This window comes from Schistocerca gregaria, chromosome 8 (assembly GCF_023897955.1).
Source record: "Schistocerca gregaria isolate iqSchGreg1 chromosome 8, iqSchGreg1.2, whole genome shotgun sequence".
NCBI classification, from domain to species: Eukaryota; Metazoa; Arthropoda; class Insecta; order Orthoptera; family Acrididae; genus Schistocerca; species Schistocerca gregaria.
The window spans coordinates 283,495,845-283,640,023 of NC_064927.1; the positions used below are offsets into that span (position 1 = coordinate 283,495,845).

Sequence of the window (144,179 nt, forward strand, 5' to 3'; positions counted from 1 at the left end):
AATCGCCTCAGTTGCACAGTCGACTTTGCTAGCGATGGTTCACTGACTAAATACTATCTCATTTGCCGAGACGATAGTTAGCATAGCCTTCAGCTACGTTATCTGCTACGACCTAGCAAGGCACCATTATCAGTTATTATTGATATTGTAAATCATGTACCGTCAAGACCGACATTAATCATTAGTGGATTAAAGTTAAGTATTCCACCAGCTACGTCCGTTTTTCTAAATTCTAATTTGCGTGTCCGGTTCCAGACCTCACGCCAGCCTGCGTGAGCTAAAACGCGTGCCTTTCGGCCTCCTCTAGTAACACGGTGTTGGCTCTCCTGCCAACCACAACACAGTGGAAAAAATCCATATCACAAAAAATTATTTTCGTCTTGCTGTCTACATGTACTACCTGACACGAATTGTGAGTCCATTCGAAGCTAACAGTGGCTAGGTAGTTGAAAAAAGCGGCAAATGTCATGTGTAATCAGAAATAAAACCTTGAGTCACACATTGGAAACCAACATATTTTTGAGCCAATTGCATTAAGTAAATACAAATGACTGATACTGAAAAATGTCATCAAAGTCTTGGGAAATAAAATTATGTGTTTTAAACCTCCTGAGTATGTGTACCCATTGCGAAATATGTGTTATTTCCTGTATAAAAGTCACACATTACCAAGATCGAAGTTATTCTCAACGTTCATGTATCATAAGTACGTGAAGTTACTGAAGATATGACAAAAATACGAGATAAGTCTGCAGTACATGTCTTGCCAAAGACAGGGAACTGTGTTCTTTTGTTGCCAGAGTGAAGCAATTCTCCCTGCGTTCTTCTTCTTTTAAAGTCATCCTGCGTTGGTAGGAAGCATCCTGCTCCATTTTATTCACATTTTGGCTAATTAGTCTGCGATTTCAGGGGTCAGGCAGATATCCGCTGAGATCTCTAAAATTCCCACAGTCTGTTTTCCTTCCATTATCCGCTTTATGTGAGATAGCACAGCCTCCGTTCTTCCTGTCCACTTCGACTCCATAACACACTAAAGAAGATATGGGGACTATATAAATGATTGAGAATGTATGCAAAATTTCGTTGACTACATTTATTTTACTAAACCAGACATAAATTATGCTAAACAAGTTATTGATTGAATACTTTAAACAACTAACTATTGGTTTAAGAGTACAATGGACAAGGATCCTGGCTGACACAAGTGAGTCAAGTACGCTAGCTCTAAAAATGTGGATAGCGCAATCTGAATTAATTTGAGCTGAGCAGACTTTGATTGATCATATCTACTGTAGTTTCACTACATAGATGCAGCCGAGAGCACGTGGCGGTTGAGATCTGTAAGTCCTGACAGTGCCAGAGCGGCAGTACGTCACCCCACTTGCTTTGTGTGGCGATGTAACTTGCAGCTGGCGATATGGTGAGGCAGAGGTGAGACATTAGGTGGCACCTGTGAATCGAACGCATCCATGAAAGAAATGCAAAAATCGAACCGACTAGCGATCAGGCAAATGGATCGCAATTTACTCTTTACCAGAGCCTTGAAATCATAGTAGATTTCAGTGTGTGACACACCAGTTCACTGTTTGTACCAAGGACCAATTTGACTCACTTATACAACAGAGCAAACAAAGTCAAGATTGGTAAACCAAAAAGGAATAAATGTGCCCTCAGCGAATGAGTATTCCAAGACATTTGCAGTCATACTGTCGGTACAGTAAGAACTTCACCATAGGCTCCCCAGTCCAAATGTTTCTCAGACGCCAGATTTTTCTTATACAACTGAGGCAGCTGGGGAAGTAGTTCAATGGCCTACTTGCACTATTGGCGAACTTTCTACTACGTGTGGCTCTGAACACAATGCCCGGTTTACAACTCCACTGTGTAGACGCGTTCCTTCAGTCCGTCTCCCCCAGCCCAGCCTTCTGCTGCCGCCAGCGCCATGGCAGGTAGGTCGGCATTGTTCTGCTCGAGGCCTGTCTTGACAAGAGACTGCCCTGTCTGCTCTGTAGGCTGTGAGCCTGCCCAGAAAGACTTATGGAGCGATGGGCACGCAACCAATTGCTTTCAACTCCCAACATACCGCTTCTACGAGCTAAGAAACATAAAAATACCTCCTGTTTTTAGCGGTCAACCAGGCTCCATCAACATCTACTCAGGCTGTTAACTTTCTCGAGTCTCGCTCAAGGTGCAGCAGGTTGTAATAAAATGTTTAATAATTTTCTATGTGCAGAAAATAGGTGAGAGAGTAACATGTCCTCTCTCAATGTTAAACAGTACTCCCAGTCATTATTCACATGTGGCTTTCTTGTTACCTCGATTTAAAATGTTTAATGGACACCAAAATATATATTCTGGGCAGTTTCTTTAAAAATGTAGGTATAGAATTCTTTTGTTAAGTAGTTGAAGGGAATGTTTTTCAATTTTTCATTGTACCCAAACAGGGAACAAAATCGTTTTCACCTTTTAGTTCATGAAGAAAAAGCCGATTCGTCAATAACAATTTGAAGGGAAGTTATTATGCAAATGAAAAATACCGAAAAAGTTAGAATTCTAAGCGCAAATTGTTTTTATGTGGAATCACGCGAAAGCATGAGCATATGAACTGCCAAAGGGCAACACCGCACTCTTGTCGAATTTTAAAGATAACACTCATGTTACATTTTACACAAGTTTGCAGAAACTTATCTATGAGAGAAGATCTAGCAACTAGTAATTTGTTATGATATTATTACTTGTAAAATTTTCCTGACGATAGCAGTCAAAAGAGCATGAGAGTCTTTGAAGGAACAGGCTAGTAAAGTAGTTATTTACTTTCCAAAAAGGTTAAACGACAGTACATATACAGCAAATATTTTCAATAATTAGTTCGTTGCCAAGGCTGTCAATAGATAAGAAACGATCTGTACTGTATTACACTACAAATATCTTTGCAGCTTCTAAAGGGATTAGGAAGAAAATTGGTTGCTCCTTTTTGGAAAGATAAAATAGTCAAGATCCGATAAACTTTTGTAAAAAAAACATTGTTCTGGAAGACTATTCAGTAGAGATGTCAGTCTTCAAGCCCATTTTGATACAGGTATGTGACCAAATTTCACAAATGTGCTTTGAGCTGCACTCGTATTTTACCACTACAAATCAAAACATTACTTTATAGGAATTTGAAGATTACAATACCGAGCGGTCTAAGGTGCTGCTGTCATGGACTGTGCGGCTGGTCCCGGCGGAGGTTCGAGTCCTCCCTCGGGCATGGGTGTGTGTGTGTTTGTCCTTAGGATAATTTAGGTTAAGTGGTGTGTAAGCTTAGGGACTGATGACCTTAGCAGTTAAGTCTCATAAGATTTCACACACATTTGAACATTTTGAACTACAACACCGAAGCTGAATGAATTACTTAAGATGACAGGAAGCAAAGAGAAATATTAAGCATCTACATCAGTCTGTATAAAGAGGCAGATCAAATCACTTGTTTATCATAGCCTTATTTCCCTACACACGTACCTGCCACTTAATACTAACACAGTGGAATCATTCCCTATTCTTAAGGGCAACCATGAGCATATATAATAGAGACCCAGCTACAATATCATGAAAGTTACATAGAATTTTCACAAATGTCTTATTCTTCTATCATTGATAAACCACTTACAAAGCCGTACTGACGTATTTAAAACAAGATGAAATCTTAGTAGATATGTAGCTTGAGGATAGAATCTGTGTAACAGAGAATTTACAGATGCACAATGACAGGAACGTGAATTCCAATTCAGAAAAGTAGATAAATTTAAACACTTAATTTGGAAACTTTTTCTCTGTATTAGAAGAAGATACTTACAAAAACGATAAGGTTAGGTGTAACGTCCCGTCGGCGAAGAGATAACTGCTGACTAGGCTCAAGCTCAGATTGGAACAGAGTCGGTGTCCTTTACAAAAGGGAACATTCTTGAATTTTTCTTAAGTGATTTAGGGAAAACACAGAAAAAACTGTATCCGAAAGAACAGACTAGGAATCGAATCGTCGTCCTCCCCATTATATGACCAGTACCTTAAGGACAGCGCAACCTTGCTCCGTGAAAATGTCAAGAGATTAGTTCACTTTGAGCCCTGTGGATGCTTCTGCACTTAGACAAGTGAAAATTGCGCAGAAAAAGTGAACTGAAGCTAATTACGTTCTAAGCTTAGGCAGGCCTCGTCCGTACTAAGGAATTAGCACTGGAAATGAGAGTTGCAACCAGTATATCCATACTGTTTAATGGCGTTCGCTTTAAACCAGGGAAAATCTGAAAACGACACTTGCTTTCGTAAATGCTAGGGTAATAATGAACATGACCTCATCAGCTTAAGAATTCACAACGGAAGTATCCACAACAACAAGAATCTTTTAAGCCCAATAACTCCTTCTAATATGTTGTCATATAATACATACATGGAAATCACATTTTTTACTACACTGAAGAGCCACAGAAACTGGTATACGTGCCTAATGTCGTGTAGGGCCCACACGAGCACGCAGAAGTGTCGCAGCACGACGTGGCATGGACTCGAATGATGTCTGAAGTAGTGCTGGAGGGAATTGACACCATGAATTCTGGAATGCAAAAATACATCAGACCTCCTGTGGGAAACTCTAAAGTAGCGAACAGAAGCATAATGGACAGGGACTATGGATAGGTGGCGTTCGTTGGGAGTGTGGATCGGCCGTGAGGCGAGCCGAGATACTCCGTGCAGTTGCGATAACACGCTTCGCCGGATGGCGCAATGGTTACCGCACCGGCCTAAAAATAAGGAGATCCCGGATTCAAATTCCTGTCCGGTACACATTTTCGCTCATCGCCTCTGATTCCGCTTAATGTCTCGTTGTAACTGATAGCAGTGATTCCCCTTCAATTTACATACTATTTCTCTTTCATTCCCCTGTCCAAGTCTGTTCCCAATCTCTAACGACTTCGTAATCGATGAGACTTAATATCTATTCCATACTATTTACCATAGTGATAGTTCTGGTGCCAGATTTATGATGTTTTAGTGATGTTTCATACATTTCCTTGTGCCGATAAAAAATAAGTTGGTAAATGTGCGAACTACACTCATCAAAAAAAGTTTTGCATCACCCCGGTTCCCAGAACTCCTGAAGATAGACGTTGACTGTGGATATTGTACAGAGACAGGAGCTGTCGATGACATACCTCCCTCAGGGTGCCCAAGGGCTACTACTGCATTGGACGACCGCTGTCCACGGGTTATGGCTCGAAGGAACCCTGACAGCAACGCCGCCATGTTGAATAAAGCTTTTCGTGAACCCACAGGACGTCGTGTTACGACTCGAACTGTGTGGCAGTGTGGTACAGATTGGCCCAACAGGATAGCGACCGGGCTGCTCAGGAATGGCATCACGTTCTTTCACCAATGAGTGTTGCATGTGCCTTGAACCAGACAATCGTCGGAGACGTGTTTGAAGGCAACCCGGTCAGGCTGAACGCCTTAACCAGACTGTCCAGTGAGTGCAGCGAGGTGGAGCTTCCATGCTGTTTTGTGGTGGCATTATGTGGGGCCGACGTACGCCGATGGTGGTCATGGAAGGCGCCGTAATGGCGGTACAATTCGTTAATGCCATCCTTCGACGAGAGTGCAACCATATCGGCAGCATATTGGCGAGGCATTCGTCTTCATGGACGACAATTTGAGCCCCCATAGTGCACATCCTGTGAATGACTTCCTTCACGATAAAGACATCGCTCGAACAGAGTGGCCAGCATGTTCTTCAGACGTGAATCCTATCGAACACGCCTGGGATAGATTGAAAAGCGCTGTTTATGGACGACGTCACCCACCAACCACTCTGAGGGATCTAAGCGGGATAGCTATTGAGGAGTAGAATAATCTGGACCAACAGTGCCTTGATGAACTTCTGGATTGTATCGCACGACGAATGCAGGCATGCATCAAAGCAAGAGGACGTGCTGCTAAGTACTAGAGGTACCGGTGTGTACAGCAGTCTGGACCATCACCTCTGAAGGTCTCGCTGTATGGTAGTACAACATGCAATGTGTAGTTTTCATGAGCAATAAAAAAGGGCGGGAATGATGTTGATGTTGATTTCTATTCCAATTTTCTGTGCAGGTTTCGGAACTCTCGGAACCGAGGTGATGCAAAACTTTTTTCGATGTGTGTATTAAGAACAGTATTAGAGAGATTTCCCTACATGATATGTTACGTGCCCTGCAAATATATATATGCTGTGCTAGGCATTTGAGACGTCCGACGACGCCTTTCATAATAAAACTGGGAACATACGCTTGTCATTTGAAATAGTGATCAAAGTTCTGTAGAGTTAATGTAATTAGTGCCATTATTATTAATCATCATTTCTTACTCACTTTAGACTACATCAACATTTAATTCGTAGCTTTACAGTTATGACTGTGCAACTGCTTTCATGATTTTTGTCTTGAAATATTCCGTCACGTAAACACATATATTTAAGGTAGACGTCTTTATTGAAGTCTGAGAATAATGATTGGTATTAATTATACACTGTGTCGTTCAGTTGCCAATCTAACTGATTAATTCAAACAAAGAAATCTCTTTTGGCGCTACACAATTTGCTTAATAATTAAAGTGTATTAGTGTGTCACAACAACAGTGTCTTAGTTAATTGATTGATAAATTAACTAATTTCGACATATTGTCGTCTGTAATTACACATCCTTATGAAGGATTTTTGGGCAAGAGAAAGCCGGGAATAAGCCTGCTTCTGAGTGAGTCTGTTGTGTATATACGTGCGTGCAATTGTGTGTGTTCGTGTGTCACAGAGGAGACGGGAAAAAAGAAAACAGAAATATTTTTTGTCAATTACATTTTTGACTGTTTAATCTTTCTGAAGGCTACGTTTTGAACACTATTCCCGCATTGTGATATCGATGAGAGGTAAGTGTCCGTTCGTCGAGCAGTGTATTTGTTGAGGTACTGTGCATCATAATTGTCATCTTTGGTAAGGAGCCCATAGATCACTTTCATTAACTGAATGGAATATCAGGTCAGAATCAATAATTTTGTAGCAGTGTAAGAAGGTGGCTGGAGAGCAACACGAGTTAACAAAACAGTTATTTGTTATTCTCCTTGATTAGGACAATTATATCGGTATGACCTCACGTCAGGGGCAATATTGCGTATCGGCGCAGCAGGCGAGGTAGACGTAGAAAAGAACCTGCATATGGCGCGTAAGTGCGTAAGGAGAGAAAGCAACTAAGGTCGTCGGTCTCTTTTTTATCCGCAGGACAGAAGCACTATGCCCAATCTGTCTCAGCAAAGAGGAAATTCAGTGTGAAAGTTTGAGAAAGTGTTCTAAACGTTTGTGTGGCGTGTATGTGAGGCGGAACATGGAAACCAGCCCGGTATTCACATAGTGGTACGTGGGAAACCGCCTGAAAATCACATCCAGACTAGCCGACACACCGACCCTTCGTCGTTAACCCTGCGGGTGGATTCATTCGGGGTTAATATACCTCGCCCCCCGGAAGCAGTCGCATAAACACGTGCGGATATCCAGGCGGGTGGCAAAGACTCTGTACATATGACAACGCGCCGAGCTGTGTGTTGCCAACAAGTAGGGCGCCGAGTCGGTGGGCACGGTTACGGTCCCCATCTCGGAACTGGCGACCGACGGAAAGGTAGCGAAGGCACCTTACATTGTAGACCGTGGTGCTTCAGTGACACGAAAGCAGGAAGTGCTGCCCAAGGAGACGAACTCTGGACTGTACGCTTCAGCGCTTCGTCAGGTGACTGTAGTTCCGCAGTGGGACAGAGTCGGTCAGTCTACCATTTGTGTCTCGCCCATGAGCTGGCAGCTTGTAGGATGGCGACCAGACCTGGGGAGATGGGGTCCTGGCTGTCATGGGGCCTGGGAGATAAGGCAGCGTTTGACGATTAGTGGGCTGAAGGCATGATGACGAGCGCAGCACCTGCATCATAGTCACTGTGTAGACTCCAGGGCCGCGTCCTACACAGACTGGGAGCGACAACGTTGCCCAGCTGTCCAGAACGATGACAGGTTGGTCCTGCTGGATGTCACGTTTCTGCGTCACACGGGAGTGGCCCAAACAGCGTCCAGGTGTAGGTGTAGTGGTGGGTCGAACCGCAGAAGCTTCTTCAGGGTTGGTCAGCGTCTCGCCCATCGACTCGCAAAAGTTTGGAGTGGAAACGTTTCGCTGTTGCTGATGAGGCAGGACGTAGTCCGCTGCTGACAGAGTCACGCCTTCCAAAATAGAAGGAGTCAACAAAAGAAAGTACTAACTCGAACGAACGTGTTTTGAGACACTGTGTACTCAAAGACAACAAATAAATTCAATAAGACAAAGTTAATCGCTTTCTAGCGGTACGCGATGGAGTACTTATTGCGAGCGCTTGGTGCACTTAAATACACAACAGATTAAATGGTTAGACCATTACTTACTCAACTACGGGTTAGCAGTTTCGTCCTCCGACCCCTTAACATAGTCCCAGGCATTTTCAGTGGTATTAAGATCAGGTGATTTAGCGGGCCAGTCGAGGCCAGTAGAGGGGGTGTCTTACTGTTCGCCAAACCAGAAGCTTAGGCGCGCAGCCTTGTGAACATGGCTGTTGTCGTCTTGGGAGACGAGAGTGTGCACAACAGACACCAGCAAGATGCAGAAGAAATAAACAACCTGGCGTTGTCTGCTTTGATCTGCATGTGCAGGCGTACGACATGGCAGAGAAAACGCTCCCGAAACATAATAAAGCCAACTGCCTCCAATATACCGTCCGAGTATTGTAACGTAAACACTTCGTTAGGTTGTTGGTACAATGGCTCCTTGCGTCATTGATATCCTTTTCCACCCTGGCCCACACGATCGTGTGGGATTGGTTTTCAATTGGCCGCCCCTCAAATTCATCATTTTTCTGCATCACTCCAGGCTAAAACGACTGTTTTGGCTCCAGGATTGGGTTTTGCATCTGTTTTGTTTCATAATGCGACCACCAGAGGTGAGCAGATGACTTCAAACTTAGACGAGAGGAGCCATGCGTCCGCGAGGTAAGTACAACGTATTTTCCTCCAATTCATTCAATTAAGGTAATTCTGAATTATTTTCGACAGAGAATGTTTGGCTTATCGTACGTAAGGTATCCAAACAAGTGCTTGAAGTGCCAGTTGGATTTTATAAATGTTTATATTTGGAGTAGCACTAACGTTCGTCTCAGGTGTTAATGATGCCAAGCTCTGACGCTAACCTCACCTTCACATGCAGACAATACAGTAAATATTCGCAGTAACATCTGTGAACAAATTGTACTGCTTTGGTTTTTATATGCAAATAAAATATCCTTTCGTCTATAACCGATGAAGAAATAATACAATTTATTTTGCATGGTTCCGATTTTATTGACCTCTCCAGTGACGAAGACTTTGAGCCAAGTCACGTTGCATCAAGTGTGACCAATATTTGTGCATGTCCAAGGGAAAAAACTGCTTTTGTTTATTCCGTATTAAAAATTAATGTCTGTGCATGTGTGTGTATTTATGTGAGAGTATATGTTTACATCACTTTCATCATACTATAGTACTTAAAGTCCTTGAAAGAAATATAAATAAAAGCACTTTTTTAACAGCAGAATATATTTTATTTGGACTGAGATAAAACCTTGTGCTAGTGAGGTTTTGATAAAAAACTACCACACTGAGAATTTTTTAAATATTTTTACCTGATCTCACAGGTATAATGCATGGAAATGGACATATTTTGGATGAAAGTTTCAAAAATTTTCTCTCAGGGCGAAAAGGGATATGAGATAAAATCGCGATTCATCGGCCACTTAATCCTGTGGAACCGAAGACCTCGCTGTTTGGTCCCCCTCCCCGAATCAACCAACCAACGGCTGTTCACATTTACATTAATCCGTTAATTTTTATATTCGTTCGTAAAGTTAGAAAAGAAACAGCCAACAGCTAATATAAACAACAAAATGTGTAATATAAACGTGAACAGCCATCTAAAGATGACCTTACTGGTTCGAAATCGATGTCAGCTCTGTTTTTGTAAGTAAAGAGAGTTATTAATAGTGGCTGGTTGACGTTTTCCTCTTTGAAAAAATTATCTTGTAAAAATTTTGTGACTGGCACTTGGAACCAATTCTTCTCCTGATACGTCACATGGAATATTCTTAATAAATTATTTTCCAATTTGCCAAATTTTTACAGTTATGCGGTTACATGTGTAATTCTGTCGCATCACAATACCTTCTCAATTTTTTGGATACAAATAGTTGTCAGAGATTACCGTTTTTTCTTTCCCCTGACAGATACCACATTTGGCACTTACATCGATGTCTATGAGGGCTTGCTGAAAGGTAGTGCCTCCGATTTTTTTAATATTAAAAGTTCGATTTTTTTCTAAGAAATGAAACACACTTTATCAATATTCTAAATAGTTATTCTTCATAAAAATAAATGTCGTGTGACGAGGGCCTCCCGTCGGGTAGACGGCTCGCCTGGTGCAAGTCTTTCGATTTGACGCCACTTCGGCGACTTGCGCGTCGATGGGAATAAAACGATGATGATTAGGACAACACAACACACAGTCCCTGAGCGGAGAAAATCTCTGACCCAGCAGGGAATCGAACTCGGGCCCTTAGGACTGACAGTCTGTCGCGCTGATCACTTTTTTTTGTGGCATATAGTTCGTTGCGTTTGGCCTGGGCGGACGTCACAAGGTATACGTTCAAGTTAATCGTTGATTCCTTGACTCAGTTTGTTTACTACAGAGAGCACGCAGCCCTCTAACCGAACACGCTCAGCTACCGTGCTGGCACCACTCAGCTACCAGGGACGGACGTTATTCTTTATGTGAACATATTTATTTCTCAACATAGACACCCTGTAGAGAAACACACTGCTACCAACAAGAGACCATTTTGTTGATACCGTAAATTGTTTGTTTTGGTTGATGACGGAAGCCACATCCTCATCTCTAATTGTATCGCTTCATCAATATCAAAGTGAAGTCCTCTGAGGTGATCTTTGAGTTTTTGAAATAGTTGTAAATTGAGTGGTGCCAAGTGGGGAGTGTATGGTGGATGATCGGTGACAATGAACCCATGGCCTCGCACTGTAGCAGACGTTGCCGCGCTCTTGTGTGGTCTGGCATTGTCATTCTGAAGTAGAGGGTGCTCCGTGTCTAGATGAACGTATCCTGTCGTTAGGAAATTGATTACTGCACGCTGTTTCTCATGCGCCGAAATAGTTACTTTACATTCCGCAATTTTACAGGCTCCAATTCGGAGCCCTATAGCGACAGAGGTTTGCAACTAGCGTCAGCGATACGGGAAAGCTGACCGAGTAATATGTGTGACATGCAATACCTCTATTGAAACAGAGAACAGAAAAAAAGTCGGAGGCGTAACTTTTCAGCACGCCCTCCTATTTCCTGTCTTCAAATGTGTCGTTGAGTTATCAACGGGACGAGCTGTTTGTGGAGGGGCTCCATCAGGCGAGAGGTTCGGATGAAGGAAACTAGGGCAGTAGTGGCAGCGTCGAGACAGAGATACGCAGACTCGGGGACGGCAGCATTTGTCTCCGAAGAGCCGGTGTCATCAGCCTTCTGCCGGGGAATATCGTCTCCATCGGCGGCCGCAGACGAGCGGCTAATGTCAGTATAAGAACGGCCGGGGCGTCGCGACGATTCGTGAAACATGGTGGTCTGCCCCAGGGGCCTTCTTTTGCTACTGCTGCTCCTGGTAAGCTACACTGTGTAAATAACTCGGGCGCAGCCGTCGCACTCGTCTTATATCCGCTCTCTGATGGTGGGGGAAACCAGCCTCTTCGATCAAATGATGGGAAAATTGAGGGGTGTTTTGATTCGAAGTGCAGTAGACTTAACGACGTTTTCAGTGTTTGTAACGATGCTTGGAAGCCGAGTGGAGAAAGCTATTATGGAAAATGTAGCGGTCTACTTCTGAGAGCGATTCTCTGACGCTTATTGCGTTACAGAATCACGAGACTGGCTTTCTAATAGTACTGCTATATAACGGCTCTCTTCTATACAGGAATAATCGTGTGAGATGTAGCACTTATTTCGGAGGAACGGATCAAGATCGAAACATGGTTTCCGGCATATTATGTCGCTGGTCTCTATTGTATGTTTAAATCCTGTGTATTCTTGTATCAGTCGATGTACTGAAACATGAATCTTTCGCCTAATGGTACGCGGTACTTGACACGACGACGGAGCTCCTCTTGGGGCCGTTTACATCACGGTAGCTGATTCTGCCTCCCCCGGATATTTCGGATATTTTTGCCAAAAGTTTAAGCTTCATCATGTTTTCAAGAGCTTTCGAATGCCATTAACCTTGTGAGCATTTGATCTTCAGTCACTTTGACTCATGGTAATTTTTTAAAACCCCATGGCATGAAACACAGTGCGTATGTAGAAAGTTGATGTACAAACATACAAAAATGCTGGAACTTTACTTCCGGCATACGTAGACCATGTAAGATGTGTGCGTCATGCATATCGGAATCAGGTTTTCAGCAAGCAACAATTTAAAAAAAAAAAAATTGTTATGTTGTTATTACTCGTAAGTTTCTTGCTTACGGAGACGTGGAAGTGTTCATCATGCTTCTACATAGAAAAAAAATTAACTGGTTTAATTTGTTTTTAGGAAGTACAGTTATGGACTCTTCGGAAATACATGGAGCAATGCTACTAATAAAAGTAACCAGTTAAGGCCAAACATGATGGTGCATTGTAATTCCGTTTGCAATGTCACGTAAATGTGGAAAACGGAGGTGAAATTTTTTTGTGATTTTCCTCACAAGCAATTGCTCTCAAAGTCGGAAAAAGGATATCGCTGCATTTTAGGAAACTGTTACATACATATCTCAGCAAACGAAAATGTTACGAGGAAGAAGATTTTTCTAGGCAATATCGCATTAGTTACTCCATATTATTGACGACCAGTTTCGACGTTGAAACTGTAACCTTCTGATCTTCAAACAATTTTTTGTTATTAATTGTGCCCTCATCTCAAAAAATTTTTATTTATTAATTGTGTTTCAAATGTCGAAACCAGTTGTCAATAATAAATAGTAATTAATGAGATCTTGACACAAAAATTTTTTTCAAGCTATATATAGATCGCTCTTTTCATTTTCTCAGTATGAGGAACTTCAATCAATCTTACGAGGATTAACAAAATGGCAAAATTTACCTTTGTTTGTTATCACTTGCCAAAAGCCTTCTTCCGCTGTTCTGAACTGTCATCTAAATATTAAGAGAGTCCATATTAGGTATAAATCGCATAAATTACTTATGTGAATGCTGACATGTCAGATAGAACAGATCTGATTGACCTAGGTGGCCAGTGGATCCACCTTCTTCAGTGCATATGCAGAAAAGTGTCCGGCGTCATGTGGGAATCTCAGAGAGCGGACATGCAGGAAATGGACAGGCAATGCGGATATGTGGCTCTCTGTGTAAATGTGACACGGCCGTGAGAATTGTCGACACAGTCTACGCAGGCGTTTAGCGCTCATGATCGTAAGCTGAATATCCTGGGTTCGCAACACGATGCGTTGTGCATTTTGACTCGTCAATGCTGATTCCGCGTTATGTTCCGATGCACCTCACATGAGTGATCCTCTCCCTACCTTTCATGTCCCCCCATCTCCACCTTCAGTTCGCATAAATTGCTGTTGGTATATTGTTTTCGATGTGGGTCATCCTAAGAATGACCTCTTCTACAACTATGGAACGCTACTTCGCACTAATGAAAATAAAACACATGTATTTATTTAGCACTTCAGTAGATAACAAGGTTTGTCGTTCACTTTCCATTATTCCTCCTATTTTTGCCCTAAATGCGTTTCTTCTCAGAAACCTACCAATTTATGTAGAAGAGCTTATACTGCAAGTCCTTTGCCTGAGGTTGCAGTTCGTAAAGAGACAGTGATACTGTAAGAAATTGTTTAAACCTTCTGATGTTCTAATTTGAAGGCTCTTATAAGTAGTCTTCTTCCGCATCAGCTAGCGATTATATATCTAATTTAATCGACCCAAAACGCATGTATGAAATGTATTTCAAGTAAAAGTAGGTCGAACAATGAGATCTTTATTTGCAGTATCGTTTGGCTGAAAGATCAACACTGGTCAAAACCATTATTTCAGAATTATTTTCAATATTAGAAGAGATAATACAGCTGTCTGTCCCTCATAACTGACGTCTATGTAGTTCCTAAGAATTATGAGTTTATTGTCTTCGTACAGATTGTTATACGACTTTGGTTATTTTACATTTTCAGTATGCAGCTATTCACACAATTTTATTACACGTTTAATCTATTATTTCAGGTCTTAAGTTCGTAGTGCCCTACACCAGGGACGTTGTTTGCATGTAATGTGTACATTGCTTCTTTTGTGAATGGTGTTCTTTCTCACGTTTCTTTTTTACAGTTTTCGCGTGTCGTAGATTGTAATAGTGTCTTGGTATCGAAAATATTGTTAACAATGACTGCAACTCCTTCCAAAATATTCTTTTTCGTAATGTGTTTCCTAATTTTCTGAAGAAGTCTGGAAACTGACAAAAGAAATATTTCTGCAAAAGCCAGAAATATGCACAGTGATAAGAGTCTAAAAAAGTACGCTGTCCTGCAACATCTGCGAATCCTTATCCTGTGAACTTGCAGTCGATTTGTTAACATTTTTCATTCGTGCTTCCACTATCAAATAAAAATCTGTTTAATTACCGAGGAAAAAGGTCTCATAGTTTAGTGTTTATTTTACTAGCTTCTATGATGCATTGCTTGATATGATTTTATCCTTTTTGTTGTACGTCTTCATTTATTCCTCTTCTTCTGTTACTCTATTTCCGGAAATGTTTTGCTGGTGACAGTGAAAATTACAGCTTCTTCAGTTCGTCGTTCCTCAATTGAGTAGACATGTACCCTTATTGTACAATCCGGAATCCAGCTTGATTGAGGTTGTGGTGGATGAAATATAATAAAGAACGGCGTCAGGTACAAGATTAATGAAAATTTGTAATCAACAAAATTTTGCTTCTGGGATTCTTACAAGAAACTTTCCCATAATACTGTAATTTGACTCCGAAACAGCATTGAAGTTAAATAAGAGAATGACTAAAATGTCAAACTGGCTCAAATGGTTCGACGCTGTATGTTAGTCTGTACCAACTATACACTATCTCTTTGGGACAGGAATTCTGAATTTATTGAAACTGGAAAGAGTATGTAATTCAGTTATCATGTAGTTATGCAGTGTAATTTAATATTTTAATGAATAAAAATGTAAGGTTTTCGTCATTGAAGGGATTTTTTTTCTATTTGTAATGTTTTAAGAACTGATCTCTCTCTTCCTCATTGCAGAGCATTATTCACTGTTATCAAACTTTACGATTGACCTAACACGTCTGCCAGATCGTATGTGAACCAACTACCGCCCCTGTTAGGGCCAACTGAGCTAAGCAGTCATCACACTTTAAACTGTCACGCAATCTGCTGTGAATTTCAGTTTCATTTTGTAAACATCATCCTTGGCAGTAACTACGCCTTCTCCGTCGTATTGTCGCCGTACATTAACGTAAAAATGTCGAACCTGGAATGTAGTTGTATTCCGTCACTAAGATTCCATTATTAACCGTGCATTCTTCTTACTACTTGTATGTGAGAACGTTTGATAATGTCCGAGGTTCACGTAGGTCAAGAACATCCATAATCTTAACTGTATTTCAAAATTAGCAAATTAAGTCATTTATGGAGATGTCCGCCCCCGGTAGCAGAGTGGTCAGCGCGGCAGAATGTCAGTCCTGCTCGGGTTAGATTCTCGGCTGTGTCGGAGATTTTCTCCGCGCATGACTGGGTGTTGTGTTGTCCTAATCATCACCATTTCATCCCCATCGACGCGCGAGTCGCCTGAGTGGCGTCAAATAGAAAGACCTGCACCCTGCGAACGGTCTACCCGATGGGAGGCCCTGGTCTTACGAGATTTATTTTTATTTGTCGACATCAGATTTGCAGAACTGAGTTAACATAAAAATATTGCAGAGATGGCGTACATAAACAGCATGCAGACATACAAGACAAAATAAATTACCGGCATTGTACAGGATTTTCTGAAACGATCTGAAAATCTTGTAAGGTTGTTGCAATGTATGTTGTGCTGAGAAATAACTGTTAAGAAGAAAATTCGATATGTTGCACCATTTCCCGTTTAATTAGTCAATCAGGTCTTTGTGCACGCAAATTCAAGTGCCCCACCAGAGACGGTGTCACCAAACGTGTGCTTCTCTTGGTTTCCTAAAACCGAACAAGAGAGTGATACAAAAATAGACATGGGACAGTAGTAAGGATCGGACCCATGCCAAGGGCTGAGAGGTTTCGTGCTCTGTCATTTACACTATGAGCACAACTGACACTAATTGTGTCTGGCGGGCCGCTTGAGTTTGCCCACGCAACGGCCTTAGTGGGTACCTTCAATCAAAACGGCTCAATATATCGCATTTTTAAAAGCTGTTTCCCAGCACACCTTACCGTGCAACATCCTTATATGCTTCTCATATTGTTTTTGGCTACCCTGTATAAATAAATAAATAAATATATATATAATATTATTCATTTCTGTCATTACAATGGTCTACAGCAGTACCAGTTACCCAAATAATAAAACAAGTCTGATGAACTTTTAAAAACGATCAGTGTAGCTGTGTCTAGCTTGTCCCTAAGTATATTCCTTTTGTGGCCGAAGATTTTCGTATCTTCAGTGTGTTGTGTGTGATCACTGCAGACTTATTGGAAGTGTTGTATGGAAATACAATGAGATATGGCACGTTATAATCCGTATGAATCTGATGGAGACATTTTATTTTCATAATACTAGAAAATTTATCATTAGCCTTTATTTTATGTTGCAGTCGATCCCTTTGTCTGGTGGAGAAAGTAGAGCTTACGTTAAATGTGAAAACATAAGTTGTTTGCGAAATAACATTGAAATTGAGTACTCTCTGCTTTAACTTGTATTTAATTTTATTTTGTTGAGAAGGAATCCACTTTTACTTGTTAGTGATACTGTTGATAGAGTGTGTTTGAACGATTGATGATCTGTAATCACTTCCAGCAGCCTGTTTAAGTTTTTAAATTTCAGTTTACTGGATTGTGTTTTTCGATTGCATTTTATTTGCTTCGTGTTTGGTAGACCAATATTGTTATTTTGTACGTACGGGTGTGAGCATGACAATTTAAATCTCACCCCTGAAAGGTCCGAGGAACAAAAGGGTTTACTGAGTAGTTACGCTTATATTCTTGAGTAAACTGTGGGTTATTGCCCACATTGCGCAAGTTTGGGAGGGTTCTTAGGCTAACTGTTTGCTGTTTCCTCGAACACTGTGTAACCTAAATATATTTTTTTTACCAATGAAATTGTATAGTTTTTGTATTCCGTGGATCAGGATGATCAGTTATGATTGCATGTAAGTGAACGCTGTCTTAGGGGTTTAAGCTGGATTTAGCTTTGTGCGATGTAATATACACTTCTGGAAATGGAAAAAAGAACACATTGACATCGGTGTGTCAGACCCACCATACTTGCTCCGGACACTGCGAGAGGGCTGTACAAGCAATGATCACACGCACGGCACAGCGAACACACCAGGAACCGCGGTGTTGGCCGTCGAATGGCGCTAGCTGCGCATCATTTGTGCACCGCCGCCGTCAGTGTCAGCCAGTTTGCCGTGGCATACGGAGCTCCATCGCAGTCTTTAACACTGGTAGCATGCCGCGACAGCGTGAACGTGAACCGTATGTGCAGTTGACGGACTTTGAGCGAGGGTGTATAGTGGGCATGCGGGAGGCCGGGTGGACGTACCGCCGAATTGCTCAACACGTGGGGCGTGAGGTCTCCACAGTACATCGATGTTGTCGCCAGTGGTCGGCGGAAGGTGCACGTGCCCGTCGACCTGGGACTGGACCGCAGCGACGCACGGATGCACGCCAAGACCGTAGGATCCTACGCAGTGCCGTAGGGGACCGCACCGCCACTTGCCAGCAAATTAGGGACACTGTTGCTCCTGGGGTATCGGCGAGGACCATTCGCAACCGTCTCCATGAAGCTGGGCTACGGTCCCGCACACCGTTCGGCCGTCTTCCGCTCACGCCCCAACATCGTGCAGCCCGCCTCCAGTGGTGTCGCGACATGCGTGAATGGAGGGACGAATGGAGACGTGTCGTCTTCAGCGATGAGAGTCGCTTCTGCCTTGGTGCCAATGATGGTCGTATGCGTGTTTGGCGCCGTGCAGGTGAGCGCCACAAACAGGACTGCATACGACCGAGGCACACAGGGCCAACACCCGGCATCATGGTGTGGGGAGCGATCTCCTACACTGGCCATACACCTCTGGTGATCGTCGAGGGGGCACTGAATAGTGCACGGTACATCCTAGACCGGCAAGGGAACTTGCTGTTCCAACAGGACAGTGCACTTCCGCATGTATCCCGTGCCACCGAACGTGCTCTAGAAGGTGTAAGTCAACTACCCTGGCCAGCAAGATCTCCGGATCTGTCCCCCATTGAGCATGTTTGGGACTGGATGAAGCGTCGTCTCACGCGGTCTGCACGTCCAGCACGAACGCTGGTCCAACTGAGGTGCCAGGTGGAAATGGCATGGCAAGCCGTTCCACAGGACTACATCCAGCATCTCTACGATCGTCTCCATGGGAGAATAGCAGCCTGCATTGCTCCGAAAGGTGGATATACACTGTACTAGTGCCGACATTGTGCATGCTCTGTTGCCTGTGTCTATGTGCCTGTGGTTCTGTCAGTGTGATCATGTGATGTATTTGACCCCAGGAATGTGTCAATAAAGTTTCCCCTTCCTGGGACAATGAATTCACGGTGTTCTTATTTCAATTTCCAGGAGTGTATTTCAGTGGATTTCAGTGGGACATCGACAACGGGATTGTTGGTGATAACTAAAATCGCCTACTGTTGAAATTTCAAAGTTAGAAACTTTGAAATTAAAACTGCAGCCACCTTCATTCATCAGGAAAAATTCAAGTTATGTGTTTACTTTTAACACCGTAACTACTCTTCTAGTATGGTATGGGACGTGTAGTACGCGGTAGGGTGCAGTTTTTAATGTTGTTGTTGTTGTTGTCTTCAGTCCTGAGACTGGTTTGATGCAGCTCTCCATGCTACTCTGTCCTGTGCAAGCTTCTTCATCTCCCAGTACCTACTGTAACCTACATCCTTCTGAATCTGCTTAGTGTTTTCATCTCTTGGTCTCCCTCTACGATTTTCACCCTCCACGCTGCCCTCCAATGCTAAATTTGTGATCCCTTGATGCCTCAGGACATGTCCTACCAACCTATCCCTTCTTCTGGTCACGTTGTGCCACAAATTTCTCTTCTCCCCAATCCTATTCAATACCTCCTCATTAGTTACGTGATCTATCCACCTTATCTTCAGCACTCTTCTGTAGCATCACATTTCGAAAGCTTCTATTCTCTTCTTGTCCAAAATAGTTATCGTCCATGTTTCACTTCCATACATGGCTACACTCCGTACAAATACTTTCAGAAACGACTTCCCGATACATAAATCTATATTTGATGTTAACAAATTTCTCTTCTTCAGAAACGCTTTCCTTGCCATTGCCAGTCTACATTTTATATCCTCTCTACTTCGTCCATCGTCAGTTATCTTACTTCCTAAATAGCAAAACTCCTTTACTACTTTAAGTGTCTCATTTCCTAATATAATTCCCTCAGCATCACCCGATTTAATCTGACTACATTCCATTATCCTCGTTTTGCTTTTGTTGATGTTCATCTTATATCCTCCTTTCAAGACACTGTCCATTTCGTTCAACTGCTCTTCCAGGTCCTTTGCTGTATCTGACCGAATTACAATGTCATCGACGAACCTCAAAGTTTTTACTACTTCTCTATGAATTTTAATACCTACTCCGAATTTTTCTTTTGTTTCCTTTACTGCTTGCTCAATATACAGATTGAATAACATCGGGGAGAGGCTACAACCCTGTCTCACTCCTTTCCCAACCACTGCTTCCCTTTCATGCCCCTCGACTCTTATGACTGCCATCTGGTTTCTGTACAAATTGTAAATAGCCTTTTGCTCCCTGTATTTTACCCCCGCCACCTTCAGAATTTGAAAGAGAGTATTCCAGTCAATATTGTCAAAAGCTTTCTCCAAGTCTACAAATGCTAGAAACGTAGGTTTGCCTTTCCTTAATCTTTCTTCTAAGATAAGTCGTAAGGTCAGTATTGCTTCACGTGTTCCAACATTTCTACGGAATCCAAACTGATCCTCCCCGAGGTCCGCATCTACCAGATTTTCCATTCGTCTGTAAAGAATTCGCGTTAGTATTTTGCAGCTGTGACTTATTAAACTGATAGATCGGTAATTGTCACACCTGTCAGCACCTGCTTTCTTTGGGATTGGAATTATTATATATTCTTCTTGAAGTATGAGGGTATTTCGCCTGTCTAATACATCTTCCTCACCAGATGGTAGATTTTTGTCATGATTGGCTCTCCCAAGGCGGTCAGTAGTTCTAATGGAACGTTGTCTACTTCCGGGGCCTTGTTTCGACTCAAGTCTTTCAGTGCTCTGTCAAACTCTTCACGCAGTATCTTATCTCCCATTTCGTCTTCATGTACATCCTCTTCCATTTCCATAATATTGTCCTTAAGTACATCACCCTTGTATAGACCCTCTATATACTCCTTCCACCTTTCTGCTTTCCCTTCTTTGCTTAGAACTGGGTTGCCATCTGAGCTCTTGATATTCATGCAAGTGGTTCTCTTCTCTCCAAAGGTCTCTTTGATTTTCCTGTAGGCAGTATCTATCTTACCCCTAGTCCTCTAGCCATCCCTGCTTAGCCATTTTGCACTTCCTGTCGATCTCATTTTTGAGACGTTTGTATTCCTTTTTGCCTGCTTCATTTACTGCATTTTCGTATTTTCTCCTTTCATCAATTAAATTCAATATTTCTTCTTGTTTAGTTTTTGTATTCCGTGGATCAGGATGATCAGTTATGGTTGCATGTAAGTGAACGCTGTCTTAGGGGTTTAAGCTGGATTTAGCTTTGTGCGATGCAAATACATTTCAGTGGGACAGCCACAACTGGATAGTTGGTGATGACTAAAATCGCCTGCAGTTGAAATTTCAAAGTTAGAAACTGTGAAATTAAAACTGCAGCCAACTTCATTCATCAGGAAAAATTCAAGTTATGTGTTTACTTTTTACACCGTAACCACTCTTCTAGTATGGTATGGGACGTGTAGTACGCGGTAGGGTGTACTTTTTAATGTATCACATGTTAAATGTTCTTCCCGTTTCATTCACGAATGGGGCACGGTCACAGTTCTTGTTTTTGCGCCAGTTTGTGAGCTGTTATTTGGGTAGGTGCACCTGCTCAATCTCTTCGGATCAGATAGTAAGGGGATTGAAGAACATTTGTGATTTCTGCTTTGAAAGCTGGTTCTGGGGATAGTTTTCTAAGCAGATTTGTCTAGAGACGTTGGCGTTTGTCAGATGGGCCCCTTCATCAATATTTCTGTTACACTCTGTCGTCAATCAAACAAAGAAACAGCGTAGAGTTTTCTTGTTTGGGAGAGCAAATAAAAGTGTCATTAATGAATATCTTCATAGTCAACTCCAAGCATTCACCGTGGGACACAAAGATATTGAGCATATTTGGCCGGAATTTAAAGGTATTCTCCACCATGTGCTAGAGAAGTATGTGCCTAGCAAAACATAGGGGGGGGGGGGAGGGGGGAAAGGATCCTCCTTGGGACAACAAGCGTACTAGGAAGTTGCTGAGAAAGCAGAAAATTTTGCACAGTCGTTTTAAACGTAGTCACTGCCCGCTGACAAACAGAAATTATGCGAAATGAAAGCAGCTGTCAGAAGAACAATGAGAGATTCGTATAACGAATTTGAAAGCAATATTTTACCTGCAGGTTCTAAAAATAACCCCAAAAATGTTGGTCGTTCGTGAAATCTATGAACGCTACAAATAATTCAATACTTTCTCTGGCTGACATTACGGGTAATGTAATTGATAATGATAAACAGAAGGCTGAAATTCTAAACCTACCTTTCAAAAACTCGTTTACCGTAGAAGACTGCATCATCATTCCCCCTTTCAACTGTCCAACAAACGCAAGGATGGCTGGCATAATGTTTAGTGTATCTGGGATTGTAAAACAATTAAGATCCTTAGTTGCCAGGAAGGCATCTGGCCCAGAAGGTATCCCTGTAAGATTATGTGTTGACTATACTACAAATATAGCACCATTATTATCCATCATCTATCAGAGATCATTGGAAAAGCGGAAAGTTCTACGGGACTGGAAGAAGGCCCATGTCATAAAAATCTATAAAAAAGGTAGAAAATCGGATCAGCCTAATTACTGGTTAATTTCACTGACATAGATTAGTTGTAGAATCATGGAACATATTTTGTGTTCAAACATAATGAACTTTCTAAACTCTGAGAAGCTCATCTGCAGAAACCAGCGGTCATGCGAGACACAGATGGCCCTCTTTGTGCATGATATACAACAGGCTCTAGATACCGGCTCTTGGGTTGATGCCATATTCCTCGATTTTCGAAAGGCATTCGTACTGTCGCTTTCTGCAAAAAGTTTCACGCAGGAGTCTATCCGATGACATGTGGGGTTGGATAGAAAGTTTTCTAACAGACAGAGAGCAGTATGTCGTCCTCAATGAGTGAACTTCAACAGAAACAAGCATAACTTCAGGTGCGCCCCAGGGCAGCGTAATAGGTCCGCTGCTTTTTACGGTTTACGTAAACGATCTGGTTGATGGTATTGACAACGGCATTAGACCGTTTGGCGATGACGCTGCAGTCTACAGGTAAGTAGTATCACACGAAAGTTGTGAACTAATGAATGAGGATTTGCAGAAAATAAATGCGTAGTGTAATGCCTGAAGTTATCCCTCAATATTAGTAAGCGTAACCTACTGCTTGTAACAAAGCGAAAATCCCCATTACTGTGCGAGTACAAAATAAATGCCCAGTCTTTGGAAGCGGTAACATCCGTCCAGTATCTGGGTGTGAGTACTCGTAATGATCTCAAATCGAATGATCAGATTACACAAGTAACGGGTAAGGCAAACTCTAGACAGCGGTTTATTTGTAGAATCCTGAAGCGATGCAGTCCTTCAACAAAGGAAATAGCTTACAATACGTTAGTTCGTCCACTCTTGGACTTCTGTTCATCTGTATGGGACCCTCACCAGTTGGGTCTGATTCAAGAGATTGAGAAGCTCCAAAGAAGGGTGGCATTATTCGTGACTGGTACATTTAGCCATCGCGAGAGCGTTACAAGTCTCATAGAAAGTTTGAAGTGGGACACACTTGCAGATAGACGACGCGCTAAATGGACGGGGCTGCTCACTAAATTCCGAAATCCTATCTTCACCGAGGACGTAAGCATATATTATTACCACCAACTTTCACGTGGCGGAAACGTCGTTGCCGACTGCAGGGCAGCCGGGCACTTATTCAGGTTGTAACAAGAAAGGCCATGTCCGTTCTGCAAGCCTCCGACATAGACTGGTTCGGACGCCGTCCGGAGACGTCCCTCTTCCTGCGGCGCCTTCTGTGTTACCTCTGTCTTACGTGTCTGCGGCGGTGCTGACTGCTACGTCCCCACTGAATCAGACGCTACCCTACGGGCTCCTCTCGACGGCGAGATGGACGATTCGCCTGTCTCTCCTATAGCTCCGTAGGAAGCAGTACAAATGAACAAATGAATGACGACCGTCAGCAGGCACAATCTGTCTATCCCTACCCCATGGTTGTTGATAATTGATCTGTACCTACCTCTGCTTTTTTCCATCCCTCCGCATGTCGGACGATAGCCACCCGCTGTCCGACACGGAACAGCGTTTTAGGAAGCAACGGTCGCCGAGGAAACGGAAGAGACAACGCCCGTACCCCTTCTGATGACCGCGTCCGTCGGATGTCTGCACGGGATGACGACCTTGCAACTGATGGAGCGCTGTACTCTGACGCCCTGCCACCTGAAGAAGCGACGTCTTTCCCTGCCTCCATCTCAAGTCAGCGTCCACTTCAGGACACCGACCTTTCCCCCACCTGCGGCTGATGCGGTTGCCTCCCTTAGTGTGTACGACGCTACCCGTGGGCGCATCTGTGATAATGTTGAACTGAAGCAACGCAGTGACACGTCTGTCTCCTAGGCGGACATTCTGGGTGTGTACAGAACGATGGTCCCCCCCCCCCCCCCCGCCCTTGGCGGGATCGGCTCCCTCCCTCTTACAGTGATGTGAAATTCCGTGAGGGCCTAACAGGGAGTTCCCTGTGCCTCCCCCGTGTCTGAATCGCTTGACCTCCTGGCGACGGCAGCTTTCCAGAGTTATCGCATAGCCACGGTCAATGTCAACACTATTCGCGTTCGCCACAAACGGGCTTTACCCCATGTCATGGTGTATGGCGCGGATGTTGCTCTCCTTCAGGAAGTGTATGTTGCACGTTTCTGTGCTTGCCACAGTTTTACAATACATGTCTCTCATGTTTCCCCTACTCGTAGTGGTGTGACGAACCTCTTACATGACGGTATCCTCGCTGATGCAGTTATCTATTTCCCTGATGCCAGAGGTATGTGTCTCTCAGGATCGTCAATGACTAGGAGCCATCTGGTTCGGGTCGCCACCGTTAACGTTGAACCTTCTCTCTTCCTGTGTGGGAAGTATGCATCGATCATGGGAGGCGATTTCAACTGCACCCAGGCAGCCAAAGACCAACTGAGGCTGGCGACAATTCTCCAGCACCTCAACCTCGTGGATTCTTGGGAGCATGTTCATGGTGATCGTCCGGATTTGCACATTTCACTAGCCATTCTTCCAACCGACACTATCGTATTAACATCTCCCGCGATATTGTCAGTGGGGTGGAGGCTGCTGAAGTCTGGCCCACTGCGTTCTCTGACCATGACGCATATACCTGCGCCATCAATCTCTGCCGCCAAGGGTGTGGCGCGGCCGTGGACCATAGAAACTGAGCATGGTCCACCTTACTTCACCCGGCTGTCGGCAGCTCATCGAGATCACGTGGGCAGCTTGTTGTTGACGCCGCGATGCCTATCAGTCTGCCCTGTCATGGTGTGTGCTCTGTACAAAGCCTGCTCTCCGCAAGGCATTGATTGCTTACGGAAGGGGTGTTGCGACGTGGCGGCGACGGACTCAGGAATTATATCTCACCTTTCTTCAGGAATTTACTATGATGCCGTATTCACCGGAGCGCCAGGAGATGACGAATCGTGCCAACGCATAGCTCAAGTCGCTCTCCCTCTGCCACCTTGACGGAGGTAATGACGGCAGCGTTTTGATACCCAACGGTATATAGGGCCTACCCTCCGTGCATGTACTCTGATCAGCGTGACCGCCCTGCCAACATTAGGGCGGTCTCCAGACTGGCTCGGTTACCATGATTGAGACGATGGATCTGATTGCTAACGTCACGGAGGACGGGTTCCATGATCCTTTCCAGACGGGTTCTACGAACCTGGACGTGACGGCCTCCCACTGGAGCTTTATCGGAGAGTTCGTCCCGTTCTGGCGCCAGTGTGGGCGGAAATTTTTCAGGACCTTATGTCTCCTTTCGTGCCGATTCCAGACGGTTTGGGGATAATTCGTCATTCCAATCCACAAGCCTCGAGTTACCTTACAGATATGTGATTACCGCCCCTTGACGTTACTCAACAGTGATACAAGGATCTTTACCGGGCTGTTGGCTGTGCGGCTTAAACGGACAGCTCGGTGCGTGGTTTGGGATGTACTAGTAACATCCGCACAGCCCTCTGCAGCTATCGGGACATAACTGCTCACGCACGTCGTAAGCTTGGACTTTTGGTAGCTCTTGACTTCAGCCAGGCGTTCGATCGCGTCGATCACGACTTCCTAGAAGGGGTGCTCCGCAATATGGGTAACCTGATACTACCGTTGACGTCACAGTGCGTCTCCTTCGTGGAGCTACGTCTCGTGTACTCTACAGTGGCCGTCTTACTCCTCCCATCTCGATCGGTCGATCAGTGCGTCGAGGCTGCCCGCTCTCAGCACTGTTGGATACGTTCGCCATGGAACCGTTGCTGTGCGGCCACCGTCAACGCCTCTCTTGGATGTCTCTCTGTGACCATGTATTCAGCTGCACTGCATATCAATCTAATTATCGTTCTTCGTTGCGGTACTGAGGCCAGGGACTCACTGACATAGGTTACCACCTACGGCGAAGCTTCTGGTAGCTGCCGTAACGTCCGCTACTCGAGTGCCATGGCTGTAGGTGCAGGACTTCCTGCGGACAGTGCTGCTCCTCTGCGTGCAGCTGATACTCTCCGATGCTTAGGACTCGATTTTACAAGTGATCTGCGGCGGAAAATTGTCGTCAACTGCAGACGTCTACTTTTCCAACAACGAGATGGCCTCTTAGATCACCGTTTACGAGCACTCGATCTTCTGCAACGCACGCAATACGTAAATGTATATTTGCTATCACGTATCCCCCGCGTGGCACAGACACTTTCTATTCCATCATCCATCGACCGCCGCATGCTAGCGGCATTGGGTTCGTTTGTTTGCCACAACTTCCTGTTCAAAACTCTCACCCTTCCCCGGTGCGGGGCGGTTTAGGTCTGCATCATGTGCCTGCCAAAGCTGTAGCCATTTTCATTGGTTCTCACATGATGTTGTGGCACCGTAGTCTTACGTGCTTTACCAGCCTATTGCTGCAAGCCTTAGCACCACACTCTATCGCAGCACCTATCCAACTTTCGGATGTCCCGCCGCCCTTCTTTTACTTCCGCAATTTTTTTCTTGAACTGAACTATGTCCGTACTGTGGTACTGGCGGCGCAATAGACATCCAGCAAGGAGATCTATGATTTCCTTCAGCAGCACATGTCACGGAATGTGGTTGAGGTGGAGCTTCCCAACGTCGACTGCCGTGCCGTTTGGCGATCGGTGTGCGCTCCTTATCTTGACACTGACATCTGGTCTGCATGGTACCTTACTATCAATGGGAAGCATGTGTGCCGGTCACACCTTCAATGGATTCACCTCGCAGACACCCCATTGTGTATCGACTGTGATTTATGGACACAGACGAACACCGCCTGGTGCGCACATCCGCGAGATGTGTCTGGTTCTTGGTGCGACTCTTACCCAAATGACTCCTCATCAGATACCTACTCAACTGCTCCTCTTTCCGGTCGCGGGATACTTTCTGCAAGCAAAGACTAACTTTTGGCAGTTCCTTAAAGAACGCCACTGTACAGTTGTCTGCAGTCCAAAATACAGAAAATTTTTCTTCAATTTCGTCTGCGATGTCTTCCTTAACCACCTCAGATTTGTGGTGTTCCTGCCATGAAGAGTTAATCGCCGCCTCTTCCACACACAGAACCGATATATTCACTGGTAATCGTAATGTTATTCTTATCTGACGTCTTGGTGGTATAAGTGTCAAAACTAAATAAATAAATAATCACAAGAGAAGTTTTGCGCGTCTGTTATGTGACTTATGTATCTGTACATTGTTGCCAGACGTTAGAGTTGATGGTGGTGAAGTGATTAGCGTTCGGGCTTTACAAGACGAACGCGTCTGACGCGATGGTTCGAGTTCCGGTGAAACTCAGTTATTAAACGACATTTTTTCATCACTGGTCACATTATTTTATTTATATGACATTTCAGAGGTAACATAAGGAAAAAAATTCGTGTATTTCCATGAGTTTGTCGGGAATTCAGCATTTTATTTGCCTATTTACCACGTGTTGCTAAATTTTCAAGGACGAGGGACAGGCTTGGAAAGTTCAAACCAAACTTCGATAAGCAATGATGCGAATGACATTGTTCACAAACAGTAATACAGTAAGTCACAATGTGTCGGACCACAAGAATAACGGACAGTTACTCTTCGGATGTGCTCTTGAGATCACACGATGCACGATGGTATGTCATACAGACATGAAAACATAAATTGAAACTTCATGCAAAATAAACGCCGTATTTTTTTCATTATATTATCTCTCAGATGTCATAAACATAAAATAATATGAGTAGTGATGAAAAAAAGTAGATTAATAACTACGTTTCGGCGGTAGTCGAACCGTTGCCTTAGAGCCGCTCGAACGCTAGTCACTTCACCACCACCAAATCACAAGTGTGGCCTTAATGTACAGATACATAAGGCAGTACTTCTCTTGCGATTCACTCGGAATTTACAAAGTAGTGTAGCTTACTACCTGCACATTATGTTGTCTGAACGGCCTATTAAAGGTGTACAGAGTTTGAAGTGAATCTGTGATCCCAATGTGGTGGACTCTCCTTTTACGTGTTTCTGACGTCATGTATGCTGAACTGTATATCGTACAACCATGTAACTTTGCGGGCATATTAAGTGGTATACAGGGTAAAGTGAAATTCGCGCACTCGGGCTTCGCAGCGCGACTCCTCACGTGCCAGCGCTAAAAAAATGTTTCTCACAAAATTTCATTCACCGAGTACATACGGCAGAAGTACATTAAAAAGTGGCAATCTAGCAATACTGTAACCACATGTATGGCAACTACCCCCGAAAGCACACGTTAGTTGACCGGTACAGTTGGTGCAGTGGATAGAGTTTTGGGTTAGCATGCTGGAGGTCGATGGATTGATCCTGAGGAGAGACATATGTTTTTTATTTGATAAATGTAGTCCAGGTAATACAGTATCTGCCATCTTAAACGTCAACGGCAATTGCAGTGGGTCCTCTAGAAAACATTTGCAATTACCTACTGCCAGCCGGTGTGGCCGTGCGGTTCTAGGCGCTTCAGTCTGGAACCGCATGACCGCTACGGTCGCAGGTTTTAATCCTGCCTCGGTCATGGATCTGTTTGATGTCCTTAGGTTAGTTAGGTTTAAGTAGTTCTACGTTCTAGGGGACTTATGACCGCAGATGTTAAGTCCCATAGTACTCAGAGCCATTTTAACCATTTTTTTGAATTACGTACTACAATCGCAGAAATGTAAAATTGGTCACGTTTGAAAGAAGCTGTTTCCATGTCGTGAGCGTGAATTTATTCGTACTCGTGGGAGTGAATTTATTCGCACCACTTTATCTACTAGATGTGAAACCTGTTTTCTTTGTACCCTTCTCCAGTGGCCTCATAGATTAGTACCAACTATTATTCTTGCCCCTTTCAGATCAATTACATTTTGTTAGGGCCTTACGCTACCAGTAGGACTAGCAACATGATTTGAGAATAGTGTCCAAACTTGGTTATTAGTTGTATGTGTTATCACCATGGTCCAACTACTTATGCCTTTCAGCACTGAGTCTAGTAACCACATGCTGTTTCGTTCGTATCTCAGTGCATTATTATTATTATTATTTTATTCTATCGATGGGATTGTGGAATCGTCACGTCGATTACCGTTAGTGGTTCAAATGGTTGGCTCTGAGCACTATGGGACTTAACAGCAGTGGTAATCAGTCCCCTAGAACTTAGAACTACTTAAACCTAACTAACCTAAGGACTGTAGCAGTCGTTCGGTTCCGGACTGCGCGCCTAGAACCGCGAGACCACCGCGGCCGGCTGTTAGTGAAACAGTGTAATTCGAAACCGAACATTTCACATTTAGCGATGTCGGGATGAACTGTATGTGCTGTCCACGAGACGGGGACCAGTTGTGAGCGGAGTAACGCACCGGTGACAGACTCCAATATACATGCGTATACGTTTCAAATTCTCGCATTGTAAACCTCTAAACCAGAATGAATATGTCGATTGCTTCTGGTCCTAGGCGCATCTGATAACTGGACTGGTGTTATCGCTCGTGAACATGCTGCTAGATATCCTCGTCGACGCTATCCTGATAAAAGTGTGTTACGTTGTCTGGAGCTGTGCGTTCTCTGCTTCCACCATCGAGTGACAGAGATCGTCCATGGACTCGCCGTACTCCAGCTACTGAGGAAGCTATTATGGAGGTCAGGCACCAAGAAACTTAGCGAAGTACACGTAGCGTAGCAAGACAGCTGCATGTCTCGCAACACACAGTCGTTAACGTGCTGCATAAGCATGAGCTGAACCCCTATTATTATGCTATCAGGCAACACCTGTATCCTGCAGATCGCCATCAGCGGTTGCAATTCTGTGAATGGTTCCAACAACAACGGGAAGCCAACGATGACTCTGGTTGGATGAAGCAGCAGTCACTTATGAGGGTATCTTAAATATGCACAATGCCCACCATTGTTGTGCGGTTAACACACACCTCACCCGTGACTGTTGATATCAAGTTCGCTTTGGTATCAACGTCTGGGCCGGAATATTGAGCGGCAGGTGTTTTGGCCCCTACATGTTGCCTGACCGATTGACTGCACGAAGCTATGATGCATTCCTGTCGAACTATCTGCCTGATGCGCTGGAAGATGTTCCACTACATGTTCAGCAGAGGGTATGGTTCCAACATGATGGTGTACCTCCACGTCTGGAATTATTGTGCGACAGTATTTTGACAGAACATTTCCAGGGAAATCGCTCAGATGTTGAGGCCCAGTTGCATGGCCACCACGTTCACCTGACCTAAACCCCCTAGATTTATTCCTGTGGGAACACCTTAAGGAGCATGTGTACTCTACTCCGCAGACGAATGTGGAATAGTTGGTAGCGTGTGCTCACGCTGCTCTTGTTACTTTGGTCCAGAGCTGTATGATCCGGCGGGTTGCGCAATGTTTGTACGTGCAGGGAGGTCGCTTTGAACATCTGTTGTTCTGAGGACAACGCGTTCTGTTGTGAAGATCATGTGGTCATTAATATGAACATTATTATTGTCACTGATTACTAATGTCCGATATCTGAGTGCTCATATTACATGTAGTATAAACGACAAGTAGATGAGTTATTGTACGGTGCTATCTTATTTAACATCACGAAATTGATATTGTGTTTGTAATTATTCTGTCCTAAGACAGGTCATTTTTTTAACTGTCTATTTCTTATTTGTTTCACCACATATGTGTTACGTTCAGCGTTACAAAATATTGTAAATTTAGGGTACATGTGACCTAAGAAACGGTCTATTTTACAGTATGAAATGAAAGGAAGTAATTAACAAATAAGAATAAAATGCGCCCCAACCCAAGATCGAACCCTCGACCTTCTGCATGCGAACCCAAAACTCGACCCACTGTACCCACTGTAAACTACAACTAATATGTGCTGACAGAGGTAGTTACCATACAAGTGGTTACAGTGTTGGCAGATTGCCACTTTTTAACGTCCTTTTCCTGCCGGATGTACTCGCCCGACGAAATTTTGTGAGAGACATTTTTTTTATCGCTGGCATGTGAGGCGTCACGCTGCGAAGCCCGAGTGCGCGAATTTCGCTTCACCTTGTATATGGATGCGTCTGCGAAATTCTTCGCAAATAGGCTTAGTATTAAAGAAATAATAAAGTGCTGCGTGAACTACAAAAAAGTAATAAGTGATAAACCTTTGTCTTTTCATAGGTTGTGCGTGTGTGCGTACGTGTGTATGTGTGTGTGTGTGTGTGAGTGTATATGTGTCAGCTTGTGTGTGGGTGGGGCGGATGTCAGCGGGAAACATTTCATGAAGATTTGAAATTATGTGTCTATTTGTGTGCGTTGCGCTTCTTCTTCACCCCCACCCCTCTGAGAGGTAGATGGTTCCTACCAACAGTGCTTGTTTCCCTTTCTAGATTTCTATCCAATGATGATTCATCAATAGTAGCCGGAAGAATTCCATGCTATATCCCCTTTCTTCAGCATTAACGTGGGAAAACTCCATTTTACAAGTGAACGCAACAGTGCTCCGTGACGGTGTTTAGATAATACTGAACACCAGATCCCAGTAGAGGAGCACAGCAGTGAAAATTCTGGGACTGAAAGTATAAGATACGCTATGTCATTGGCCCCCTTTGTCTAGGGGTAGCCGGCACGGTAGCTCAGCGTGTTCGGTCAGAGAGCTGTAGTAAAAAACTGAGTGCAGGGATCAGCAACGAACTTCAACGTATCTCATATTCCGTCCGCTAAGACCAAATACAGCGAACAATAACGAACAAAGTGCAAAAAAAGAAAGAAAAGGGATAGCGTCTTTGATACATGATCAACATGTCTTCGATCCCTGGTACAAATCCGCCCGCTCCATACACATTGATTAATAATCAGCATTGGCGGCCGAAGACTTCCGCCATAAGTCACCCCTCATTCTGCCAATGGGCTTATCAAAGAGGGCGGAGGAGCGGACAGAGGTTCAGGGCACTCCCTTGTCCTAGGATAAGGACAACTGCCCCTAAAGGCGGGAGAATCAACAATAAACAACGGCCTGATAATGCAGAAGGCAATGGAAACCACTGCATTAAAGACACGTCACTTGTATCCACAGGACGTTCAAATTCAAATGGCTCCAAGCACTATGGAACTTAACATCAGAGGTCATCAGTTCCCTAGACTTAGAACGATTTAAACGTAACTAACCTAAGGACACCACACACATCCATGCCCCAGGCAGGTTTCGAACCTGCGACCGTAGCAGCAGCGTGGTCCCGGACTGAAGCGCCTAGAACCGCTCGGCCCCACAGGACGTGTGGCCTGTAATTGAAGATGTGTCATAGTGATCACTCTATTGACAAAAGATTGCCGAATAGTCCCTCATTCGGATCTCTGGGAGGGTCTGCCAAGGAGTAGGCTACGACAAAAAGATTGAGTAGAGGTGTGGAATGTCAGAACTTTGAACGTGGTAGGGAAACTAGAAAATCTGAAAAGGGAAATGCAAAGTCTCCATCTAGGTATAGTTGGGGCCAGTGAAGTGAGGTGGACTGAGAGAGGAGGAAGACTAATTGAGTTCTGTAACAAATTTCAGCTAGTAATAACGAATACTCTGTTCAAGAATCACAAGAGGTGGAGGTATAGTTATAAAAGGCCGGGTGATACTAGAAAATTTCATTTAGATTACTTTATGGTCAGGCAGAGATTCCGAAATCAGGTACTGGATTGTAAGGCGAACCCAGTACTAGATATAGATTCAGATCACAATATAGTAGTGATGAAGAGTAGGCTGAAGTTTAAGACATTAGTCAGGAAGAATCAGTATGCAAAGAAGTGGGATACGGAAGTACTAAGGAATGACGAGATATGGTTAAAGTTCTCTAAGGCTATAGATACTGCAATAAGGAATAGAGCAGTAGGCAGTTTGGTTGAAGAGGAATGTACATCTCTAAAATGAACCATCACAGAAGTTTCGAAGAAAAACGTAGGTGCAAAGAAGGTAACTGTGAAGAAACCATGGGTAACAGAAGCAGTACTTCAATCGATCGTTGAAAGGAAAAAGTACAAAAATGTTCCGGGAAATTCAGGAATAGAGAAATACAAGTCCCTGAGGAATGAAATAAATAGGAAGTGCAGGGAAGCAAAGAGGAAATGGCTGCAGGAGAAATTTGAAGAATGTAGAGGAGAGAGCGGATAGGTGGAAAAAATACATTGAGAGCCTCTGTGGCGGGAGGGGGGGGGGAGGGGGGGAAGAGATTTGTCTGATCTGCTAGAAGAAGAAACAGGAGTCGATTTAGAAGAGATAGGGGATCTAGTGTTAGAATCAGAATTTAACAGAGCTTTGGAGGACTTAAGATCAAATAAGGCGGAAGGGATGGATAACATTCCATCAGAAATTCTAAAACGATTGGGGAAGTGGCAACAAAAAGACTATTCACGTTGGTGTTTAGAATGTATGAGTCTGGCGACATTCCATCTTGACTTTCGGAAAAGTATCAACCACACAATTCCGAAGACGTCAAGAGCTGACGAGTGGAGAATTATCGTACAATCAGCTTAACAGCTCAAGCATCGAAGTTGTTTACAAGAATAATTTGCAGAAGAATGGAAAAGAAAACTGAGGATGCGGTAGATGACGATTAGTTTGGCTTTGAGAAAGTTAAAGTCACGAGAGAGGCAATTCTGACGTTGCGGTTAATAATGGAAGCAAGACTAGAGATAAATGAAGACACGTTCATAGGATTTGTCGACCTGGAAAGAGCGTTCGACAATGTGAAATCGTGCAAGATGTTCGAAATTCTGAGAAAAATAGGGGTAAGCTATAGGGAGAGAAGGGTCAAATACAATATGTACAACAGCCAAGAGGGAATGATAAGAGTGGACAACCAAGAACGAAGTGCTCGTATTAAAGAATGGTTCAGGAGTGGAATTAAAATTCAAGGTGAAAGGATATCAATGATACGATTCAAAGATGACATTGCTATTCTAAGTGAAACTGAAAAAGAGTTACATGATCTGCTGAACGGAATGAACAGTCTAGTGAGTACAGACTATGGACTGAGAGTAAATCGAAGAAAGACGAAGGTAATGAGAAGTAGTAGATATGAGAACAGCGAGAACATCAGGATCGATGGTCACAAGTAGATGAAGCTAAGGGATTCTGCTGTCTAGGCAGTAAAAAACCAATGATGGACACTGCAAGCAGGACAAAAGAAAGGGCACTCCTGGGCAGTAATATCGGCCTTAACTTGAGGAAGAAATTTCAGAGAATATGCGTCTGGAGTACAGCATTGTATGGTAGTGAAACATGGGTGTGGGAAAACCGGAACAGAAGAGAATCGAAGCATTTGAGATGTGCTGCTACAGACGAATGTTGAAACTTATGTGGACTGATAAAGTAAGGAATGAAGAGGTTCCATAGAGAATCGGAGAGTAAAGGAATATGTGGAAAACACTGATAAGGAGAAGAGGCAGGAAGATAGGACGACTGTTAAGACATGAGGGAATGACTTCCATGGCACTAGAGGGAGCTGTAGAGGAAAAAAACTTCAGAGGAAGACAGAGATTGGAATACATCCAACAAACAATTGAGGACGTAAGTTGCAAGTACTGCTCTGTGATGGCACAGGAGAGGACTTCGTGGCGGGCCTCATCAAACCAGTCAGAAGACTGACGCCGAAAAAAAAAAGTCGTTACTTTACAAAATGAACAATGATGCTTTTGCATTAAACTCCTCTGGGGACAACCATATACCGATGCAGTATTCGTGGACAACTCTGTGACTCTCCATCTAGGATAACATGCTGCGTACTGCCTGTCAGGAAATCTGCGGTTCAGTCGCGAGTCTCGTTAGTAGTACCTCCCATAAGAACTTTTACATTTAATGTCGTTTGGGTACTGCGTTACACGACCATTTTTCGGAAAGAGACATGTAACATATATAAATTCATCATGAAAGAACGGTTTGATTGGAATATTTAATCAACTGAATGGAATTTGATGAACCACAATACCAGCAATTGTCGGCAATTAACTAACGTAATCTTATCCTCCATTCATTATTAATTCGGGTATGTATCATTACTTAAGTGAGAAGAAGGCTTCTGGGTGGTGCAGACAGGCTGCTATACGAGTGAAAGTAGGCCACCACACTCAGAGGCATTTCGCATAATTACGCACAAGAGAGGAATACGTCAGTAGCCTACAGTCCGGAGTGCTCTTTATATTGCAAAGCTGGGGCGCACAAAGGATCATGGATGAACGTAAACAGGATTTCTTGTGGCGCAAGCAACCGGCTACAAAAAACTTTACAGCCCAGGAAAGTGGAAAGGCGAGGAACATCTTTTAGCAAAAGACACTCTTGTGCTAAAAAGTAGAAAGCTGAATTTTTCCTCGTAAATCACCATACGCCACACAAAAATCGCAAATTGGAATTGGGACCGACAGATTTTGGGAATTTGAAGGCGTGAGATGCTGTTGGACATACTGATTTCATAAAACCAAAATGTTTACATGATATAAGAATCATAACATAAATGAACTAGAGATTAGACAGAGAAGCTCAGCTGTGCTGATGAGGACCACCTCATTGGTCGCAAAGAGAGATTGAGAGAGAATAAGACGACTTTCTAGTGTGTAAAATGTTAGAATGCACGTTACCGGTTAACCAAACTTAGAAGTCTAGGGAAGGGAACTAATGTGATCTAACGATCAGTTTTTTCGTTTGGTGCTCTGAGTACCCAACCAGTGTGAACACAGTAAGAGATGTGGAACATGCCAATGCAAAATTTCTTTGTAGGGGAATTTTACCATAAATCATTTCATCATAGACTTCATCCTCTCCTTCATCTTAGACTCCACAGCAATCTTCATGTCAGATTCCACCGAGGGCTGCTGCTTTCCTGCCGCCGCCAGAGCCGATGTACCTAAGGACTTACATAAAGTTCGGGCTGATCTGCACTTTCTTCTTGGTGCTACCAATCACTGATTCTGCGGCCACTTCAAGCTCCACCTGGAGTACTATAGTGACATCTAGCCGCAACCGCGAGACGATGAGTAGGGAAATAAAAATCATCTCTTAACCACTACCATCGCTTCAAGGTTCACTTTGAAGCCATTAAGTTTGATTCATTGAAAAGTCTGCTTTCAACTCTGATCACAGGCGTAACATATTCTCTTGTGTAGTACTATTCGCCTTTCAGTTTACATCATGATAAACATTGTGCACTTAATACACTTGCGAGATTATTAACATCTCTTCCCCCAAAGCCCACTTGTCAGATGTGACAAGTTCTAATTACATTAATGCTGGCATTGTTTGTCAGTTGTTTTATCAATAACTCTATCAGAATAAACCAAAGTAATTGGGTCTCTCACTTTGGAGAATGATTAAGTGACATATGTCAACAATATATGTCAACAATCACAGCCAGCCATCACTAGCAAGAGTATCTAAGGTTTTTCTAAAGCATAGAAACATCGAATCCACCCGGATCCTCTGTCCATGGTACTGAGGAAAGCCCATGCGAAGGCAGCGAGTTGTGTTTCAGGTGATCGATATTTTTTTCGGAACCCATTTTGATTTCTGTGGTGATAGTCGGTCATATTACTAGACGTTTCAGGATTCTGCTGGAAATGGGTATGAAAGCTAAGCGACCTGTCCTATCACAGGGATCATTTTCTAGCTCAATGAATCTGCTTTGGATAGTGGTCAAGAGTGAGGTTAGTTAAATTTCTCCATTAGGTGCTGAGGACTTCACTGAGTTGAAGCTATTTGAGCTGCTTTTCAACCTCGCTACGGGTTACTATGTCGCTCAACAGCGATACAGCTTCTGAATGATAAAATCATTCCTTGATTTCCATTTGTGAAGGAACGTTTGAACACAGAACATTAGGTTTTCGTTTTACTTTTTTCTCTTTCGATTCCTGTGAACACCAGTCATTGTGTCACTTTTAGTTCTGAAATATGAGTAGATCATCTTGTAGTTTCTGGAAAATTTCAACACTAACATTTAGTGTGGTACTTCTAACGGATTCCAGCAGTTGATCTTAGAGTAGGCAAGTACATTTCAGTTAAAACTGAATGTATCACTATCTTTCAATGCGCTACCATAAAACTCCTTTCACACTATTTTTGTGATATTTGTTAGCAACATTTACTGAAAAGAATTTATAGACAATTACACGTACAAGTTGTTAATGAAGTCTTAACGAGAATAATTCTTCTTTAGATCGCTACATTTAACAATGTTTCAAAACAAAAGGTCTAGGTTGCGAAATTATGTAATGTCAATGGCACGTTTCACCCAATTGGGGCATCATCAGGGTGAAACGCTTTTCCGGCCGGTGTGGCCGAGCGGTTCTAGGCGCCAGAGTCTGTAACCGTGCGACCGCTACGGTCGCAGGTTCAAATCCTACGTCGTCCACGGATGTGTGTTGTGTCCTTAGGTTAGTTAGGTTTAAGTAGTTCTAAGTTCTAGGGGACTGATGACCTCAGAAGTTAAGTCCCATAGTGCTCAGAGCCATTTTTTTGAAACGCTTCATTGACATTAAATAATTTCGTAACCGAGACTGTTTTTATTCTGAAACACTTTAAACCGGTTGCTATAACAGTCTGCCACTATAGGATGGGAAACGTTTTACACTTACAACGTATTTTTCAGAACAGCAATAGTTTTGGATGCACCTTTGGATGTTTTTAGCTTAATGACGATTATTGTCATGCCTTCACCACACGGAGTTCAGCGACTGCCTGTAGTACTTTCAAGTAGCATTATTTGAGTGAATGTGAGTGAATGAATGTTTACTAGTCGCTAACAGTGGCATAACAGCGAAGGAGCATAAAACACTCGCTTAAAATTAACGTTAGCTTACTCGTTTATTAGTTTGGGCTCTTCCGCAAATCAGGAACGGTACAGCAGTGTAAGAGAAGCGTTTCTGTGGTTTCTTGCGAAATATTTAACATTAATTTCTATTTCCGAATATTTATTCTGGTATTATCGATCATACTTGAATGTGGGCATCAGTTAAGTAATGCACTCCTAATATACAACCAGGCTACAAGGAAAAGCAACAATCTGAATCAGCAGTTTTGAGAACAGTGGTTCTCCGAGCGACGTCGATTCAGTTCACGAAAAAGGCTTGGTGTGCTAAGAAGTTGAGTGTAAAACGTGAACGGAGATGTATAAACGACAACCTTTTGCGCCTGGCGATGTACCTGAAGTTTCTGTTTCTTTGTCCTCAATTTCGGAGGGAAACTGGTACATTCTGTTTTTAATTAGGTTTGTACTTTGTCATTAACTGTCGTTTTGTCACAGATTGACCTCGGAGATTGTACTGAAAATGGAAATGGGTTGCCAGTGCTCACCTATCTGGCACAGCAAACTGTGTGCTTTTACATGTAGGAGGCCCTTAGAAATATCCTTGAATCACGGACTACATATGTGTCTCAGTTTAGGTCGTCATTATGGAAACCTCATCAGATATTCCATTTGTGGCAAGCAATTGTAGTTGGTTGTACTCGTACAATAAAGCTTTAATTGTACAAGGACAACCCCTGAGATGCCAAAGAAATGTATACTTAATTAATAACTGTTTTAAATAATTTGTTTTTCAGCATTGCTAGTTACACCTAGTTTTCGAAAATAATATCCAAAGATAACGAGAAGTGTTTCTTCCACAGGTGAGTGAGCTGTGTGTATCTCCTCATCCCGTTAGCGCTTGCTGCTTGGAGAAAACCACCGCCGACAGTAGCATCGGGTATGGGTCAGCTGACGGCACTGGAGTCAAACCTTCGAGCTTCTTGGGGCCTGGTGAACGCAGTAGTGTCCCTGCTACTGCGATGTCCGCAGACGTCACCGCTACAAAGCAACGCAACGTGTACCAGGCTCGAAGGCTGAGACGCTCCGGAAGACGTCGATGGGTAGCTGCCGGTCCAGTGAGAATCCGCAATTTGAATTCGCAAAGCAAAGACGCTAAGAGCTCTATAATGACAGAAAATGAAACTGATCGAAATAAGACGCGGAATGTGACAGCAAAGACACTATTGCCGCAGTATTCTACGAGTGTCTCAACGCATGAGTCAGAGAGTGTCACTGGATCTTACGTTGTACATGCAAGGGAACTTCCTCAAGTTCACCGTCTTCAAGGAGACATGAAGTCTTTGAAGACAGCTCAAATTGAAGATCTGACATCACGTGCAGTCACTTCAAGATTCGGTGAGACTGAAGAGACTTCCGTTCAACCTCTCCCTGCACAAAGCACCATCATGTTTGAGGAAGAAACTTCACAACGCTCGCTGGAAGCAGATGGCGAGCGTTCTGAAAGTTCAAAGCTGAAACTCGTGTCATATAGCGGTGATGGTACACAAACCACTGAATCATACATTAGTACTGAGCAGAGCCCTTCATTAGGTATACATTTACAGTCTACATCAGAAAATAAAATTTTATTCTCAGACAAAAGCAGAGGTTTCGTTAGTACCACAACAGCAACGAACGCAAGAGATAGTTCAGTACTTCACAATAACGACAAAGCAAACTCAAAGCACGTGCTACCGCAGGCTACTTTGCAGCAGTTACGCGGATTCCCTGACAGTGAAACACAGCAATCTTTCTCCACTGACCATGTTGACCTGGAAGAAACGACACGAGGTGGCAGCAGCCCAACTGAGCCTCCTGATACAGAGTCATTAGGTTCAGAAGTGACACCATCACCGTCTCATGACTGGATCGATGCTGGCGATATAGCTGAACACAAAACATCCATTGGGCCTCCATCGGGGCTTTCGCGATTGCCGAGTAAGCATCTTTGGAAGTCAGATGAGTTTTACCAGCAAACAGAAACGAATGGTTCGACAACAGAGTTCTCAACAGTCGTGCCGATTAATTTAGTTGGCAAGTCGGACCACACGACAACGCATGGCACTCTTATCTCAAGCCAAGGGATGCCACAGTCTACTCTTAAGCAGCAGCAAGGACCTCCTTACTTAGAGAAGTCTGTCAGCGGTAAACGGTCAGAAGCGTCTAATGATTCCGTCAGTACAACACTTATTCCACTCCCAGAAGAGAATGTGTCCTTGAGGCAGTTGGCGGATTCTAGCAATGTCAGTCAAGAAACCTATGATATCATACCGCCTTTGGGACAGTCAACGTCACTAAGCAGTCAATCGTGGAAGGCAGCTAACGTGTCTCACCCATTGCCACAGGAGACAAAGGAATCCGAATCCAAGCTGTCGGTATCTATGACGAATCGTCGTGATTATATCAGCACTGCTGAGTCAAGCAGTATTTTACCAAATGCCACTATTCGTCAGTTACATGGACCTCCTGACAATAAATCAGAGTCTTCTACCTCATCTGTCACTCCAAAGCAGGAGAATAGTACTCCAGTAAAATTGTGGAATGAATCACAAGTTTTGGGGTCAGAAAAAACACCTGCATATAACTGGCCTTCTGTTAGTACTGACGGCCGCAACAATGAAGAAACGTCTTCTACTGAACCGCCACTAGGTCTTTCACAGTTACCAAGCACACGCCCATGGAAGTCAGTTGCTTTTCCACAGGAACTGGAAACGGTTCCTTCAGCCATCGAGGTGCCTGCATCGGCATTGGCTACAGGAGAGGCTGCGAGCCAACTCCATGTTACCAACGCTGCTGATTCAAACCATGCAGAACCAAAGGCCACCGTGAAGCAGCTGCATGGACCTCCTGACAGCAAAATTCAGTTATATCACTGGGGCCCAGAGAAGAGACTCCCTTCACATCGCTGGCCAGACTTCGGAGTTTCTACTGGTCATGAGAGTCAGGAAGCATCTTCCATGGGACACCAACAGGGACTTTCACGGTTACCCAGCAAACGCCTATGGAAGTCTGTTGTTGTTCCACAGAAACTGGAAACGGTTGCTTCAGACACCGGAACGCCTGCGTCCTCACTGGTGTCTACAGAAGAGACGTCTAGCCATCCACACGTTGTCAACAGTGCTGATTCAAACCACGTAATACCAGAAACCACCGTGAAGCATGGGCCTTCTGACAGTGAAATTCTACGGTATCCTCCGTCCAAAACTGCCAGTGCAAAGGACCGAATGAAAGCTAATGATGGTCGAGCAGATACTTCCAAAACAGATCACTGGGGTCCAGAGAAGAGACTCCCGTCGTATCGCTGGCCAAACTTTGGAGTTCCTACTGGTCGAGACAGTGAGAAAGCATCTTCCATGGGACCTCAACAGGGACTTTCACGGTTACCCAGCAAACGCCTATGGACTTTAGTTAACAATGCACAACCAATGATAACCAAAGATAGGACCACAGAGTCTGCATCTGTTTTGACGAATGCTGGTGCTACATTGAGCCACGGCAGCGTCATTGACACTGCTGTTTCAAGCCACGTGATACCAAAAGCCACTGTGAAACAACTGCGTGGGCCTCCGGACAGAGAAACTGAGTGGTATCCTCTATCGGAATTTGTTAAGCCAGGGGGCCGAAGAGAAGAGAACAGCAGTCCAACCGAGTCCTCACAGACATATGGCTGGGGCCCAGAGAAAACACAGCCATCTTACAGACGTCCAGATGGTATGACGATTGATTACGAGAGGCAGGAGACATCCATCCCCCGCCCTCCACCTGGACATCCGCAAGTGCCCAGTAAGGATCCGTGGGATTCATCTGATATTTCTGAAAGAGGAGACGCGAGAGGTCCGGCCATAAAACAACTATTAACCACCGAAAAACAAGCAGGGACGTTGAAGTCTAGTAACAATGAGCAGTATCAGTTAAAAGAGGAGCAGAACGTTCCTGTCAACGCTGTAACTCCAAAGACAGAACCTAGTTTTCTGCCTATTTTGAGGGCGGCACATCTCTTGTTAGAAGCCGCAAAGAAACAAGCCGACGGACCTTCTGACACGGAGTTGCAACGCTCATCTACGAACGAAACTGCTACAGCCCTGAGAGAGTCAGAGCTCTCTCGAATAACAAAACAGTTGTCTACCATCACGCAATTGCTTATTTCTGGATTGCTACTGAACGTACTCACCACTAAGCAACTGCAAGGTTGTTCCCTAGACAGCCCTCTACTGAACTCTACCTCAGAGGAGTTGCTGGGACCTACACTGACGTCACTAAACTTATCTACTGCTGATGTTGTAACAGCCGCCCCTGGTGTGGCGAGTAGTTACCCAGTCGACTCTCACTACAAAGACACCTCAGTGTGGAATACTTCTTCGGAAACGTCAACAGGTGCCTCCGACACGTTCTCCATTCGATCCTGGGTGTCCCGGCCAATACCAGTTGTCCCGCTTCCTGAGGTAAGGTGTGACAAGCTAACTGATAATAATTATGACTGTTTAGCTTCAAGTTGGTTGGTTGATTTGGAGGAGGGACCAAACAGCGACGTCATCGGTCTCATCGGATTAGAGAAGAATGGGGAAGGAAGTCAGACGTACCCTTTCGAAGGAACCATCCCGGAATTTGCGTGAAGCGATTTAGGGAAATCACGTTAAACTTAAATCAGATGGCCGGTCGCGGGTCTGAACCGTCGTCCTCCCGAATGCGAGTCCAGCGTGCGAACCACTGCCTCACATCCTTCGGTAGGTTACAAAGACATACCAGCACGTCCCTATTCCCGATCAGGATATTCTGTCAGTGTACGCGACAAGTTCCAGACAGTATTCAAGCCTTTATTCCTCTCGTTTGCGAACAGTGTTCGACTAATTACACCATCCGAAGCACGCTTTCCGGATATCAAGTTCCAGTTTAACATGAGCTTCTCCTCTCCCCTACCATACCCTGCATATGCTTCCTCTCGGTACTATGAATGCTGGGATGGAGCATAAAATTACCACCTCGTGTGGCTCAACGGCGTAGTACAAGTTTTTCAATTGGACACCACTTCGGTGACATGCCTGTATATAATCTACACTCGTAACCCTAACGAGGAAAGGGGGGCTGCAGTTTAACGTGGCGTCCGAACCAGGTGTCGTTTCTAGCGAATCTTAACTTGATAGAGAGATGAAGGCTAATTTAAATGCGAACTGAACGGTTTCGGTGGTTCGGTGGGTTTTCGATCCCACGTTCTCTTCCTTTCCTGTCACGCGATTACTAGAATATCACGTCCGACACAGCCTACAAAAAGACAGAAGCTCAAAGTTGAAATTTCGGTCGAACACACGGTTTTAACTTGCCACATACACTCTACAGAAAATTCATTCATAGAATTGTATATAATTTTTATAATAAATTCAAATCAGGGATGGTACCTTTGAAAAAGTGACCTTGTTTCTTCCCAATCCCTTTCCATTTGAGCCTGTGCTTGTTGTTTAACGATTTGGGCATCTCGGAGGCCCAAATGTCAATTTATTCCATTAATTTTGGTGTCCTGTGATCATGAATATTTAGTGGTCGGAAGTATTACTGAAATGTACGTATATATAGCAAGCAATAACACTACAGACACACAAAATGCATAAGAATAAAAAAAAACAGCTGTCCTGATTTAATGTAAACATATAATTTATTCTCCAACAGGTTTTCGGTCAGTTAATTTATTTGGCAGCAAAAACGTATCGCAGCCGCAAATAAAAGAAGAAAAATATTAATAATAATAACATTGGATATAAACAGGATTTCTCTTTCAGAATAGAAAATTGATAATAAAAACTATTCCTACACTAAAAGAAACGAAGGGTACCCAAGTTACCCAACAGTCGTTATGGTATTTTCTGTTATTGCATTCATATTTTACGTTGCTAGTGATGTTTGTTTCAACGGGTAAAAAGGAAACTGCACTTTTGTAAATACCCTGTGTGCTAATTATTTATAAATGTGTACTAGTTTCAGCAAGTTCACTTTAGCAACGCAAAAAAATGTTAGGAATTAATATGCAAATGAAGGGTGTAAATAAATTAAACAGAGTTTCAAACTTTCTCTGTAATAAATTGAAAAAGTAAACACAGTTTGTGAAAAAACTGAAAAGAGTCGCAGAACATCAATAATAGTCTTACGTCTTTTGTAATTAGTATCGTGTTTCAACGGAAACAGCAAGAAATTTATGTAATGTTATTATGTAAATACTGCAGGCAATATAGAATCACACTGACGATTAATCTACTTCAAGGGGCAGCACATGACTGAGAGACGAAAAAAGTAAAGAATGTAGATTCATAAATTGATATTATTACGTAAAAATATAAATGGTTTCTGAGAGTTTTCACTTCCTGAATGCTTGTTGCACACTGGGTTGGGTTGTTTAGGGGGGAAGAGACCAAAGAGCGAGGTCATCGGTCTCATCGGATTAGGGAAGAAAGTCGGTCGTGCCCTTTCAAAGGAACCATCCCGGCATTTGCCTGGAGCGATTTAGGGAAACCACGGAAAACCTAAATCAGGATGGCCGGACGCTGGATTGAACCGCCTTCCTCCCGAATGCGAGTCCAGTGTGCTAACCACTGCGCCAACGCGCTCAGTTGTTGTACATTGACAAATAACAGTGATTTGAATACTTTTGTTGTGAATAAAATATTTTGTGTTTTAAACATCAAGACCAAGAAAACGTCCTATTCTGATTGACATGGAACATAGAGCATTGCGGAGGGTAGTTAAAGTTAGCGAAACGAATCACCTGTGGGTTCCAAAATGCTACCAGCATCACATTGAGCACAAATGACTGTGCGTCGGAAATTAGAAAGGGTGGAGTACAACGATGGAGCAGCCCACATGAGCCATACATTTCTGTAGTCACAGAGGTGGTGTAAAGAGCTTCACCGCTGGAGAGCGGATTACTGTAAACGAAAGTCATAAGCCACGCTACACCCTGTTGCTGTTCGATGGAAGGGTTTGGGTCTGATGAAAGACTGATGAACGTTGCCTGACATCGTGTGTAACACAAACAGTAATGTGCGGAGGAGGCGGTGTTACGGTATGGGAGTTATCCGTCGTTAGAGTGAAGTCCCGTTATTGCGCTTCAGTTAATTTTAAGTGGAGGAGAGAATGAAGACGTTTTACAGCAGTGTGCACTCTCCGCTTCAGGGTGAAAGGTACATTCCGTAATATACACAAGAAATAGACTTGAGTCACGACCGTCGCAGTAGGCGCTAAAAACATGGAAGAAAAATTTGCGTTTGAGATCTCTTTGACGTCGAAGTCTTCATTCGCAGAGTATACTTCCCGTGTGGATAAAAAGGAGGAGTAGATCACGTACGTTTCGAAGGAGCTAAACCCCGCATTGATCTTAAACTTTTTGGCAAATAGTGGAAAACAATAAAGATGAAAACAGAGCTGTTTTTGAGTAAAATATGCCAGGATTTGTATTATAACTCCGCTTTTTGGCCGAATTACATTTTCTTGAAGTACCCTCAGGTCTAGAGAAAGAACACTTTTATACACTCACAAAGGAGAGCAATATCATCAGCGAATCTTACGAGTATCACTGATGTCCTTTGAGCCGAAACATTGAAACCCATTCTGAACCTTTGTTTCATTCCGTCTTTACTTCTTCGATGCACACGTTGAAACGTAGAGACGTAACAATGCATCTCTATTTTACACATTTTAGAAGTCGAGCACTTCGTTCCTAATCTCCCAGTCTAATTTACTCAATCTTGATTTTTCTACACTGTGTACTTTAGGAGTATTTCCTTACAGCATACCACCATTTTCTCAGAACTTCGAACGTCTTGCACCAGTTTACATCGTCGAATACTTTTTATAGGTCAATAAATTCTGTGAACGTCTAGATTTTTTAAGGTGTTAGTTCCATTATCAAGCACAACTCCAGTATTCCCTTTACGTCTCCGAAAGCAAATCTGATCATGCAACAGCACTACCATTTTCTTTTCCGTTCTTCAGTATATTATTCTTGTCATTAATTTCAGTGTTTCTGTTTTTTTTTATGTTTTTCTCTGGAGGGAAGGGGGAGGGGCGACCAATCTAGTGGCTTCCCGCCAAGAGTTTCTGTCCTGCACCAGCCTCTTCATCTGAGCGTAACTTTAGCAACCTACGTCCTCAATTATATGCTGGATGTGTTCCAATCTCTGACTTCCTCTACAGTTTTTGCCCTCTGCAGTTCGCTCTAGTGCCATAGAGGTTAAGTCCCGATGTCTTAACACAAGTATCACCTTGTCCCTTTTTCTTGCCGATGTTTTCTCTATGCTTATTTCTTCACCGATTCTGTGAAGGACGAGGGGGAGGGGGGGGGGTGGAGGGAATGAGAGGGGTGGGGTGATGGCGGGAGGGCATGAGAACAAGTTACCAGACCCAAGAAAGCCCACGTATCACGTGAACGTGAGTAAATTTCTCACTCTAGAATAAGAAGGGAAATTAGTACGGTCAAACGCAAGCAAGTCTGAGAAACAACTTTGAAAAAAACTTGTTTTATATACGGAGAAAAAAAGATAGAGTAAGTTGCAAACTCATTCCACAAGTAACAAGACTCGAAAATTTATTAACCGACAGGAAAGCGTAAAGAACGTACGAAGTCACGTAAAGAACCTACATTAAGAACATCATAGGGCGAGCGTTTGTCTATAGGACAAAGCAAAGAACTATGACTAACATCGCAGTGCAATAAGTATAAGTCATTTCGGAGGTGGCGCTCCTTCAAGACATGTGGTCGGAACAGGAAACAGCCTCAGCGAGCATAGCCACCACACACTAGAGCTAGTTTCTTGCCGCAAACGGAACCTGCTGGGATAGAGATACATGTTTGTGTTACCAACCCCTAAACTGCTATTCGGCTTCTTCGTAATGAGTAAATATCGCAGGTGGAGTGCACAATGGTAAGAAGTAATCCGGCTAGAATCCTACGCGATGATAAAATTACGTGAAGTAATCGCTGCTGGTCACTTAAAGTCATTTGATTTAGTGCGTACTTCAGGGAACTTTCCTAATGTACACGTTTCAGTTTCAACGTAAGTCTACCTTTAATTGTGATCCGAGAAAATATCTGTTCCTGCGTATGCCTTAAAGCCAAAATTTGATTTAGAAATCTCTTTCTGAGTACCGTGTAATCCCGCTGGAACCTTCCACTGTCACTGCGCATTTTACCAAAATAACGTCTCTTGTGATTTCTGAACAATGTATTAGTTATTACTAGATGAACTTTATTGCAAAAATCAATTGAAGACCTTGGATGTAAACAATGACAGAGACAGTCAATGAGAACAGAGATACTTGTGGTAAAACACAGTACGTGATTTGCTTCACTCATTTCAATTGATAGTCCGCAATAAAGCGAGAAATGGCAGCTCTATTATATCAGATTTTCGCTAATGTCAACTACGTCAGTATGTGTGTAAACAAACAGTGGTTAGGTGGCAAAAACTTGGCTACTAGCAGCAAGTAAACAGTGGTAATTTAATGGTAACTCATGTGAAATGGACCCAGTTTGTCACTAAACTATCTTAAGTACCCACTCATATATTTTTAAGAATAAAATTTTGTATAGAATTTATAATTTTAAAAACGCCTCGTTCCTCTATAAATATTTGAAAACAATGGGTTATCTGAATATAACCATCACAGAGGGATGCACTTGAAATATCTTACTTTCAAGATTTTAATTCAAACATTACTGTGAAATTTCTCAAAACAACCAGCTTGTCCCCTACAATGGTTTACAGTGGAGGTCTTCAGTTAGTCTTCCTTTCTTCCATCCCTGTTACCGAGCTCACGACCATCCGTAAGTGTCATTCTATTTCTACCCCTACTTGCACGTTCCGAACCCTCATGGTTATTAGATTATCATCTCCCTCTACGTAGTGAATTAGCCTTTCATTGCCCTCATACACATTCGCTACGTCTTCTCTTTTGTTTGTGATGTAAGCAAGTATACGTGAACTATTGTTGTTGACCTTGCTTTAGCTTTGCTATGATTCTGATGTGAAGAGCCCTATCATTGAACTAGTCCCAGTAAGTTACTCTCTGCGTTGTCTTATGGTTTATAACGAAACTTGTTCTTGTAACAAATGGTTCAAATGGTTCTGAGCACTATGGGACTTAACATCTGAGGTCATCAGTCTCCTAGACTTAGAACTACTTTAACCTAACTAACCTAAGGACATCACACACATCCATACCCGAGGCAGGATTCAAACCTGCGACCGTAGCAGCAGCACGGTTCCGGACTGAAGCGCCTAGGGCCTCTCGGCCGCAACAGACGGCGTTCTTGTAACACAATTTTCTGCTGCTGTAAATATTATCCTGTCTGATATTCATCTGTCTACTAATCCATATCTTCATTCCATTTCACTTCACTGATTGAAGACTTGCATTTTGTTTTTATGATTTTCTAGCTCCCTTGCTGCGTTCAGTATTCTGACGTTCCTTGATGTGACTCGTAGAATGTGACTACTTCGTTGGTTATTCAATCTGTTTACCTGCGCCTTGGCTGCAACCACCTGGAGGTGCGAATGGGGCACTAATGCGGAACTTTAGTCAGTATCAGGATCATCACGACACTTTTTTAGTTGCAGGCCACATCTCCTGTGGATACACATTACATATTATTAGTGCAGTGGTATCCCAATTTTTAGAGGAAATTTCCCATCTCAAGAGCAAGAGTTTGCTCGAACTTCGGTCCGCTTCTCCACTCCCTTTGACAAGGCCTTTGGAAGAATGAGGGTACTTTCTATGTCAGAATACATCAGTCACCATTGCTGATGATTTTCATTCCATGCTTAAGCAGTAGCTGGGACCGAACACATAATCAGGACTTTTCGGTTTCTAGCCAAAACCACCACTATTAGACCACAGGTAATTGGTTTGAGCTCCGAAATCACATTCCCTGCCTTTTACAGTCCTTAATCCTAGAAAATTTCTTGTATTTTTTCAGCCCTAGTGATATGCCTTAGTTCCTGTACATGTTGTGTATACCCGTTATTCTACGTACGAGTACGCATACATGTATTCTGGGAGTTTCAGATAAATGGTTCAAATGGCTCTAAGCATTACGGGACTAAACATCTGAAGTCATCAGTCCCCTAGACTTAGAATTAATTAAACCTAACTAACGTAAGGACATCACACACATCCATGCCCGAGGCAGGATTCGAACCTGCGACCGCAGCAGCAGCGCGGTTTCGGACTAAAGCTCCGATAACCGCTCGTCCACAGCGGCTGGCGTAGTTTCAGACATCTTATTTCACTTGTTAAATCTCTACTATAGTTCAGCGTCCTATGAATGAGCGATCAAAAAGCTTCCATGCGATGGCCGTATAACCCGGAATCGGTATGCCGATTAGGCAGAATGGCGTGCCATTGAAGTTACCATCCCACCGACGCAACAGGTCGAAGATACATGTTGGGTAAAGCACAGGATCCTGATTCCTGAAGAATTCCGTAACTACCTGTCACAGCACATCGTCCGACAGTAATTGACAACACATAACGCGGTTTTAAGGGAGTGAAGGCATGGTACTAGCATGGGGAGAGAACAGGGCTAGAGGATGGATGCTCGTGTGTCTCCTACTTGAGAGGAGTCTTGCATCCCAGATCGACTGGCGTCTTGTATCGAATCACGACCACCACGGAACTTGGTGCAGCATTCCACAGCTGTGGTTTTTGACACACATGCTACCCGTCAAAAAATGGTTCAAATGACTCTGAACACTATGGGACTTAACTTCTAAGGTCATCAATCCCCTAGAACTTAGAACTACTTAAACCTAAATAACTTAAGGACATCACACACATCCATGCCTGAGGCAGGAGTCGAACCTGCAACCGTAGCAGTCGCGCGGTTCCAGACTGTAGCGCCTAGAACCGCTCGGCCACCTCGGCCGGCTGCTGCCCTTCCACAATCTTCATTCTCCAGCGGCCAAGGAAAGAATAACAGCACGTAGGTGCTATTTGGACGCATTTAATAACGTCGCTATAGTTCACCTTCCCGCGTTTACTGTACAACGTCGGAAAGACACGGATGCCACACTAATCCCTTGCCTATATATCCCTTGCTACACTAACGAGCCAAAGAAACTGGTACACTTGCTTAATATCGTGTAAGGCCCTCCGCAAGCAGAAAGAAGTGTTCCAACACGACGTGGCATGGACTCGACTAATACCTCAAGTATTTCCGGAAGGAATTGACACCACGAATCCTGCAGGACTGTCCATAAATCCGTAAGAGTACGATAGGGTGGAGATCTCTTCTTAATAGCATGTTGCAAGGCATCCCAGATATGTTCAGTAGAGTTCACGTAACTCAGAAGAGTGTTTATGGGGCCATTCTGCAGCCATTGTGGACGTGTGGGGTGTCGCACTGTCTTTCTGGGATTGCGAAAGTCCGTCGGAATGTGAAATGGACATAAGTGAATGCAGGCGATCAGACAGGATGCTTACGTACGTGTTACCAGTCAGAGTCGTATCTAGACGTATCAGGGGTCACGTTAACATTACAGCAGCACACGCCCCATACCTTTACAGGGCCCCCACCAGCTTGAACAGTGCCCTGCTGACATGCATGGTCCATGGATTCATGAGGTTGTCTCCATATCCGTACACGTCCATCCACTCGATGGAATCTGAAACGCAGGCCATTGTGGCCGAGCGGTTCTAGGCGCTTCAGTCGGGAACCGCGCTGCTGCTACGGCCGCAGGTTCGAATTCTGCCTCGGGCATGGATGTCCTTCAGTTAGTTAGGTTTAAAGAGTTCTGAGTCTAGGGTGACTGACGACGATAGTGCTTAGAGATATTGGAACCATTTTCGATTATGAAACGACACTCGTTCGACCAGGCAACATATTCCTAGTCATCAACAGTCCAGTGCCAGTGTCAGTTCAGTGTCAGTGTTGACGGGCTCTGGCGAGGCGTAAAGCTTTGTGTCGTGCAGTCTTCAAGGGTACTCGAGTAGTCCTTCGGCACCGAAAGCCCATTTCGATGATGTTTCGTTGAATGATTCGGACGCTGACACTTTTTGATGGTCCAGCATTGAAATCTGCAGCAATTTGAGGAAGGGTTGCACTTCTGTCGCATTGAACAATTCGCTTCAGTCGTAGAACCCGTTCTTACAGGATCGTTTTCCAGACGCAGCGATGTCGAAGATTTTATGTTTTGCCGGATTCCTGATATTCACGGTAAATTCGTGAAATAGTCGCACTGGAAAATCCACACTTCATCACTACCTCGTAGACATTAGGTCCCATACCTCGTGCACCACCTTCAGACTCACTTAAATCTTGATAACCTGCCGTTGTAGCAGCAGTAACCGATCTAGCAACAGCACCAGACTTATGTAGACGTTGCCGCATTCTGCCTTTTTACATACCTCAGTATTTGAATACGCATGCGTATACCAGATTCTTTGGCGCTTCAGTGTACGTTGCATATACGCTGCAATAGTGCTGTCAAACGGAAACTTCTTGATCGCCCCTTATATTAATTGTAGGTAATGTGACTTCAGCTGCGGAACAACAGTTTCATCGCAAGTAATTTGTGCCAGAGTTAACTGTGTACGGAACAAAGCGTTCTGTCTATTATGAAATTACGTAGTACTGTAAGCATTTATAATTGATATTTCTTACTGGTGGGCAAATTTTACAGGGAGTGAGCGACGTAGTTGGTGATCATCCGTCCCCGGATGGGCTGCCTCCTCCACCACCTCCAGATTTCACGAACGAGGAACTAGACGGTGTAGAATCAGTCGGTGGAAGCTTGGCGAGCGGTTGGCACACCACGACGACGCAGTCTCCTCAAGGCTGCGATGCATCAAGTGCAGCGACTTCTCAGCCTCCAGCCAACTACTGGGACACCACTCAATCACCATACAACTACTGGTATCCTACCACTACAACTACTCAGTCGCCCTACAATTACTGGTACCAAAATATGAATACGACTCAGTATCCCTATAACTACTGGAACCCCAGCACTACTACAACACAATCTCCTCAAAATTACTGGAATACAAATGAAGCTACTACTCAGCGTCCTTATAATTACTGGGGTACAAGCACAACTGCAATACGTCCTCCTTACAACTATTGGTATACAAATAAAGACACAACTCAGAATCCTCTCAATTACTGGGGTACAACCACATCCACAACACCATCTCCTTATGACTACTGGAATACAAACCAGAACCCACAAAATTTCTGGGAGACAACTAATACGACTACAGCAAGTCCTTACGATTATGGGCAGACAGCCACCACTACGACTCAGTCGCCTTACAGTTATTGGTCTACAACGACACAAGACCCGCGTTACTGGTATACAACACCAACAAGTTTAACGCCCACAAAGTCACCGTACGAAATTTGGTACGATTATTGGTACGGTAACACCACAACGAGTACTAAATCACCTTACGAAAGCTGGTACGATAATTGGTACGGTAACGTCACAACAACTACCAAGTCACCGTACGAAAACTGGTATGATACCTGGTATGGTAGTACAACAACAACAACAACAACAACAACGACAACCAAGTCACCGTATGAAAACTGGTACGATAACTGGTATGGTAACGCAACAACAACAACCAAGTCACCCTACGAAGACTGGTACGCTAATTGGTATGGTAACGCCACAACAACTACCAAGTCACCCTACGAAAACTGGTACAACTACTGGTATAGTAGTTCCACTACAACGACAAAGTCACCTTATGACAGCTGGTTCGACTACTGGTCAAAGAAAAGCACGACGACGACAACACCGACGACGAGTGAGCCACAGTCACAATATAACTGGTACTATGGCTGGCCAACGACTACAACGAGCAGGCCGCCGCCGACGAACCCAACACAGTCCCAGTACAACTGGTACTCTGGCTGGCCAACCACAACCAGCCCTAGTACTACCGAGCCACCAACTACACAGCGGCCATGGTACGACTACTGGTCGACACCATCTACCACCACGAGCAAACCACCGACAAATGAACAATCACAGTACAACTGGTATTACGGCTGGCCAACACAGACCACACCAAAGAGTACAGAGCCACCTACTACACAGCGACCATGGTACGACTACTGGTCAACGACGTCTCGTCCACCAAGTACACAATCGCAGAACAACTGGTTCGACAGCTGGAGGATACCCACAACAACGCAGCGGCCGTGGTACGATTACTGGTCGACAACCAGTCGTCCTCATAGCGGTCAGTCGCAGTACGACGGGTACCACAACTGGCTTGGCACCACAACTGCAACAGCGACCTCGCAGCCTCCAACGGAACTTCCGACAACCACTCGTAGCCCGTGGTATGACTACTGGGGAACCACAAAGCGACCTTACGTGTGGTACAACAGCTGGGGAAATGGCCCAGCCGCCACCACCACCACCACCACCACCGAGTCTCCAACTTCACAAGCACAGGCCACCGGGTCCCCGCCGTACAGTTACTGGTCTCCTGGTCAACAGCCAGCTGATCCGATGCAGTCTTCCGACAACACCGTCTCGTCTGGTGGCAAACCTCTAGTGCAACAGCTGCAGGGCACTCACTATAATCCTGACGGCAGTTACGTCTTGGAGTGAGTATTCGCCTTGGTGCTTTGTTTTCTTGTTCTTATAATCTACACTCACGCTCATAAATTAAGGATAATTGCAGAATGTGGTGCCACACAATGTGGCACTACATACAATTTGCGCTAATAGCATAGGCACATAGGGAACACACACGACACAGATCTGTAAGGCCAGGGTATTGGTGATAAGTTGAGAAAACCGTCCCAAATCACATGTGCTACAAACCTTGCGCATGTACCCCGACATCAATATGGGATATGATCACCATGCACAGGTGCACAGAAGGAAGGTGGCCCCACTGCACCCCGGAAAAGGCAGACATACTGGTGCAAAATGATGTCCCGATACATCTGAACTGTTACAGTTCCTCTGTCAAAGACATGCATGGGTGTACATGCACCAATCATAATCCCACCCTACACCATCAAACCACGATCTCCATACAGGTCACTTTCAAGGACATTAAGGTGTTGGTGTCTGGTTCCTGGTTCACGCCAGATGAAAACCTGGCGAGAATCACTGTTCACACTATGCCTGGACTCGTCCATGAACATAACCTGGGACCACTGTTCCAATGACCGTGTACTGTGTTCTTAACACCAGGCTTTACGGGCTCTCCTGTGACCAGGGGTCAGTGGAATGCGCCTCTCCGGGTGAATAAATCATGTCTGTTCAGTCGTCTGTAGACTGTGTGTCTCGAGACAACTGTTCCAGTGGCTGCAGTAAGGTTCCGAGCAAGGGTACCTGCGATACTCCTTGTTTGTCTGCGGTCACTGATGGTGAGATATCGAACGGTCTTCTTGTGGTGTTGTACACTGTGGACGTTCGGTACTGAAGCGTCTGGAAACGTTTCCTGTCTGCTGGAATCGTTACCATAATCTTGAGATCACACTTTGTGGCACACGGAGGGCTCGTGGTACGACCTGCTGTGTTTGACCAGCCTCCAGTCGCCCTTGTACTGTACCCCTCACAACGTCATAAATACGTGGAGACATTTTAAATACACAGTCACCATTAGCACGTCTGAAAACGTCAGGACACTTATTCGCTGCACTGTACTCTGACATGCGTATGTGGACTGCTGCCAGCGCCAACGTGCGACGACCGCAGGTGAAATGCATCGCATGGTCATACCCCGAGGTGATTTAAACCCGCAAACCGCCGACCAGAGCGTTGTTTCACCATGTATCAGTATAATCCTTAATTTATGAGCATGAGTATATGTTATTACTTCATTATATTTGCTTAAAAAGAACTACTAATGCGCTTTTCTTACTAGAGCCAAACTGTTTTACCAGAGGTAGATCACACAGTAGTTATGAAACAATGGCACAGTGATCTGATAAACCGTATTAAAAGGAGAGGACGTTACCTAGGAATTCATACTCTTTGTACGTTTTAAGTCCCTAAACAGAGGCAGCAGCCTCTCCAATCCTTCCAGGGGCAACACTCTGGATGGTGGCTTTGCTATGATCGTACTGTGAAAGCTTGAAAACAAGATAAGCGTCTCTTATTTAATAATCCGCTTGAGTCAATATTCTGGAGGTAAAAAACCTATAAAACTATCAATAAGTTGTTCTGTTTACTCGGTGTTATATTATTTATTTATTTATTATGTTGAGCTTTTCCTCAATAAATGTTCTTAAACTATATTTTCAAAATATTCCTCCATGTGTTTCGATCTTGTGTGTCCTCTTGCTCTGCGTCCATTCTCCTCATTGTATGCTGTATATTCTGGAGCCAGGTGGCCATAGGTCGTCCTCTTCTTCTTCTCCCCTCCTGTTCCCACTCCAGTACCAATTTTGGTATTCAGGTTTTTTCCATTCTTCGTATATGCATGTACCACTGTATTTTCTTCCTATCCGTTACGTCATATATTATTTCTTTTATTTCCATTCTCCTTATTATTTCGGTGTTCCTGATCTTCTCTTTCCTGGAGAGTCTTGCCGATCTCTTCCAGAAGTCCATCTCTAGAGCTTGTAATTTTTAATGTGCTTCATTTTAATTGTCCAGGTCTCCGTTCCATACAGAACCACACTCTCTAATATAGAGTTGTATATTAATTTTTTAGTTCTGTTGGTCACATTTCTGTTTCATAAGACTGAGTTAAGCATTCCAATACCTTCCGTCCGCTACTAACTCTTTTATTGGCTTCTGATTCTCCTTTTCCCTCGATTTCTAAAACGGATCCCAAATAACAGAAAGTGTTTATCTTTTTGATTTTCTTTCCTTCACTGTATGGCTCATCTGAATCATTAGTCAAGTATTCTGTTTTTTGGTTATCAATCTTCAAACCCCAAGTTTTGTATGCTACTGCTAATTGATTGCACATATAGTTAGCATCCTCCCCATCTTGTGCTATGACTACTTGATTATCACCAAACAATAAATGATTTAGGTAAACTCCATCTCTTCTTTCTAATCCCACACTATTACAGTTACGGGACCATGTTCTAAGGCTAATATCTATATAGCTTTTAAATAATGATGGTGACATGGGGCAGCCCTGTAAAAGGCCTTGCTTGTTCTAAAATTCCAACTTTCACTTGGCATCTGTTATCTTTTTATATCTGTTTTATTATTTTAATCAAGGGAGGGTTTATGCTTGTCATATGTAGTGCTCTCCAAAGTAATTTTCTCGGAACAGTATCATACGCTTTTTCTAAATCTACGAAAATTAATACTATATTTTTTGATTTTCCCCTATGTTTCTCCAAACTCTGTTGTAATGTGAAATTATGGTCTACACATGATCTCCCAGCCGTGAATCCACATTGTTCTTCTTCGGTTCTAAACTTTTTTTCCAGTTGGTTTTTGATTACCTTCGCAAAAATTCTCGTTTATGTGTTTGTAACACAAATTCCTCTATAGTTTCAACCAATTTTGAAATCCCCTTTCTTAAATTTGATATTACCGTTACCCAGCTTCATATCGTTGGGTACTGAATCACCATGTATCATTTTGTTGAAGAGCTGTGTTATCAGTTTCACAGTTTTGTCACCACCATATTTCAGACACCCCAGATTGATATTGCCTGGTCCATGTGATTTACCATTCTTTCCTGTTCTCAACGCCTGTATTACTCGGAGTTATATAGAGAGAAAATATAAAACGTTAGCGTATATAATACAGTATTTCCATTCTTGGCGCTATGCGTGGACAGGGTCAAATACAAAGGGAATGAGAACGGACTTAAACTACATGTTAATATTGTAGCTATTAATCATTTAGGTACAGTCAAACTAATGGCTGTTTAGGTACAGTCACACTAATGGATCCTGTTCTGCAAAACACTACTTCGTGCCATGTTTCCTTGCGCCATACATAATCTATAAGATACAGCAGTTCCAACAGTAACTGATTCCTTTCCACTGTTGTTTTTGTTGTTGTTGTGGTCTTCAGTCCTGAGACTGGTTTGACGCAGCTCTCCAGGCTACTCTATCCTGTGCAAGCTTCTTCATCTCCCAGTACCTACTGCAACCTACATCCTTCTGAATCTGCTTAGCGTAGTCATCTCTTGGTCTCCCTCTACGATTTTTACCCTCAACCCTGCCCTCCAATACGAAATTGGTGATCCCTTGATGCCTCAGTACATGTCCTACCAAACGATCCCTTCTTCTGGTCAAGTTGTGCCACAAACTTCTCTCTTTCCACTATAATGTGTTATTTATGCGTATACTCCTAACAGAGTTTTAGGTCTCTTATTGGTTCGTTAGTTTCTTTTGTTCACAAATTTTCTAATCAGTAGGATATAAAGGAGAAAGTGGGGGAATTTGGCGCATCTAAGGCAATTTGAGTATAACCTTTATACAGTGAAATGTCCCCTTTTGGAAAATTTATGAACTGACTGTGCTGATAAACCCCTTACGTTATTTGATTTTCAAACAGCTGGGCAGAACTGAATGTTCTGAGACTTTGTTTTCGGGTTGTATTTCCTCAGAATTCTTCCAATGAATCTCAGTCTGGCATCTGCTTTACCGAACAGTACACTTGTTCGCCCACTGCTTGAATAATGCTCACCAAAGTGAGATCCGTACCAGATAGGGTTGAAAGAAGAGATAGAGAACATCCAACGGAGAGCAGCGCGCTTCGTTACAGGATCATTTAGTAATCGCGAAAGCGTTACGGGGATGATAGATAAACTCCAGTGAAAGACTCTGCAGGAGAGACGCTCAGTAGCTCGGTAAGGGCTTTTGTTGAAATTTTGAGAAAATACCTTCACCGAGGAGTCAAGCAGTATATTGCTCCCTCCTACGTATATCTCGCGAAGAGACCATGAGGATAAAATCAGAGACATTAGAGCCCACACAGAGGCATACCGACAATCATTCTTTCCACGAACAATATGATACTGGAATAGAAGGGAGAACCGATAGAGGTAATCAAGGTACCCTCTGCCACACACTGTCAGGTGGCTTGCGGAGTATGGATGTAGATGTAGAAAATGAAATGGGATAAAATGACGCATTGGGCCTTTGTGCGTCAAATTACCCCAACGAGCACGGCGAACTATAGTTCCACACTCGTGCCTTGCTTAAGAAAAATGATGCTTATATTATCATGAGTGTTAATGCCCAGAGATAGGCGTAACAATAAAAACTTGTATTTTAATATGGCTTATCTGATAGAAACTGGAGATTTAAAAAAATGGTTCAAATGGCTATGAGCACAATGGGACGTAACATCTGAGGTCATCAGTCCCTTAGAACTTAGAACTACTTAAACCTAACTAACCTAAGGACAACACACACATCCACACCCGAGGCATGATTCGAACCTGCGACCGTAGCGGTCGCGCGGTTCAGGGCTGAAGCGCTTAGAACCGCTCAGCCACAACGGCCGGCAGCTGGAGATGAGATATTAGAAGAAATAAAAGCACACTCTTACTCCTTGTGCCGAGAACTGGCAAGTAATGGCTTAAGCCTATGCATGCTTATTTGTACCACTGAGCATCAGATGACAGCACAGAAAAGCTACATAAACTCTCACAGTTAAACACGTACTTATGTGCGCCATTTTACCCGCTGTGCCAAATTTTCCCTGTCTCCTCAACTATATACTGACTCACTTCATGACTAAGTACCGCTGTCTTCCATTGTCTCACGGATCCTGGTAAATAAACCTAAAGAAAGAGAACCTACCCTCCTTCTAGTAAGCATCTTCCACAGATCAGTCTCCTCACCTCTTCGAGTTAGTTCTCCTTAATTTTATATTCTGTCTCTACATTCAAATTAACATTTAACTTCGACTTCATAGCAGTCCGAATTCTTCGATTTTCTTCTTCTCCAGATTTTCACGCAATACGTACATTTTTAGGAAGTCTTTCTTCATTTCCATTCAATGCTTGATAGTGTAGAGTTTTGTTCAAGAAAAAGCTTGATTCTCACGCGCCAACATACTCCTCGCTTCGGCCATATTGTGTAACTCTTGTTCACCGACTTCGCCCTTTACCGTGTCGTTCCCATTCCTGATGTTAAGCAACTCGTTATTTTTCCCTCTACTACTCTTCATCACGTCCGCTTGGGTTTGTTTACACTTGAGCCAAGTCCTGTTCTAAGGGAAATGTTCATTCCTTTCAGTATATATTGTAGTCTTCCTTACTCCTGGTCAGAAGCGCTATGTTGCCTGCGAAACTGAGAGTCAGTGTCCGTTCCACTTTCACTTTTTTTGTTTCTTCTGAAATTTTCATTTGCTTCCTTTCAGAGTTACATAAACACTGCTTGGCAGTTGCTAAGGGACAACAGATACCTGCTAAGGAACAACTGGAACAACTGGCAGTTGTCACAGAACAGCCGACAGTTGCTACGTAACACCCGCACAATGATAGTAGAAGGGAATTTAGAGGGCAGGTCGCGTTAACTGCGGCGATGCCTGTGCTCAAACGCTCCGTATGCATTCGACAGTTCATGCAGTACGGGGTTTAACGAAGGTGGATATGGAACCGATTAGTGCGACCTTCCGTGTGGTACACCAACAGATTTTCAAGAAATCATTTGAGTGTTTACTATCGTAGACAAACAGTTAGACGGCTCGCAGCCGGTCAAGTACCACCACTGTGCCCACAGCAATGGGTCTACATCTACATCTACATCTACATCCATACACCGCAAGCCTCCCGACGGTGTGTGGCGGAGGCTCCCTTGAGCACCTCTATCGGTTCTCTCTTCTATTCCAGTCTCGTATTGTTCGTGGAAAGGATTGTCGGTATGCTTCCGTGCGGAGTCTAATCTCTCTGATTTTATCCTCATGGTCTCTTCGCTAGATATACGTATGAGGGAGCAATATACTGCTTGACTCTTCGGTGAAGGTATGTTCTCGAAACTTCAACAAAAGCTCATACCAAGCTACTGAGCGTCACTCCTGCAGAGTCTTCCACTGGAGTTTAACAATCATCTCCGTAACGCTTTCGCGATTACTAAATGATCCTGTAACAAATCGCGCTGCTCTCCGCTGGATCTTCTCTTTCTCTTCTATCAACCCTATCTGGTACGGATCCCACACTGCTGAGCAGAATTCAAGCAGTGAGCGAACAAGCGTACTGCAACCTACTTCCTTTGTTTACGGACTGCATTTCCTTACGATTCTTCCAATGAATCTCAGTCTGGCATCTGATTTCCCAACGATCAACTTTATGTGATCATTCCATTTTAAATCACTCCTAATGCGTACTCCCAGATAATTTACGGAATTAACTACTTCCAGTTGCTGAACTGCTATTTTGTAGCTAAATAATAAGGGATCTATCTTTATATGTATTCGCATCACATTACACTTGTCTACATTGAAATTGCCATTCTCTGCACCATGCGTCAATTCGGTGCAGAAGCTCCTGCATTTCAGTACAATTTTCCATTGTTACAACCTCTCGATATACCACAGCATCATCCGCAAAAAGCCTCAGTGAACTTCCGATGTCATCCACAAGGTCATTTATGTATATTGTGAATAGCAACGGTCCTACGACACTTCCCTGCTGCAAACCTGAAATCACTCTTACTTCGGAAGACTTCTCCCCATTGAGAATGACATGCTGCGTTCTGTTATCTAGGAACTCTTCAATTCAATCACACAATTGGTCTGATAGTCCATATGCTCTTACTTTGTTCAATAAACGACTGTGGGGAACTGTATCGAACGCCTTGCGGAAGTCAAGAAACACGGCCTCTACCTGTGAACCCGTGTCTACGGCCCTCTGAGTCTCGTGGACGAACAGCGCGAGCTGGGTTTCACACGACCGTCTTTTTCGAAACACATGCTGATTTCTACAGAGTAGATTTCTAGTCTCCGCAAAAGTTATTATACTGGAATATAATACGTGTTCCATGGGTGTGTGCAAAAGGGGCATCTCGCGATTCAAAAACGTCGCTCAAGGTGGAAATGCTATCGAAAGCATACCGGTGGTCACAGACGGCCCACCACAGCGCAAGAGGATCGATACATAGCCATAGTGGCGAAAAGGAGCGGGCTTCTCACTCCAGGGCAGATCGCTGCACACTTTGCAGCTGCTACAGGTACAAATGTCCGTATGAGAACCACTTTGCTGCTATGAAATCGGGCTGGTTTGTATGGTCGGAAGCCTGGTAATTTCCAAGAATGATTGCCTATCGAAGTCCCTGGCTGCAAACGATACATATAGAACGTGCGATCGTAAATCGGAAATGCGAATCTGGTGGGCGTTATGAGTATGTTTACGTTGGTCACTACAGCAACGACAAAAGAAGAGCGATACAAAAATAGTTGTAATTGCAGAGGAGACGACTTACCTTACTCGTCGTCGGTGTTGTCGTCATGTGAAAGTCCATTACGGTGGTCTGGGTGGATAACTTGGAAGAGGCGAACCATATATTCTTCCTGATACTCGTTCGTTTTTCGCACTGTCCGCAATGAAATTGTAACGGTATTCAGCATCTAAATTGTTCTTACGGAGTTATACACACTTCACACCACCACAGTCTACACAGTCCCGTAGCACTCCATATTTCCTACACAAAGTCGAACAATTTTCTAAACTCGATAAACATGGAATTAGATTCTTCCACGTGAGAGAATCTGCAGAAGAAACGTCAAGAACACCAGATATCCCACTCACTAACGACATAAATCGTCTAGGTTTGCCTAGCAACTTACAAATAATTCGCGGTGGTATGTAATTTAGAGCAAGTAAGGGAACGACGGAAAACAGATAAAAATGACGACCACAAATAATTGATCACAACGCCCGCCACCGGAGTCCCATGATCGTTTTCCGATCGCACGTTCGATATGTATCGTTTGGACCCAGTGACTTCTATAGAAAATCATTCTTGGAAATTACAGGAAGCCTATTTAACACATCCCACTTTAACCATGCCATCGACGAGAAACAGTTCGTTGGTGTAGGGACCATACTATTAGGTCAGCAGCAGTGGTCCAGAGTGATGTTCTCCGACGAATCCCGCTTCAATGTGGCAAGTGATTTTGACCACCAGTTACTGTGGAGAGAGAGGGGAACATGTTACACACCCAGAACGTTCATGAACATCATCGTGTGACCTAGGTGTTACGGTGAGGGCAGGCCTTACGTACAATGACCGAATACCGCTAGGTACTGCAAAATATTCTGGATCTCGCTCGTCTGTTTTTTAGGGGTGCGATAGGTCCCGAATTTCTCTTTATGGACGACAATGCCCACCCAGACATGAACGTTGAGGTATTGGACACACTGGAAAGTGAAGATACTGATCTTTTGGAATAGCTACAGAGCATGCCTGAGGTGCTGTTGGCAGACATGTTTCTCAGCGAACACCCTCTGCCTAAACCGTGCAAGAAATGAAAACTACTTTGAGAGAGAAGTGGGACAATGTCCGACAAGCAGTGCTCATCAGTTTGGTAGTTAACATGAATATCACGTCCCAAATGTGAATTAGTGACTGAGGAGTGCTTCTTCCTTACTGGTGTCGACTTTCATTTTGGGAGTCTGACCTTGTCATTCATGAACGTTTTCTATGACTGTTATCCTGCTTCCTCCTGTGGTGATGTCTGTACCAGTTTTCATTGTAAATATACCACTCCACCTCTATCGCTTATATGCTGTGTTTCGCGTCGTCCATCATTTCCTGTGATTACTCCCGTCCAGGAAAGTCTATGTTCCTTACCAGTTGTCAAGCACTGTATATTCAGGCCGAAATATCACAAGAACCTGAGAAATAGAGGTTAGACATAGTGAGCCATGGAATAAAATGGCGCAAACGCCACAGAAAAAGAAAATAATAATCAAGAAGGGGGCAGAGAAGAAAGAAGAAAGCAAACATGCCGAAACGACAGAGGGGCCTTGTTCTTTCGTAGTCCGTTGGTGATGATACTCAACTCTTAAAATGACCTTGGCATACAGACCTCTGCTGCCTTCTGATCAAGCTCGCTTTTATTGCTAGACTATCCTCCAGCCCTTATGTGTCTAGGAGTTGCAAGTGAAACTTAGCTTTGCGTCAGTGCTGTAATGGAGCAGGTGCGTGATGCCTTTAAGTAGTTACCGGTATTCAATCCATTTCTTTCTTGGCAACGTACTGTAACCTTTCTTTACGTAGCGTGTAATCCTTGAACCCAATACGTAATCTAACGAGTGGAGAAGCTGCTGTCGTTTCACGGAAACAGAAAATCTTTGCAGTTGTCAGAACATTCTAAGTGATTCGAAGCTCATATACACATACGAAGTGTATCAATCTCAGAACTATATTTTGAAAGAATGTGTCGACGGCGAATTTTCCGATCTCTTAGAGACAGAAGTTGTTTATTATTGCGGGAGAAAATAATTTATATTTTAATGCTTTCGGCAGACACTGAATCAGTCGCTGAAAGTGTACCGGTAGTGTAATTAAATTGTTTTAGTTCCTACATCAACTGGGAAAATAGGTTTTTAATCCCCGTGCTGATATAAACTTTAAACAGAAGCTACAGAAAGTTACCTGAATTGTATTCTAGCATGAAGAATGATTGTAAAACATTGTTGTTAGCTGATGACAATAGCTTGATAGAGAAGGATGCTGAGTGTCAAAATAAAGAATGTATCAAATACTGCACATCGAGGTAGAAGTGTATGGCTCTTAAAAATACATTTGCGCTAAATCATACCAAGACCGAGTATTTCCAGTTGCTAACACACAGTCAGCTGAAACTAACTTTTCGATTACACACAATGGGCATATGTTCAGTGAGTTTGTACAGTTAACTTTCCTAGGTGTTCGATTAAACATTAAACCGTCATGGCAGTCCATGTTCAGGATATTGTTCAAAAACTGAATGCCACTCTATTCACCATTAAACAGAATCAGCAATAAGTAAAGCTCAACACGACAATTAGTCTAGTTTTCTTATTTCTATTCGTTTATTTCATACGGTACTATGTCCTGGGGTAGTTCTTCCCATCCACAAAGGTACTTTTTGGCTCAGAAATGGGCAGTTCGAACAGTGTGTGCCGTAAGCGAAGCTCTCCTCTACCCCTGCTCAGGAGTCTGGGAATTCTCACTTTGGCCGCTTAATCCTTATTTTCTTTGATGTCGTTTGTTGTTAACAGTATGAGCTTATTCCCAGGAATTACCAGCCTCACTCAGTTATAATACTAGGCAGAAATCGAATCTGCGTGGGTCTCTCCTCCCTGACTCTTGTGTAGAAAGGTATGCAGTATTTTGCTGCATCGATTTTCATAAAGCTACACAATAATTAAAAATAAATCTTAGTAATAATCCTCACACTTTCAAGTCCAAACTGAAGGTTTTTCTCATGTCTTCTGTTTTGTCGGGGAGTTCCTGGAAAAATATTAAGCTAATTCTTGTATCATATTATTGATTACGCTAATAAGCGGTGATTCTTAAAGTACCTAAAAAATTCACTTCCACACAGGATTATATTGAAAAAGGTTATGCAGGTAGGAGACGTGTCACTTTGTAGTAAATTACTGCAAGCTTCACCTCATACAATCACTTTCACTTGAACGTCCACCGTGACTTTCACTGTGGCTAAATGTGACTCCCATTGGCCATACAAGGAACGTCCCATCTGGTGTCAATTTCCTGCCACACTCTGTTCATCATTTCTGGCCCCACAGCTCCAACGTCGCCGTGTAAATACGCGCAGTTTGTCATATGCACAGGATTCCTCTACAATACATTTTGTCTACTATCGCTTTTCTGAAGTTGGTCTTATGTAATGACTCTCTCCAGGACCGTGGATATTTGCTGCTCTGTTTATTTCCGAGGAACTAGAGGTGCAAAATAAAAAAAAATAAAAAAAAATTGTTGTAGCTATGTCACTACATTAGCGACAGACTGCGAGGTATTAACAGTGGGACGACAAACTACAGCACACACGTTCAGTATTATTAGACAGAAAATTAGTAAATAGTATGCTGCTTGATTTTTTGTTTTAGTATATAAGCTTATTTAGGCTTTATTGCCTTCACCAGTGCACCAGTGCATGTCCTTCCGTTGTAGATGGACATAGGTAAACTGTTAATGCTGTCCGTAGTTGTTAGATGAAATATTATTTTTCAGTGACATTGTACACTTGTTGGATGATTTGTTGTTACAATATTTTATAAAACGTTTTTATTGTTTTGACTGTCGTAGAATTCCAGGATTGACAGCTATCTGTTTAAACAAAGATATTACGTCATCAGATTATCTGTATTTCTTGGGGATAAAAAAAGGTGTTGGTGTAAGCGTCTCAGTAAAATAATAAATAATGTTGGAGCTTATGGTGTAGTTTGTTGCGGAAAAATTCGTCAGATCCTAACAACCGATGACTGAGAACTGATAATTCATGAGGTTCAGCGACAGGCATTGCTACATCAAGAAACCCTAGTACGATATTTATCTCATTTTTTAGAGATATTTATCACACAACAGTTATTAAATGATTAAACTTTCATTCCATTTGTACTGATGTTCATCATCATCGTCAATATGAGGAGTGACCCCTGTATACATCGTGAATGGAAGCATAAAACCTCCTAATGACATCTCCAGGAAGTTGTATGCATGCCTGAAACATACTGAGTTAGTTCATGAAGATTGATGCCTGAAGACAGGGGTGAAAGTATTCATCTTCTAATCGAATTCCAGACATTCTCTGTGGGTGCCAGATTAGGTCGAGCACACTAGACAAGAGCTCGTACGTTCCTCCATGCAGCTGCTATGTGAACTGCAGCAAGGGGCCGTGAATTATACTGCTGTGATATGCCATTTGGAACTATAGTCACGAAAGGTATGTCAACAGATATTACGTTGTGAGACCTTAGTTTCTCCCAGTGTATACAACATTCAAACAACTTACGGGAATACAGCCGCGTGACATCGTCGACAACAACCACCACTTAGACAAGAGCGTATTCTGCCGTTTTCAAGGCAAAACTACTGTAAGTAGATCCTGTGCAAGCGGATTTAAAACCTCGGTTTCCGCAGAAACTCCCTAAAGATAAGACACATCCACACTTAAATACTAGCGCCATCACAAACGGAAGACGAAAGACGTCAGATATTATCGATAGTCAAATTAATAATCACCGGGTAGGTAGAGGTGGTGGCTTTTATTAAGTCTGCAGGATTTCGTGGCCGTCGTCACTGAAGTTAAAATCTTCTGGGTTATTAGGCAGCGTCAGATTTCTTCTAAAATAATCGACGTTTCAACCCCTGTGCTGGGACCTCCTTCAGAATCTTCCGGTCTTCACTACTGCTAGAACACTATCAGAGACTAGTGTCGCGTTCTCTAATAAAGGGGGTGTTTCCCGCTTTCGTGCTGGAGAAGTGGTTATATTGGTTAAAATTCTTACGGCTGCCAGTGGTTCGCTCTCGACGATGGGACGCCAAACGTATCCACAAGAGTTTAACCAATAACGTCCCTTATTCGGCATCAGTTGCGGAATTTTAGCCTATGACGATGGCCCACCGATGGTAGCCATAAGAATTTGAACCAATATTACCTCCAGCACAAAAGAACGGAAGCTCCTCTTTATAAGAGAACGTGACTCTGGTCACCGACAGTGTTCTAGCAGTAGCGGCCACCGGAATATTCTGAGATATTCTGAGGAAGATCACAGCAGAGGGGTCGAAACTTAGATTATTTTAGAAGAAATATGACGCTGCCTAATAACCCAGAAGATTTTAACTTCATGGTGGTTTCTGCACGGAATCCCGCTCTCTCACTTGTCAAAAAACTGGTCATCATTAATTTCGCTATCGATAATTTCTGAGGTGGGTCATCTTTGGTTTGTGGTGACGCTAGGTTTTACAGAGAGTGCGAGTGTATGTGTGTGTGTTTTATCTTTACGGAGCTTCTGTGGAAACCGAGGTTTTAAATCAGCTTGCACAGCGCTTACTTGCTGCAGTTTTGGCTTGAAAATGGGAGGGTGTGTTCCTGCCGAAATATCGGCTGTTGTCGACGGCGTAACCCGGCAGCATTCCCGTAAGTTAACAAGGAAAAATTTGGAAATTTGTGGTAATTTCCTATGGGTCCAAATTGCTTTCATCGGTCCCTAGCCTTACACATTACTTAATCTAACGAACGACTCGAACCGCTAACGGGGACAGCCGTGCGAATCGTGGCTAGGTGCCTCAGAGCGCGCGGCTACCCCTCGCTGCTTTGAACAGGATTTACCATTCTTTGCCGCATACTTCCAACAGTTATCAAGTCAGTGCAGCTACCATATCTAGTTTCTCCACACACCATCATTACACGGCTTAGACAGGTATGGATGTCGAGAACTGTAGGTTTCTCTGATTGTATGTTGGCGGCAGAATTATCAATATAAAGAAACAAGAAACCAAATGCACAATATATAAAACCAGTATCTTCAACCATACATGTCTGGATAAAAGTGTATGGAAGATGATGTCATGGATGATCAGAAACAGACAACCTTAAAAGCTTTTGGAAATGCTTCAGATATTCCTCTGTGCAGAATGCTAAACATAGCCGGCTGATGAACAAATAGGTCTACTGTTTGGACTTCTTTGCAGATAGCAGTTGGTAATCAAGACTATAAATCTCCAAATTTGGAGATTAAATCTGATTCAGTTCCAGGGGATAAGTGACTGAGAGAACGATATGTACTTCATTTCTACAGTGCAGTGTCTAAGACAGTGCGTTGACGACCAACAGCCGCATTGAGTTTAGAATGAATCGAGATTAGGGCTGTGTATCAGCTGTAGAATATTTCAGAACAAATTAAAATTTGTGCTGGACCGAGACTCGATAACTGATTTTCGGCTTGCCGCTTAACTACTCGGTTCAGGAGTCACGGAAGTACAGTACGAGCACAAGTGAGAGTAGACAACAGCACAAATGGACATTTGGGTCGCTCCTGGAAGCGTACTCGGAAAGCCAAAGTGGTTGAGATGACTGCTTACGACAGGTGAGAAATCTGGGTTCGGCTCTAGATCCCGTATAAAATTTCGTTTGTTCTGAAATATTCAACAACTGATGTGGAACCAAAATCGCAATTTGCGAGTTCTTTCTAAACTGAATGTGGCTGTTGTCTCAGACACTGCCTGACAGTACCTCATGCAACAGCAAATCAATGAGCAGACTAAACAGTGTCTAACTTTGTGTGGGAATCACAGCAATAAAGTACGAGCACAAGGGAGAGTAGATACCAGGACAAATGCAGATCTGACCTGCTTCTGGAAAAGTCTCGGATAGGGAAAGTGGTAAATTTGGGTCTGAGTCCCGGTAAAGCACAAAATTTCATTTCTTCTGGAATATTTTGCAGTAGATTCGGAACCAGAACCGCAGTTTGTGGGTTCGTTATATAATTCACTCCTCTTGGGTTGCCAGAAGGGACAGTTTCATATGGTTCAGGCCAACGGTGATTGTTAAATACTTGTGATTTCCACTCTTCCATAAATGATTTGGCTAGAGTTATATACATGATGTGTATAAGATTTTCTCTGTATTCAGATAGCGTCGGATCGAGCTTAAAACGCAAGCTTTCGAAGATTAACACCATGCGCTTCCTCAGGAGCTGTCAGTCTGCTTCCTTTGTAGTGGCGTTCAATTTTGAGGTTGATTGGGTGACATTGCTTGGAATTCTGTCGGTACTGACGTCAGTGGGAGGATAGGATCCGCATGGACAAATGCAGGAAATCGGTAACACGGTATTATGTCCCTCCCCCTCTCCTCCAACAGGCTACAAGTTGGAACGTAGACAGATCCCCCCGGCCCACAGCACCAGTTCTCCCCATAAGTTACAAATTTTTGTCGTATTTCCTACTTCTTTGAAAGCTGGTGTCTGCGTTATAAGTGTTGCTGCACATCGGAATTTCTATCGCTTCTGTGGATTATCAATACAGAATATAAATTCACTGGCTTACTGTCAAGCCGTCCCTGCTGGAACACTTCCCGCCAGTTTATTTTCTCTATCCCTGTCTAGAGAAGAACCAAATAAATGTCTACTGACCATTGCCACAACTATTACAATACGCGGAAATAATTTCTAAGCCAAATTGCGAATGGTCGAAGATTTCGTTATTGGGGACGCTTGAAGAAACGTAAGTAATGTAATTACTTTCAATTAAGTGTCCAGAAGAGTATCCTGCGCCAGGATGTGTTAGCATTTGGCTGTAGACGAGTGGAAAACAATTTAGCAACGGTATTGGCAACAAATGTTCACAAGGTGTAAGATATTCAGTTTTTTTTTTTTTTTTTTTTTTTGATACTCGGAAAGTAGACAGAGAACAAACTGAAAGCAGAGGGTGAAATCGAGATTATTAAATAGCTTCTTTGATCACATCGTTCCAAATCGGGAACTGGAAAATTATTTCTGGTTCTGATCGCTCGTCTCAGCATAACAGACCGCAGTCAGTTATGGATACATCAAGGATGTAAAAACGACCATTTCGTTGCAGCTAAGCTTAGGTAACTGAGAAACATAAGGCTGGTGCGAAGTAATATTCTAGGTCGTTCCAGGTCAGCTGCGACACTTTTGCGTAAAAATCGTTAATACTTGAATAGCAGTATAAGTTGGGAAAGACGTATAACGTCCTGCACTTGGCATGATTAGTTCTCTACGCGTGCAACTGCTGAGATGTGCCTGATGGAAACTGTGAACGGCGTAACTAATTAAATTTCTGGTAAAAGAAAGCTTTGAACCAACAGACAATAAAAAATAACTGCAGGTACAGAGGGACAAGTTAAGGGCGTGAATGGCGTCCTTTCACCAGCGAGCTTTAAAGGTTAGTGAAGGACAGTTGAAATTAAGTAACGCCTGTTTCACTACACTTTACGTCACTCGGTGCACCTGGCGTTCAGTACCAATTCTGAAGCTCTGTGTACGATTGTGAAATATGTTTCAAGGGACTCGAATGTCTATGGATTCACTCGTGTGTATTGCACTTGAAAGTTTCTATTTAACGATGTTCAAATAAACGAAATTTCGCCAGCTGTTGAGGGCTCTGCGTGTTTCCCGTAGAAACTAAGGCAAAGATAAGAACAAACTCCATGTAGTTTTAAACGATAGCGCACGGCGGAAAGATAAAAATTACTTTTCTTTGTCACTGGTCTTCCGACTGGTATTATGCGTCCACGATTTCCTATTCTGTTCCAATTTCTTCATCTCACAATAACAGCTACTCCCAACGTCCCCAGATGTTTATTTTATGTGTACCAAGCCCCGTCTTCCCCTACAATTATTTAGTACTGTGTAGGCAATATCCTAGTGTCTTAACGCACAGCCGTCAGCCTATTTCTAGTGATTGGTCTCCAAATCTTCATTCACGTTTCTGAGCAGAATCTCTTGACACATTTATCTTTTCCGCTTTGTTATTGTTCAACATTCTAACATCATATTTGAGACTCTTCCGTTCTCCACTTTTCGCATTTCCCACAATCCATGAACCTCACGTGCAGTTCCGACCTCCTAGGGCAAGTTCTCAGAAAATTCCGCCTCAAACTAAGGTCTAAGTCTGATATTAGCAAACATGAAACTTCCTGGCAGATTAAAACTGTGTGCCGGACCGAGGCTCGAACTCCCGAGACTCGAATCCCCGAGTTCGAGTCTCGGTCCCGCACACAGTTTTAATCTGCCAGGAAGTTTCATATCAGCGCACAATCTGCTGCACAGTGAAAATCCCATTCTCAGCAAATATGACTTGGCAATGAATTTATTCGTAGTTTATTCTAGTCTGTTTCGTCCGTCCTCCTTATTTTATGATTCATGCATTATTTTATTTCCTCGATAGCAAAGTTTCTTCATCAGCTCCGAGGCAGCCAACATAGTACTGAAGTCAGTAATCTCATTTCTGCTGCTCCTAAATAACTTCGTTTTTCCTCCCTCTCAATCAAAAATGGTTCAAATGGCTCTGAGCACTATGGGACTTAACATCTGAGGTCATCAATCCCCTGGAACTTAAAACTACTTAAACCTAACTAAGCTAAGGACAGCACGCACATCCACGCCCTAGGCAGGATTCGAACCTCCGACAGTAGCAGTCGCGCTGTTCCTGACTGAAGCGCCTAGAACCGCTCGGTCACAGCAGCCGGTGCTCTCAATCAATTTTCTGTAGATGATAATGAGCCCAGATAATCGCGAACAAATTGTCAGTGCCACTTTGTTCTCGGAAACACTGCCGTCACCGTGACATCAGTTAGGAAACGGAACATACCTGCGCAATCACGATATTCTAGTGCTCATGCGGCGTCGTATGGGGAACAACGTTCTGCGGATTTTCTGATCTGCAACTGCCACAGTCCAACCTAATCTTCGCCCACCATTAGAGCGGAATAAACAGGCTAGTTCTGCAGTAGATCCATTCGCGCAAAAATGTTGACAGCCGTGAATGGCGTATAACTGAAATAGACTCCTCCTTCGTAGTATCTCCTGAATTAACACTGAAATGAAAATGAAATAAAATATCTTTTCCTCTTCATTATATGGCGTCATTGTATACAACATTAACGAGTGTTCTCAGTCAATCTGTCACATAGTAAGAAGGGTATGTGGAAGCGGTAATCGAATGGCGTACTTAATTGTTTAATTCAACCTCTTGTGTTTCATGGAGCACTTACAAGGTTACAACACTTTCAGGGTATTTTACGTCTTATTTTATGCCCTTGCGTCACTCACTCTTTGGCGGAAACACGTTCTCAAGCCGTCTGAAGTCATGCTACGTGTTTTCTGCACTGATTCTCGTTTCAAAGTTTGCGTATTCTGGAAGACGAATGAAAAATATAGGAATATCTGGCTGAACACGATTAGGATTCAGTGGTGGTTCAGGGATGGAGGATGAAATAACAAATCGTTGTAGAAGAGAGGTTTTAGTCGAGGGAAACAGCCTAGTTTGTACTGAAAGAAAAGTAAGATGACTCGAAACACATACGGCTTTATACATTCGTTCTACCTGATCCTGGAGCCCGCAGTTAAAATGAAGGGTAAGAGTCTGAGTACGACAGAATTAAGAGGAAATAAATGACTATATTTTCTATACCCTGCTCGATTCACATGTACACTCCTGGAAATGGAAAAAAGAACACATTGACACCGGTGTGTCAGACCCACCATAGTTGCTCCGGACACTGCGAGAGGGCTGTACTAGCAATGATCACACGCACGGCACAGCGGACACAGCAGGAACCGCGGTGTTGGCCGTCGAATGGCGCTAGCTGCGCAGCATTTGTGCACCGCCGCCGTCAGTGTCAGCCAGTTTGCCGTGGCATACGGAGCTCCATCGCAGTCTTTAACACTGGTAGCATGCCGCGACAGCGTGGACGTGAACCGTATGTGCAGTTGACGGACTTTGAGCGAGGGCGTATAGTGGGCATGCGGGAGGCCGGGTGGATATACCGCCGAATCGCTCAACACGTGGGGCGTGAGGTCTCCACAGTACATCGATGTTGTCGCCAGTGGTCGGCGGAAGGTGCACGTGCACGTCGACCTGGGACTGGACCGCAGCGACGCACGGATGGACGCCAAGACCGTAGGATACTACGCAGTGCCGAAGGGGACAGCACCGCCACTTCCCAGCAAATTAGGGACACTGTTGCTCCTGGGGTATCGGCGAGGACCATTCGCAACCGTCTCCATGAAGTTGGGCTACGGTCCCGCACACCGTTCGGCCGTCTTCCGCTCACGCCCCAACATCGTGCAGCCCGCCTCTAGTGGTGTCGCGACAGGCGTGAATGGAGGGACGAATGGAGACGTGTCGTCTTCAGCGATGAGAGTCGCTTCTGCCGTGGTGCCAATGATGGTCGTATGCGTGTTTGGCGCCGTGCAGGTGAGCGCCACAATCAGGACTGCATACGACCGAGGCACACAGGGCCAACACCCGGCATCATGGTGTGGGGAGCGATCTCCTACACTGGCCGTACACCTCTGGTGATCATCGAGGGGACACTGAATAGTGCACGGACATAAAAACCGTCATCGAACCCATCGTTCTACCATTCCTAGACCGGCAAGGGAATTTGCTGTTCCAACAGGACAATGCACGTCCGCATGTATCCCGTGCCACCCAACGTGCTCTAGAAGGTGTAAGTCAACTACCCTGGCCAGCTAGATCTCCGGATCTGTTCCCCATTGAGCATGTTTGGGACTGGATGAAGCGTCGTCTGACGCGGTCTGCACGTCCAGCACGAACGCTGGTCCAACTGAGGCGCCAGGTGGAAATGGCATGGCAAGCCGTTCCACAGGACTACATCCAGCATCTCTACGATCGTCTCCATGGAAAAAAGCAGCCTGCATTGCTGCGAAAGGTGGATACACACTGTACTAGTGCCGACATTTTGCATGCTCTGTTGCCTGTGACTATGTGCCTGTGGGTCTGTCAGTGTGATCATGTGATATATCTGACCCCAGGAATGTGTCAATAAAGTTTCCCCTTCCTGGGACAATGAATTCACGGTGTTCTTATTTCAATTTCCAGGAGTGTATGTAGAAGATACGACTGAGCGTTGTTTATTAAGCAACAAGGGACTAAAACGGTGGCTGAAGAGCTTAGGGTTTGAAATTTGCATGTAATACGATTATTGTAGCCAGGGATAGAAAATAGCTCCAGGAAAGGGTAGAGGAAATTGGAGCTTCCGGAGAAGATTGTACAGATGAAATAATGCAAAGGAAATGAAAGCAAACAAAGCTGGAAGAGAAGAAATGCTAGAAACATGACAGGGCACAAAATGAAATATCTACAAGATTTCAATTATATAGGAAGCACAACAGAAAGTAAACGAATGGACGCAACAAGCATTAAATCGAAAATAGCTATGGCAAAATAGCCTTTATCTATTAAGAGGACGATTTTCTGTAACCCTATGAGTCTAGAGTTAAAGGAAAGGTTAATAATATGGTTTGCCAGGAATATCCTACTAACCGGTTCCTAGGCACGCACGATAGTGAAGGAGGGCAGGAAGTGGAGAGAAACTCAAATTTGGACATGTCGTAGAAGGAGAAAATAAAATTGATAGAGAGTGTAAAAGAAATGGTGGTGAGGTTTATGGGAGAATAAATTAAGTTAGTGGACTCCATAGCATAGCAATAAACTGGAGAGGAGGAAAAGGATGACAGAGTCTTAGAAACCGTTTAGGAAGCAAGTGTTCTGTGGAAGAAATTACACGGACGGAAAGCGATTCAGGTCCTGGACGATCTGCTTAATGGATATGCATATAACAGTCGAAAGAAGTAAGTGCCAAAAGTTTTTAAAAGTTTCTTCCTTCAAGTTCTTATTAGAATGTAGTATTTTATTTCAAAAATGTAGTAAATCTTTGTTTCCTCACAGCAGGGTGTTCTCGTTAAAGTCTGCAATGTTTATTTTCCCATTGACTAGGCTTTGGTGGAAATGACACACAACCAGCAGAAAACTGAAGATGGTGAACCACGGAATGGTTTTAGTAGTTTGGGACACTAATGGCTGTTAACTGCAGAAATATGTGGAACCAATTTATGTTGGACAAGGCATACCAGTTTTCCCCCATCATAGACAGAAACAAACCTGACTTTTGTGGTTTCTTCGGTCAAGGTAACAAGGCAGGAGGCCCAACGCTTCCTCTGCAGATTGACCATATCTGCTTCTGGTTACCCAAACAGAGTATTTGAATGTTTCTGTAATTTATTTAACTACAAAACCGCTCATTACGGGACGTAGCATCAACGAGAACAAACGCGGCGATGAAACAGACGTGTCTCTACGGATGACAGTTGGTCACCTGATTCCACAGCAGTGTGTACTATAAGTATCTGACGAAAAAATCTGTCAGAATGACCCCTCTGGTCTAAGTAAAGGAATTATGCTATACTTTGTTCCTACTCCAGACGCCACACACATTCTTTCTACCACTGTAATTTCAATAATTTTCAAGTATGTTGTAAATTATGTGTACGCGACTCAAACTTTTACAGTAGGAAGTTAATTGTGGACTGTAGAAAACCGGGTGAGAGTCGAAGCTTTTGAAATATGCTGAAAATGAAGTAAATACGTAAGACAAAAACCGAGGAAGTCAGAAAGCACTGACTAGAGCTAGGGACACGGTTACAGGCAGACATAGGGAGCCACGCGGGGTAGCCTCGCAGTCTTGGGCGCCTTGCCACGGTTCGCGCCGCTCCCCGCGTCCTAGGTTCGATTCCTCCCTGCGGCATGGCTGTGTATGTTGTCCTTAGCGTAAGTTAGTTTAAGTTAGATTAAGTAGCGTGTAAGGCAACGGCCTTACCGCAGTGGATACACCGATTCCCGTCAGATCACCGAAGTTAAGCGTGGTCGGGCGTGGCCGGCACTAGGATGGGTAACCATCCTGGCCGCCATGCGCTGTTGCCATTTTTCGGGGTGCACTCAGCCTCGTGATGCCATCTGAGGAGCTACTCGCCCGAATAGTTTGCGGCTCCGGTCAAAGAAAACCATCATAACTACTGGGAGAGCGGTGTGCCAACCACACGCCCCGCCTATCCGCGTCCTCAACTGAAGATGACACCGCCTTCGGATGGTCCCGATGGGCCTCTTGTGGCCTGAAGACGGAGTGCTAAGTAGTGTGTAAGCGAAGGGACCGGTAACCTCATCAGTTCGGTCCCATAGGAACTTACCAGAAATTGCCAGCACATGAGGAAATAACATCCATTGAATTTGTCCTGTGACTTCAAAGAGGATATACACTGAAGAGAGAAAAATCATCGGGCGTAGTGCAGCAACTCGACGCGGCATGGACTCAACTAGTCGTTGGAAGTCCTCTGCAGGAATATTGAGCCATGCTGACTGTATCGCAGTCCATAACGACGAAAGTGCTGCCGGTGCAGGATTTTGCGCACGAATTGACCTCTCGATGGTGTCCCATAAGCATTCGACGGGATTCGTGTCGGTCTATCTGGGAAGCCGCATCAATCACTTGAATTGTCCAGAATGTTCTTCAAACCAATCGCGAACAATTGTGGCGCGGTGATATGGTGTATTGCCATCTATAAAAATTTCATCGTTGTTTGGGTACATGAAGTCCATGAATGTCTATAAATGGTCTCCAGGAAGCCGAACATAACCACACATTTTCAGCTGTCCCCAGCGAGGTACATCAACAACACCAATCGGCAGCTGAGGGCTTCAGTTAATTACCAGTTATTCTAGTGAAGCTGCACGGTCATCATTGGTATCTGTTCTTTCGGGAACAGTTACTATCTTCGTATATATATAGTTAAAGGCTACCCGGCCATTGAACTTCTTTTGTGCCAATGCGCAGAGGTTGACCGAACTCTTCCGGGAATCGTCCATCACCTTAGTTGGCGCGAATAATAAGTGGATGGGCAAATATCTATTAGGAATATTACATATGTAGATTGTGGACACTTGGAAATGTGGGTCTCATGGAAGGAGTGCAAGGGATAAGTCCCTGAGGTCGCGCTGTTCATCTGAGTCCTCGGTGGCTCAGATGGATAGAGCGTCTGCCATGGCAGCAGGGGTCCCTGGTTCGAGTACCGGTCGGGGTACACATTTTCAGCTGTCCCCATCGAGGTACATCAACAACACCAGTCGGCAAATGAGGGTTGCAATTAATTATCTTTTATTTTAGAGAAGCTGCACAGTCATAATTGGTATCTCTTCATTCGGGAACTATATTTCCAATCGACGATCGATGCAGTTGGACCAGATGAGCCAGTCCATTCCATCTAAACACAGCCCGTACTGTTATGTATCACCACCAGCTTGCAGAGTACCTTGTTGACAATTTGGGACCCTTTGGGCTTGGTGGGATCTGCGTCACAACGAACCCTACCATCAGCTCTTAACAACTGACACGTGGACTCATTTGACTAGTATTTGTTAAGGGAACACAACGCCATTTGACTGTTTTATTGTTTATTTAAGTAAAACCCTAATTTCGACCTTTTATGCGATTTTCAAGTATTTCATTTCATGTGTTTAACACATATTGGAGGCATAAAATAAAATACTTGAAAATGACACGAAAAGCCGACTCATGGATTCTGCTTAAACAAACAATGAAACAGTCAAATAGCGGCGTGTTCCTTAAAAGAGGTACTGTATGACTGGTCCTCAGCAACATGAAAACTGTTTATTTGACTACGCTAAGGTTTTACAGTCCTCTAAGATCCAAACGATTTGGTCACCAGCCCAGGAGAGGCGCTGCAGGCGATATGCTGCAAGCAAAGACACATGCGTCGGTCGTCTGTTGCCATAGCCCATCAGTGCCAAATTTCGGTACACTGTGCTAACGGATACGTTCGTCGCACGTTCCACATTGATTTATGAGGTTTTCTTGTTTGTCTGTTAGCACTGAGTACTCCCCGCAAACGCTCCTGCTCTCGGCCATTATGTAAAGGCAACCGGCCGCTGCTTTGTCAGTGAGGAGAGGTAAAGCCTGAAAGTTAGTATTTCCAAAATGGAGTGTCCCACAAGTCTAGCTCCAACTACCAATCTAAAGTGTACTAATTCCCGTCGTGCGGAGATAATCTCGTCGGAATACTTTTCACGTGAATCACCTAAGTACAAAAGACAGCTCCGTCAATGCTATGCAATTTTAACCCTTGTGTACGCCATATTACCGTCATCTCTATGTGTGCATATAGCTATCCGATGACTTTCGTCACTTCTCTGAATACAGGCTGTTTCCACATCTTGGCTTTCAATCTCAAACATAGAACTGTGAACTATGCGCTGTTACCCTGCCACACTGATCGATGTTTCCGTTTTGTTTCAGCATGCCAGGGCATCACGAGGAGGGCTTTTATAGGGTCCCTGCCGGTGGAGGTGCACCAGTGTTCGTGAAGCAAGGCTATTACACGTACACGGACGGTACTGGAAGACAACATACCGTTTCCTACGTCGCGGACGAGTACGGCTATAGGACAAGCGATTCGTGAGACCTATACTCAACGGCGACCTAGATGTCTGGTCTCGGGGTAACAGCTCTTCCTGCACATCGAGTCATCTGGTATTTGAGCACGTGTCGAAGCACACCTGTTCCTGGTCGAAAAGGCGGTGGGTATTGCCACGTCTAGGTCTGCCCAGCGCTCGGTAGACGCGTTTACCTGCAAACGCATTTCAAATGTTCTCGATACAAGTAGAAACAATAATCAACACAAAGACTTATCAAGGACTTCAGTCGTGTGAAGACATAATGCAACCACAGAAAACATTGCTTCATCTTATCCTTCCCCTTTATTGGTCCTCTTAGCGACATTCGCACAAAATTTGTGTTCCTCGTCATAATATTTCGATCATTCTTCCACGTGTTAAAGTTGTTATTAATGCCTGAGCAGTGTGTCCGGGAACTGAGTAACTCCCGTACAGGTGATGTCGAAGCGGAAAATATTATTCGTGTGAAGAGGAATATAACTTACAGGTAATCCTTTATTCCCAAATACAAAGGGATGTGAATCGTCATTAAGAAGATTCCGCAATATTTTGCACTACTTGCGAAGCGAAGAACACGTCATCGGAATTATTCGTGAGCAATTAAGCTCTCACTTGTAAGATGCACTACCGGCAGTCGAGTTCTTCTTAAGTTCTGACACAGTGCCTTTATTCCCCATGTCAGTTGTCCTATTTGGTTTTAGTAGAGCTATACGGCGTTTGTAGAAAGCGAAACTAATTTGTCATTTAGGTTCTAAAGCCGTTTATGCTTCCATTACGGTACCCTCATTTTTACTGTAACCAAGTATTGCACCACATAGATTATCTTGGACTTAATCTCAAAACAGCAATCTACTCAGTACCGTAAAATAAAACACAAGAAATGTTTGCTCTTATCAGGAAGTGTATCTCATCCCAATTATTAACGTAATAAGCAGTGTCTGTCTGAGCTTCAAAACATTGTCTATGTTTTAATGTATATAATTACTAATCTACGTGAAGCGAAAACTTTGTGTATTATTTATATCAAAATCTCATTCATAATTTTCTGAACCAAAATGTATTTATTGTAGAATAAGAAATGATTGAATGTGTGTAAGCTACCAGGCTTGTCGCTATATTTGTAGTTGAAGTGCTGGTGCAAGCAAGAACTGAAATGGTGAAACTATGGTGAAATTATGAGTTGATATAAACAAATTCATGACCCCAAAAATCAATTGGCCAACGCTATCCGACTACAATAACGAAAACAAAGTTAAATAAGCAGCTAACCCAAGTCGCACAATTCAATAAATAGCAGTCACAGCACCAATAAAGTCAGTGCACATGAAAAACACTTTTAAGCTGATATCTAAACTGTCAAATTGTAATAGAGGACAGCTTATTGTCCATCACTGTGCTATCTGGGTCACTGTTCAATGGGGACTGATGCCCTTTAATGTAATTGCAATAATCAAATATGAAAAGAAAATAAGAGCTAGTAATTCGACTTAGAGTCTGTTGATTGATGTTGCAGTTCGAAATGTACCGCTGTGTTTAAACTGGCAGATAATTCTAGCCACATCGAGGTCCCTCTTGAAATGTCATTTATTTTAATTACTGATAAACTTGATATGAAAAGGACGGAGCTCTACCGTCATGTTTAGACATCCACTTACTTTATAATCAGTGGCAAATATTTTGAACAGTTTGACGTTGTGGTTACGGGGAGTCCGTTGTCTCCCATAGTCGCTAATCTTTTTATGGGGTGCTTTGAGACTTGGTTTTTGAGGTGTGCTGACATATGTTTCCAAAAACTTTCTCTCAGATTAAAACTGTTTTAATCTGCCCGAAAGTTTAATATCAGCACACATTCCGCTGCAGAGTGAAAATCTCATTCTTAAAATATCCCCCAGGCTGTGGCAAAGCCATGTCTCCGCAATATCCTTTCTTCCGGGAGTGCTAGTTCTGCAGGGTTCGCAGGAGAGCTTCTGTGAAGTTTGGAAGGAAGGAGACGAGTTACTGCCAGAACTGAAACTATGAGGAGGAGGTGTCAGTTGTGTTTGGGTAGTTCAGATTGTAGAGCACTTGCCCGCGAAAGGCAGAGTTCGAGTCTCGGTTCATTACACAGTTTTAATCTGCTCGGAAGTTTCATAACAGCGCACACTCATTCTGGATATGTTTCCAGTTTAACCACATGGATTCTATGCACCGGTTATTGTACAATTTTAATTGTCTTCATCCTAACATAAAATTGAGGATGGAGATTGAAAAGGAGGCAAGTTACCCTTTCGCATGTACTCGTTTCTAAAAAGGATGACGGAATTCTTGGTCACAGAGTTTATAGGAAACCGACACATAATGATAGATAGTTACATACTACCGGCTGTCATCCACCGTTTCGACATAGAGGTGTCCTAAGGACCTTGGTCAAACGAGCATGTGCTATCACGGATGCTGAGAATTTACGCCAAGAGCTGCAAAATCTTAAGGACGTGTTTAATTATAATGGGTATAAAGACAGACTGATTCGACGTGCATTTGAGTTTTGACCTTTACCTAAATCACCTAAAGACACTTTTAGTTTTGTGGTTTTTCCTCTAAATGCTTGGAGCGTGCCTGCCGAGATACACAGGGTTTTGAAGAAACATGAAATCAGATGTATATTCCGTCCTACAGCTAAGACTAGAGCACTTTTTCACTCTCTTATGGATGATTTAGGTTTCACGAAGCCTGGCGTTTACGAAATACCATGTGAATGCGGTAAAATATACTTTGGCCAAACTGTTCGTACCGTCGATAACAGCTGTGTTGAAGAAGAATCGCCTTACGCGATTACTACAACTTGACAAATCTGCGGTGGCAGTATTCACCTCTGCAGGTGCTGCAAATCTTCTATCGCCAGGGGGCAGCAGCAATAATTCAGCGCTTGCGCTTTACTTTAGGGCATACGGTTTCGTATTTTCGCTGCTTGTAAAGGTTGATATTTGAATCAGTTATTGGCAAGAGCGGCTTAACTTTTCTCATCTGATGATAGCTGGCAGGTGGACCGCGGCAATATTGTATGCAGACGGCAGGTTTGATTCGGCTGAAAACCGGACAGGAATTTGATATGGTGATAGCCCAGGGAAGTCTACACAGTGACACCATGCCGGTTTTTTTCAGACATGAATACTGCACCATTCTGCTCCTAACATGACGCCTACGGTGGCAACGATCCGTTTCCGGACATAGGATCTTTTTTTCTTCATTTCCACTCAGGAATCCGTCCCTGCAGTTTGTCGGTTTTTACTAATGTTCTCCCTTTATACAAGTGAGGTCAATCCTTGTGGTGACGAGTTTGAAAATTATTTTAGTTTCTTCTGATTAAATGCTTTTATTATTTTCTTTGAATAAATCTAAGTATTGTTTGGAAACTGCTCAGAAAACATTGCAGGAGTTCTGAGTATAGCGCTTCTGTTCACCACGTAAATTACAGTACAGTTCTTAGCTAAATATATGTAATAATAATGAATTGAGACTTGCATCTTAATTACTGCGATTGCGTGACGTAAATGCTATTATAAACAATGACCAAGAAAAAAATTATCTCATGACGATAAGTGTCCGTAACTACGTTAAGTAAAGTAACTGTTTTCGCACAAGAAATTCAACTATGCCACATTAAATGACTATTATTGTAGATATTTCTCACTATCAGACAAGAGAAGTCAGAGCTCGCACGGAAAGATTTAGATGTTCCTTTTTTCCATGCGCCATTCAAGAGTGGAATGGTACAGAAGTAGTATTAAAATGGTTCGATGAACCCTCTGACAGGCACTTAAGTGTAAATTACAGAGTAGCCATGTAGATGTCGATGTAGACAGTGGTTTAACAGTACATAGTCCCACACAACTTTCTTTTATAACATTATCTGCAATTATGTCTTTGTTGGTGCGTAGCTAAACCAGCTGAAAAATCTCTCATTTATTGTACACATACTTGTTTTGATGTAAATAAAATCTCCTCCATAGAAATGTTACACAGTTGCACAAGCCGTTGCGCTACTTTAAAGAAAAGTATCAAATTCAAACTTTAAGCGTAATGCCGCCTGTCTTCTAGCTCCTGCGATGCTACGTTGTCTCGACTACCCAGCGTGTTATAATTACTGTTAAAGGTTTGTTATTTGACACAAGGCTATTACAACCACGAAATGAAAGCATTACATAACATTTCAAGCAAACATCTCTTTCACTCTTAATACATTGTACAGTTGTATCGAGCTGGAAGGCCGGCCGGGGTGGCCGTACGGCTCTAGGCGCTACAGTCTGTATCCGAGCGTCCGCTACGGCCGCAGGTACGACTCCTGCCGCGGGTGTGGATGTGTGTGATGTCCTTAGGTTAGTTAGGTTTAATTAGTTCTAAGTTCTAGACGACTAATGACCTCAGACGTTAAGTCGTATAGGGCTCAGAGCCATTTTGATCTGGAAGGCTCAGAGCGATCTTATGACGACGATGGAGTCAGAGAAAGAACGCCGTAGAAAGAATATCAACGAGAGAGACTTATCACAATGACGCTTATATATATTTATACGAAATATTAGGGGTTACATCTATAAATATACTGTTTCGTAGTGCATTATCTCAAATCTCAGTTGTCACTCATTTTCTCTAAAGCAACATGTCGTAGAATTAACAGTTATTAATTTAAATGTGAGTTTCTTTTCAAGTCACTCAGTTCATTAATTCGCAACAAATATAAAAATGTTAATGACAAATAAGAATGGGGACGCAATATTGGCCCCTTGAATGGCCATGTGTACATTTGAATATTGTCTGTAATGGGTATTCCACTAGCGTTCCTGCTTCCTATAACACATGGATCACATAAATAGCATCTCACGGTTTGGGTTCACATCCACTAACATTTCAGGCTACTATCATTGTTCACAGACTTTTACACATAACATCTACGTAGCTCGTTAATTAATGTTCAGCTTATGCAAATTTGCATGAGGTTTCATCAGATCCGCCTTCTTACAGGTGTTAGTTGCCTGCTTGTATGTTGGTAGTGCTGTAGACTGTGTTAATATCGCTGACAGCACTCTGCGCCCTTGGCAAGATAGTCTGTGGTCGGACTGGCAGTTAGCGAGTGGATAGAGAAGTGTATTTACCTTCCTTTTTTCTTACTGGAGACTCTGTGTTGGTAGGAGATGCACTGTTAAGTGAGACTGAAAGTAAATGTATGAGGATGGTTGTTGGTAACGTTTGGGCAGCGGAATTATTGACAACTATATAACTTTCGGAACTGGCTGTTATATGAATAAGGTAAAATTTTCTAATTACATTGTTTTCTCTTCAACATAATCTTTCTTTTGATAACCATATGCCTCCTAGTAATTAGAGTCTATATTAGTTAGAATCTTTTTATTTAGCTGGCTGTAGTTGCTGCTTGGTGTAATTGCTGTAGTTCGTGTTATGAAGATTTTATGTGAGGTAAAGGACTTATAAAAAGAGAGAGGTTCGTGTTTGAAATGAGTTTAGGCAATGACAGAGTTCGAGATAGTTTCAGATTTGTTTAATTTCATATGTTTTTGGATTTTTATTAGTGTTTGGAGTTCTTGTAATTCAGTACCATTCTTTTGTGTTAATTATTGGACGTCATTTTGCCACTGTATAGCAGTCAGATTGCATTGGGCATGTATATTGTGAGTAGTAAATGAAAAGGTTAAGCTTGATTGTCTTTGTCAGGGAAAGTTATGAAAGTCAGTGTTTAAACGATAAAAAGAAGTAAAGACTCAGTAGTTTAACTTGTCGACCCTTAGCCGAGGATACTTCACTGGAATCTTCTGATTTCCTAGTAGTTTGAATAAAGCACATGTTAATAAATTAGTTATTGTTTACTGCTAGTGCGTAACTGTATGCAAGATATTTCCTTTGTGGTTGTAGTTTCTTATTGTTGTACTGTATTATCATGAGTAAAGTAGTTGTGGTATATATGTGGATTTGCACTACATATCTCGCAGTGCAAGTAATTATTTATTTATTATTTTCAGTGCTACTTTAGTACCTCTTCTTCTTTTAACTTTTCAAACTGTTTTTTGTGTATTATTGTGCAAAATAGTGTGATAATCATGATGAGTGAAAAGCCTAACACTAGACTGCAAAGCAAATAGAAAATGCAAGTGACGAACATAGCTTATTAGTACCACCGTGTAACGTACTGACAAATGTTAAAGACAATAATTTGGCAATAGTGCGTACGGACATGAAACAGACAGTAAATAACGGGGTAGAAATTAAAACAATAAGTGAACAGGGAACTACTGTCGATCGATCGGTCGGTAACAGTTCGTCGTAGGAATGCGAAGTAACATAACAAAATCTTGCAAATACCATAGATTTAGGTTTTGTATCCATACACTTATCTCAACTAAGTCAAGATACAATCTCTGCTTCTCCAAATACGAATACTGCCGGTGGAAACGCACTGACGAAAATCATAAAGGGACTTGTCTGAGTCACTAATAACTCTTATTGCAATTAATTCCAAAATTTGATCAAACATGGTAACAAACACAGCAACGACTTCAAAACTTAGACGCCATGGAACAAAATCAGAATCAAACACAGCAAAAACTTCAAAAGTTAGACGAAATTGACGAAATTAAAGAAACACTTGAACAAACACAGGAAGATTTAACCGCTGAGATACACGAAATCGAATCGAAATATCAAAACATTTCTAAAGACGTTAAAACAAAAATTTGATAGCATTTTCAGCCTATTTTTTTGTTACATGAAGACACATTACAGAACCATGAAGCAGCAATAAAAGAACTGCAGAGGATTGTACACGATAATTACGAGACTATGCAGGCTAAAATTGACTGTGTTGCATCTATCGATACGGTCGCGCAACTTATAAAAAATCAGGAAAACTTAAGGGACACAGTAGATATGATTATGACACACACAGACACTGTAAAACTTGGTTCAGAAAAAACCACGGAGGAATTCAGCACATGATCGGAAAAAGTAGCCGAACGTAGATGATGATCTGAATGATACAATACAGGTAGCCTTTACTGACACAGAGGAGTACGAAGAAATTAGGAAATTTAAATGGAGTCAGAAACAAATTAAAACGCAACATAAAAAAGAAATACGGGAAGTACAAGATCAGTCGGCACAGGTGATACAAGAATTGCATATTTCAGAGGATACGGGAAGAGGGATTCAGGAATACAGAAAAGTCACACACTAATAATAAATGGTATTTCTTAGATCATGAAAGTAGTCGTCAGGGTGCACCGAGCCTTGAGATGGAACCGCCGACGCATCGTAACAATGACCGATTTGCCATTCGGAGACACGATGACTTTGACTATAAGCTCTTCATCACAATGTATAAATTTAAAACATTCAAGAATGTCTAGTAGTGACATACATCCACAAGCTTGGGTTCATAAATTTTCTCATTTCTGCATATTGGTCCCAGGCCATCCAAGATCGAGTAAAACACAGTATTATAAAGATGAAACATTTCGAACAGTCTGAACTTTCCAGCCCCGTAAAATATTTTGAAGATATGTCACACAAGAATCATTATTTGTCAAACCCATACACCCCTCGAAATTTATTCGCATTTGCTTGATTGAATTTCCTGAACACTTACGACGTTATTTTGGCGAGCCGGTGTAAAGATGATATCGAAGCTTTTCAAGGAGTTCTGCAAGTATTGGATATCGACAAGAACAATCGCATGATGCGAAAACAGGAAAAAACAGCAAATAAAGGTGACACCCATCACAATTTCGAGAAAACAGAAGCAATAACTGTACACGATAAGGCCACCGTTATAACGCAACTCGTTACCACAACAGGTACCAACCGTAAGACAACCATTGGCAGAATAACAATAATTACAGAAAAACATCACATTTCCGTCGTAATGACTATGACAGAAACAACTGTAGAAATAGACAATATGGGAACCAGAATAATTATTATCAAGGGAGACGAAATGACTTCAGGCGCAACAGTCCACCTCGTAATTACGATTCTGGGAGATATTCTCCACCACTTAATCGACAAGAAAGAAATTACAGAAATCACCAACAAGACGACAGGCGCTATAGTCATGACAACAGACCTGACTTTGATCGGAACTGGCGTGATTCGAATAGGGCACGGCCCTCTCGAAAAGTTGAAATTGTAGAAATTAGACGTCCAAATCCCATTAACGAAGCGCGACAACGAAGAGATAATAGACAATGACTGACATCGCAGGCAGCCACGAAACGTACGTATGAAGCTGACTACATAGTTACCATGACCATCAGTTAGGTGAAAATGGGAGACATTTGGGACATTTTTCTCCTGGGACATGACATGAAACAGAACAATATTGCATATCCTGTAATTCACATCACAACAAATGACATTAAATTTACGGCATTACTTGACTCCGACAGATCTGTTTTGTAAATTAGTGAAACAGCTTTCAATAAATGCAACAAATCGAGCAATTGCCCCACACGTAAGATTAAATTATAAGGTGCAATTTTTGGAAAAAGTGTAGATGTGCGCAAACATACTAACCTAGAACTCTTTTGTCAAAGCCACAATTAGTATGAAATTTCTTATTGTTCCATTGTTATCGACGGAGATTATATTAGGAGTAAATTTTCTGAATGAGTATAACGCAATTTTAAACTTTCACGATGCTGAAATGAGTTTAGAGAAAGAAGGTAAGTAAATAGCTTTGAAATTTGAAGATTGGCTTTCAAACCATCGCTAGAACATCAATCATCTTTATAGTTTGGAACTTTCGACGGGATTTGACACTAATAATCACTTTGCAAGTACTACAAATATGATATTGATGACTTATTAAACACTAACGTTTTAATTCAGAAAAAATTGAAAAATTGAGAACTGTAATGTGACTGATAGGCAAGACCTACTGGACATCTTACAATCACTTTCCACAGTTTTTACTCACAAAACAGGAACAATTAAAGGATTTCGGCACAAATTTCGTGTTCGTAAACACACAAAATTTTGCGTCAGACCGTACGTAATTCCGACACGTTATAGAGACCGTGTTAGAACGGAAATACAATCTATGCATTATTTAACCAGCTGTAAGCTAATGCAATAATCCATTACATGTTGTTGAGAAGAAAAACGGATCGATCACGCTTGTCTTAGATTCCAAATAAATACTATAATCATTCCTGAAACAGACAGGCTGGAAACGTTGGAAAAATTTCTTCAAAATTTCAATGGCGTAAAAGTGTTGTGTTAAATTGATTTCAGATCCAGCTTTTATCACACTGAACTTCATCCAGAACGTAGAAAATATATGGATTTTCTTTGTTTTGGCGTTTGTTGTCAATTTCGGAAACTTTTGGATTGAAAATTTCTTCGGCAGCATTCATTCGTGGGCAACATTCCATATCACTTGAGGTTTTAAAACGACACGTCACCTCGTACGTGGACGTTATTTTAATAGCAGAAGCCTCTTGAGAACAACATAATCGTATCTTAAACAGTTTGCTACCTATTTTTGCTGAATCTGGAATTACAGATATCTTGGAAAAATGTGAATTCGGTAGGACAAAGGCAAAGTTTTTGGGTCACATTATTTCTTCTGCGGGCATTCAGCCGGATTCTGAAAAGTGGGAAGCGACCAGAGCTGCTCCTGTTCCATCCACAAAAAGACAAGTTCACCGCTTTCTAGGTCTCGTGAATTTCTACTGTCGGTTCCTAAGTATGCAAATTCTAGTAGTTCCAAAACTTTATTGCCTCACTGGCAAAAGCACTATTTGCAACTGGGACGAACAGGCACAGTTGGAATTTGTTTTCTTTGAAAGAAGCGCTACTTAACGCCCAATCTTAGCTTACCCAGATCTGCACATGATTTCTGTCTTACTACGGTTCTTCTAAGGTTGGTCTTGATGCCCATTTCTTTCAACAAGTTACAGAAAATGTCGTTACTGTTCAGAAAACCATCGTTTTTGTTAGTCTCCTGCTAACAAAATCTGAGAAAAATTATTCCGTCACTGAATTGGAAGCTTTAGTTATCGTTTGGGCTTTCGACAAATTTCATTTCTTCATTTCTGGCAAACATATAAAATTTTATAGTGATCATCGAGCACTGCAATTTTTATGTCTTCAAAATTAAATCATGTCAGGTTGAAACGATGGGCATTCTTTCACAAGGATTCCGTTTCACAATAGTCGACATTCTTGGCACGGAAAACATTGTTGCGGGCGCACTTTCACGTGCACCGGCTGGCCTGGAGAAAAACAGCACAGAAGCTAATCTAGAGAAAATTTCAGTATTCTTTACATTCAATAAGCCGCTTTTGGAAACTTCATCACTGCATCTTTAAAGGATATTACTCATAAGCAAAACAAGGATCCGATTTGGAAAGATATTAAAAGTAAATGGCATGAAAAGACACACACGCAGTTTCGTCATTATTATCTCCTTAGAAATAACATACTCTTCAGTCGTTGCATTGTTGATGACAAGGTATGGGTACTTTGTATTCCTGACGATTTTGTTAAGAAGCGATGACTTGGTGTTGTGTGATGTCCTTAGGTTAGTTAGGTTTAAGTAGTTCTAAGTTTTAGGGGACTGATGACCATAGCTGTTGTAGTCCCATAGTGCTCAGAACCATTTGAACCATTTGTTAAGAAGCTCATCTGGTGTATTGATTTCAGCTAAGCTCATTTTGCTACACGAAAATGTTATCATATTATCCGGACGACTTGTTATTTTAACAACATGGAAAAGGGAATAAGGAGAGTTTTGTCTGTTTGTACACTTTGTCAAAAAGCTAAACCGTCTACCATCTCAAATGGTTCAAATGGCTCTGAGCACTGTGGGACGTAACATCTGAGCTCATTAGTCCCCTAGACCTTAGAACTACTTAAATCTAACTAACCTAAGGACGTCACACACATCCATGCCCGAGGCAGGATTCGAACCTATGACCATGGCGGTCGCGCGGTTCCAGACTTAAGCGCCTAGAACCGCTCAGTCACACCGGCCGGCCTACCATCTCACATCGTGCTCTATTGTTTCCTATGATTCCTACTCGATTAAAAAAATTAGTCGCTGTTGATCTTCTGGGACACTTCGTTAAAACATTGAATGGATTTTTGTACGTTCTCGTCGCTGTTGAAATTACCTCAAAATTTGTTTCTTTCATACCGTTACGCAAAGCCACTGAAATTTCTTTATCCAAAGCCTTGGTTAACAATTTCGTACGTGAGGTTGGGCACGTTGACAAAGTCATTTCAGATAACAGGCCACAATTCAGATCTACTATTTGGCTGCGCATGCTACGGAATCGTAAAATCAAACCTGATTTTATTTCGTTGTACTCTCCACATTGTAATCCGCTGAAAGAATTGTGAAAGAAATTAATAGGCATTGCAGTCTTTGTTCTCACAGGAAGCATCAGTATTAGGACAGATACTTAGACTTATTTCAAAATGTACTTAGTGAAATGCCTCATGACCTCATTGCCTTACCAACTATTCTTGTACTGAAGAATGAAGAACCACTGAACAGAATCAGAGAGCTTGTACCTTTTCGGAGTACACGTAAGCTTTGACATAAGACATAATTGATTGACTATTAAGAATATGAATTCTGCTGCAGACAAAAGGAGAAAACTACAACGTAAGACAAATGCAAAGAAAGTACACACTGGACAAAAAGTTCTCTTTAAAGCCCATTCATTGTAACATAAGAAGAAAAAGTTCTCTTTGAAGCCCATTAATGGTCACATAAGAAGAAACATTTGAATAACAAATTCTTTCTGATTTACGCTGGACCTTACAGGATCTGACCTATACCGCATGATAATTGCGTCGAAGTTGAAACTCTGCGTAATAAGAAAAGTAAATTAGTACATAACATTTTTCATGCTTTCTGATTTAGTCTTTGCTGTAAAAATTTTTCGCTTTAAGTCACTATTACGCTTTGTCACATTTAAAAACTATTAGCAACCAACATTGTTTTGAAGTCAACTATCCAACCAAGAACCGATGGAACTTACACTTTTATAGGGAACAGACGACTCCATTATTACATCACGACGCAACTTATCAGTGACAATCATCATTGTTGCTTTTACGCTGTATCTGTTTTATGCCTGCACAGTTCTACGATCTTCTGGAAAGTAAAACATGTTTCGGTAATGACATTTTTGGTATGGGTACAATGAGACAGTTATTTTCGTAACTAAACAATACGTTACAGTACAGTACTTTCAAGGTCACAGCAGCGAACCTAATAACTACGACATTTATATGCGTAGCACTTTACGTTTGTATATAACAAGGTAAGTACATAGATTTTTGGAGAACTTCGCTTATGAACGACGGTAACTACGACACTTGGTACATTTTTACTATTAAGCAATGACAGAAATTTTCTTACAGCAAGAAGTACAGTTTAGTGCTACAAGATATGCATATGAGTGACTGCCTTTTGTACTTGAAACATTAAACTGAACAACAAATTTGAAGCGAAAGTGTGTAAATTGCATGATTTTGAGTTAGTTATGTTTATTTCAGAATGAAATTATACAAAATCATCAGCTTCATAAATATTTAGCTCTAGTTTTCTTAAAAAGTAATCTACATTTTTGTATAAATAACCCACTAACTAAATATGCATGCATGTTCCAAGATTCAGAATAACAAACTTTAGTTTAATAAATAATTAAATTATGTTATGTGTTATGCATTGATAAATTTCAGTGCTATTCTGGAAGTACAAAAGTAAAATATTAAGAAAAATCAAGATAATATTACATGAATGAAAATACTTTGTAAGTCTACTTTGTACCAGAACTATGTAAAGCACAAAAGAAAATATATAAATTAACTGGTCACAAATGTGTATAAAGGATTAAAAATGTTAAATGCCTATATGTACAGTATACAGAATTGTTCAGAGATTCATTCAGAAGATGACCGTTTTCGCTTGACTTGACGTTTATACACATACATGGGACCATCCGTTATGACAGTCCAGCAGTAATCTGCTAAAATAGTGGGGCTCTACTTTCCAGCGTATCTCTTTCCAAATTTGGCAATATCTGGATGAAATCTCTCCCCATGTTCGTTACTTACTGCAACACAATCTTTGAAGAAGAAGTCAAGATTACTATGTACGAAATGCATTTCCAATGACATGTTGCAACCAAGTTCTTCATAAGACGACAAATGTTATCTACAATCTACTTGTAATTTATCGCTCCTTTGTTCCCTAAGAATAGTAAACAGACAGTCTTAAACCGTCCCCATTCATGATTCTCATCACCTTGTATGACTCCATCAAAAGTATGGTCTTCAAAAAACTCTCCAATCTATTTGCCTACAGAGAGGCCCTTATTTAGTTGGGCATCACTTAAGTAAGGGAGTTTTTGCCTTAAATACTGAAACATATCACCATCTTTGTTCATTCCCTAAACAACGTTTTTCATGAGACCCAACGTGATGTGGAAGGGTGGGAGCAGAATCTTTTTAGGGTCTACTAGAGGTTCACTCTTAATATTGTTTGTACTTGGTTGAAGAGATTTTCTGGGGGGCCATTCATGTATACTACAATGAGATGTATAAACTCAGCTATTCCATTCACAGAGAAAGCAGCAATATTTAGTATACCCAAACTGCATACCTAGTAGCAGTACAACCACTTTCCAGTCTCCACAAATCTGGCATTGAGAGTCATTATACAAGATACCTTCTGGTAAAATTTACATGTTTGGTATGACTCTTTCATATGTACACTGTTCCATCTGGAATAGAAGGAAGCTCATTACTAATACACTCCTGGAAATGGAAAAAAGAACACATTGACACCGGTGTGTCAGACCCACCATACTTGCTCCGGACACTGCGAGAGGGCTGTACAAGCAATGATCACACGCACGGCACAGCGGACACACCAGGAACCGCGGTGTTGGCCGTCGAATGGCGCTAGCTGCGCAGCATTTGTGCACCACCGCCGTCAGTGTCAGCCAGTTTGCCGTGGCATACGGAGCTCCATCGCAGTCTTTAACACTGGTAGCATGCCGCGATAGCGTGGACGTGAACCGTATGTCCAGTTGACGGACTTTGAGCGAGGGCGTATAGTGGGCATGCGGGAGGCCGGGTGGACGTACCGCCGAATTGCTCAACACGTGGGGCGTGAGGTCTCCACAGTACATCGATGTTGTCGCCAGTGGTCGGCGGAAGGTGCACGTGCCCGTCGACCTGGGACCGGACCGCAGCGACGCACTGATGCCCGCCAAGACCGTAGGATCCTACGCAGTGCCGTAGGGGACCGCACCGCCACTTCCCAGCAAATTAGGGACACTGTTGCTCCTGGGGTATCGGTGAGGACCATTCGCAACCGTCTCCATGAAGCTGGGCTGCGGTCCCGCACACCGTTAGGCCGTCTTCCGCTCACGCCCCAACATCGTGCAGCCCGCCTACAGTGGTGTCGCGACAGGCGTGAATGGAGGGACGAATGGAGACGTGTCGTCTTCAGCGATGAGAGTCGCTTCTGCCTTGGTGCCAATGATGGTCGTATGCGTGTTTGGCGCCGTGCAGGTGAGCGCCACAATCAGGACTGCATACGACCGAGGCACACAGGGCCAACACCCGGCATCATGGTGTGGGGAGCGATCTCCTACACTGGCCGTACACCTCTGGTGATTGTCGAGGGGACACTGAATAGTGCACGGTACATCCAAACCGTCATCGAACCCATCGTTCTACCATTCCTAGACCGGCAATGGAACTTGCTGTTCCAACAGGACAATGCACGTCCGCATGTATCCCGTGCCACCCAACGTGCTCTAGAAGGTGTAAGTCAACTACCCTGGCCAGCAAGATCTCCGGATCTGTCCCCCATTGAGCATGTTTGGGACTGGATGAAGTGTCGTCTCACGGGGTCTGCACGTCCACCACGAACGCTGGTCCAACTAAGGCGCCAGGTGGAAATGGCATGGCAAGCCGTTCCACAGGACTACATCCAGCATCTCTACGATCGTCTCCATGGGAGAATAGCAGCCTGCATTGCTGCGAAATGTGGATATACACTGTACTAGTGCCGACATTGTGCATGCTCTGTTGCCTGTGTCTATGTGCCTGTGGGTCTGTCAGTGTGATCATGTGATGTATCTGACCCCAGGAATATGTCAATAAAGTTTCCCCTTCCTGGGACAATGAATTCACGGTGTTCTTATTTCAATTTCCAGGAGTGTATGTAAAAGCACTGCTTTTAAGCTCAACTTTGACAAATCAATAAAGAGTCTCTAGTCATCAGGGTTGTCATTAATTCTGAGAGCCTTCATTAGACCTTTTATGTCCACACATACCACAAAACTATCTTGCATTTATAAAAAAGGGGTGAACTGTTGCTCTCTTTTGCAGCAGGGAAACGCACAACACTAAAAGATTTCCTGCTGTGAATGTATGATCGTTAATTTTCTGAACTATCTTCTCATAACTCTGATCTGGCTTGTTAGAAACGAAGTACTATACCATTACTGTAACTGATTACAAAATTAAATATGTCTTTCTCTACTTTCGTCTGTGAAATTCATAGAAAATTAATTCTATTACACGCCTGAAGTGACAGTATGCAGTGCTTGCCACACTTAAAAACTGCAGTGGATTTTTAAATATTTGAACACTATTGATTGTCACGACTAACATGGGAGCATGAAACTAAAAATGAAAATGATTTTAACATCATTAGCCAGGCCAGAATTCAACACAACAGTCTTTTATCTCACACAAGTAAAGTTTTAACTCTCTGATTTACGTAAATTATTTATGTCACAAATATGGTACTAGCAGCTGGCCATGTCCATCTGAAAATAAAATGTGCAATTCTCCTCTGTAGTCTCCGGGAAGCTGAAAAAAAATAATTTTAATGTACAATGGCCTCCTGGCTTAGCTGTGGGAAAACTTCTTTCATTCAATTATCGTTTGAATTTGCCGCGGCAGTCGCTCCTGCGATCGTGGCGCAGCACTGCGTCACAAAAAATGCTAAATTCGCTGAAAAGGGCTAAAAATGAGGGATAAAATAATGGGAAAGCGAGCTCCAAATTATTACAAGTATTTTTAACAATTTCTGTATTCAGAATTAGCATAAAATTCAATGTTCTCACCTTTTTTTATATATCAGTGCCCAATGGCGTCTTTCTAGATAAAAAAAACCAGTGAAAGTGAACTAAGCTCTCATGAGACTGCCAGAGGCTCTTACAACATTAAGGACTACGAGAAGACAGAGACAGTAATGTCTAAGCCTCCACTATATATAAGCATTTTAATATGGTAAAATATATCTTCGTTACATTTTGAATTATCATTGTCTGTGTTGCTTTCCACACTCGCCGACCACAGAAATTATTTGCAAAATTGACGTAGATAATATTATACAAACATAAAATTGCAAAATGATTATTCCTTTTATACGGAATCCACATAATTGATAACTGTCCATACAGAAATGAACTGTAAGAACACAGATAAACGTTTTTTCATTATATTGCGCAGATTTTACAAATGTCTAGCCCAGAGACATCACACAACTTGATGTACTGGTAGTTAACTGGAAACAAATGTACAAATATTATTACATGTATTAATAAAGTCACTGAAGTTGAAGAGGAGGGAGACACAAAGATCACTTAAATTGGTATCAAAATGTTTACATCCAAAATATTGCACACAAGCAAAACCAAGGACAATAATTAAATCCATTGTTACTAGTTATTAAGACTCTGACAAACCATTATAATATTTGCTTTTAAGCTTAACATAAAAATCCATACATTATCGTCTCACCACAATAAAACAGTGTAAAATGAAAACTAGAGCTAATTTTGAGTAGTCTTTGTGATATTCGCGATCAGCGCATTAGGATGGATAGGAATTAGCTATTTTCATTCGATTTACGTTTTCATTGCTGCGCAGTCCTATAAGAAATATTTTTGAAATACAAGATAGAGAGAAGGTTTCCTGTTATACATTTCATTCTGCAGTTTTAATCTGTAAGCCCCTCAAGGGGATACACCTACTTTGTGTAACATGTGTGTGGCAAGCGCAAGGAGCCCTTGCTAATATGGTATTTGCTCATACCATTTAATATGTCGGTACCATATTTCTCTAACACAGAATTACACAACTATTTGGTCATTTAACAGAGAGAAATGAACATTTTTACCATGTCTCTGACACATATCTAGGAAAATACACAGTTGGATTACTTTGCATTTATGAAATTGTAATTTGTCTGCATTTTGTGAACTGTTCAGATATTTTGTGAACCATTGTGATACTGCGAGAGCTTTAATTGATGTATACTGTATGGGTTCATGATTTTTGAAGATATTTGAGGTAGATGGCACTGTTCAAATGAGCAGAGAGCATTGTTTGAGAGGTTTTGATATTATTGAAGAAAGCTACGACAATTTTTAGATTTCATTGATGTGTTATGATGATATTATTATTATGACGATGTGCATTATGATACCGACGTACGTTTATAATTAATATGAACAGTCAGTATGTTTGTGTACGTGAGTACCAGAATGCTGATAGAAATTTTTGACGCTGTTATTGATGAGATTTCGTTTATACACATTTCTCTTGCAATTTTTTAAAAATATTTTCGTAAAGTGTATAAGTGACTTTGATGTAAAGTATGGTATTTTTGGTGCCGCTTAAGCCACTTTGAAGTTCTCCCCACTCCTGCAAGCGCTCTCATAGCTACAGAAAAGAGAGGCCATTGACCTTGCCCTTGACATTTCTTTGCAGAACACACCACAGACATGACATGCACTATTACTTGTAAACATATGATTACACTTTGCAGTTTGTACTTTGTGCTACTTACTGAAATGCTTATGAATTCATGAGAAATATTTTTATGTTTACACACCTTATTATGACAAGTGTCTCTCTATGAGAGTTAAGAGAATTTCTACTGACTTACGAAATTCCACATGGCTATGGAATGATGCGTTCATATTTTTCTTTGTACATATTTGCTTATTTTATTTCTTAAGTGTTAAGATGTGACATAGAATCATTGCCTCTCACATGGGAGATAATGTAGATCTAGTTCCTTGTGCTAGCGCTTTGCATAGTCTTGATGATCAAGGCGGAAATCATGCTATTGTAAGCTTACTCATATATTTCCCTTAACTGCATTGCTATCTTTACTGTATTATGTTTTCTGCTTGTGCTTTGTCATGTTTAGGTATAAGTTATTGCATCTGCTGCTGTTGTTGGTCAGGCAATATCCTAGTGAATTTTACTTCATACTACCATGCTAATCCAGTGTTTCCACTGATTTATTTTTCTTGTTTGCTGCATTTTTCCTTATATTCGTTGTAATGATGCCATTGCTTTGCTAATTTAGGTATCTGTTGCTTGCTTTGCCAGTTTGCATTTTTGTTGTTGTTTGTGTTAACGTTTTTGTGCTGCAGCGTTGCCCTATTCTCTAGTTTATGTTTCTGAGCTTAGTAGATTTAAGTTAGCTTAAGAGGTGGTATGCTACATAAGAAAATGACTTTGATTAGTTGGGAAAATGCATTAAGAAGCTATGAGGAAAAAGTCTGGCCCAAGATTATTGTATAAAAAGAAGAATATTTTTGAAAGAGGAAATTAACAGATATAAGTAAAGTGACAACTGGTTTAGGTAGGATCTTCTTGGAAACGAATGATGAGGTATAAGCACTGGTTGAAAGTATAAATACAGACAGCATGCTTAGAGAGGATTTTTCGTGGAAATAAATGTTGTACTATGAGAGGTTTGAGAGAATTTAATGGAAGTTTTGGTTGAAAGTAAAGCAGATATGTGCATGGGATATATTCTTGAAACGAGAAAAATAAAACAGTGGTAATGCACACCACAAATACTGCAGTATCAGATGTTACACTTACTCTTATACTTTGACATATTTACACTTGAAAACGGATCCTGTCCTTTTGTGTTATTTCACTATGGTTATGTGTATCATTGTGCCTCTGTGTTCATCCTATCTCTTTGTGTTTACCTGATGAGATAAATTTTGTGGATTTTTTTTCCTTATGATACTAAGATGCATTCACTACGATGATGAATACTGTTATCCTCAAACCTAATCTCTGTTTTTGTACCATGTTCTGTACTTTAGAAAGATGCTCAGACATTATTTATTCTTTTAGTCATATACATGTTTATTAGTATTCTTTTTATAAAATCTGTATTACTACAAATGTTATTTGTATTATCGTCATCTTTACTATAGTTCTGTTACTAATATACATGCTTATTTCTTTTCTTTTTGTAAAGCCTGTATTACTACAAATGTTACTTGTATTATCATGTTCTTAAATACAGTGATATTTTCTATACATCTGTAATTGTATTGTTATGCTGTAAAACTGTAATTGTATAAACATCAGTTCTTCAAGTGAGGTAAATAGCAGGGATTCATTTTAATGCACACATTCGTCTGTTGGTCGTACTATATATATCAAATCTCAGCACATGTGTCGATAATTCAGCAAGGGACTGGTTAACAGCATTACTCGTTCTAAGGATACCGCAAAAAAAAAAAAAAAAAAACATTGGGAGTGCATAAGTGATGGTTTAGGGACTTCTAGTGAGCATCAATACTAACTACACAATATTGACTCACTGACTTGCTATATAAACCTCAACACTCTTCACTTGTGATTGTGCACCCACACAGTTGCAACAGGTGGCTGCTGGCCACCCCTACAAGGACTACAGTGGGTCTGCATCTTCAGTGGCCCACTACTATTATAATCTCTACTAAGACTGTAGTGGGTCTGCTCTGTGGTGATCCACAAATACTGCCTATATTCTTCAAGAATTCGATTGATAATACAGTGGGTCTGCTCTGTGGTGACCCACCAATTCCACCTATATTCTTCAAGACTTCGAGTGATATTTCTGTGGATCTGTTCTGTTGTGGGCCATTACCAACCTTATGATAACAACTGAAATCTTCATGTGAAGAGTCAGCACTGTGATCAGTGGGGAGGACAACACTATTTCTTCAAGACTGCATAGTTGTCCTCTACTTACTTGTGCACTTTCATATACTGGTCAGCCTTTGTGCGTAAAACTAGCGCAGACTTCTCTTCTGATGAATTACTACGACTGTCTTTAGGGACTGTGAGCAGAAGTTTTACTTTATTGATCAACAGCACATTGTCATACGAATAATGTAAAATTTCCTAAATACATTGTTTGCTCTTCAATAAAATCATTCTTTTGCTAACCATATGCCTCCTAGTAGAGTCTGCAGTAGAATCTTTTTATTTAGCTGGCTGTAGTTGCTGCTTGCTGTAATTGCTAAAGTTCCTGCTATGAAGATTATCTGAGAGATAAGTGACTTACAAAAAAATGGGGTTCATGATTGAAATGACGATTCTAAATCTATATAAAAATTACGTACTACTACCTTTCGATGTCATGCTTGAGATACTGGTTTGTATGAATATAGTATGCCTAATAGGCATTTGAATTGGTACTCCGTGAATTATATTCTGTCGTGTTATTTGTGTCAATGAGGTAGATAAAAATAACCATTTGTGCCAAAACAGTCTCGCTTATTTGGCGTGTGTTACAATTGCTGCAATATTAGAAAGGACTATTTCGTTTTATCTAGCAGACAGTTACAAAACAGAATTAACCTAATCGAAAAACTACACCTGTCTTGGGTACTATTCGTGCTGACAGCATTTTCAGTATGAGACAACTGAATTTTTATTTTTCATGTAGCTAAATGTTTGATGAGATAATAGATTCTTTCATAGAAAGGAAAACAGCCGTGTAAAGCTGTAGCGAGATTAGAGAGAAAAAAGTATTGGAACATAAGGAATGAAGAAATATACACTGTCTTGCTTTTGTCTTCTTTTTGCTTGTTTTATGTTTCCTATATTTAATTTCATGTGAGACAAAAGAGAAAGTTATTAGCCAATGGTCAATAAGAGTGCAAATTTTCTGAACAGTTCTTATCCTCCTTGTCACAAATAATTCCACCCAGTATTAATTGTGTTTTTTTTAAGTGGTGGGGGGGCGGGGGGGGTGGGGGGACGTCAAACCGACCGACTGGAGGAGGGGAGGCATCACAGTACATTTTAATTTCTAATGTCCTGAATATAGGCTTGACGGCTTCCATTTTAAAGTATACACATTTGAATTCCACACAGTGAAATACAGGGGCGCGCAATAGGATAATGCCGCGAGAAGAAATGTGGCACTGCACTTTGGCACATTTAAGACGAAATAACTTGTCTTACATTTACTTGAACATAAGTGTTCTGTCTATCAAACTCTCCAGAAAGAAGTTCTTTACAAAATGAAAATATTTTCGAAAATCTATTTTTCATAGATTTTTTATTTTCTATTTCAAACGGTCGTGTGGGACGTGGCAGAACATTCAAATTTTTGCACCGGTTCGGAAATATCGAAGATATGGGTATGCTTACTATCCACCACAGTTGAGCGATGCCACATACTTTAAAACTATAACTGTATGTGTGCTACGAGCGTGAGTTGCCGAGTGCTGTCTTTCATGATGATTTTCCATGAATGACACCCAGAGAAGAGTAGCAAGGTTCTTGATAAAGTCCTGTGTCCCTTCCTTACTACTAGATACCGGTAAGTAACATAGCTTAATGTTTATTTGCATATGTCATGCCACCATTAGCTACTTTTTACCATCCACCGTTACAAGTTCGGAAAAACTTTTTCTCAACAATGGGAACAAAACTTCTCTAAGCCACTGTATTTCCACTACTCGAATCCAGTCACTCCATTTATCGTATTTTTTTAAAATTTAAGTTCATAACAATCTTCCTTTATACCGTCCTCACTCATGGGCACGTCCTTACTTGTTTGAGGATGTCATCAGCCACATGCACATTTATTTGCAATCTGTTATTTACAAGACAGTTGTTTGAGGTGTTGCTCCCTCTCACTATTATTCAGGATATAAGCAAAAACGGATTACGTGAGTCTGTCTTGTGCTACCAACATACCGAAATCTGAATCGTGCATATACGCGGGTCGTGTGGAAGGCACGCTTTCTAAAGTAAATGCGCTTTGCTTAAATGTTTGGTTACTGTTGAATCAAAATTTCGAAGCACCGTCAAGCGCTCGGAAACGTCTCAAATTTGAGATGTGAATTACTGTTTTCACCGCAAATTTACTGTGTGTTTGTGGGGGTTGGGGGAAGCAAGAGTTTCGTTTCAACGAGACCCAGAACGCAACTTCGTGGCTATTACCAACTGAAAGTTTCAAATATTAATGCAAACACTAATAATAATAAAAATATATACAATAGACAAATCTAGAGCAGAGCAGATTATTTAACTTATCTTTCCTTATTTATTTTTAGTCAGTGTCTTCTTCCCATGGATAGCTTTAAGTCTAAGTGTTTACCATCTACTACTCTCTTACTAGGTTCACTGTATCCATTGATCTGGTTGTGTCAGTTATGTTTGTTGTATATGTTCCATTCATTGTGTCTTTTACTTACGTTTACTATAACTCGTCTTTCGCTGCTTGTTACGAAAACCATACCTGTTAAATAAAAACAGTGTGGCTAAAGCTGCGCTCTTGTCGTGCTGTCGTGCTACTTCATATATTAATGTCTCTTCATCGTTTCTATGTTTTTGTTAGAGCACCAGTGTATGCTAAAAAGTTTATGCGTTTGGGTCCTGCCCCTCACTAGAAAACGAAGTTCTTTGCTGATTGTTCTTTTAAGCTAAACTCTTTCGCTTTCTCTTCAGTGACAGGTGCTGAAGGGCAATAGTAACTGAATACATCGATTTTTACACTTGAATGGCTATTATTAAATAATGAATGGACATATTCCGATCTGCCAAAACTCTATTCAACGCTAAAAAATATCCCGTCTGCCACAGAAGTTACTTATTGTAACTCTTCAATGGTAATTTACCTCTTCAATGGTAATTTACCTCTTTGTAAATTTCTGCCTTAGTGCAGATCCCACCTCACTTGGACAGCTTACGTTGTCTATGAGACCATACTGTCTGACAATGTTTTGAAAACAGTGTACTTCCTACTGAAATGCTCATCTTCTCTTGCGACACACAGTGTAGCGAAATACGTGGCCAACATACGAACATATGTCTATATGCGTATAAATTGTCCTCTATAAGAGGATTCTGCTAGTACGTCAGTAATATAGTTTCTTAAAACAATGAAGACAGTTGTATTTCTTTGTATTAATCGTCTGTAAAAATTGTCAGAGCGTGGCTTCTGTGTGTCTGTACATAGCTTTTAGACCCTGAAAACCTACAAATAAGGCATCCACTAAGTCTGGCATGCAGGCAATTAACGGACTGTTCAACTTGCAATATTTTATTAAATTTGTACTTATATCATAAACTATTTCAATGCACTGCATAATACTTTCTTATTTCCTTTTGTGTGCTCTTAAGTAGTCTTTGCTCACTGACTGTCTTGATGTACAACACATAAAGTAAGTCTGACACACCATCAATATAAGTAGCGTGCCACTGACAATTCTACCAATAGTTCTACACTGTTTGGAAGTATGTGTATCTTTGACACCATATCAGCTATTAGTTGACAAGCTGTATTACTTACAGCAAAGTTGGCAATATGTTGCTTAAAGTTGTCACGTTGATGTGCGTCCATTTGTAACGTAAGGATGGAACATGATGCCTACTAGTTATGTGTAGTGAACACTAATTTGACAATTACAACATGCTATGGACCATGTTTACTTTTACTACACTCTTTACCTCACTGCTTCTTTGGAAGACTTCTCCCTGTAAGCAAAAATAAATAAATAAATTAATTAATTAACACATAAGACTATATTACAAAACATTGCCACTTAGCTCGTCTTTTGCATTTGAAACAGTACATAATCTTAATTTATTTACTGATCCCTTCCTGTGACACTACATTCAAACTAGGTGTGGAGCAAATGGTCAGTTTTCAAAGATAGTATACTGAAAATAACAGAACTTAATTAGAAGTATGGCACATAGTTATAAGAATACAATCAATAGAAAATGTGCATAGAATAAGAACTCTTTTCATAATTTTACACTGTTCACCAATACTTCGCCACGAAATCCACCGATGGAATTCATATATGCTTTCACCTGATATACAGCCAATTACCACGAGCTCTTGAGTACCTTCTGGTGGCATCATCCCCTCAATACTGTTCCCATGCCTTCATGTCTCCGTACTCTCTTCAGGGTCATTTCAGCCCAAGTGATTATGTTTTTGAAAAGTTTCACCCTCTTACAGTTCAGATTTTTTTCAAATTTACCAAGGGCACAGATATACCATAGAAATGAACTCATGCAAAATTTGAGCTCATAAGGTCCAATATTTTGGAAACTGTGGCCTTATATTTGAGAAACTCAATGACAAGGTTGCGATAAAGGCGACAAACCCCAATGTTTTAACCTTTCATAGTACAATGAAGCAGCAACTAAGGACCTCTTGTTCCCAGAGCCTACACATTTTCGCACTGAATGCGAAAAACACAGTTTGAAAATGTGTAAGACACTTTATAAGCCGGTATAATGCATTAAAGTGTCCAAAACCCCAGCTGGCCTTCTTTAGAGTCAGTTATCTCTTGAAGAAAAAATGCAAAAGAACTACAACTTGACAAGTACAGTATATTAACAATACCTGGGGCAGGACTTGTATCAGTACATATTTCTGCCTAAGCACTTAATATGCATCATGCTCAATCAAAAACATATTGTGAAACATAAAACTGCAGAAAGTGAGCCAAGTTCATGTGCAAATATTGCAAGAGGGTCACTTCAGAAGTTGTTCGTTCCAGCACCATTGGGAAGAGCACATTTTTCTAAACTGGAAATATCTTGTCGTGTTTTAGATTTGGTTGAGCAATGTAAGGCTGAACTTCAACAAAAATCTGGTGCAATATGCTACTTTCACAAGATGGTATAGCTTGCTAAATACAATGTTAGGTCAGGCAAGCAAGCTAATACTTAACGGAAGCTCTACTGACATTGACTACAAAGAGCTTCTTGCCAACATTGTGTGCAGTTTGGATTCGAAGGATTGCTTGCATGAAAAGTGCCCAGATAGTATAGACTTAAAACATATGTAACTAGATTTTTAATAGAAATTTAAAAAAAAATTGATTTCTGTGACGTGACTGAATTCAAACACTGGATCCACACTGATCGTGATGCACTTGAGAGACAACACCTGCCTATTCAATAATTTAGTGAAAATTTTACTGTCAAAGTTTTGAAGCATACCAGTCACCACTGTGTTGCGAAACACCAGACATGTCACTTGAAGAAAATCAAAGAAAATGTGATGTCTGTGAAATAGTTATTCTAATGGATTTTGTGGAAAATTCTTCTTTCATCATCGAAAATGCTGTTGAAAGATATCACTGGGACGATAGTCAAGCAACATGGCACCTCTTTGTTGTACACTAGAAAACTGAAGAAATACAATGTATTAGCTTATGCACTATCAGAGATTGTCTCAGACGTGGCACCATTGCTGTCCATTCATTTCTGGGCAAATTGGTCAACTATTTGAGAAGCGCCATGAAAGATATAGTTCACTTTTATTGTTTTAGTGGTGGTTTCACTGCTCAATATAGGAATTAGAAAAAATTTATGAACCAGTGCTACCACGAAAACAACTTTGGTACAGCTGCTGAATGGAAATTTTTTGGCATGAGCTGCGGTACATCTCCGTGCAATGGAATTGATGGAGCGGCTAAACGATTGGCACAAGAACAAACCTGAAGTGAACTACAGAGGATCAGATTTTAACACCAGAGGGTTTATACAGACTATGTGACTAACAAGTACAAGGAATCACATTGATATTTGCCACAAGCGAGGAAAAAGAAGAACGACTTGCAAATGACCATATTTTATCTGGAACTCGTGAACAATCTTTTTTTTCCAATGTATTTGAACCACATCCTAGTTAGCCGAGTTTCAGGTGATATAACTTCGTTTGTGACCTCTGTTTATCAATCAGTTGACACCAATGTGATTTTGTGTCAGTTTTAAGCATCATTCCCGGCCAATACGTTGCCGACATCTACGACAATCACGGTGAATTGGTAACGTATGGCCGGCCAGAGTGGCCGAGCGGTTCTAGGTGCTACAGTCTGGAACTGGGTGACCGCTGCGGTCGCAGGCTGGAATCCTGCCTCGGGCATGGATGTGTGTGATGTCCTTAGGTAGTTAGGTTTGAGTAGTTCTAAGTTCTAGCGAACTGATGACCGCAGATGTTAAGTCCCATGGTGCTCAGAGCCATTTGAAGCATTTTTTGTCCTTAGGTTAGTTAGGTGTAAGTAGTTCTAAGTTCTAGGGGACTGATGACCTCAGAAGGTAAGTCTCATAGTGCTAAGAGCCATTTGAACCATTTTTTGGTAACGTACGCGACGTTGGTGTTTAAGAACATAGTGCCCTGATTGAACTCATCCACTCTTTTGGTCCACCTTGCCTGTTCTGCTGGCGTGAAAGAGAAGATAAATGTTGGATTCCTGAACAGCACATCATAGTGGGTATTACAGCACCTTCAGCAACTACAACGTGACGTCCGTATAATTTCCCAGAAGCCATAATGAAAAAAAAAAAAAAAATTCCACGTAGCAGTAACTTTAAATAGCACTGGCTTGGGAACCAGCATAAAGAGACCCGCATATGGCTGGGGAACCTTGGCCAGAAACGCAACTGAGGCTTTGGAGGAACCTTGATGAAGAAACCTTAGTAAGAAACCCAACTGAAGCTTTCGAACCTCGACGAAGAAACCAAAAAACACGGCTTGTGAACCATAGCAAGAAACTCAGATGAGGCTTTGGAACCTCGATGAAGAAACCAGCAAACACGGCCATCTATATTTAACAGAATAAGCAATGTTGGATAACCACATCATTCCCATCTTGCCCTTGCAAGTACATATGGTCACTACAAGGACAGGTGCAGAAACAGGCTGAAGTAATGGTTTTCAACTAGCTGAGTCGTCAAATTTCCTTGGTTTTCTTGGATAATGGAACACCAGCATTAATCTACTTGTTGTCACCCTTGTTTCTCTTGAAGTTATGGTTTAAGCAACCTTTAATGTGTTGCGTTAGTAAACGCGATACACATGACGTTTGTTGAAGTTCAACCTCATATTTGGTCCCTTTTCTGAACTGACTCTAAGAGCCTGCAGAATTATTCTAGAGCACAAAATTGTGTTCTTCCGAATGGTGTCGGAAAGAATAATTTTTGGAATGCCCTTTTTGCAATATTTACACCCGGTCTTGGCTCATTTATTGTAATTTTAAATTTGAAGCCATGTTTGTGATGGAGTATAGTAGAAAAAACTGGCTGAGCAAGAATATATGATAATAGAATCATGTAATAGAATCATGCCCCAGGCATTGTCAACAAATGTGCCATGTTATAGTTCCTTTGTGTTTTCTCTTCGAGAGATTTCTGACCCCAAAGAGGGTACAAAAATCTTTGCATTTTTCTCCGTAGGTTTTTCGGTCACTTTTATGCGTTATGGTGGCTCACGAAATGCTTTAGATTCTGTCAGACTGTATTTTTCTGATTCACATCCAAAAGTTATCCAAAATCTGAATGTAAGAGTTTCCTAGCTGTTTTTGTCTTGTAATAAAAGAGCTTCAAACATTCAGTTTTTTCGTCTTCCTGCACATATGTCGAAAAGCCATGCAAATAGGAAGCCACTGCTTCTCATATAATTAAGCTCATGATTTAATATTTTTCACAGCAAATTTCAGGAAAACTGAAGGGCAAGGAGTGGCGGTCCAATGATCCCTTGCAATGGAATGACCCTTCAGCAGCCTACTAATTGGTTCCAAGAGAGCATAAAACTGCACAGTTTTCTTAATCCTCATCAATCTGTAAGCACAAAACAATGGAAAACGTATCCACACAGAACCAGTTGTAAATGTATTTCAGTTAACCTAGGGCGCAATTTACCATCTTTATTCCTAGAATACCTTTCGTGTACTCGCATGGGGGACACTATGGAATCATTTACTTACTAGAGTCTTGAATTGGATGGCGTTTTGATCAGCAGTTTGTCTCACTCGGAATGGTCCCATATAGATAAGAGGAATTCGTGTAATAACCAATGTCGTTTATTGGATAACTTGTACTATTTTACTAGTACTTTCTAACTTCAGTGACGTCGACTTCATTAGCCTCCTCATTAGCCTCCTGCACTATGAATCAACCTAGATGAAGTTGGTTACTCCAGAGTTTCCCCAATTTCATCTGGTGACAAATTATTTTTCAAAAGCAGAACGAATTATACAGTAGCTGAATAATTTGCAAGTTCATTAGTAATGCTTTGGAACCGATGAATATATGTATCCCATGACTTAAGACAACACGTAAGGTCAACAGTAAGGACCAAGTAATTGTCCAAGTTCCTTGAAAGCCCATCTTAATGAGTCGTAGACTGGATGGCATGATGAAATGTATTTTTTCGTTTTTAATTCAAAAATTGTTATAATCTGCCATTTTGGGTGCTAGTTATCGTATTGGTAGGGCGTGCACTACAGGTTCAGCCTAGGGATCTGTAGGTCCTAAATACAGTTCTGGAATTTGTCACACAAACTTTCGTACTGTTGCGCTGAAGTGCGCCACTCAGAGTGGCCGTGCAGTTAGAGGCGCCATGTGATGGACTGCGCGGTCCCTCCCACTGGAGGTTCGGGTTGTCCCTCGGACAAGGGTGTGTGTGTTGATCTTAGGATCTTTCTTTGTTTTCTGTTGCTTGTGCCTTTTTCCCACAACGACGCAGCTTCGGCATGGTTAGTCGGATTTGGCAAGGTTATTTTATGGGGCGGTCGGATGCCCTTCCTGACGCCACCCCGTACCCCCCGGGACGGAATTAGTGCGAATGAGTTCAGATATCTGCGAGCCGTGTAACTGAGGAGGACGGGGGAGCAGCCCGGTATTCACCTAGTGGGATGTGGAAAACCACCTAAAAGCCACATCCAAGCTGGCCGGGACACCGGCCTCCGTCGTTAAGCCGCTGGGCGGATTCGATAGGGGGGCCGGCGCGCCTACCAGAGTCCAGGAAGTAGCGCATTAGCTCTCTGAGCTAACCTGGCGGGTTTGTGTGTTGTTCTTAGCATAAGTTAGTTTAAGTAGTGGGCAAGACTAGGGACCGATGACGTCAGCAGTTTGGTGCCTTAGGAATTCACACACATTTGAACATTTTGCGATGAAGTGCGAGTCGTTTGTATAATCAAGCACGTTGTATACTTCATGCCTGTCCGACGTTTGTTGCGTACCGTCTTAATGGTGCTGCACTATGAACGGCGAGCAGTGTATTGTACAGGAGAAACAGCACTGTACGCAGGGTGAGCGTCACACCAGAAGCTCTAAGGAGGTACACGGGAACATTTGTCAGGCGTAAATTGCCTGCCACCTGATGGTGGCGGGTATAGGCGATGCACTGTACTGATGCCCCGTAGATTACAGGAGGCAGTGCGAGCACGTGCCGCCGCTGATGCAGACTTCTGATAGCTGCCGGCGGCAAGCAGCACGAAGACGGCGGTTGCGCACGACCTTCACACAGGCTGAACGGATTCACCAGCCGTGGGAGCTCTCTGCTGCTACGCAGCTCCTACGTTAACGCTTCCATTGATGTTAAGTGCGAGCTCACCTTTGGCATTATCAGCATCGCATCTAGACATTTCCACACATGGCGTACTTTATTCTCAGTTTATATCGCAGTCCTTGCAGACATTAATGGACTTCACTGACCCGACATGTAACAGTGATCCTTGCGCAGTGGAAGTTTTAGCCCGTAAATTCAGTCTCTCGCCGTAAGTGCTAGTATCGTCGCTGTCTGCTGCTTTGTTTCTATTCTCTTGCCAACAAACTTATAGTATGAAATAAACCTCGGGTGAACAGCCTAGTAGGAGTGTGTTCTATGCACACTCAGGCTGTTCACCCGAGAGCTATTTCGTCATGAAATACACCTGGAGAAATTGAAGAATCACAAGCTTTTAGTTCTCACTGAAGGCTAAATCAAAAGACTCCTGTATATACGAGGGTCATCCAGAAAGTAAGTTCCGATCGGTTGCGAAATGGACACTACAGTGAAAACCAGAAACTTTTTATTTGCAGCAATTACATATACCTTCCACCTACTTCTGTACATAGCAACCGCTCAAACTTCAAGTGTTGTGGTAATGTTGTATCAACTTTCCAATATCTTCGTCATAGAAAGCAGACAACTGTACTTTAGGCCAGTTAACTGCACTGGTCTGCAACTCGTGGTCTGTGGAAAAATTTTGTTTTGAATGAGCAGAGATGAGACTCAGAGGGAGCCAATTACGGACTGTATTGTGGGGGATCAAACACTTCTCATCTGAAACGCTGCAGGAGCGTCTTCATTGCCCCTGCAGTGTGCGGTCGAGAATTGGCACGAAGAAGGAACTGCTCGACAGTTGTGTTATGTGGACTGCATGACACAGGAAGAAATCTCTATTTAGGTCCTCTTACTTGGCGGGAGACGCTATCCCCTACGCATCTTTACATGCTCACTGTTCACTCAGAACTGAAGAGAGCGACGCGACACGATAGTCGGGCACACTAAGGACACTGCCCTACACATCTGTACAAAGCTTTACCGGATTTTACCAGTAGTTTCCATTTCGCGACTGATCGGAACTTACTTTCGGGACCACTCTCGTAATAAAGGTAAAGGAGGGCCCCACATAATTACAGACCGACATCATTGACACTGGTTTTCTGCGGAATTCTTGAACACATTCTGAGTTCGAATACAATAAATTGCCCTTTTCACACACCGTATGTTACAAACAATGGATGGAGGGTTTCCTTTATAGGTGAATCACACTTACCGAAAATTCTCGCAGTAAACTGATGTTGACTATTCGCCTTTCTTTCTTCAGTCCTTAAGTGCTCATTCCATTCCATATTGCTTTGCATTGTTACGCCTAAATATTTAACTGACGTAACGGTGTCCAGCAGCACAGTAGTAAAGCTGTCCTCGATCATGTTTTTCCTACTCACCTGCATTAATTTACATTTCTATATATTTAGAGCTAGCTACCATTCATCGCACCGACTAGGAATTTTTTCTAAGTCATCTTGTATCCTTCTACAGTCACTCAACGACGACACCTTCCCATACACCACAGGTCAGCCGCAGACTGCCGTTTGCCCAGTCTGTCATATCATTTATGTACTGTAATTATGTAATAGGCGTATTTAAACTGTTTTAGCATGTAATTATCTGAACTGTTTCTTATTTAAATTGTTTTGTTAATTAAATTGCATTGTGTATTATTGAGAAAGAGCGGGAAACCGCGCATAGATACATTTTGAGAAAGAGCGGGAAACAGCGCGCAGTAATACATCTGTAATGGTAGCAGGGATTGTCTGCACCAAAAACCATTGTTGGCGGCGAGACCGCACTTTTGTAGCATTGAGCGTTGGAAGCGAGCAGTTGCGAGTAAGATGTGAGACGAGGCAGTCGTAGCTAGCGAGACATGAGAGGAGGTCGCTATAAGCGAGGTATGAATTAACACTTTGAAAGAAGCGGTGTGCTCGCCAGCCACTCGCTATATGTAGCGCAATGCTAGTTTTTAAGAATTTTTGTAAAGAACTATGCCCCTTGTAATTATTTGTCAAGATCGTTCTCAGAATATAGTTATGTAATTTTGATGGAAAATTAGGTATGTAGCGCAACGCTACTTTTTAAGAATTTTTGTAAAGAACTATACCCCTTGTAATTGTTTGTCAAGATCGTTCTCAGAATATAGTTAACTTCTACCAGATTAAATGCATTAAGAATTTTCTATCCCAAAATCATTCACGTAAATGCTTTACGGAATTTATTGTTATCTTAAAAGAAAAGTCTAAACTGAGCTTCAGCTTTTATCAAATCTAAATTAACTTCAACTTAAAGAATTCCAGTCACAAAGTATTATGAAACTCCACCAGCAGCTTATAATTATGTTAAAGAGAAGTAAGTATATTCATTCCACAGTTTGCTGTAGCAGTCAGATGGCGATCCAGTATAAATAATTAAAGGTAAGAATCAGTCTTAATAATTTCAGGTAACGACTGAGGGCCACGGCGACAACACATTTTATGTTTCGTCGTAATAATCAGCAGGTAGTCTTGACAGAGCAGCAGTTAAAAGATTTTAAGAGACGCAGCGTTCAGTTAGCAAGCAAACGTTCATCCAATATTAGACGGGAAGGTTTCACTTGGCGATATCCATTCAGTACGACATTTTAGTGAATCTACTGTGGATATGAATATACTGACTTTGATAATAGTGTGAATAAGTTACTGTTAAGTGGCGCAACGCATATACTAAAGTGTATAACTTTTATTCACAGGTCATCGGCAATTCTGTTTGCTTTATTGATTCGGAGTGGAAAAGTGTTTGTTCAGTGTTGAATCCGCTTTGAACAGTGATATATTTTGTTGCGTTTGATGATTATAGACAATGTCCCGCAGAATAATTACTCGTTCTCAAACTGATAAAACTGTACAAAATACTGACGAGAGATTCTTTTCTGGAATAGGCAGTAATAATACGTGTGAAAACCCTGATTCTGAAACGTTAGGTGAACAGACATTTAATAACTGTAACAATATGGAAGCGTTTAACGAACAAGTAACTTCAGAAATGCCCACAGACAATGAAACGGTAGTGCAAAATAATTTGGCATTAAATGCAACAGACGGTACACAGTCACAAATTCCGCATAGTAGACATAACAGTTTCAGTAACGAAACCACTACAATGCAGTCAGACAGAGAGACTCCATTAAGCACTGATTTAGATTCAAACGGTACACAGCTACACAACCTGCGTAGCAGATCCAACAGTTCTCATGACCAGAATTCCGAAATTACGGAAAACGTGATGCAGTCACAATCATCTGAGGATGTTCAAATGAACACAGATCTACAGCCTTTAACAACGAATACAAATACACACAGAAGTCAATCCGAAACGGATCCAATAATGGCATTTTTGCTACAAATGAGACAAGACATGAATCAAAACTTTAACAGAGGGTCACAAGAATTAGAAAAAAGGTCACAAGATCTAAAAAACGAAATTAAGGCAGAACACGCACACACAGATCAGAAATTAGACAACATGTACCAAAATCTAAAACACGAAATCAAAGTAGAAATTCAAACAGTGGCTGAAAAATGTTCACAATCAACACAAGAATTACGTGACAAAATTCAAGAAATATCCGATAACCAAGCAACATTTGCAGTTAGTATACGGGAAACAATGACAGAAAACTTTGCTAAACAAAACGCTCAGATTGATGAACGTTTTAACAATCACACAGAAAACTGTTTGATACGTCACCGTAAACTGGTGCGATCGCAGGATAAAGAACGAAAAGAATTACTACAAACAATCACTAAACAGCGTCAGGACGACAAAAAGAAAGTGTTTGCCCAGGGCAAAACATATGTAGACAATCACATACAGTCGATCTCGGAAGAAATCGAAACGGTCAAAGAAACAAATAATCAAATACAAGACAGGCTTACAGAAATCCAAACACAGACAATCGATGTGAAAACTTCTACAGACACTGAAATCCAGAATGTTAAAGATAAATTAACAGAGGACGTTCAGACACTAACTGACAAAATAGAACACATAGAAATTAACCATGACACAGAAAATTTAAAGGCACATTTTAAGAAAGTCACCAAAAGCAACCGTAAATTACGAAACGAACTGACAGAAAAGATCAATGAACTCACTACAAGAATAGATCTTTTAGATACTAACAATGACGAGAGATCAGACGACACTGCACCAGTCCCAGTGCAACAGAACTCTAATAGTAATAACACGCCATTGACAAATATACAACAAACTATCACAGATCTAAAATCGCGTAATGATTCATTGCATCAGCAAATAAATTCTCTACAGCAAGAGATAGCGGACGCACAAGAAACCGCCGCACATAATCATTTTCAACAGAACACACACCGTTACGAAATGCCTCAGATCCATAATACATATAATGTTGGTAGACTTCAGAGAGTAAGAGATTTTACCCAGGAAGAAAGACACCCGAAACCATATTCAAGACAATACGACAACACTTACACACACAGACATGACAGTTTTGATCACAAACATTTTCTTTCAGTTAGAAAGTTTAAAACATTTAAAAACGACAGGGCGCAAATACATCCGTTGGATTTTATCCAACAGTTCAGGGGAGCACTTCCACCATCATGGCCAGTACAACATAAGTTAGAATTTATTGTCAGTTTTCTTGAAGGAGAACCAGCACGACGAATGCGACCAATTGCTAGACAATGTTTTTCCGTAGAAGCATTTGAGGAAGCATTTTTATCAGCATATTGGTCTGACACTACACAAAACAGCATCAAAGATCGGCTACTTAGTTTGCCAAACTTTGAAAATTCTACCTTTCCAACAATCACACAATTTTTCGAGTACATGGTGGAACAGAACCAGTACCTCAACGAGCCATACAGTCAATCGGCATTAATACAGCTTTGCATTTCAAAACTGCCCAGAGCTTTGAAAGTGTCATTACTGACAGGGCAACAAAAGGACAATGTATCCGCTTTTAGAGACATCTTACAACTATTAGAAGCACACCAGGCAGACTACGCTTTTGTTAACAAAAATTTTTCACGACAGAACGGAAAACAAACAAACTCAGCTACTTTTGAACAAACACGATTTGGTAATAACAATCCGAGTAAACGCTTTCGCAGCGAAAATGACAACGAAAACAGGAGTAATGAAAAACATTATACTGACACGGTAAATTTATATTCAGGACAGCAACAGAATCCGAGACTTAACACGCAACCGAATAGGTCAAATTTCCATATGAATCATCGCTCAGATAATGCGACCGGGGAAGGCCATTACGCGGGTCGACCGCAAAATGAACAAAAACAAACGTTTCTACGGGGTGCAGGTGGGCTGCCGTACAGTCACAGTTATAACGACAGGAGAAAAGAAAACGAACACAGACCGCCGAGGACGTTCCACAATGACAATTTTAACGGAAACTACAACAGGGCCCAACAGCTGCGTTACCGTATGAATGTACCAGACACCAGATTTCATCCACCAGACACTGCTAATAATCAAAACGGCAGAACTGTACAGTTGATAGAACACATACCAAACTCCCAAGCTGAAAATCACATATCGGAAGAATTATGACTAGAGAAAACCTGCAATGAATCTCTTAATGTCGATACTATGAAATCACACAGAGAAAACATAACGACCGAAAATGCCATTACATTTGACGACGTGAGAGACACATTGTTACAGGAAAAACCAATCCTACAGAAAACAATATATCACCCAATAATAGAGATAAATTTACAGTCGCACAATATTTTAGCGATAATTGATTCAGGTTCACCTATGTGCGTAATTAACGAAGACACATTTAACAGATGCAATAGCAATAATGATTACCCAGTATTTCCTTTAAACAGAATGAAGGTCAAGGGAGCTTTTGCAGGAAAAGGCATTGAAGTTAAAAGACAGACACAATTAACATTTGTTTTTGCAGGGGAAACGTTCCACAGTGATTGTTGGATAGTTCCGAATTTAACAACAGACATGATATTAGGAATAAATTTTCTTGTTCAGTACGATGCGAAGATTGACTTCAAATCGTCATACCTCACACTACAAAAGGAAAACAGGGAAGTGATCGTAAGATTTCAAAACACAGTATCCTCCGAAGAACAAAATATGCACAGGATCGAGATTATTACTGATTCTCAAGATAACGATTGTTATATCGCACTATACACGAACACACTTAATAATGACTTGGTAGAGGAACAGAAATACAATATGTTCGAGACAATTACACGCAAGGTAGACAATAGTGTAGCAAAATGCGACGCAGAACGCACAGAACTTGAAAATATTCTGGTACAACACAAAGCAGTTTTTGCCAATGTTCCAGGAACAATGACAGGATTTATGTACGAATTTCAGGTGAAACCACACGAGACTTTCAAAGCAAAGCATTATCCAATCCCACACATACACACAGAAGCAGTTAAGAAAGAATTACGAGCAATGATCGATCAAGGAATAATAGAACCAGCAGCCAGCCAATATATAAATCCACTACACATTGTTGAAAAGAAGGATGGATCACTACGTTTAGTTTTAGATTCACGTCAAGTTAATAAAATAATCATTACAGAAACCGACCGACCACAGACGTTAGAAGAGTTACTGCAAAAATTTCATGGCACCTCCATTTATACTACACTCGACCTCAAATCAGGGTTTTGGCAAATCCAACTACACCCAAATTGCCGAAAATATACGGCATTCCTTTGCTTTGGGGAATGCTATCAATTTTGTAAACTTCCGTTTGGACTAACGATTTCGTCTGCCGCCTTTATACGAGGCATGAATACTATTCTACCACAAGATCTGAAAAGCAAAATTACTACATATGTCGATGACATTTTAATTGCAGCAGAAAACTGGGAACAACACAATCATACTCTTCAACAATTACTGAATACATTCGAGCAGAATGGTATAACTATAAACTTGCGTAAATCTGAATTTGGTAAAGCGTCAATAAAATTTCTAGGGCACATTATCTCACAAACAGGTATCGCACCAGACCCTGACAAATTGCAAGCACTGAAAGGCATCGACGTGCCAACAAACAAAAAGGAACTTCGGAGCTTTTTAGGTCTTATCAATTATTTTAGAAAATTTATCCACTACAAAGCATTAGACACGCCCTTGCTATACCAGCTTACAAGTAAAAACACACTTTGGTCATGGAATGAAGACGTTGAAGCTGAATTCGAGAACTTGAAAGAAGCATTATTAAAAGCACCTTTGTTATCACACCCTGACCCAACACAAAACTTTGCCGTTACAACAGATAGTTCAACCACAGCACTAGGAGTACATATTTTCCAAGAAATGAAGGAAGAAGATAAGACAGTCGTGAAACACATTGCTTTTGCAAGCAGGATACTTTCTCCAGCAGAGCGCAATTATTCTGTAACAGAATTAGAGACACTATGTTTAATTTACGCTTTTAAGCGATTCCGTCATTTTCTATATGGCCGACATACAACAATATATACCGATCACCGAGCAATCCAGTTTTTATTGTCAGCAAAACTTACGCACAATAGATTAAGCCGCTGGAAATTATACTTACAAGAGTTTGATATTACCATTATACACATTCCAGGCACGCAGAATACTGTTGCCGACGCATTGTCGAGGTCCATTCACAATAAACGCATGGAGAAAGAAAATACCTTTTGCTACAACAACCATAGTATTATGTATATTAAACAAGTAGCTTTCGAAAACTTTATATCAGCAGCATTACAGGATATAGAGAGAGAACAGCAGAAAGATGTAACACTGAAAGAGATTGTAACGCTTTGGAAAGACAGAAGTAACGCTAAAGTCAGACTTCATTACACTGTACATCAAAATATACTCTTTATTCGATCATACCGAGACGGTAATAATTGGCTTTTATGCATTCCGGAAGGGATCGTAAATAAACTGATATGGTATACACATCTAAGTTATGGACACTACGGAGCGAGGAAATGCTTTCTGATTCTGCGACAAAATTGCCACTTTAATAACATGGAAAAACACATAAGAAAAGTAATAGCATCATGCAAGATACGTCAAAAAGCTAAATCATCAACAGTGTCACACATTCCACCATTGTATCCCATCATACCGGTTAAGTTAAGACACATGGCAGCAGTGGATCTTTTCGGTCCAATCCCCAGAACAAATAATGGTTATAGTTATATTTTTGTAGCTGTAGAACTAACATCCAAATTTGTAACATTTTCTCCACTAAGGAAAGCAACAGCAAGAACAGTATCAAGAGCGTTTGTAAGAGATTTTCTATCAGTAGTAGGACGTGTACAGAAGGTTATTTCGGATAACGGTCCGCAGTTTAGGTCAGACGTATGGAAGAAAATGTTAGAAAGTAAGAACATAACAGCTATTTACATATCAAGATATCACAGTTCTTCCAACCCATCAGAAAGAATAATGAAAGAGATCGGGAAGTTATGCAGAATTTATTGTCATAAAAGACATACAACATGGGATAAATATATTTTACAGTTTCAAGAAGTGATAAATGCAATACCCAATGAATCTACGATGCTATCACCAACCGTAATACTGACAAATAAAGACCCACCGAACAAAATTACCGAACTAATTACTTTTCCTAAGACGCGTAGGCTTCGACATTGTGAAATAATAGACACAGCATTAGCAAACACTAAAAGAGCTGCAGATCGGCGGAAGAAACAACAGAAGCAGGTAAGTCGACTACAGAAGTACGAGATTGGCGACAAAGTACTGATTCGCACTCATTTTCTTTCCAACAAAGGTAAGCACAGATGCCGTAAATTCGAACTTCTGTATGCAGGCCCTTACAGAGTTCGTAATATTCCACACGCTAATGTAGTGCATGTGGAATCGCTACGTAAGAAGAAATCATTAGGGAATCATCATGTATCCAACGTGAAACATTTCTTGACTTAAATTTTTGCATTTCAGCTGACGAAAGGACGGCGTGACACGTAAGTATGCAACAATGGTAGTTTCAGCGCGCTTCAGTAACAAACAAAGCCGCGACACGCAGCGGGCCGCTAATATTTCACCGTACCTTAAAGAACACAGCAGTACTTAATGATGCTACGCCAGCCAAGACAAATAAAAACACGAGAAACATTTCCTAACTTAAAGAGAACATGCAGACAACGACACGACGTATGAATTTGTGCACTGAGAGCTCATAAATGAAAGAAATTTTTTTTATAACGTGACATAATTACTTAAGAAAATGTCGATTTTTGCAATAGCTAAACTGATAATATAGATCGTTCATTAATCAATTATTTTAGTGGTAACATTAACATGTACTCTTTATTCCAGAATGCAGCATTGTTGTCACACGTCATCAAAATGAAACGTAGTTTTAGTTAGAATAAGGATGTGAATCTTTAGGTCACGCAGATAGCTGACGCTAATTGTCATTACAGAAATTTTATAGGTCATGCCAGGAGCTGACGTGATTTTGCAGCAGTTAATATTATGATAAAGTGTTTTATAGGTCATGCCAGGAGCGGACGAGAAGTACCAGAAGATGTTTATTGAAGTCATGCCGTGCATTGACGATAATTAATACTGAATGTTTTATAATAAGTCATGCCGTGCGCTGACGTTAATTAATGCTGAATGTTTATAACAGGTTATGCAGAGAGTTGACACAGATGCAGAAGAAGAATGTGTATGTTATGTTAGTATATAAGAAATGTATAATGTTAAGAAATAATTTTGCTAGCATGTAACACATTGCAACACTATGGATGGGGACCACACATTACAATGTCTAACCAGAATAATGTTTACCTTAATTTTCAGCTGCAAAAGAATACTTTAAATAATTTTATGACAGTAATTTTATTGTATATTATGACCTGACATTTGACGACTCATAACTGACGACTACACCCCTGAATGGAAGATAAAATTTTAGGACAGTAAGTCAAGAAATGCATTGTCAACAAAATTTATAATTAATGATGTAAGAAACTAAGATATGTAAATACAGAATAAGTAATAATGTACTTGTCTATAACAAATCTGTATACTATCAAATACTGAATAAGTAGGAACTTTTATGTCTTTTATATATGGGAATAATTTTCTGGAAGAATTCTTAAATTAAAACTACATATTGTTACAAATTACGACACAACATATTTTGTCATAGGGAAAATTATTTGGTAGTCAAATTATGGTACCAACAATGTCCGTGAACCCATTGCCAAAACAATTTTACCCGTACCTTAATTCCTGTGCATCCCCATGGTTATTGAGCACAGAATCAGTGAATTGTGAAACACGTGACTTCAACCAATGATGTTCTCGACGAGGTGTTTGCATACCTAGATGCACACCACAGCCCGATGTATGTCAATTGGTGCCTGCATACCTAGATACACACCACAGTATGATGTACGACAATAGGTGTTTGCATACCAAGATGCACACCACCAACCTTAATGGACTATTGGAGATGGAACTTAATCCTGATGTGGCTGCGGCAACTCAGGCTATTCGACGACGTACTTAGTGTTTGGGTACACTAAAACTATGGAGCAAGGCGATGATGGAACCACATGGCGAAACCTGGTGTTGTGCTATGTGAGGGAAAGGAACAGACTTTTGAGTGCATTCACAGACAGTTGCCAGTGCTTTGACCATGCTATCCAATTCCTTTTGTACCTTCCTTAATTGTGGTACTAAGAGATGCCAATTTGAATTAAATGTTTCATAATGTAAACTTTCAATTGCTTCATATGATCTGTATATTGATTTTCACATTTACTCTTATTCTTGTTGTTAAATTTAAGGGAACCAAATTTTACTTGATGTACAATTCCTACTAAAACCCTTTCTATTTACATATTCTCTTTATTAGAGATAGACAAATCATTTCGTATGACAGCATTTGTGTATACACTTTGTTCAAACTATTTTCTATAATCAAATTTTATACTTATGTTGAGTCCATATGACTCAACAACGTAGTAAAATTTTAAGAAAGCCGAGTAGCGGCATATGTAATTATGTAATAGGCGTATTTAAACTGTTTTAGCATGTAATTATCTGAACTGTTTCTTATTTAAATTGTTTTGTTAATTAAATTGCATTGTGTATTATTGAGAAAGAGCGGGAAACCGCGCATAGATACATTTTGAGAAAGAGCGGGAAACAGCGCGCAGTAATACATCTGTAATGGTAGCAGGGATTGTCTGCACCAAAAACCATTGTTGGCGGCGAGACCGCACTTTTGTAGCATTGAGCGTTGGAAGCGAGCAGTTGCGAGTAAGATGTGAGACGAGGCAGTCGTAGCTAGCGAGACATGAGAGGAGGTCGCTGTAAGCGAGGTATGAATTAACACTTTGAAAGAAGCGGTGTGCTCGCCAGCCACTCGCTATATGTAGCGCAATGCTAGTTTTTAAGAATTTTTGTAAAGAACTATGCCCCTTGTAATTGTTTGTCAAGATCGTTCTCAGAATATAGTTATGTAATTTTGATGGAAAATTAGGTATGTAGCGCAACGCTACTTTTTAAGAATTTTTGTAAAGAACTATACCCCTTGTAATTGTTTGTCAAGATCGTTCTCAGAATATAGTTAACTTCTACCAGATTAAATGCATTAAGAATTTTCTATCCCAAAATCATTCACGTAAATGCTTTACGGAATTTATTGTTATCTTAAAAGAAAAGTCTAAACTGAGCTTCAGCTTTTATCAAATCTAAATTAACTTCAACTTAAAGAATTCCAGTCACAAAGTATTATGAAACTCCACCAGCAGCTTATAATTATGTTAAAGAGAAGTAAGTATATTCATTCCACAGCTTGCTGTAGCAGTCAGATGGCGATCCAGTATAAATAATTAAAGGTAAGAATCAGTCTTAATAATTTCAGGTAACGACTGAGAGCCACGGCGACAACACATTTTATGTTTCGTCGTAATAATCAGCAGGTAGTCTTGACAGAGCAGCAGTTAAAAGATTTTAAGAGACGCAGCGTTCAGTCAGCAAGCAAACGTTCATCCAATATTAGACGGGAAGGTTTCAGTACGTAGAATACAACACTTCGCTGTGGTCATTCCTTACAATACCCTAGTCTCTGATGAACACTCGCCGTCGAGAACAACACAACGCTACGTAAGACGTCTTCGAGCCTCTCACTTACATGAGAACCAATGAAGCGTATGCTTGTTCCTACGTTAACAGTCGGCGATGTTGCACCGTGTCAAATGCTTTATGGAAATCCAGGAATATCGAAACGGCCCCCAGCCCTTCATCCATAGTTGGTAGAATCTCATGTGAGAAAAGAGAAAGCTTTGTTTCACGAGAGTTATACTTTCTAAAACTGTTCTGATTTGTGGACAGAAGCTCCCCCCCCCCCCCCCCCCCCCCAAGGAAATTTACTATATTCGACCTGAGAATAAGTTCAAGGATTCTGTAGCAAACCGATGTTGAAGACATTGGTCTGCTATTTTGAGGGTCTGTTCCTTACCCTTCTTGTTTATAGGAGTCACCTCTTTTTTCCACCCGCTTTTGGACCTTACGCTGGGCGAGAGATTCGCGATGAATGTAAGCTAAGTAAGACGACAGCTGTAGAGTACTTTTTGCAAAACCGAGTTGGAATGCCATTATGGCCTGGAGACATATTTGCTTTCAGCTCTTTCAATTATTTCTCTACACCAGGGATGCTTATTACTATATCCTCAATACGGGACTCTGTCCGATGGTCAAATGATGATATGATTGTATCTTTTTCCTGGATGAACGATTTCTTAAATGTGAAACTTCGGATTTACTATTTCTATCTTCTACTGCCGCACCAGCCTGTTCAACGAGTTACTGGATAGAAGCCTTAGACGCATTTAGCGATTTTACATGGTACCAGAATTTTCTCGCGTTCACGGTAAGATCTGTTGCTAAGGTATGACGGTGGTAGCTGTTGTAAGCTTCTTTTTACAGACACACAAATTTCTGTTAAGTTTTGTTTGTCGTAGTTTGCGAGTTCCTTTTGAACTGAGAGTGCAACAGCTCTTGCTTCAACAGTATTTTTTTAATTTCGTTGTTAAGCCACGGTAAATATTTGCCGTCCCTAATCCACTTTCTCTGCTCATAGTTCTCCTGAGTGCGATTTACAATTTGTTTAAAATTTGCTCATAATTCCTGTACGTCCGTCGTACTGGCAATGGATGCTTTTAGTTCATTGTCTAAGTAGAATGAAAACAACCGTCTACCTGCTCTTCCTAGCAGAACTGCTCCACAAGCCTTCCTGATTGATATATTAACTTTAGTAACCAAAGTCGCTGACATCAAGGTCGCTAATACCTGCTTCTATCTAACGCCGTCGATTAGCTCAGGCTTGTTCGTAACTACAAGGTTTAAGATATTTCCACTGCGTGTGGGCTGCGAACTAGCTGCCCAAGACAGTTTTCGCAAAAAGTGTTCAAAAGAACTTCGCAAGACTGTCTGTATGTACCTTTACACTAAATCCATAGGCACCCCAGTCTGGGTGGGTTAACGACGCCTCCAACTAATACTGCATGATATGAATATTTCCGCACTGCTAACCGTAGATTTTCTGTTAATGACTCTAAAGCCGTCACAGAGGAAGTGTGGCAAGTAAAACCGTCCAACAATCAACCTGATTTCACATACGCGACTAGATAGCTTCAATGTCACACGTCAACTCGATCTCAGGAGAGACAATAGTTTTGTCAACTGGAATGTACACACCCCTTCCTATGGCGTCTAATCTGCCTTTCCTATATGCGTTCCATGAATCTCTAAATGTAACAGAGATTTCTGCTTCGGTTTCAGCCAGCTCTCGGCCCCGAGAAGAATTTGAGTGCGAGAAGTTATCTGGATATGAAATGGAATGAGGATGTCAGACAGCAGGGGATGCGAATGCACAACTTCGTATTATTCGGGGTATTTTGGAACGTGTGGTGCGTCTGTAAAGAAACGGCGTACAGAACACTAGTGTTACCCATTCCTGAGTACTGCTCGAGCATTTGGGTTGCCCACTAGGTCGAATTAAAGGAAGACATCTAAGCAATTCAGAGGCTTGATGCTAGATTACGGGTACGTTAGATCAGCACGGAAGTATACCGGAAGTGCTTTGTGAAATCAAATGGGAATGCTTGGAGGGAATACGACGCACTTTTCGCAGGGCTCTTTTGCTGAAATTTAGAGAACCAGCGTTTGACGCCGGCTGCGGATCAATTCTACTGCCGCCAACGTACATTTCGAGTGAGGACTACGAAGATAAGATCAGAGAAGCTACAGGTCGTACGGAGACCTACAAGCAGGTGTTTTTCGCTCTCTACGTGGAAGTGGAACAAGAAAGGAAATGATTAGTAGTGGTACGTAATACCCTCCGGCATTCACCGTACGGAGGCTCTTATGTAGATATAGACGAGTATAACGGGTGCTGTTACTTTAGGTACTTGGATGACGAACTGCATCTAAGTGAACAGCCATAAAACGACAGTTACTGGTAAGCTTTCGAATGTGCTCACCCATCGAGCTGGTGCCCTACTAAGAAATGGCCTCGTTTTCTGAAAGGCTGATAAACACTGTTTGACCATACGAATTTCCCATAATTAACCTAAATCACTTATGGTAGCGGGAATGTCACCGTCCATTTTCTTCCTTATTCTTCCTCTTCCATTGACGTCATCGATGAAGTGATGATAAACAGAACTCTTCCTTCTTTTTCTTTCGCATGTGCTCGAATTATTGTGATTCTTCCGCTGTGGGTATTTGGCTATTCTGGGAGTAAGGGGGGGGGGGGCAGCTGTGAACGAGCGGTTCTAGGCGCTACAGTCTGGAATCGCGCAACCGCTACGGTCGCAGGTTCGAATCCTGCCTCGGGCATGAATGTGTGTGATGTCCTTAGGTTAGTTAGGTTTAAGTACTTCTAAGTGACTGATGACCTCAGAAGTTAAGACCCATAGTGCTCAGAGCCATTTTAACAATTTTTTGGGAATAAGTAATTCGTTGACTTACTCTTTCAGGAAAGTGCTCCATCGCAATTTCGGCAATGGACCGCTCATTGGTGCAGATCGCCACCTTTGTAGCATCTCGTAATGAAATTTCAAAGCATCTACGAGAACCACTCGCTCTTATCACCGAACCGATGACGGACCGCTTTGGTTCTTTCCTATCTGTACATTGAGTCGTAAGGGAGAGTGTTGTACCTCGGAACATTTATCTAACAATCGCCTCTAGCCATGTCTGTAATAGAAGTTTAATACACCCTGATGGAAAAAGAAATTACTACACTTGGAAACAAGATATCGATTTTGATCCTGTGACGGCTTATTTCTCATGGAGAGACAGAAGGGCACTGATAATGACTGCAACCTCATCCTCCAACATAGTGGCACAGCTACCACAACGTCATTCTGTGTACCCTTTAATAGGGACTGTTCACAGCCAGACGGTTCAGCGTGGTCCAAATGTGTGAAGCAAGCAGGCAACCATGCCGCAGAGACTCAATCGTGATTGCTATAGCAAACAGAGAGACATTGAAAGGGGTCGAATTGGAGCTTTCTGAGTTGCGGGATGATCCTTTCGGAGAATTATCACCCACGTTGGACGTATTGCGTTAATACTACAACGATGCTGGTATCAGTGGTCACGTGAACATTCTCACACCCGAAGACGGGCTTCTGGCCGTCCATACAGACGCGCGCCAGGACAGTCGTATTGTAAGGGCATCTGCGGCAGATCGTACAGCAAAGACACGATGGCTGGTGAGCCCAGACGTATCCACAAGAACTGTTGTGAACTCGTAATCAGCAGTGGGACTACAGACACAGCATCGACGTGCACGACTCGATTGGTGCCGTCATAGGATCATTTGGGAAGATGGAATGGCGCGCCGTGGTCTTTAGCGATGAAAGCAGATTCTGCCTTCAGGCAAATGATGGTTGTTTACGCGTACGACGTAGACGTGGTGAGCTCTGTCTCGTAGAAAAGGTTCGTCCAGGACACACTGTCTCCATACCAAGCCTTGTGATCTGGGGTGCGGTAAGCTACAACCGTCGTTCACCTTTGGTGTTTCTGGAGAGGACACTAAGCAGCTCCCGGTAAGTGCAGAATGTTGATAGATCCATTCTATTGCCATTCTTCCAACAGGGAGGTGATGTGTTTGCTCCAACAGGATAATGGTCTTACATACGCCGTCCCTGAAACCCATCGTGCTCCGCAACAAGTGCAACAATTCCCTGGCCAGCACAGTCTCCGAATTTGTCTCCAATCAAGCACGTGTGGGATATGGGGGAACGAGAAATGTCTCGTGTGACTCGTCAACCAACAAACTCGTGAACGAGTCGTGCTGTTGTAGCATTACATATCCCAGGACAGTATTCGGCATCTATATGATCGACTGGATGTCAGAGTCAACGCCTGCACTGCCGTCCGTGGAATCTAAGCCACGTACTAGTATGAGTGTTTCAGTATAGGTCGATACTCGATACCTCAGAATCGCTTGTACTATTGATCTGTAAATGTAATCATTTCATGCACTACTTATGCACTGCTGGATTGGAAATCTCTAAGAGCAATGATAATATTCACTTTATGTATGCGGTAGTTTTTTTCTGAAAATACAAAAAACGCTCTGGAAAAGTAAATTTTTCCAAATGTGGAAAACGGTTTCAAGGTGGAAAATGGTTACGCTACATTCTGTACGAACTTAAAAATACTGCAATCAAGAAAAAACTGGGGATATCATATTTAATAGCCAATGTCTTACATTATTTCTCTACAACATACCAACGGTCAGTAAGCGAAATCAAATTAAGGAGAACTGTTACCAGAAACCAGTTACAATTAAAGACTTTTGAAACAGAAGCTCCTGGCAGCTAACAGAAATTTCCATTTTCTAAACAGGGACAAGTGGTAAGATGTTTAAGAAACGCAGTTCGATTGGAAATAATCACGTGTCCTATGGTGAAAGACTTCCCGTTTCAACGTACAATATGGTGCACGCTAACGAAGTATGGGTTAACCGTCGACGTGTTCTGTAACAACCTTTTAAAATATATAGAATTTTACTCGCCTTAAAACTCTGTGACTGAAGAAGTGACAATATTCTCAAAATACATGAATATGTTACAAAGCACTTAAATACATAGAACTCTCAATATTTACAACACTACAAAGCTCACGTCTCGCAACAACAATAGTGGAAAACTCCGGAAAGTGCTCTATGAACGGTTTCCTTTTTTTTTCTTTGGTTTCGTCTCAGTTAACCGATGTTCGTAAAGATACTATTTAGTCATAAAAATCTGTGCGGTGAAAATTTCCTACTTCTCAACAAACCAACGAACACTTTTATAATTGCACTAAATACATCGAAGCTTTCACAAGCTGTAGAAAATAATAAAGTAATGTCATTGAGAAAAAATTATAGAGGCTAATTCAGTTCTCATCGATTTTACATCTCGTCATCCGTTTGACAGAGTCTGTGCTATCAATGTCTAATTTAGGATCCATTGCAATATAATGTCTTAAGAATGATGTATTTCATTATATTTTTTGAGCTCGTTTTTTTAAGAGAACAGCGATCCTGTGTACTTATAAAATACATCATTTACATTTTAAGGTGTCCCACATAAAACCGGTACGCCTCACGCCCAAGAGTCAAGCAACATTGAACTAACTGAAAAGTAATAGATAATATTACCGTTAAAAATAGACATGTAGGGACCTGTGGACCTGTTTGTAAGGGACGGTGGTAGTGTCGACGATGTGCCTCCAGGTCATTTCTTCAGCAATTCGACTAGAGATGATTATACAGTATGTAAGGGGTATCGGTTTTATGTGGGCCACCGTGTATTTTTAATGTTTTCAGCGGCGAAACAGGAAAGGGTGGTGACGAATTGTTGGTGGAAGAAGTACGTATTTATGTGGCACATTAGATCAGTGATCCGTCGTGGAGTGTGAGTCATGCGCAACACATGTGACGTCAGACTGCTCGGGTGTATGCAGTTCCTTTGGGATCCCAAAGACGGACACTGAGCTGAAGTCAAAGTTCTGTCACTTTTATTTCCGATTCTGTTTGTATTATTTTTCATATTGTTTATGAATTACTACTATAACCGTGCTTAGTTACGAGAATGACTGAACGTGTGAATATGACATACTGTTTTATGCAAAGTCCTTACACTATACGGTGAAGTAACTGGTCATGTGAGCCACGTTCGAGAATGACAAGTGTGTTGGTCATTCGTGCGGGGGAGTTTGTTAGAAACTGTTTCGTCAGTTTATGGCACGGGGGAAATGAGATTATGATTTCGGAAAAGTAGTTTTGTTAAGAGCGAATTAATTTTATAGCTTTGGGTTTCCAAATTTATTTACGGCAATATACTGTCCTGATTCAGCGGAAAAATTTGATTGGTTATGTATACATTCCCCCCCCCCCCCCCCCCCCCCATGAACAATGGACCTTGCCGTTGGTGGGGAGGCTTGCGTGCCTCAGCGATACAGATAGCCGTACCGTAGGTACAACCACAACGGAGGGGTATCTGTTCAGAGGCCAGACAAACGTGTGGTTCCTGAAGAGGGGCAGCAGCCTTTTCAGTAGTTGCAGGGGCAACAGTCTGGATGATTGACCTGACAATAACCAAAACAGCCTTGCTGTGCTGGTACTGCGAACGGCTGAAAGCACGCTAACGACGGGGAAACTACAGCCGTAATTTTTCCCGAGGGCATGCAGCTTTACTGTATGATTAAATGACGATGGCGTCCTCTTGGGTAAAATATTCCGGAGGTAAAATAGTCCCCCATTCGGATCTCCGGGCGGGGACTACTCAAGAGGATGTCGTTATCAGGAGAAAGAAAACTGGCGTTCTACGGGTCGGAGCGTGGAATGTCAGATCCCTTAATCGGGCAGGTAGGTTAGAAAATTTAAAAAGGGAAATGGATAGGTTAAAGTTAGATATAGTGGGAATTAGTGAAGTTCGGTGGCAGGAGGAACAAGACATCTGGTCAGGTGACTACAGGGTTATAAACACAAAATCAAATAGGGGTAATGCAGGAGTAGATTTAATAATGAATAGGAAAATAGGAATGCGGGTAACCTACTACAAACAACATAATGAACACATTATTGTGGCCAAGATAGAAACGAAGCCCACACCTACTACAGTAGTACAAGTTTATATTCCAACTAGCTCTGCAGATGACGAAGAAATTGACGAAATGTATGATCAAATAAAAGAAATTATTCAGATAGTGAAGGGTGACGAAAATTTAATTGTCATGGGTGACTGGAATTCGGTAGTAGGAAAAGGGAGAGAAGGAAACGTAGTAGGTGAATATGGACTGGGGCAAAGAAAGGAAAGAGGAAGCGGCCTCGTAGAATTTTGCACAGAGCACAGCTTAATCATTGGTAACACTAGGTTCAAGAATCATAAAAGAAGGCTGTATACATGGAAGAAGCCTGGAGATACTGACAGGTTTCAGATAGATTATATAATGGTACGACAGAGATTTAGGAACTAGGTTTTAAATTGTAAGACATTTCCAGGGGCAGATGTGGACTCTGACCACAATCTGTTGGTTATGACCTGCAGATTAAAACTGAAGAAACTGCAAAAAGGTGGGAATTTAAGGAGATGGGACCTGGATAAACTGAAAGAGCCAGAGGTTGTACGGAGTTTCAAGGAGAGCATAAGGGAGCAATTGACAGGAATGGGGGAAAGAAATACAATAGAAGAAGAATGAGTAGCTTTGAGGGATGAAGTAATGAAGGCAGCAGAGGATCAAGTAGGTAAAAAGACGAGGGCTAGTAAAAATCCTTGGATAACAGAAAAAATATTGAATTTAATTGATGAAAGGAGAAAATATAAAAATGCAGTAAATGATGCAGGCAAAAAGGAATACAAATGTCTCAAAAATGAAATCGACAGGAAGTGCAAAATGGCTAAGCAGGGATGGCTAGAGGACAAATGTAAGGATGTAGAGGCTTATCTCACTAGGGGTAAGATAGATACTGCCTACAGGAAAATTAAAGAGACCTTTGGAGAAAAGAGGACCACTTGTATGAATATTAAGAGCTCAGATGGAAACCCAGTTCTAACCAAAGAAGGGAAAGCAGAAAGGTGGAAGGAGTATATAGAGGGTCTATACAAGGGCGATGTACTTAAGGACAATATTATGGAAATGGAAGAGGATGTAGATGAAGATGAAATGGGAGATACGATACTGCGTGAAGAGTTTGACAGAGCGCTGAAAGACCTGAGTCGAAACAAGGCCCCTGGAGTAGACAACATTCCATTGGAACTACTGACGGCCTTAGGAGAGCCAGTCCTGACAAAACTCTACCATCTGGTGAGTAAGATGTATGAGACAGGCGAAATACCGTCAGACTTCAGGAAGAATATAATTATTCCAATCCCAAAGAAAGCAGGTGTTGACAGATGTGAAAATTACCGAACTATCAGTTTAATAAGTCACAGCTGCAAAATACTAACGCGAGTTCTTTACAGGCGAATGGAAAAACTAGTAGAAGCCGACCTCGGGGAAGATCAGTTTGGATTCCGTAGAAATGTTGGAACACGTGAGGCAATACTGACCCTACGACTTATCTTAGAAGCTAGATTAAGGAAGGGCAAACCTACGTTTCTAGCATTTGTAGACTTAGAGAAAGCTGTAGACAATGTGGACTGGAATACTCTCTTTCAAATTCTGAAGGTGGCAGGGGTAAAACACAGGGAGCGAAAGGCTATTTACAATTTGTACTGAAACCAGATGGCAGTTATAAGAGTCGAGGGGCATGAAAGGGAAGCAGTGGTTGGGAAGGGAGTGAGACAGGGCTGTAGTCTATCCCCGATGTTATTCAACCTGTATATTGAGCAAGCAGTGAAGGAAACAAAAGAAAAATTCGGAGTAGGTATTAAAGTCCATGGAGAAGAAATACAAACTTTAAGGTTCGCCGATGACATCGTAATTCTGTCAGAGACAGCAAAGGACTTGTAGGAGCAGTTGAATGGAATGGACAGTGTCTTGAGAGGAGTATATAAGATGAATATCAACAAAAGCAAAACGAGGATAATGTGATGTAGTCGAATTAAGTCGGGTGATGCTGAGGAAATTAGATTAGGAAGTGAGACACTTAAAGTAGTAAAGGAGTTTTGCTATTTGGGGAGCAAAATAACGGATGATGGTCGAAGTAGAGAGGATATAAAATGTAGACTGGCAATGGCAAGGAAAGCATTTCTGAAGAAGAGAAATTTGTTAACATCAAGTATAGATTTAAGTGTCAGGAAGTCATTTCTGAAAGTATTTGTATGGAGTGTAGCCATGTATGGAAGTGAATCATGGACGATAAATAGTTTGGACAAGAAGAGAATAGAAGCTTTTGAAATGTGGTGCTACAAAAGAATGCTGAAGATTAGATGGGTAGATCACATAACTAATGAGGAAGTATTGAATCGGATTGGAGAGAAGAGAAGTTTGTGGCACAACTTGACAAGAATTAGGGATCGGTTGGTAGGACATGTTCTGAGGATCACCAATTTAGTATTGGAGGGCAGTGTGGAGGGTAAAAATCGTAGAGAGAGACCAAGAGATGACTACACTAAGCAGATTCAGAAGGATGTAGGTTGCTGTAGGTACTGGGAGATGAAGAAGCTTGCACAGGATACAGTAGCATGGAGAGGTGCATCAAACCAGTTTCAGGACTGAAGACCACAACAACAACAACATGTATACATAGGTGGGGGATTGAGCGGATTTGATGCTGCTTTCCGACTGGTTATGAAGTTTCTCTGCCAGTCAGAAATTAGCATGTTCGAGCGGTTTTTTTTAGGGAACTAGAAACTGATTTTGTGTAAAGAGATGAGTAGAGTCAGGGCTTGGGTTCTCGTAGTGATGAGACCTAATATGTGCTGCGTTGAAAATTATTGTGTGCCGTAAAGTGTGGAAGGGAGTTCGATTTAAGGCACAGTTTAAAATTCGGAACATTTCCTGAAATTTAAGTCAGTAATTCAGGGTGGCTTGTTGCTTACTCTCGAACTTCGACATTTTGTTCCGTGAGACTGATTGTAGCGACATTTAAGCGTACTGTTCTAAAAGAAAACATCCGTTTGTAAGGTTTCGGTGAAGAACAATTCATAATTATCCTAAACTGGCTACGGTTATGAATGACGTGCGCTTGTGGACTTTTCAGGTTTTATAGAGGCTAACAGCCTAGAGTAAAGCTTGGTTGTGACCGCTGTATGCAAGCTTACTGTAATAGAGTGAAATTTTGCGCACATAAATACTTTCATTTAAATATTCCTTTCGCCGACAAAACAATTTTAGTGCGACTGATGGTTGCGATTTATACAGCTGTTTTTTCCATAGCTTTTTCCGGATGAGCACTGTCAGTAACTCCAAGGAGATGTGCGTGTGGGTAGAGATGCACCACGAGGTGAATGGAACTTAGCAGTGCATCGCGATGCCGTAGGTTTATCGTGAGTATTGTGTGGGCTTAATCGGTTCTCCGCCATCGAACAATGACGCCTGCCGGCTTACTCAAGGGCCTGATGCAGACCCTACTGCGAGAACAACGATATGATGCTGGAGCCAAGGAGGAAATGGTTGTCAAGGAACAGAAATCTGTTTGAAGCGCTCCATACGGTGCCATTACAGTTTTGAACATACCCATCATGAGTGTCGGTTTCTTCCATGTTGCGACACCTGATTTAGGTATTGATTATTTATCTAATGAGCTGTCTCTTTTGAGAAACTTTCGGTTTGAAAAATCTCACCGACAAACGTGGTGGAAACACCACATCTTGTGCACGTTCCTTCATATGATTCTAAAGTCGGTCATTAGACTGAAACACCGAGCAGGAAACATAATACATTCATAGGTACACTGTCGTCCAGATAGAACACTGTGCCCTACTTGGTACGCATTCCACAGCAATAGGAATATATCGAACGAGAGTTTTTAAAGTACATTTTTCGTGAAGTGATTGAATTTCCTCATAACTCTACCAGTGCACTAGCTGCTCCTGTATTATATATTGTTGTTTGACTTCATATCGATCGGGACATATGATCCTGAATAAGCACTGATGAACCAAAACAGTATGGCCTCCTGGTTAATAGTATATTGGTCCACTTTTGAACACAATACAACCGAGATTCTGTCTTGCATTGATTGAACACAATACAGCCGAGATTCAGCCCTGCAGTGATTCAACAAGTTCTCAATAGGTTTCCGGAGGTATACGGCGGCTCGTAAGTTATGGCTTGCTGGCTTGAAGGCCCGGATCTGGTGGCCGATAGCGTCCCAATTACATTACACCAAGTTCAAATAAGGCGAATTTGGTGGTCAAAGTATCAATGTGTTTTCACTATCCTGATCCTGAAACCACTGCTCCAAGATTCTAATCTAGTGACATGGTCAGTTAACCTGCTGAAAGATACCATCAGCCTCGGAGGAAGACGTTAAGCTAAAAAGAGTTCACGTACCCGACATTTATCATGGTGTCGTTGTTTAGTACATAAGAGCCCATGGAAGGCCTGATGAATGTCTCCGAGGCCTGTCTGCGTCTGTGGCACGGTGTATGTTTCGAGCACCCGTTAGTCTAGATAATGGGTTAGCCTAGATAATGGGTTAGTCTAGATAATGGCACATCTCGACCCGATGACAGACATGGTACAGTTAGGAACGTCATTCATCCCACTGTTTCCTAAAGCAAAGCGACGCACAACAACGTGGATCATGGCACACACAATTCACATAATTATAGGACTTACAATAACTGGGATACTTATGGGATGAATACGAAAAAATAACTCGTCATCCTAACTACAGGTTTAGGTAGACGAATACAGTATGTAGTTTATGTAATATTTTGACATGAAAACTCTCGCAAAAAAAGGAAATGCAATGTGAGTTCTACGAAAGTGTCATGAAAGAAATTACTCTTCTGACAATTTCTTAAGATTTCCGTACAAAAGACTGAAATATGGATGTATTATAATGCATATAATTCTTTTTGAAATGAGTTTGTTTTCTGCTATTATGTGAATCTGTTAAATGCTAAATAAAAATCTTTAAAAAATAAAAGGCGACTCGTTTCCATTGGTCCACAATGCAGTCTCAATGATCTCATGCTCTCTGGCAATCGTAACTGGTGATATGGGGATGGGTCAATATGGGAAAACGTACGTGTCGTCTTCAGCGGAGCCACAGTTAAACAAAGGATGCTAAATGAGGTTCTCAGTAGTACTCGTAGTTCTGCCTGTATCAGTAATGTACTCAGCCGTCAAATCTGGCACAGCTCTCTCTTCCTATTATCTTTTACTGAGCAGTTGAGTCTCTGAGTTCACGATGAGGTGTATAAGACGCCTTTTAGTGGTTTCTTCCTGGTTCATCTTCCGTAGGCGCTCACAGGAGTAGCAAGGGAACAGCTGACCCACTCGTATTTCCGAGATGCTCGTACGCTGGTTCGGGACACAAGGACATAAAACTCTGCGCTTTTTGAGAGTCGTCTCTCAGTGGATACGGCTGTATCGACACTAAAATGATTCTCCGTTGTGTCTGCTACTCTTACTGCGTCACGTGCCTGTAGTACCACCAGCCGACTTTCAGTGTCGCCGCCAGCAGTGGTCGATATATCGTGCTGGTATCGACTGTATTTGCGCTATCTTTGCTCTAAGGCAGCGGCCCCATTTGTGGAGAGTTATCTGCTAGGTCATACTAGTTGGGAACTTGAACATCTTCTACATGATCATTAAAGAAAGCGAGCCTGCTTGGGGAGCTGTTGCATGCACATGCTGTGGACTGTGCTCACATTCTTTGCTAACAGGTACTAATTTTGCGCATCCGTCTTCCGCTCTCGTCTTCTTAATAGTTCTGTCATTGACCATTTCTGACACTGTGGGATAAACCGCTCTTTTTTATTTGATAACCAAGCACGTGCTCGAGGCTTTTGGTGGACGTGTGTTAAATTAGAAAAACTTCTTGGCCACCAGCCGCTAGTTCAGTTCACCTGTACGTGTTCCTACTTAGTTGTGTACTACTAAAGTTCTATGTTCTTGTTAATTGTACAGTATTGTACCTGTTTGTAACCAAAAATTATTTTGTTTACCAACTAAACATACCTTTCATTGGGACTAAAGCAAGTTTTGGAGGAGCTAAGACGTCATTTTGTTCCGTTGTATTCCTATCAACGAAGCCCGAAAGGTATTAATTATTTAGCAGCAATTTGATTTGCGATTCTTTGTTTCTGACTGCCGCTATTTACAGCTTTAAGTTTAGTTGTGCAAGCCACTTATTATTTCCGAATTAAACGGTTTGTTGGATTGTTCTTTGTCTTATTCCTTGTTAACTACTTGTGCTGCAGGTTTTTAACGGTTTACAGTGTTGCTTATTGTTCTCCCTTCATTTGTGTATTTCCACATTGTCAGATTTTGTTTTTAATAAACTGTCGTCTAAAGATACTCTGTTTGTCGTGCCAGTACCTTTCCACTCCCCAATTACCTTCCTGCCACATCAGATTGTTATCGACTGTAGTGGCCGTCATTTGTGTTGTAATGTTTTCATATGTTTGCTGCCATTGTAAATAATTCATCTTCACTGTAGTGGGATGAAGATGCACGCGCACGCTGCACGAGTAATGAATAAAATCCTTGACTCCCCTGTGTTTGATGTAACCTGTGGCGTGCTTGGTCACCGGTAAGTTGTCGAGCTCTGGGTCACTCATACTGGAGGCATAGAGGCGAGCAGCTGTGTTTCAGAGAAGGAGAGCTGATATTTGTATATGTGGTAGAAAATGCCTGGAAAACTTTATTGTGGAAATGAAAACTTCTTTATAAAGCTGTTTTATAGATCGCATTAGTGGAGAAGGCTTTTGGAGGACTATTTCAAGGTAACCTAAGCAAGTACAAGAATGAAATGATTGTCAGAATTATCAGTTGAATGAAATCTTTGTCCCTTAGATATCTAACAACATGCATGCTTTGTGTTAATTTGATATTTTTGTTTTCATTATGTCACCAGTTGTGCAATTGGTTGAAACGTCTGTAATTTTGTAATGAGAGAATTTCGTATTTGTTAGAGTCTTTTTATGTTGTACAGTCTTTTTTGAAGAAATCAGAGTCTAATTTTTTAAGAAAGATTTTCTCTAAAGGGTAACCCTCCTCCATTGTTTCCAATAAAGTTTAAAATACTTTGTCGCGTGTGCGTCGCATCTTACGCCACACGCAGTCACAGATTTTTTGTAGTAAGAAATAATTTAGAATAAATCAGTTTTCTTTAGATGCTTCATTTACTGATTTACATTTTCTTTCGAGAACGTCAGTAGACCAGAGAGAAAACAGTATGCTGAGTAAGAGGTAAGTTACTTTTTTTTTCGGAGCAGGCCTCCCTTTATATTCTTGTGAGCAAACAGTACAGTCAGAATTTTAAGGTATTGTACTAAGTAAGCAGACTAATTTACAGTGAACAGTGAGGGTAACGTTAACAAGTCATTTCCTTCCATGTTGAGCAGTATTTTATTTTGCTGATATTTCAAGTCAGACCTTGCACTTCGTGTTACGTAACTTTCATAATACATTACAGTGTCAGTTAAATAGTCTTTATTGAGGACTTGATTCGTTTCTTTTGGAGTTTAATTAGATTCATTTTTTATTATATCAAATTCAGCACTTCATTAAGACTTAGAGTTTGCTTCAGGAAACTGTTCACAGGACCAAAGACAGTCAGTATTGCTCAGCAGCTTAATATGTTATCTAAATCATAGGTTACACGAGGAGCTAGCTTAAAAAAAGTCAATATTTTACATATAAATAAAATAAATAGAAAGCTTACAGTGTAACAAGGATGTTCCATACATATTTAACGTATTGATTTTCACGTTTATAGATTCTGTTCACGAGGTATCAGAAACCGTTACATAGCATTTGTAACCATCTTCCCTCCCTGATAAAAATATTCTAAAGCCAAGATCGCGTAAATATTTCTTTACTTGAAACAACCGTTTGTGACCGACTTTGCTGTCATCTTCAGGTCTTGAATAACCTTTTTGGTATGAAACGTATTCAGTTTAAGTTGCACCTCACGGCAAGTTGTCTTGTAGGTTCAACTTAGCGTGAGTCCCTTGAAGCACATATGGAAGTTATGTCCTGTTTGTCCCATCTACTGTGCCAAGCATTCATCACAGATAATTTTGTAAATGATGGATTTGTTGGATTCCTCATCAACAGTTTTATGATTATGGGGCAGTGAACGCCGCTGTTCGTCGCTGGTGTAGAAGGCTATTCTTACTTTATGCCGTTTGAAGACGCTGGTAACTTTTTTTTTTAAATATTGCCTGCATAGTACCTTCAGTCTCTTTAAATCCTCTGTTATGTCGTATCTTTGAGTTGCTTGACCAGCTCGCTTGAATATTGACAGTGCAGGTCAACCGTCTCACATGCTGCTCATCGAAGTCACCAATGCTTACCACCAACAGCAAACATGTAGAAGATATTTGATGCTGGTGTTATTCGTGAAAACGCGTAGTGGATGAAATAAAACATCACAGTGAGTTACTTCATTTTTCTTTCAGTCCTCACAACATCTATATTACCAAATAACTAAAATGCTCATCTTGGCACTTAGTTTTATTTTCAGGATGCTCATCTAACGGCTTCCACAGACAACGAAAATTTGGTTATTAGAATTTCATATAATTATGGACCGAGATTAAAAATTTATGATTCTCTCATACTCTACTCATTAGATTGTTTGTTAAATTGTATGTTTGTTAAATTGTATGTTAAAGGTACAACACAATAAGCCCTGTATTAAAGTTAAAGAGTTGTGTATAAATCTTGAGGCAATAGAACTCATGGCGCGCAAATTGCCCAGACCATATGCATCCAGTATGAGTTCAGTTAGCGACTTACAACCAAATTTACACATTATTTGAACAGTTCTAAAATTTCTTTTCTCGCTGACCACCCCCCCCCCCCCCATCCACCCCGTGTCTCTCACGAAATAATATAAAGAAATAAGTTTATCGCTGAAGTAAATATTCTCTATTCATGCAGTAAAACTTTAGTAACTGAAATGACTTTTAATTTAATTACTCGGTTAACACCCACTGCATTGGCAATAAATTTTATGGACAGTGTGCGACTATACCACTGAATGTACCTGCAAAATTATAGCTTTGTACAACACATACTTCAGCAGTTAGGACATCATAAAGATTGAATTACACAAAAACAATCTTTCTTTTAAGATGGAGTTCGATCTCTTAATGACATGGGGGGTGGAGGTGGGGAGGCTAATCATAGTCCACAGTAGATGTAATTGACAAAATCTATGCCTGTGCGCTATCTTAGACGTTCTAGGTATTGGTCTGATGATGACAGTGCCCGAAACGTCGTTACACATAAAAAAATGTGGGTTGTAACAAAATACGTGTGTCCAGACTTTAAGGAAACATTCCTCACGCATAGATGAGTAATTTTTTTAAATTTTATATGGAATGGCTTCATTTGCATGTTAGAGCGCATTTTGCATTTATCTTCATAGTTACATTAATCGTGGGGAACATAAAGAAACAGAACACCATCAGCAGCTGATCTTACTGCACAGGTACACTTCTGCGCACGGTCAAGACTCACTGCAGTGCAAATGTGCTGTTCACGGATGAGGCCTCTTGTCAAGACGATCAAATTATAAATTTTCTGTATCAGCGCTTATGGGCTGTGGAGAACCCTCTGGAAATATATGCAGTCACGTCATCGACAATGATTTTCTTCCAGCCGTCATTGTTTGCTCAGTGTTTGTTGCGCCCTCATCTACTTTCATCCAGTCTCAACATAGAATCCAACAAAGCTTTCTCAGAGGATGTCATACCTGTTTCACTACAAAATGTGATTTTACGACTGCGACTAAACATGGAGCTTCTCCTTTCAGAGTTAATTTTCCTGGACTTTTAAATAACAGTTTCGTGGTAGATAGATTGACAGAGGCAGAACAGTTCCTTAGCCACTACTTCCTCCGAATCTAAATTCACAGACTTTTATATCTGAGGCCATTTGAAAGCTGTTATGTACGGAACCGCGGTACAAGATGTAAAGACTCTTCGCGCCCGTACTGTGGAAGTTTGTGAAACTAAACGAAGTTATCCTCGGATACATCGCATCATGAAATCGATGAATGTTCCCTTGATAACGGAGGGCATTATGAACATTTCACTTACAAAAGTGTTTCATACTGTACAGATACGTTCTTTTCTGTGTGTTACCCATAATTAATGTAACTGCGAAGAAAACCTGGAAATGAAGCATTTCCGGACTCACTTCCGAACAACACATTTTACTCCTTTATATGTAACGTTCCCTTTCAGTTGGGCAATAGCTTTTTGTTATACCCTGCATTAAGCCATCGAAACCCCTTTATTCAGAACAGAAAAACTAAGCAAAAGTGTCGCGTTTCAAAAATAATCTACTACTGGCAGACTTACTTAGAAAATTGCTGTACTTATCAGTGTACCCCGTGCAGTAAAACATCAGCGTTAGGCACGACGTTACTAATATTTACTTCTTTACAGACAATATCCTGAATTAGGTTGCCAACGTCTCCGCAGTGTCAGCAGACTAGCTAGTCCACGAGCACTGCAACCACCCAAACCTGTGTAGCTGTTGGAGGAAGGGTTGTCTGGGAAGAGGACGTGGAGCATCATGTTCCCTTTTGGAGCTACAGATAATGACCGGGTTCCGTTAATACCACGGGGTCGGCTCAAGATGAGGATCAGTTCGTGATAACTAATTCAGCTGCACTGGCGCCCTCGTGGAGGCAACTTTTCAGCCGGCAGCGGCGCGGAAGTGGGTCCGCCACGAGGGTCTGGCCAGACGGCGGCCGCCGGTGAAACTGGGCCCTCACCCAACAACCAAACCAAGTATTTACGGCAGGTGCCGCTCCTCAAGTACTGGGCGGCTGACCTTTGCCGCGAACCACCAGAGCGTACATCATTTGCATTCGGCTGCGAGAAAGTCGAAATAAACTACGCGGGATGCTCACCGCTCTGCCATCAAATTATCTTTGCCGTTTTGACCAGTCAATGCATTTTGACCTCAAACCCAGACCATTACTCACTCCGTAAATCGTAATTGCGGCTCTAAAAGACCTTTCCAGTTTATTTAAGTTCTAAAAGTGTTCCATTTTTCCTGCCATATTTCATCAGAGCAAGAAATGAACGAGAGACAGAAAATGCAGACGATATGTAGTAGGAGTAGTCACAGATTTGTAACTATTACGCTGAAAAGAAATGAAATTCTGTGATAAGCTTTTTGGATATTGCAAGGCCAGTAGGCCCTGTACATTCAGATTCCCACACCGCGGCATCTAGAGGAGCAATAACAAAATGACACAGCTCACTGATTTTTTGGATATTTTTAGCAAGTTCCTGAGTTACCACTCTGCCGAGGTCATCGGTCACTAGGTTTACGCACTACTTTGTAAGTAGGCTGTTTAGGTTTTCTTATTGGTAACGCCACATAGCGCTCAGTATGAAAAAATCACTGGCTGTGCCGCGTGCAGTGTGTGTTTAGTTTGCATTGTTGTCTGCCATTGTAGTGTTGGGCGGCTGGATGCTAACAGCGCATAGCGTTGCGCAGTTGGAGGTGAGCCGCCAGCAGTGGTGGACGTGGGGAGAGAGATGGCGGAGTTTTGAAATTTGTAAGATTTGGTGTCATGAACTGCTATATATGACTAGTGAGGTAAATACATTGTTTGTTCTCTATTAAAATCTTTCATTTGCTAACTATGCCTATCAGTAGTTAGTGCCTTCAGTAGTTTGAATCTTTTATTTAGCTGGCAGTAGTGGCGCTCGCTGTATTGCAGTAGCTTGAGTAACGAAGATTTTTGTGAGGTAAGTGATTTGTGAAACGTATAGGTTAATGCTAGTCAGGGCCATTCTTTCGTAGGGATTTTTGGAAGTCAGATTGCGTTGCGCTAAAGATATTGTGTGTCAGTTTAAGCACAGTCGTGTATAATTGTTCAAAGAGGACGTTTCACATAGACCAGTCTTATATAATTGTTCTAAGGGGACGTTTCAACTTAATCTAACGTAAACTAACTTACGCTAAGGACAACACACACACAAACCTATGCCCGAGGGAGGACTCGAATCTCCGAAGGGACTAGCCGCGCAAACCATGGCAAGATCACGAGGATACCCCGCGCGGCAGCCCACTGATATCTCGATTATCGGCGGTAAGTCGTTTCTGACAGCACCAGAAATATTACAGCTCTACAGATCGCTTCCTCACCCACCGTTCTGTTTTGCCTACTTCAGTGGCGCTCCACTTTAAGTTAGCGCAGGAATTTCATTATGGACCGCGACTGCATATCTGCAAACAGATAAAAAGTTGAGTACATAACCTCATCTCTTCCAAGCAAAATTTTAATATATGTGACTAACATCTAGCATCTTTTTACTCAAAGCTGTGCATGTGAAAAACAGCTTCTTACAATTATAATACATTGCGCCCCAGACGTTTTTCCCTAGTTACAAACACGTTGTTGTTGTAGCCTGTAATCCGAAGACTGCTATGATGCAGCTCCCCATACTGCTCTATCCTGAGCAACCCTCTACGTCTCCAAATAACTCCTGAAATTTACATTCTTCTCAATCTGCTTACTGCATTCATCTCTAGGTCTTCCTCTACGATTTTTATCCTCCGCATATCTCTCCAATACTAAACTGTTCCTCTCTTGACGTCTCAAAACGTGTCCTGTCAAGTAATTCCTTCTTATGGCCAGATTCTGCCAGAAAAGTTCCTTCTCCTCAGTTCTCTTCAGCATCTTACGTGATATATCCATCTAATCTTCCGCATTCTTCTATAGCACCATATTTCAGAACTATCTATTCTCTTCTTATATAAACTCTTTGTCTCCCATGTTTCACTTTCATTCTCACACAAATACCTTCAGAAAAGACTTCTTGGTAATTAAATCTAAATCCGATGCTGAAAAATTTCTCTTCTTCAGAAATGCTTTTCTTGCCATTTCCAATCTACTTTCTATACCCTCTCTACTTCGGCCATCATCGTTTATTTTGCTGCCCAGATAGCCAAATTCATCTGCGTACTTCCAGTGGCTCGATTCCTATTCTACGAGGGTCACTCCTAAAGATATCCACACATTTTTTTAAAATCCATTTTTTATTCTACATGTTTAAAGGTTTTACAGTGTGTAGATACATCCTTTAGAAACAATATTTTAATTCCTCCACATAATTTCCATCCCTCTCAACTGCCTTACGCCATCTTGGAACCAGCACCTGTATACCAGCACGGTAAATTTCTGGACCCACCTGTTGGAGCCATTGTTTGGCAGCTGCACAAGTGAGTCACCAACTTCAAACGTTGTTCCACGAAGAGGGTCTTTCAGTTTCCCAAAGACATGATAGTCATATGGAGCCAGGTTAGTATTGTAAGGTGGGTGTTTCAGTGTTGTTCATCCGACTTTTGTGATCGCGTGTGGACGCGCATTATCATGGACCAGAATCACTCCTTCTGTGAGGATATCAGGCCGTTTGCTCTTGACGGACTATCGTAGATTGTGGAATGTCTCACAGTACACGTCACTGTTAATGGTACGCCGTACTCGAAGAATTCTATGAGTATCGGACGTCGAGCATCAGCTTACCTGCTGAGGACACAGCTTTTATATTTTTATGGAGAGGTAACTACGCACGCTTTCAATGTCTAAATGTCTCACTACATTATTCCAATGCGACATATGGAAATTTCATAGTTACACTTTTTCTACCTTTTCGTTTGAACACTCCTTACAGATAGTTAATCTGCAGGTTTTGATGAGTGAGTTTGAGAGTAACAAAATATGTGATAGAAATTGCCATATCTTTTGATTGCATTAACTTAGTATCTTAATATTTTTACACCTCCAAGAGACCATATACCTTAGTATCCATACATCCATATATAATATAATAGTGGATGTGTGTATGCATGTATGTATGTACTGCATGTATGTATGCATGTGTGTTCTGCCTCTCTTTCTAAGCCTTTGGACAAATGTCAACCAAACATGGTAAACATATCACTTATTGTCTGGAAAGAATCGCTGTGGGGGTATGAACCATCGAGCTATAAAAGGGCTGGGTGCTGGGGTGCAAAAAAAGTGTAGCCCGTGACGTTTAAATACCAAGAACTTACTCATTAACTAGTTGAGAATGAGAGCACTCAGCTACTTGCAACAAATGTTGCACATAATATTAGGCATTTACGAAACTTTTTCTCTTTGATAGTCGTCACAAAATGATCAGGAGAAACAAATTTAACGCTTACTACGTTTTCGCGGTTCATGCAGTAAAACTACAACACGAAGCTTTAATTAATTATTTGTTTACTATTAACTGTATTCCAGACAAATTTTCCAGAGAATATTCACATTTGCCACTGAATGTACCTTCAGAAATATATCATTGTACGACTCATAGTTCAGGTTATATGACTCCTAAACGCTGAGGTATGTGAAATACTGCTGCATCGTGGGAGACGTTTAAATCTGTTACTTCTTTACTACTTATTATACTCATAATTCTTTGCGCAGACAGTATACACATATGTGGGTGAAAGTAACAATGAAAATATAGCACTGTATAGCACATAGTTCAGGTACTGTGACATAAACATTGAGGTGCAACAAATTATAAGTCCAAGGCGAAATTCGCTAGAGACATAGGTGTAATATTTGTACAAATATGTATGAAATATGTAATGTATATGACATGTACATACGTGGCAAAGCCACAGGTTTAAAGTTTCACCTAACCCATTGATCATTTTTAACCAGTTTGATACACATATTACCCAGCCTGTAGTCTACGGGTAGTGTCTTTGACACTTTGGCTTCAGCATCCGAAAGGAGCGGACCAGCTGTGTGTTTCTGCCCGCATAGCGAGCAGGCTCGCCTTGTTTATTTCCTCCTGCAGTCACTAACGCGGTGCTGTATCGTGGTGAGATGATGGTGAATCAATACAGAAAATCAGTATTGATTTTTTTTTCTTCTAACGACTTTGCCAGACCGATAGCAGTAGATGTCAAGCACTTTCTAAAGCAGCAGGCCAGAACCTGGTAGGTGGCATAGTGGGTATGAAATTATCGATCGTAAATAGTATGGTATATGTGAAAATTACTAACGACGCTACACGTGACAAGGCTCTTGATGAGATGAAACAAAGATTCCGAATTTGCCAGGCAGACGGAAATGTTGGCAACGTCGAGGCTGACGACATTCAACCGCTTCTGGGGGGCTATACACACATTGTAACTACCCTCCGAACTCCAAGCGGCAAACTTTGTGGCGGCAGTCTACCCCCACTACACAGTATAAGAACATATAGCAGAAAAATGGACCCAGTTTAAGACTTATTCAGTCCTCCAAAAGCTACGCAAAGAGTACATTGAACTCCGACGACACGTATCATCGGATCTCCAGCTAGGAGGCTCCCCAATATATATTATTTATGATGGCCAGCCTCAAACGCGTTTTGCATGTGGCAAGGAAAGTCACGTACGTTCCGAACACCTCCAGCGTCAGAACACAACTTCCAGTCTAGAACATGTGGTACCTCCACCGATCCCGACAGTCCACGCAGAGATCTACGTGGCAGCGCTAACGATGTCTACACCTGTCAGATCAGGCACGAAAGGCCACGCACGAAAACAGCGTTAATCGAAATGCCTAAAGTGGCACCTCACCATCGTGTCGGAACACTGTAGCTCCCACTCGCCAGAGGAGGAAGAACTGACACCACCAGACGCAGACCACGAGGCCGACGCCGCTGATACCGACTTGACATCTACGAAACTGCTGACGAGAAAGGCAGCAGCTGTCTGTAAGTCCTTTGCAGCATACAGCGATCAGAAGGAAGGTTACAGTGGAGGATAGGAAGCTCATCGATCCCTGACTATCAACCAGTACGTCCTACGGAACGTGAACTGTCTTGGCGCGCACATCGGGGGTCGAGGACGTCGAGACTGTGCAGGCCCCCGATCTGGGACACGCTGAGGTGCCGCCAGCCCATCCAGTCTGAATAACACTGGGACGATAGCATATTTGTCTGGGGCACGGCGATGTATGGCAGTGAAACATGGCCTGTGGGAAAATCAGATAGAAGAGACTTGAAGCTCTACAGAAGAAATTTGAAGATTTGGTGGATTGATAAGGTAAAGGATGAAGAGGTTCCGCGCAGAATCTTCGAGGAAAGGAATATATGGAAAACACTAACAAGAGAAAAGGAGAGATGGATGGGATATGTTTTGTGACATCAAAGGAATAACTACCATGGAACTAGGAGATGCATAAGTTAAAAACTATAGGTGAAGAAAGAGAGTGGAATATATCTTAAACAAGGAAAGGAGGAGTTGGAAACGGTAAAGAAAGAGGAGAAGATGGACAGAAAGTGGAGGAGGAGGAGGAGGAGGAGATAAACGTACACTCCTGGAAATTGAAATAAGAACACCGTGAATTCATTGTCCCAGGAAGGGGAAACTTTATTGACACATTCATGGGGTCAGATACATCACATGATCACACTGACAGAACCACAGGCACATAGACACAGGCAACAGAGCATGCACAATGTCGGCACTAGTACAGTGTATATCCACCTTTCGCAGCAATGCAGGCTGCTATTCTCCCTTGGAGACGATCGTAGAGATGCTGGATGTAGTCCTGTGGAACGGCTTGCCATGCCATTTCCACCTGGTGCCTCAGTTGGACCAGCGTTCGTGCTGGACGTGCAGACCGCGTGAGACGACGCATAATCCAGTCCCAAACATGCTCAATGGGGGACAGATCCGGAGATCTTGCTGGCCAGGGTAGTTGACTTACACCTTCTAGAGCACGTTGGGTGGCACGGGATACATGCGGACGTGCATTGTCCTGTTGGAACAGCAAGTTCCGTTGCCGGTCTAGGAATGGTAGAACGATGGGTTCGATGACAGTTTGGATGTACTGTGCACTATTCAGTGTCCCCTCGACGATCACCAGAGGTGTACGGCCAGTGTAGGAGATCGCTCCCCACACCATGATGCCGGATGTTGGCCCTGTGTGCCTCGGTCGTATGCAGTCCTGATTGTGGCGCTCACCTGCACGGCGCCAAACACGCACACGACCATCATTGACACCAAGGCAGAAGCGACTCTCATCGCTGAAGACGACACGTCTCCATTCGTCCCTACATTCACGCCTGTCGCGACACCACTGGAGGCGGGCTGCACGATGTTGGGGCGTGAGCGGAAGACGGCCTAACGGTGTGCGGGACCGTAGCCCAGCTTCTT

The 144,179-nt window shown here is 41.9% G+C and overlaps 1 protein-coding gene and 1 pseudogene across 1 annotated transcript; both read left to right on the top strand.

Moving 5' to 3' along the window:
• The first annotated feature begins 11,573 nt into the window (after positions 1-11,573).
• On the top strand, positions 11,574-79,575 carry LOC126284456 (mucin-5AC-like). Its single transcript, XM_049983377.1, has 4 exons — positions 11,574-11,751; positions 39,036-42,656; positions 51,879-53,821; positions 77,970-79,575. The coding sequence occupies exons 1-4, from the start codon at positions 11,707-11,709 to the stop codon at positions 78,130-78,132; spliced, it is 5,772 nt and encodes a 1,923-aa protein (XP_049839334.1). The 5' UTR covers positions 11,574-11,706; the 3' UTR covers positions 78,133-79,575.
• Positions 75,466-75,583, top strand: LOC126285626 (5S ribosomal RNA; annotated as a pseudogene).
• Positions 79,576-144,179: the final 64,604 nt, after the last annotated feature.

Excerpts from the sequence above, each read along its gene's own strand:
- LOC126284456 (XM_049983377.1), top strand. The coding sequence starts at position 11,707 with ATGGTGGTCTGCCCCAGGGGCCTTCTTTTGCTACTGCTGCTCCTG. Across the intron at positions 11,752-39,035 it reads TTTTGCTACTGCTGCTCCTG|GTGAGTGAGCTGTGTGTATC; the intron begins GTAAGCTACACT and ends TTTCTTCCACAG. Across the intron at positions 42,657-51,878 it reads CAGTTGTCCCGCTTCCTGAG|GGAGTGAGCGACGTAGTTGG; the intron begins GTAAGGTGTGAC and ends CAAATTTTACAG.